The sequence below is a fragment of the Castanea sativa genome, chromosome 1 (genome assembly GCF_040712315.1).
Source record: "Castanea sativa cultivar Marrone di Chiusa Pesio chromosome 1, ASM4071231v1".
In the NCBI taxonomy this organism is placed as follows: domain Eukaryota; kingdom Viridiplantae; phylum Streptophyta; class Magnoliopsida; order Fagales; family Fagaceae; genus Castanea; species Castanea sativa.
In genome coordinates, this window is record NC_134013.1 from 57562581 (window position 1) to 57706759 (window position 144179).

Consider the following 144179-nt stretch of genomic DNA (forward strand, 5'->3'; position numbering starts at 1 on the left):
CCAACAACTAATTTTACCCCGCTTGTTCAACGTCCATATGCAGTTCATGGGTTATTCTTACAAGCTACATAGAGGTGGTGCATTTATATTCTTACATTGTATTTTAATTTGTAAAAGCAGAAAATGATAGAGCTTGCTAATGTTAATTCAATTTAAGTTGCTTGTATTTTTATCTATATAATCAAGAGGATATGTCCTAATTCTCGAAACCTGTCTCATGTTGAGGGCAGGGAACAAGAGCTATAAGCAAGCTTGTGCTACCTTTTGATTCCCCCACACTGCATTTAGCATGAGATAATCCTTTTGGAGGAAAATAAGATCCCTAGAAGTGAATTATAGCCAGAGCAAGTCCATGAAAGAAGCCCAATAGCAAAAAATCAAATTGATTTGAAAATGTGTAGATTGATTAAATTCTAAGCTTGAAATACCAACATTATTTGTTTCTTAATAGAAAAATAAAAAACTATTATGACAAAGGCAAATGATTAAAGCATAAAAATTTGGATAAAGACCATTCCTCTCAAAGAGGACAGGAAAAGGGGAGAAATTTCATCATGACATAGTCCTAAGGAAAACATCAATAAAAAAAACTCTAATATCCAGAAAATCAACTTCAGAATTTTCAAACAAATGAGATCAAGGCATTATCTTGACAAGATCAGGTGCCTCATTGTTAACCAAGGGCCTCATACCATCCCCTATTATCTTATTATACTGTTACAATCTCCTCCTACTAAATAAAAGAAATAAATGAACCTTTACTTCATAAGTTAACTCACCACTTTCATTTTTAATTTAGACCTAGAATATTAGGTATCAAGGCCACACTACAGCAATACAAAGTAGCTTCACAACCTATTCCATTCAATTAGGTTTTCCAATTAAATTCAAGCATTTAGTTGCATCGAATTTAATTATCCTTGGAAAAGATAATACTATTTGTTTTTTATTGGTAGGATGGGACAAGGCATGCAGGCTAATGGTGGTTTAGGGATAAGGAAGATTACCACCTTCAATAAAGCTCTCTTGGGAAAGAGGTTGTGGAGGTTTGGGATTGAGGATACTTGTGATAGCTTCAAAGTTTGGGGAGGAAAGGGTGGGTTGGACTTCAAATTTGGGTAGTGGTTCTCATGGTTGTGGTCTTTGGAGGAGCATTAAAATGGGTTGGGAGTTTGACAAATGGTTTCGGGTGCAATAAAATCATTGTTTCATAATAAGATGTACTAGAGGAAGGAAATGTCAACATAAGAAAATGACAGTATAACACATAGAATTAAGGGGGGGTGAGGAGGAGGAGCTAGTAGAACAGTAATGCCAAAGCCTTGAAAAACTCAAAATTCACAACAAAACTCCTTTCTTGGAAAAATTGACAATCCCTTGGAATAGATCGCCTATAACCATAATCAGTATAAGATCTACAAAACGGTATTCAATGAAGATATCATGCAAAAAAAGCTGTATATATAAAGTTTCAAACAACCTATATTAACAAAGCAGTGATCGCTACAAATGAAAGGCAAGACAAAAACATAAATATATATTTGAAGTTTAACTATGTATTTGCCCGTAAATAGTTGAATTTAATTAGTGACACTTCCATTTAAACCCAAATATAAAACGTTCCATAACCAAGTGCAGAACTGACAAACCAAAGAATTGCATGTGTTAGGAATTAGGAACTATACCCCCATATGGAAGGAATTTCACCCCATATACTCCACATCATCAACAACTCAACAATCTTTTCGTTTCCTCACAGTTGCCTTGGCCGATCTCGTCTTACTTGAAATTGTATACAACACATTACTTGAATGCACACATTTCCTAATTACGACAAAGTAGAGTTTAAAGAGAGGAATAGCCCATGTTTTGTACTGTGTCTGTGTATCAAGATTATTATTATTATTATTATTATTATTATTATAGCCAATTATTTTTTGGAATAAAAGTAGTTTTTATAGACTAAAATTTGTGAAAAAATAACCATATACACAACCGTTGTCATCCACAATTAATTCACAGTTATTGATAATATTATATGCATTTAGTCCATTGGCATATCTGAATGCACTATTAGCTTGACATTAATGCAACATTTGGTGGGATGGAAGTCTAAATGAATAGAATCTCAACAATTGCATTATATATACATGTACATTGGGTCGTTTTCCCTTTCACATAAATGCATGCATGCATGCTTGTCATCTTATTATTTAATTAAATAAATTTGGAAGAAGTTCGCAGGGAATGCATGGTATTTATCATCACTGGTCCTGCAACCAAGGGGATGTATGTCAATGTGGAGTGATCTTCGCAACCCATGTACCGGCTCAATATTTTCACTCCATATCTGCTCAGTCTATGTAGTCGATTCATCGGGGTTAGGAAGTGAAGGTTTCTGGGTGGGCTCAACCTGAACTATAGGTGGGGTTGGCTGGCCAAGTGTGGGTACAAATATACAGCCACCCTCATGGGCAGAGCCACTAAACAATGGGGGAGACAGCCGGGTGGGTAGTGGGGATCAAGGGTCGGCTTGAGCATGAGATGTGTGTTCTGCACTATTGTCATGGCCAACGGGGTGGGATGGCCCAACAACAGCGTCAGACATGCATCGCGATGACCCAACACCATCCACGTACACGTCCTAATCGCCCTTCAACGCCTCATCATCTGTACAAAAACAATTGTATTTATTAAGATGACAAAATACTTCACTACTATAATACATCCTCTAAATAAATTACAACTGAAAGTATTAGAATTGGAAGTCAGTAAAAATTGGAGGTATTAGAATTGGAAGTTACTCGACTCATCCTTATCCTCACAACCATGTACGGGCGCAGGCATATGCCCACGACCACCTCCACGACCTCCACCACGTCCACGCCCTCGAGACCCACCGCCTCGCCTGCCACGGCCTGTGGTCTGTGTGCTTGCCTCACTCACTGCACGCACGTTCTACATTGCCACTTAGCTTAACTCTCCGACAATATCCAGCAAACACTTTAGGTGGTTGTACATATCAGAATCCGGTTCGCATTGCAATAGTAATGTAACATTGTACTCAACCTATGAAATAAAGGAGTCACGTTATGATAATTGCAACATATAACAAATTAACAATACCACAACAAGACATAACAACAATGGGAATGAGTCAATCATTTTTACTGAAAATGAAAAATCAAAATTTTGATTTTTAATTACTCTACATGCCCAATGACTTTAGGTTGCAGCATCTTTGGAAGGAATATCTATCAGCCAAAGAAAAATTATTCCTATCTTAGTCTTTATACCTGCTACTTATATCTTGCTTCTAAGATAGGAAATGGTACCAAAGTGTCATCAATGGATGCACATTATAAATCTCATGTGCTTATGATCCATAATCACAGATTCAGTTCTATAATTGCAGAAGAAAAGAGACCCATACTTACAAAGTACAAATTAGAATAGAAGTAGAAAAATGCTATAAAATTTCAAATATAAAGCAAATTACTAATAGCCAATCACAATAAAACTTAAAACCAGATATTTTGAACACAATCTGTCAATGTAACTATGATTTTTATAGCTACTGCTAGCTTGTAGCAGAGAAGGTCCAACACTAGTGTCTCAAAGATATGTTCTGAGCAAAGCTGCACAGTTCAGATAACATTGCTAGAATGACCACATCATCATTGTCTCACAGTATTGAACATGAACTTTTGTAGCGCAAATACATAGAAAAAAAGAGCTTGATGAAATCATGCCTAACAGATCTTAGTAAATGTCAATTAACCTAAGACCATCTCCATAATGAAAGCATGAAAATTAGCTAGAAGCAATTGGTAAACAATTGTAAGCAATACATGGAATGTGTGTTATATCATCATTGAGATTAGTTGAAACCAATTTATCTTTTCATATAGCTCCCAAGCTCACAGAATCATAGGTCCTATTTGGAAACTTGGTGTTTTGTAAGCTCTTCCACCTCCTAATTTCTTAAGGTTCAATGCCTAGCTCAAAAAATTATATCCTCTCTTTATTTCTAAAGCTTTTGTAATATAGTTTAGGTGAAATTGAAATATTGTAGTTCTTAAGCTGTCTTCTTTTTAGATGCTATACCTTTTATGAATTTATGTTGGGTAATGAGATGGCATGAACTATAAACTTATTATAAACTTATTCATATATAGCTCTACTATTGAAATGGCACACCAGTACATATTGGTTGTGAAATATTCTATTCTAGTAGTAAGAAATGAAATGTTCTCTAGAATGAATGTCATAATATTGATTCAATGGCTCCATAAAACTTAATTTTTAGGTAAAAATATTCGTAGACAGATCCTTATATGTTACCATACCATATAGGGACTCAAATTTTTCTAAAATACTCATAAAATACTCAAAAGCAAGCAAATAAAACCATGCACTAGAAAATCCTGAAATTTACATACAAAAAGAAATTCCTCCAATAAAAGCGTGTGATTTCCTACCTTAGATTCTTCTACTTCGAAAAAACTTGTTATCCATTTAATATTAGGAATTTGGAATCTTCTATATCAAGAGAACAAATACTTCAAATACTTTATTTATCAAAAAAAATATTTCGATTACTTCGAAAAAACTTGTTATCCATTTAATATTAGGAGTTTGGAATCTTCTATATCAAGAGAACAAATACTTCAAATACTTTATTTATCAAAAAAAATATTTCGATTACTTCAATCCATAAATTGAATTAACAAACCAGCTTAAGAAATTTTTTTCTTCGCAATCAATGAATGAAATGATGGTAAGCTATCAATAAGTATATATATGAAATTAAGGAGTGGAACAGAATGCATGCAACAACACACATATATTGTTAATCCCTAAAAGAAGCATCGAATTGTTGTCTTACCAAGATTTCCCAATACACCGACTCTCGCGTAATGTACCGTTTGGTCATGCGACGATACCACTCCATGTAAGCAACAAGGTATGTCGTGTCCCTATCCAATGTCAGTGTGTCGGCAAGAAGTTCCCCTTTATTTGCTCATCGTTGAATATGGACAGCTTGTTCTAACTCCCAATTCCTCTATAGTTTACCTTGGAGGGATATTTTGTGGAGATTAGCCAACATATCCACAAGATCCCGTGGCACTTGCTTCGTCCCAAACTAACGAAAGACATGTTCAGGATGATGCTCTGCTACTATCCAAAAATATATTAACGGCACAACGGCCCTCCATGTATGTCAATGAACAGTGCAATATGGGGGCTGCGGGTCTAGGACATCCTTATACGTCTCCCAAACAACCTGAATAAATGGTCAACAAAAAAACAAATCAAATACGTACTTATTTGTGGGAATCCTCAATCTAAGCAAATATGTAGAAGACCATTGAAGAGCCACTTTACTAAATATCCTAAGCCATTCTTGACCTATTTCCCCCTCTTATTGGATTTGACATGGTAAGATGCATCCAAAATATTGTTGAACTAGCTAAAACCAAGGGAGCAATTTGAAGGGTTCATAGCTAAATATGTGTGGAATCAAAACCACAAATGACAAGATTATTATTACTAATCAAGGTACTTTATATTGACTGCCCACATTTGTGAACTGTTCATAACTAATTCCTTGTATATATATGGTCTAATCAACCAAAGTTACATTATTAACTATACACATGCAATAGTCGACAACCCTACCAAGTGAAAAATGAAACTAGGGAGAATAATATTCTCATGACATGAAGTAGTAGAATACCTGGTGTGCCCGTATCGTAGACAGTGACGCACGATACACAGCTAGCACATGTGTGGCATGCTCTGTTGTGCTCTTCGGCCCATCCATCTAGTAAACATACAGTTTCAAACAATGCTCATTAGTTATTTACACAAACCTATAGTAACTTTGATTATATAGATAGTAGTACAAGCAATAGGTGTGAGCATCATTCCTTCATGAGTGGCTAAACTTTACTCTTCTTATATTACATGATCTGAAAACTTTATGGAACCACATTGCACTGAGTAGACAACATTACTCTTAGTAATCCTTTCACCATATATACAAAAAGATCAAACAATTTTTTCTCTCTTTTTTTTTTTAAAAAAAAAGTTTTGCCTAAAGTTCAATCAGTTTTCAGTGGTCCATCCACAAAGGAGAAAACCAAAAAAAAAAAAAAAAAATCAAACTTAGTAGTTCCTATCATGGGTGTCAACTTCCAAATGAAAATGAATAGCTATGTGACTCTAGCTTCTTTTGAAGAATCTCTTTCTTAATAAGATACTAAACAAGAGAGGTTACATGTTGGTAGGATGGTGTTTTTTATGTCAATGTAACAGGAAGACAGTGGATCACTTATGCTTACATTTTTTTTGTTGCATGGGAGTTGTGGTGTCATTAGTTGTTAGCTCTTATAGGATTAACTAGGTACTACTAGAGAAGATCATTGATCTTTCATTTGGTTGGAGTAGTGGGGTTGGTAATCATTCTTCAAATAGTTGGAATCTTGTCTCCTTGTTTGATGTGGACTTTATGGAGAGGACGGAAGTGTTGTACATTTGAGGATATGGAAATTGCAATGCATCAGTTGTTTACATTGTTTAATAGATCCTTCTTTGATTGCTCCTGTGTGTGGGCTTTACTAGTTATAATTCCCTGGTTGGATTTATGAAGTTGCTAAGTTTTTGTACATAACTTTGATTGTTGTAATTTTTTTGGCTCCTTCGTGTGTGTTTATATGTGTTGAGGACAAATTTTTCACACCACATGGCTTCATTTTATTGGCAACCCGCACCACGTCAACACTATCATGGATTTTGGGAAAATCTCTTATAAAGCCCAAAAAGCCCATATTTACACAAAAGGGCGTCAAAGCCCATGGTTCAAGCTCATAGCACATCATCTCATTTTTGGCCCATGATCCAAGCTCATGAGTCTCATCGGGGAAATTTGGGGAGTCATGGTTTGGAGGGCCAAGAAGTATATTCAGTAAAGCTCCAATGGTTCAAAGTTGATAAAGGAAAGCATGTTGCTTGGCATGTCTTCCCCAATTCCCTAAACTCTGACGGGTCAGTGTGCAATAGGTAACAATTGGGTAAGCCTCTCATATCACATAACATTTAAAATGATGAAACTCCCCATACTCTTTACATAGAATTAATGTCCTTCATATAATACAAGTTTTAAAATATAATTATATCATTCCATTTTAATTACATTATTAATTTTTCATATAAATCAATTCCAAGCACATAGCCAAATATATATTAATATCTCATATCTAGCATTAAATGCTCTCTTTACTCTCCAAGATTTTGTTAAAATACAAAAAAACCATAATTATATCTCTAAAACTTCATCAAATATCAACAAACTAGTCTATTACTTACCAAAATTATATATGGACTAAACACATAATTTTTCAAATGAGGAAACTTAGCCAAAAATACCAACAGCAGCTCTAGCAGAAGCTGCTAACAGCTCTAGCGGAAGCTGTTTTGCAGAAACAGCTCCAGCGGAAGCTACAAAACAGCTCCAGCAGAAGCTTCTACAAAAGCTACAGCAGCCCCAGCACATTCTGCAGTAGCTCTAGCTGTAATACTTGAAATAGAAGAATCCCATAAAAGTTTAACTTATCATCTTTAGCTAAGCCATGAATTTAATGCTAAAGATGTCACTTATATGACATCATCCAGCTATGTCATCAACATTAAAGTCTTAAACTTTCTTCTTTGGGTTAAAAAACAAAAGACCACTTACTTTGTCAAAGATTTACCCCTATTTGCTAATTTTCCCTTCAACTAAGTTCTAATCTAGTTATATGCTTGGCTCTATATAAAGAGGACCAAACCACACACCATGACACTAATCCATCCCTCTCTCATCTTCAATATTCTGAAATTTCTTTCACTTTGCTGCCATATCTCAAAATATCTCCATGTCTTTCCTCATCTCTATTACAAAATCCCTCTTCTTAGATAACACCTATCACATACATTACTACCCATCTCTCCCACACTTTAATATTCTGAAACTTCATCATTTTTCTGCCCAAAAACACATCTCTATCTCATTCTTTATTTCCCATACAAAATCTCCATTCTTAGAAAGCAACATAACCCATAACACAAATAATCTCATGTATTTACCACATTTAACCCTCATATCATCTATCTCACACTTCCATATACTTTACAAACACATTCCTCACAAAATACCCACACATATCTCTCATATATTTTTTAAACTCCATGTCTCACAAAGCATACACATACAAGATCCATGTCCAACAAAGTGTTTACATATAATTCCTATACATATTACAAACACCATAACTCACAATATATATATATATATATATATATATATATATATATATATATATATATATATATTTCTTACCATCTCTACACATCTCAAAACATATCAAAATATTTTTCCAAGAACACATTACAAAAGCCCTTTCTCATGGAAGGCATATGAATATCAATACTAAGACCTTTCTCTTAAAAGACATAAAAACTTCATATTAATATCATTCTCATTGAAGACATAAATTTCTAATACTTGAAGCTATTCCTATGAGGGGCACGAATTCACTCATCTTTAATTAAAAAATAAAAGGAGTATTACATGGAGAAAGTCATTTAAATGTATGATGAAAAGGGATAAATTTAACCAACCTATGCACAAGGCTAGACATGCTCTCTCTCCCTCCGATCACACCCATTTTTCCCTTTCAAACATGAAGTCACCATGAAAGGATTCACTCTGCCATGCTGCTGAAATGTTAAGCCCACTGGTGTTGCACAGCTGGAGCTGCAAATTCTGAAGGTTGTTGAAATGACGAAGTCCATTGATGCTACGGCTGGAGCTGAAAAATATGAAGATAAGTCACTATATTTTATCTTCAAATTTATATTATTAAATGTATTCTATTCATTATCATTTTACTAATGGATGCAAGCTGTTTTAATATCATCTCACCATTTAATGAACATGGTTTCACTAATGCTTCATTAATAAACATACATATTAATAAATTGATCTACCACCGTTGGATGTATATTATTTGGACATATATTACTTAGACATAAACCATTGTTGGACATATATCACACAGATATGTACCATTGCTAGACATACCTTATTATGTTGAACATAAACCATGAACCATAACTAGACATGGACTATTGGACTCATTCCATTACCGGACATATGACACCTAATTAATTACTTTCTAATATTGGACGTCACTTAATAAACATAATAATGATGTTCAACTAATCATTCAATCAAAGCTATCATGCTAAGCATATCATTTATTTATTTCAACCATTATCATGATTCTAAGACTTTGGGCATCATCTATTTTGTAGGCTTAAAAATACATCGGAAGCCATTGGTCAATGCGGCCCAATGTCGAGTTCCAGGTTGAACTCCCTAAAACAAATTTGGGCTTAGCAAGGTCACACCTCCAACAAAAGATATGTGGCTATGTGCAAAAAACCACCCCGACAATATGTATATGAAATAGCCTTCATATCAATAAAATTATTATTACTTAATTAAAAACAAGATTGGGTTTCATATCACTTCAATTCTGGACTAGTTGCAAATAGATATTATTAAATACTTTGGTTAATGTTAAAACAACCAAGCATGATCTCAGCTAAGGGCCAATAAAAGTATTTTATATATACATAAGGCGATCGTAGAGTAAACTCAAGAGTTTGAAGGGCCAGTGTAAAATCAATAAAAAGCTTGTATGTTAACAAACTTTTGTGGGAATTATGTATGTATGAATTATGGGACATTAGCTTCTAGAACAGTGTAGATTACCCAGTGCCATAGACTAATTGCACAAGTACTAATCAAGACAACTACATTACAATGCAACAAATACTGAAACTAGCAAAGGACATGATTGTAAAGGACATGATTTCAAATAAAATACCTTCCTTTAAATTATTTATATATATATATAAGTTAATATTTTTTAGACATGTTCTCCTTATAATTTGTTTTTGTACATTGATAGGTCAAGAATGTACTGACCCCTTATGATGAATTAACCAATTAATTAGCCAAGTTGATTAATTAATCAAATTAACATACAATATGCGTGGCAGCACAAACAAATCACCAACTAAAATAAAATGCAATGGAAAATAAAGTTGACACGGTGATTTGTTTATGAATGGAGAAAACCTCTAAGGCAAAAACCCTACCGGGTGATTTTAAGGTCACCACTCCCGAGAATCCACTATTATCACAACAAGTGGATACAAGTAAAGAAATCCCAGTACCTTATACCAACCTATAGTTGAACCCTTACCCCAATACACAATTGGACTTGCTTTGTAGTGACAATCTCTTTTTTTAATGCACGACTCCCAGTACGTGACTAACCAATAGATGCACGGATCCTAGTATGTAACTTAATCACCAACTTGAGATAAATGTTGGCTACAAAGTTCATCAGTTCATCATGTGATGAAAATCACGAAGCTTCCTTGGTCACAAAACCATATAGTGTACAAACACAGAAGCTTCTTCAAGAAAAAAATGAACTAGGGCATATGTCTCTGGTTCGCAATATGCTTGTGAAAAACTTTTACATTGATGTGCATCAGATGTGACTGCCCTTAAAACAATTCTTATATATGTTTAGGGTTGTGAAAAAAGAAAGCTCAAACATCTATTCACGGATTGGATGAAAATCAAAACTGAAAATCTGACTTTCTTAAATCTTGATAAATATCCTATCTATCAAGCAGCTGTTGAGCATCGGGCTTAAACAGCTTATTAAACCTCAATAGATATTAGCTGTCGAGATTTAAAAACCAGCACTTCTTCACTTGTTTCGTAGACAGATTTGCATGGTTTTAACACTTGAACTTGAAGCCTTGTTCCTTGAAGTATTAGACACATCCTAGATCTACCCAATTATAAGTAAAGTGAATTTTGTCAAAGGATTAGCCAATTCTATATTGATATATGTTCCTAACATGAATCACATATGTCCTAACATACATGATCTATTATCATCCCCTAAAACACTTGTTTTCTCTCTCTTTTACTACTCTTATCATTGTCCCCTCCCCTTTTTCTTTCATCACTACCTTGTTAATGTCAAAACCAATTCATTAGGGATGGAAAATACCTCCAAATCGTCCCAAACCCCACCAGCCCCACTCTTGCCCTGAACGGGTTTTCCCTGCCCCAAAGAGGAAAACAATGCACACCTAATCCGAACACACCCTACCCTGTTGCCATTCTTAGTTAAACCTTTTGTTTGGATTACATATCTTACAAGGCTAGCACACCAAAGAAAAATCTCTCTTTATGACCTGTTTCTACATCATAATTTACAAGGAAAGCATGCCAAAAAAATTCTCTTGGCCAGCAAAAGAGTGAGGGAGTTTTCAGTTTATAATGGTACAGAACCAAGCATGGTAGATCCTATGTACAACATGGTTATACAAACTATTCACAGCTCACAGATTCCTTTCATGTGGTTCAAGCCAAGGAAATCTCAGGAAATCAAACACCTCTTTCTCCGTGTTAAATTTCAACCTTCAACTTGGTCTCTTGCCCCATTTACCACTTGAACTGTGAGTTGCTAGAAACAATCCTGTATCATCAAGCTAGGATCCTTCAAATTTTGCCAACAATGTCAACCTCCTATTTAACATATCATTCCTCGTCCAAGCTATTTAGACCTCGGTTGATAGAATTAATAAGTTTTTAACCCACGTTGTTAATTAGGTTTATTATGAATAAAACTTGTTAAAATAAACAAACATCAATATCATGTCAAAATCATATGCAGCGGAAAAGTAAATAAGACAAAATATGATGACCCAAGAAAACCAATGAAACAAACTAGTTTCATAGTAAAAAAACTTGGGAGAAACCTTCTGGAAAAGCAATCCACTATAATAAAGAGAAGTTTCAGATCTAGTACAAAATCTTTATCCCTAGACTTTACAATCCCCGTAGATGAACTTACAGCAGAAACCTTCTACTGCTTCAAAACCTCTGAACTCTTCAATATATGAACGCCACCCTTTGATGCACGAATCCCAATATTTGACTAATTCCTTTGCACGAATCCTAGTACGTGACTCACTCACCAACTTGATGAAGAAGAATGTTGGCTGTAAAGTTTTTTATTTTATCAACAATGAAGATTAAGAAGTACTTGGTTACAAAATCCTAAGACACAAAGACACAGTAGCTTCTTTCAGAGAGAATAAGACTTCAATCACCTTTTGCATGTGTTCTCAATGTATTTTCTTATGTGACGACCTTTAAAATAAGCCTTATATATGTCTAGGCTGTGAGAAAAAAAATCCTACACAAATACATAAGCATGATCCGAAAATCATATCTAAAAAATTGATTTTCATAATTCTCGATAGATACCTCGATAAATAGTATCTGTCAAGCCTCATTAAATCTCGATAGATAGCTATCTGTCGAGCAGCTGTCAAGTTTTAATAAATCAACACTTCTTCACTTGTTTCTTGGATAGATTTGCATGGCTTCAATACTATACTTGAACTCTTGTTATTTGAAGTATCAAACACATCCTAGATCTACTCAAATACAAAAAGAGTGCGTTTTGTCAAAGGATTAGCCAATTACATAAAATGTTGACATATGTTCCTAACATCAAATCGCATATGTCCTAACATGTACCTTGGGTATACCTTCAAATCTATGTGGTGCCACAGCTCATGTCCAGGATGTGTGCATAGACCCAATGCAACACCAGAATCAATGCCCTTTTTACTGTGAGTACTGAAAACCAAATCCTCTCTTAAGAACTTCATATCCTTTAAACACTTTACACATTATGATTTTAAAAGTAATAATACAAAACATCTATGACTTGTCCCATCAAGATGTGTAATTATAGAATCTAAATCCCCACATGAATCTTTTCAAAGTCTAAATGATCCTCTGCAGATGATGATCACTGTTGGCAAAATATCCTGCCCAACTATCTAAAGAAGCTCCATCTTTTGCACCTTATGACATAGAATCCTTTACTTGAGATCAGCTTCTAGAATTTATTTTGTGTATTTTGGCAGTGTCTAAATTCTATATATTTTTTAGTTTTGTTATAATAAGAGGGGAAGGAGGATTTAAGGTTAATATGTAACTAGTCGTGGATCCCGCGCATTGCGAGTGATAATATTTTTAGGGTGGTCTCACTAAATTTATTTTTGCAATTTGAACTAATTTAATAAATAGTAATGTATTTCATAATTATATTTTCATAAATGTAATATATATTTTTTGTTATACCAAAATTAAAAACAATACAATTTTTCTCAGGAATTCAAAAGGTTGAAAAAATATTAATTTTTTAATAAAGTTATTTACGAGATTTTGTGTATCATTAAAAGTAACTAAAATTTGGAAATTAATTTTTAGTTTAAGAAAAAATTCAAACCCAATCTTTTCTACTATACAATCAAAAACACCGAGAAACGTATAAAAAAATTTATAATATTCAACAAAACTACAATTCAAATAAAAAAGAAAAGGAAAAATAAAACTCACATCAAAGTCAAACTCATTCTCCCGAATATGTAAAACATTTCAAATGTAATGTGATCAAGTCAAATATTCAATGCATAATCAAATTCAAAAAATTTACCCTATTATACATAATGATTGTAATCAAGACAAATATTGTGTTAATGCTGTCATAATCTAATCTAACATTTAATCCAATATGTGAAAAATAAATAGATAAATAAATAATTTTAAACTCGAATTTGAATTTTTTTTCTTAACAATCTCAAAAAATACTCTAATGAGATAAAGAAAATGAGCAATACAAAATATTCGTAAATGCTTAAAAACAATTACTCATGCATCTAAAATATCATATAATAAAGATATAACAATTTGGTGCTAATTTGTTAAACAATATATTTACAAACTGTGAAAGGAAACTGCACAACGACCTTTTTTCTTCAATTGCACTAACTGTTCTTTATCATATTGTCCAAGCTGTCCTATTGTTTTCCAAATAAACTAAAACCTGACAATAACACAAAATATGGACATATTATAATATAATTTTTCCTCAAATCTGGTCAACAACATTAAAAGTATTTGGTGTTGTAAATAAAATGATAAAAAAAAAATACTTGCATCAAGAAACACATATGAGTTAGTCAATAATAAGACAATGAGTGTACAAATTAACTTCATAAAAAATCCAACAAAAAATGAGAGAGAGATTACATTTTTGTGTGGGAAAATAAAATATACATAAAATGGGAAAGAGTGACAAATTTATAGAAAGAGGATGAGAATAAGAAAAGACAAAATAAAGGAAGATAAATGGAAAATATTATATGTAAAGTTAAAACCATTTAAGAGGAATATGTACAGACAATACTTAATTGTAATATTAAAATTAAAGTAGATAAATATGTAAAGTTAAAACCGCCAAAAATAAATTTGTAAAGCCAATGTATTTATATATTTAACAATGTCAAAAATTTTTAAGTAAAAAATAAATATAAAAAATAAGGATGTGGCAATGACGTGAAAAATAAGGTGACTTAATAGGAGCGTAGCAACAAAAAATGTTACGCTTCAGCTTTTAGATATATATAGACTAACAAACCCTTTGTTTTTTAAAAGTAGCATGGTTTACACTAATCACACATGCAAATCAAAATTTTATGCAAGACTAAAGCAAGGTGATTTGTTATGCAATATTCATATGGAAAAAAGAAATTATCTACTTCACCCTGTTAACACAGAAAATAAACATTGTTAGATATATCATTGAATGGAAATTGAAAGGCTAAGATAGTGAGTTGTGACTTCCACTTGTGTTATATTTTACAAATGATCATTAAGTAGGTGTTTAATTTTCTCTTTAATTGTCCAAAAATAAATTTAATAAAAATGAGTAGTTTGAAAAGTTGCTCCATTTGTTTCTACAGGTGAAAAGAATTTCCTCAATGACTTATGATTTAAACTTGGACTTGAATGGATAGTCAAAAAAACAAAAGGTTTGTTAGTTACATATTAACCTTAAATTTTGCAGTTGTGTGTTTTCCATAATTGTTTATTTAATTCAACATTGACTAGAAATTAAAATTGTACATCTAACTGTTCTCTGAACTCTCTAATTTTTTTAATTTTTGTCAACACGAACTATTAGTCTTCACATTCAACATCTTTGATATATTAAAAACGAGATTGAATCTAAAACATATGTTGAAACTGAATTATGGGAAAAAAAATAACATACTGATTGGCGAGGGGACCTACCTCCACTAGCGGTTGTGGCGGCCCTGTAATAGGACATATCAGTGGGAACCTCGAATACGCCTATAGCTGCACCAACATTAGTGCTCCTCCAATCTGCATTGCCTTCGTCTCCAATGCCTTGCATAGGTGCCTATACAACCAGGCTAATGCTCGACTACCCCAATTGTACCTTTTCGCATCACTAATTGGGTTCAAGAACTGTAAAGGCATCATCGACACCCGGTTTACCAACTTGTCCATAAACAGAACGGACCCCAACCACACAAGTATGTGATAGCTGGCATGTTGCTGCACTACATCATCAGTAGCATCCACAACTAGGGGACCTTTAAACCATGCCTCAAGCCAGCTGACTCTTATCCTCGCCCCAGCAAGGATAGACTTGTTTTCATGGGGATGCGGTACTGGGTCTGGAGGTCAATGACCCTGTAAATCAAAACACAACCCAAACCAATCCATCCTCACACTCCTAGCCACGGGCAACCCATCAACAAGAACCCTTAGCATCACCACAATATCTTGTAAGGTGATACCCATCTCTCCATGTGGTAAGTGGAACGTATGCATCTTTGGACACGAACACTCAACTAGTGTTGTGATCAACGCGTGATCAACTTCCATGTCTGGAACCTTGAATAACCCTTCAAAACCTGCCTAGTTATGTAACGGACGATTCATGGGTCTAGACCACCCTGGGGTAACTTACAAGATCGTTGTCTACACTTTAGCACACCTAGCACTACCTACACACGAAAGAGCGTTGTGTTAGGATAGTGCACACAAAATAATAATATGCAAGAAATAGTAGGCTAACGGTTGCTAGAGATCAGTAAACATTACAAACATTTTGCAATATGTTAGTTACGATGTTAACTGGTTATTCACTCTAGCTTAATAGCAGATAAGATCAATTCAGGTTGATTTTATTCCTGCACTCTGATACAACCTGTATAAATAGGCATTTACCCTTCCATTGTGATCAATAAGTTTGAAGTTAACCAAATATGTAGCCTTCAATGCTAGTTGAGAGAACTAGGTATTTTTTTTATAGTGAACCTGCATCCTAATTAATCAACCAAATAATGAACTTGCATCATTCATTTACTAAAGCATGTTTGATAAACCATGAAAGAACCAAAGCATTTTGAATATTAAGAACAGTACTTTTACTAGCATCAAGCCTTGTATAAAGGTGCTCTATATATATATATTTTACCTAGTACAAAAAATCATTGTTTAAGTTTCAGAGGATTAAACTTAAAAAATGATTTTTGGGATCAATCAATCAATCCAAATTGGGATATTGTCCCATAAAATGTTTGTGGACACTTCATGCTTAATTAAATCTATGCAAAATTTTAATTTGGATTAAATAAAATTCTGCCTAAACCAAAAGATAAATGATACTATTTCCAACATCTATTTACAAATAATCAAAGAACCCTACAAAAGAAAAAGATATGATTTTGAAATGTCTGAAGTTCAGTACAACTATGTACCTGACCAGTGGCAGGGGTCCCCCACAGTGTCGTGGATCGATGAGCCAATTGCTGTATCAACTGTGTACAAACCGCGGGTCCAAGATCCCCATCTGACAGTTGTTGCATATTTGACACACGTGCAATCATGTTAATAAACCATTAAGCAAAAGTACAAAAATTTTAAAAAACAAAAAAAGATGGGAGAAAGACCACTATTTAGCATCATCCAATCATACAACCATAGGACTAGATGCAACATATCGAAATCCCTGTCCATCCAAATTATTCAACTAGCAAAAATCTTTTGGCGTCATACTAGAGACCAAAGATCAAATCCCTCCTACGGATGGAATGAAGGAACGGGAAGGGCCCATCTCCAACTACATAATGAGAGGAATGCAAAGAATGGATGAAAGAACCATTCTAAACATCCTTAAACTTATGCATAATCACTTATGCCACACACCTCATGCAAACATATAGAACACAATTGCTCCAACCTTAATCCATGACAATGATCTACTCTTTCTCAGAGAATTTTATCAAATAATATTCTCATGTAGTTTAATATAGTGAAAGCAAAAGAATTCTCATGAAAAGAAAGGGGGGGGGGGGGTACAAAAAGCCTAAAACTTGTTATACTAGAAAGATAACCTTCTATCCTATATATTTTACAATAATGTGAAGCTACTATCTCCCTCATTAGTAGATGTTAGATCCTTAATTCCTCAACATATAGCAGTGATAGCAAAAAACAGAAGGATTTAGATACGCAAAAAATAGGAATGAACTGCAAATATTTGGCATCCACATCCTTAATTCCTAAATGAATGCTCTTTTGTTTTGATTGAGCAAAGATGTAAGATACCTCCACTTGTTCTTACACTAGTTACAATTCTGTCATTACATATCCTTAATCACCACAATATCTATTACATGAACTCATTTCTTTAACAAAATAAAAATAAATTTACCCATGACAGGATGAGGATGATGATGAGGATGTTGTTCCAAAGCCAATAAAGAATTTACTTGGGAAAACATACATGTTCCAAGATGTTTTACATTTTTCCTTTTACTTTTACATTAAAACTCAGGCAAACACACACTGGGTTTCATTTTACCTTTTTCATTGGAAATTAGGAATTTCAAGCAAATCCAAATCAATGCAAATTAGGCAAAATCTAATAGAGAAAAATTAAGAACTCTTTAGCCTCAATAACCCAAACTCAAATCAGAGTACATGCACAACCCAAACTTAAAGGCACAATCCAAACTTAACTCGGATTAAATGCAAAGGCAAAACAAATTGAACTCATAATTTAGAAATTACCTTAACGCGTTTCTAATCCTTTAACTCTGAAGATGGATTAGGTTGAGCTTCGGCTATGGTAAGGGTTATGGTGAGAGTTACAGGTCACGGTTGGGTTAGGGTGTGGGTTTGGGTTGAGCTTCGGCCTACGGGGTAGAAAGAAGACAGCTTGAAGATGGATTGAACTTGGAAAGGGTGTACTAAACGGATGGGGGGAGACTGAACAGACTGAGGGAGACAATGGTGGCTACTGATCAGACTGAGGGGGACAAACTGTTTTGGAGATGTTACATTCAAAATTCCATTTTATTCTACATATAACTCGATTTCATTATTGTCGAGTTTTGAACAGTCCAGCTGGAATATTTTATTGCAAAAAAGCCATGGTGGTGATCCAACGTGGCAAAAACGTGATAGAAACTCGACTTTAGCATTATCGAGTTCTTTATATAACCCGATTATTGGATGATTAAGTATCAAAACAGGGACACACCCCTATACAGTTTGGAAACAAGGACATATAACTGTTTTTTTTTTTTTTTGGCTCAATAGGGGCAAAAGCCCATTTTCTCCCAAGTTTCTCATGTGACGAGTTGTGAGTAGAAGAATTATAAACACCACTTTTATTGCATCACTCACAACTCGCTATATGACCAAATTGTGGTCCTAGCATTTTTTATCGAGAAATTTGGTGTTAAATGTTCCTAGCATTTTATGTCAAGAAATTTGGTGTTAAATGTTGTAGAGTTTCTATAAGTTGATATGAGTCTCCTTCAAGTATACTGAACCTGAAAATCATTTGGTTTCAAATATACTTATAGCTATCTTGCTCCAACCTATTATATTACGGCAAAAGACATAATCAATATGTAGTTTTAGTTGCATGATGATTTTTTTTTATCAGTCATATAACTTGTTTAAATAATACATATAAATCTAAAAAAAAAAAAATACATATTAATAGTTTTATAAATTATGACATTCATGACCTTTGATATTGTGTTTTAAAACACTATTGCAGTTATAATAATAAGCTCTCTGAAAGAAAACATTATAATAATAGTGTATTATCCTTTAACACTCACAACTCACCACATTGACAAGTTGTAGCTCAAATTGTACCATTTTATATAGCACCAGCATTATCCTATCCAAAAAGCTAATTATTACTAACTTCATCACATGCACTATGCACTTGCGATGAGGCTTTTATTTATTTATTTTGAGTTTAGTGTAATTTTTCAATTTGAATTTATTTACTGTAAATAAGGTTACTCCGGAAGGTATTTCTAAGAAACTAAAATTTAGAATTTGAAATGGAGCAAACTGATAGATTTAGTGTAAGCTAGTTTTAGGAATAAAATATATTAAATGTGCGTAAGATATATTTAAATAGAGAGTGCATTAATTTTTTTTAAAAAAAATTTCTCTAGTAGCTTTTTTTAAAATTTTGTTGAATTACAATTTTAGCCATATATAATTTTTTAAGAATAAGGATTATTTAATTAAATTAAGGGTTTTTTTTTTAAATTTTGTTGAATTACAATTTTAACCATATTTTTTAGGTATTTTTTAAGAATAAGGATTATCTAATTAAATTAAGACCACCGCACACCTTTGGTGTGATGGTCACTCCACAAGTATAAGTGTTTGTAGAGTATGGGAGGTAAGGATAAGGTTTAAGTCTCTAAAAAAGAATTTCACATATATACACTTAGATTATGCTATAGTAGAATTTCTCTAATTAAATTAAGAGTATTTTTGACATTTTTAGAAGGTAGAATAAGTTTATAACTAACTTTCTCAATTTCCTTAATATAGATAGAGACAGAGAGATTATACACAAATCACAAATCACAGCCGCGCACATTACTCAATCCAAAAAAATGAAAATGGTAAATTGCAAATTATACCCTTGAAATTTGGGGTTGACTAAATTTTACACCCTAATATTTTAGAAATTTGATTTTACACGCTGAAGTCTGGTTTTGTTATTGTAGTAATTGTGTAGTGTTGGTTGAGACTAAGTCAAGGACTTAGGGCTATCACAAGTAAAAAATTGATCCAGTAACACCTAAGGGTAAATTGCTAATGAAACTAAATTTTAGAATGTAGAATTAAAATTTTAAAACGTTATAATGTAAAATTCAGTCAGCCCTCATTTTCAAGCTTGTAATCTGTAGTTTATCCAAAAGAAAAAGAAAAGTACGCCACGGTGTCACTTGCGTGAAGTCAAGTGGATCTCTCTTTTGGATTCAGAAACAAACAAATAAAACCTACCAGCTAAGCTGAACCCAAAAAAAAACAACAGCTACAAATATTCACAACCCAGACTCAGACAGTCAGACTCAGAATTTCTCGCCGTTTCACTCAAAAACACAAACAAAGGTTTCTCTGTTTTGTTCTTTCCATTCATATCTGTTGATTCCATTCCATGGCGGCTACTACGATCGCACACAACACTCACAACGCAAAGCTGGTCAGTCTAATTTTCCCTTTCTTCTCTAGGGTTCTAATTATTTCTTTCATTTTTATTAAAAAAAAAAAAATTGGTGGGTTTGTGATTTGATCTCATAATTCTCAGGTTTTGCTGGGTGACATGGGCGCTGGTAAATCTAGCCTCGTCCTGCGGTTCGTCAAGGGCCAATTCCTTGAATTTCAGGTTCTTTTTCTTTTTTTCTTTCTTTTAATTTAACTATTTGTTTTTTCTAATTCAGCAAATGGGTATGCTTGTGTTGATAGAAATCTTTTAGGAAGAAAGAAAAAGAAATCCTTAAATAGCCATCTACTTGCCCATGTAGGTGGAATTCTATCTAGCTCCCTAATTTTATATGTTAAAAGTATGCGTATAAATGATTAAATTTGCCATATTTCAATAGGTTAAGTTTTTGGGACAATCGGTAATTTGACATGGTATCAACTCAAGAGTAGGTCCTAAATTCTATCCTTGTCTCCCCCACTCTAACTCCTATTCAAAATCTCATGTGTTGGGCTAGTTGTAGTTGTAGGCCTGTAAAAACAGGTATAAAATCTTGTTTATGCTTGGTTGAGCTTGAGCCTAATTTTGGGGTTTCTTAAATGAGAGTGAATTTGGATGAGCTTATTTTGCTTTTTATAAAATAAACAGTATAAGGATGCAATTGTACCTGAAAAAATGTGAGGCTCAAAAAGGCTGTGCATAAACCCGAGGTTTTAGCTTTAGTGGTTCCTAAGGCCTCATAATATTCCTAAGGTCTTGGGTTCAAAACCTTTAGCTAGCATCTTGGGACCACTCCCAAGGGATTCATCCTTGTAATGGGATGGGGAGACTACACATACCTGAGGGAGTAGTCAAGTGCTTAAAGACGTAGGGATACCCTTGTTATCACAAAAAAAGAAGAAGAAGTTGTGCATAAGCTGATGGTGAAAATACGTTAGGATTTTTAACTAAAATCAAATAGACCATGAGCTAGGCTGAAGCTAATCTTCTTGTTAATGAACATGCTTTTGAGCATAAGGCCCGAGGATAAACAAGTCGGGCCTAGGCTGAACTTAAGAACCTTAATAAGCCTTGGTATGGCTTCAAGAAAACTTACAAAATATCTAGGCATGTGGCTTGGGTCGACTTCTTTACAATGCTATTTACGTGGAAATAATTACTTTTACATTTTATGCTCTTTAAATGCAATTTATTCTTCTTCTTTTTTTACCTGTACAAAGCTTGTTTGTGTTGTTGAGTGGACTAACATGGAATAAGTCAAGCCAAACTGCGTTCAAGCAACTTGAATTTTTAACAAGCTTGAGTTGAGTTTGAACACCCCGTTACTTTTGTCAAGCCATGTTTGAACATGCATTTCTTGATGGCTCAGTTATAGCCCTAGCCAGCTGTAGGGCTGTAATTGAGCTGAGCCATGCTGAGTTGAGTATTGAATGTTCAAGCTTGGCTTGAACTTGAAAAGGCATGGTAAACATGTTCAAACTTGGCTTGGCCACAATTCAACAATGCTTGAGATCAGTTTGTCAAGAGCCTGCTTGACATCCCTAACATTGCACTTGTCTTCTCAAAATTTTGAAGTTAGATACTTGGCAAGATCCATGAAGAGAAATTCTTATCTAAGCTAAAATTTAATTACAAGCCAAATATTACTGGGGGGGTATTATGTGCAAATTTCAGAAAATCTAAACAATATGGGCAAAAAAGTATTAAAAGAAACCTTAAAAATCCCAATCTCATATAAGTTGATAAAGCCCTTGAAAATTTTATCACTATCAATGAGAAAGGGTAACAAAGAGTAAGGACCACTTTTTTTTCCTAAAGGACCACATGCATTTGGTAAATAAATTAGGATCACTGTTCTTGGTAAGTTAGGACCAGACATTAAGATATTTTTGTGGGTCTTTAAACTATCAAACCCACGAGCCTCACAAATGAGCTTATATCAAGCCTAAGTTTTGATGTTTATCTTCAAGCCATATGTTCATGAAAAATAATAATAAAATTGTTTGAACTTGGCATGTTTACCAAACAAACTTCAGAAAAGGAATGAGCTTGGTTTGTTTCTAAATAAACTATCATAAACAAACTTTTTATGTGCTGGTTGGGTTGTTTTTGAGCAACTCAGTTGCACCCTAATATTACTGGATCGTTAATGAAATATGTAATTTCCTACAATTGTTGGACAGGCACTATGCCATTGACCTCTAAGATCAAATGGTACTTCCTTCTCCTATAAGATGAATGGAGGGTGAGATTGCGGGTTCAAAACCTTCAAGATGCTTGTGTAACTACCAGTAAAAAAATGTTGGACAATAATTTTTTATGCTGAACAATTGGGGATGGTGCTTTTGTATTTTTTGAATGTTTATTTTAACATTGGGGTTAATGATGTTGGTGATAGGAATCAACCATAGGAGCAGCGTTTTTCTCGCAAACGCTTGCGGTGAATGATGCAACGGTGAAGTTTGAGATATGGGACACAGCTGGACAAGAGAGATACCATAGCTTGGCTCCAATGTATTACAGAGGTGCTGCTGCTTCCATCATTGTCTACGATATCACCAATGCTGTATGATTTTTTCTCCATTCATGTACAAGCCTATTTATATAAGAAATATGCATGTAAAATTAATGCGTGCAGTTCTGATGAGTCTTGCTAATGATTTGGTTGCATATGATCAAAAGATCAAATATTTGTTCTTTGCAACTTTTTCTCAATAAGCAAATGAAAGTCTCAATGAAATAGAGCTAAATGATATGCTTTTTTTTCGTTTTAATTTTCAACAACTCACATGCAGCAAATGTGTTTTCACAAGTTCAAAAAAGAAAGATTTTGAAGATTGTATCTGGTTTTGTGGGGGTGGAGTGTGTGGTAATATGGTTGTGTTTAAATATTTTGCTCTCTTCTTACTCAGGGTTTTCATTAATATATATTTCTTTTGATTTGTAGGAGTCATATGCACGGGCGAAGAAGTGGGTACAAGAGCTTCAGAAGCAAGGTGCTTATTAGTTAAGGTTGAACTTGCTTATTTTGAGAAGAAATAATTTGTCAAAGTTGAAGAAAAGGCATAAGGGCATGTGTTCCTCTTGGCTATTTATTCCATTATTCTTGTTTTGTTATCTTTGGATTATATTTGAGTCTCTCTAATTTCAACAAAGATGGAAATTACCTGTTATGTAGTAGCCAAGTCTTATGTTCTTTTTACTAAAACCATTACTCAATCTACTCTTTATAAACAACAAGTTTCTTTTCTAAAACAAAAAGTCTCTTGACAAATAACATTCGTGGGTGCATACTTATAGGACTCTTGTTGAAGCCTAACTAATTCTAAAACCACTTATTTTAAAAAGGGGGAAGATAAAAGATGGAATGAGAACCTACTCTAACATTTTTAATAAATTAATATGAAATGGAAGGCGAAACAAACTTTTAAAGATAAAATAAAAAATTTACTGTACTTTTTGTTCTTGAGATGTTGTAGGTTTTCCGATTAGGTCCTTAGATTTTATGAAGTTCAAATATCATCCATTAAATTTTTAATTTTATGCTATGTAGTTATTCTACTCAAATTTGATGACGACGGCATACAAAAATTGATGTGGCTCATCTCAAAATTTGGCATGCCATCAATTTCTATTATGACTTTGTCATTTTTAAGGACGGAAAGACTCCATTGCTAACAATTAACAATTTTAGAGGCATAATTGGAACTTTAAAATCCAGGGACTAAATTAAACCAGATCCTATACTCAAGGACTAAAAGTATAGTTTAGCCTAAAAAAATAGGATTTCTATGAGTCAAATTAGGGTTACAGGAAACATTAGAAAAAATGGTAATATAGGGAAGTTTTTAAGAATATGAGGATTGATAAATTGAGTCCTATGATTCTTCGAGATTATCTAAAGTATTAATTTAAGGTATATTATTATTTTTATTATGGAAATTTTATCTGTTCATTTTTATTATCTAGAAAAGAACATTCATGTGTCTGAAGGGTCAATTTTTCTGAGTTAATGTAGCAATCATGCACTCATTTTGGAGTTGTTACAGGAAATCCTAACATGGTTATGGCCCTTGCTGGAAACAAAACTGATTTGGAAGATAAGAGGAGAGTTACAGCTGAAGTAAGTACTGTTTTTCTATTTTATTATTATTATTATTATTATTATGTAGTTTTTGTGGGGACTCTTTGATATGCATTGTCATTTGTTTGACTAAAGTACACTTTTAGCCCTTAAAGTTTGAGGTTGTTTTCATTTTGACCCTTTATGTTCCAGAATTCTCATTTTGGCTCTTCATGATTGATTTTGTTTTCTTATTGGTCTTGTCATTCATTTTTGTTAATAATTGGGTCCATTAAGTCTCAAATAAATGCCATCCACTAAGACATGTTGCCCATATAAGTCCAATTTTGTTACTCATAAAAAAAGGTCCAATTTTGTCAATAATATGATCATTAAGTGCCGTCCATCAAGACATCTCGCTCTTATTAGTCCATTTCTGTCAGTAATCTGACAGTTAAGTGCTAGATAAGTGCCTTTCATTAAGACATGTCACCCTTATAATGCCAAGGGTCACCAGAAGACTAATAGAAAGGGACGACATGGTCAATATGAAAATGGAATCAAACATAAAAGGGTCAAAATGAAAACAATCCCAATTTTTAAGGCCCGAAAGTGTACTATAATATTATTTTTGTAACTTTCTTCTTTCCTGGTACTCTTTGTTGCGTTCCATTGCTGACAAAGTTTGATTTTAGTTCTTTTTCTTAGTTTAAATACCTTTTGCTAACTTTAATCATTAGTTCTTATGAGTTTTACTTCTTTCAACCAATCTTATTGGTTTTTAGCTGCAGCTCTTATCGATCTGAATAATGGCACATGGTTGAGGTTTTTGATGCAGGATCTTATAGTTCATTATCTAATGACTAAGAATCTAAGGATTTTTGGGGCTAGTGTTGGGGAAACTAACAGATCTGATGCATATCTGTAATAAGATTAGTTCTATATGTGGTGTTTTGGGCTGGGATGTAGTGATTAAGGCTAGAATCATAGTTGTCAATATCGTACGAAACGTGATACATAAACATATGCTTAAAATGAGTCTTTTTTGTTAAAATTTGTACTTTTATTTGAATCTAACAAGTTGTTAGGCTTGTTTTTAACACAAAATTATTAGGTTACTTAAATTTTTTTTTGAGGAACTATTAGGTTACTTAATTTAGCCTAATAAAATAACATGTCCATAAGTTTTTTTTTTTTTTCTTTCTCCTACAAAATTTGGACTACACACTTATACTTCACTTTTATACTTTCAAATTTCTTTCTATACTATGAATAAGGTATTAACTAACAATATAATTATTTTTTATTTTTTTCATTATTGTTATAAGTCTAAAAAACTAAAATGCCAAGAAGAAATTTTTTTTTTTTTAAATTATTAAAATAATAGAACAAGAAGAGATAGCAAACGTTGATGATGAAGAAGAAAATTTCAATGAAGAAATAAGTTTGCAAATTGATGAACATGATGATAACATTGACTTAAATGAAGTTAATTAGGCAAGATGATGAATATGATGAAAATAAATTATTATATTGGGTCATTTGTAATGTATTGTCACTCTTTAAGTTTAATCAATTTGAATGTGTAAGTTATAAACAAATGTTAGTTTGATTTATTTAGTTAGTTTGTTAAATATTATGACGGAAAGTGATGAATATATTAGTTATTAGTTGAATATATTCAAAATTTATAATGAGTATACCCTTTATATACATATTACAATACGATACACGATATAGAAAAATCAAAAATCGATTCACAATACGATTCACTATTTGACAACTATGGCTGGAATAATGTGAGTCAAGGGGCATATCACAGCAAACAGCAAATAAAGAGAAAAGGAAACAGAGAGAAAGATGAGGAAAGATCAACCTAGCATTATACTAGGGTTCTTGCCAGCTTGGGGACCAAGTTTTTCTAAGTCGATTGAACATACAACTGAAGTAAATTCAAAATGACCTATATACTAACCAGAACTTAAGACCCTACCCATAATCAACCTTAACTAACGTCTTGTTGTGAATGGTACAAACCAGAACACCTGACTAAAACTATTAAAAATAGGCTAAAATGCACATTTGGTCCTTAAAAGTATTGGGTGGAGGTTGAGGTCATTGGTACATGATCCACTAGGTACGCGTGTAACTTACCAAGAAAATAAATTGATATGTTTTAGTTTTGTCCCTCTTATTTAAAACGTTTCAATTTCCATCCCTAAACAATTTCACTGGAAGCAATTTAGTTGTTTTATACATTTGATTGGGTGTTCCGTCCCTGGAATCAGCAAACGAAGAGGCCACAACAAATGCTATCACTTTTTTCTAATTTGTGTGGTATGAAAAAGGCTACCCCAGGGAACTTGTTTGATTAAATGTATGAGTTTTCTCTCCACCCCATTTCCCACCACACCAACCACAAACATGTCAAAGTTGTGGTCCTTGAAAATGAAGATGAGTATCATCATGGTTTGTCCTGGCTGGAGCAGGACCTCTCAACTGTCCTCCCCAATTTCTTCCTCTGCCCACTCTCCTACAATATAGGGCTCCACCCTCTCCTCCAAGAAAAGGCTCTGCCCTTCCCTCACCCTCTCCACCATCATTGTGGCCACGAATTCCTAACTTCCTATTCCCTTTTTACTGTCTAGTGTAAAAGAAAGCTCCATGTAATTCATCAATCGGTTATCTCAAACCGTCTCTGTACTTGGTCTATTTTGATATGTAAGGAGCATGTTAGAAGCTCCATTGGGTCACAAACTAAGCATAAACTCAAGAGATAGAGTTTTTTACCCTAAGTGCCAATCAACACTTAGGGTAGCCGCATGAATGTGACTGCTGATCAGCTGTAAGAATAGGCCAATTGACACTTCAGTTTGCACTTCAAGTGCTGATCCAACCATGAGCCTGCCCTTGCTTCCATCTTTCTTCAGCAGCTTCTTAATAGTTAGATGCGCGTCTTGGAAGCTTGTAACTTGAATGGGAAGTTCAGATTAGGGTTTATTCATGTAGCATGGTCGATAAGTCAAAGTTAGTTAGTTACTAGTGGAACATGCATGGATTAGTTAGATCAGTTTAGGAGCTCATTTAATTTAACACATGCTAAATATGAGAATAACCATATTTAACATCTGCTAAATGAACAACCCGCGAAAATGCATTTTTGGTCCCTACATTTTGGGCCAATTCTCATTTTGGTCCCAAAATTGATTTTGTTGCAAATTTCATCCCTAAAAAAAGAAATTATTTCTAAAATGGTTCCTGCTATCATGCCACTAACGGAAACCTCCTACGTGGCAGACGAAGTGCCCTACTTGCTGACGTGGCCATTAAAATATTATTAAAAATAATTATTTGGCATTTCCAAATACCACATCAGCATTTTAATTAATAAAAAATAAAAAGCCCAGAAAATAAAAAGCTAGGTTAGAAAATAAATAAAAAATTTAGAATAAACATTAATCTAATTTTTTTTCTTACTTTTCATTATTTTTTTCCCCGTAAGAACATACATCCTCCAGCCTAGAAAATTTCAAAACCATAAAAATTCACATCTGGGTGGACTTTGGAATCCTTTGGTCTTAATTATTTCTTAATCTAAATGAAGAACACACAAGTAAGAAGAGAAAACAAAATCAAAAGCACTAGTACTATTACATTCATAGGTTCAAACACACACACCGGTATTAAAATCTGAGCTTGAGATGATAGCAAAAACCCAGATTGAGCGAGAAAAAAAAAAAAAAAAAAATTTGACAACAAACATTGCAACCAAAATCACAATGTTATTAAACTCTCCATCTCTCTATTAACATAAACCCAAAAAGCGAACACAACCAACAACTGATTTGTGTTTCACAACACCCTCCAACAACCAATCGCAACCCACAAATCCAAACCAATCCACAACCACCACAGATCTGGGGCTTCACAACAACACACAATACCCACCACCAATCGATACACCCACGAATCCAACCGACCCACCATCCAAACTGATCCCGCTGCCTTCACTCATCCATAAAAGCTCCATGGTCGGGCTTGAGAACCCGATTTAGACCAATCCGATTCTAGAGCACTCAATCAGTTGGGAGAGAGAAAGATCAAAGAGAGGGAGAGTGAGAATCAGCAAATTCCTAGAGGGAGAGTGGATATGTGGGCAATGGTGTTTGGATTGTTTGGAGTTAGCTGGGTGATGCCGCAATCTGTAGTGGGGCTATTAGCATGTTGGCAAGGCTCTTTTCTTGATTTCTTAGACTCTTGTAATTTTTGTTCTTGATTGTTTAACCCTTGCACGCTCCCTGTGTACTAGGTTGTTTCCTTTTTTGATATCAATAGACATCTTACTTATCAAAAAAAAAAAAATTCCTAGTGCTTAAAGTGGTTGTTCATGGAGGGAAGAGAGAAAGTCTGTGTGAAGAGAGAGGAAGAAGAAGAACAGGTTTAAGGAAGAAAATATTCCGAAAATTCTCTCATGAAAAAAATGTTTTAAATAATTAATATATGAAAACTAATTTAATTAGAATGAAAAGTTAAAAAAAAATGAAAAGTAAAAAGAAAAATAATTCAATTAGATTAATGTTTATTTTACATTTTTTTTTTCTGACCTAGCTTTTTATTTTCTGGGCTTTTATTTTTTAATTTTTTATTAATTAAAATGCTGATGTGGTATTTGGAAATGCCAAATAATTATTTTTAATAGTATTTTAATGGCCACGTCAGCGCCACTTCAGCAAGTAGGGCACTCTGTCGACCACGTAGGAGGTTTTCATCAATGGCTTGATGGCAGGGACCATTTTAAAAACAATTTTCTTTTTTTAGGGATGAAATTTGCAACGAAATCAATTTTGGAACCAAAATGGAAATTGGCCTAAAATGTAGGGACTAAAAGTGCATTTTCGCCTTGTATATATACTCAACTTGTAACTCCTATCTTATTATTGAATGAAGTATAACCACGTTGTTGCCTTTTTGTAAGTTTCTTTGTCTTGTCTTTCTCTTGGAGATAGAGATTTCCTAGAAGCAATCTCATCTCTCTCGAAGAAGTCACAGCCTATTCAATCCATTCACCATTCCCATGCAAACCAAACCCTATTCGCATTCCCTTGAAACCTTAGCTATTTTCTCGTCAAGATCTCATGTCAAACCCTTAACCTGCCATCCTCCTAAGCCCTAGCTGAATTCCGAACGCCCTAAACACCAAAGTACAGCAACTAAGCCCTCAAGAACTGAATTCCCTCATCAAGGAACACAAACCCAAGTGTGTTCCTTACATGACAATTCAATATGATAATTTTTTTTGGTAAAAAGAAAAAGTTGTTTATAGTTAATTTCTTTTTTTTTTTATAGGTAATAAGACTTTTATTGAGAAAAAATTGAACATCATGTTCACAATGGTGAACACTTTGAACAAGAAAACAAATACTAAAAGATCAAGAGCTAAAAGAAATAGAAACTAAAAAATCAGATACAGCAGTACAGTTCGTACACCCCCAAACACGACCCCAAAGAAACAGAGTACGAAAAAGGAGACATTTTAGATGTTCTAATGTTCTCACCTTGTCTTCAAAAATGCAAGTATTACGTTCTTGCCAGACTAACCACATTAAACATTCCGGAACCATATTCCAAATGGTTGAAAGATGCTTTCCAAACCAATTTCTCCAAATAAAGAAAAAAGAGCCGATTGACCTTGGCATTACCCACTAGATCCCAAACGCTACAAAAGCTTCACACCTTAAGGCGTGAGAGATCTTACAATGAAGAAGAAGGTGGTCCACTGATTCCCCATTGCAGCAACATAAGCAACACCTATTAGCTAAAGATTGACCTCTCTTAACAAGATTATCAATGGTGATTCCATCATTAGTTTTTGTCCATAAGAAGAAAGACACTTGTTTAGGCACCTTAGTACACCAAATACACTCCCAAGGATAGACATCAGTGTTAGGACTAGATAATAACTTATAAAAAGAGCGCACATCAAAAACACCAAACATAGTCAATCTCCAGACCAGCTGATCACCCCCCACCCCTCAGCATAGAGGAATAAATAAACTCAAAAAAGGAATAGACAGTGGTTGCCTGCCAATCTTGAGGACCATGACAGAATAGTAAATTCCAGCTCCTACCTCCTTCTAAAGTAGATACGAACAAGACAAAGACCCATGCTTCTTTAGATAAAGAGCAAGCATACATAGTAGGAAAGAGTTCCTTTAGAGGAGTAGGCTCGCATCATGGGTCATGCCAAATATAACATGGCTACCCTCCCCTACAGTATACAGAATCTAGCTAAAGAACTTCTCTGTTCCTTCTTTAATACTCCTCTACATCCCACACCCGTGAGAACCTCTTACCCCTCTAGTGCACCAGCCTCCTCTTGCCTCCCCATATTTGGCTGCTATAACCTGACGCCATAATCTATTATTTTCTTTCCCAAAACGCCACAACCACTTCCCAAGCAAAGCCTTGTTAAACAACCCAGCCCTTCGGACCCCCAAACCACCACACTCAATTGGCAAGCATACCTCATCCCAAGCAACTAAAGGATACTTAAAAACATCCTCTGAGGCCCCCCAAAGGAAATTCCTCTAAATCCTTTCTAGCTGCCATAGCCTAAGGGATAGTAAACAATGACAAAAAAGTAGGTGGGAAGACTTAATAGAGTACTTTTTAACAAAGTAAGCCTGCCACCTTTCGACAAATAAAGTCGTTTCAATTCAAACAGCCATTTCTCCATCTTTTCTATAATAGGATTCCAAATTGACGAATCCTTATAATGTGCCCTGAGAGGCATGCCCAGATATCTCATAGGCAGAGTGCCCACCTTGCAGCAAAGGGTTTGAGCCAAACCATTCAAATTCCCAACATCGCCAACAGGAACAATCTCACTCTTGCCTACATTAACTTTCAGGCCCGTAATAGCTTCAAAGAAGATCAGCACCATCCGCACGTATAATAATTGTTCCCTAGAAGCATCATAAAACAAAATAGTATCATGAGCAAAAAGAAGGTGAGAGATATGGATACCACCATGTCTATGGGACCCCACTTGAAAGCCACAAAAAAAGCCACCATTTTCTGTCCTCTTCAATAGTCAACTCAACACTTCCATAACCAAAAGAAATAAAAGCGGAGACAAAGGAGAACTACCAAAAAAACCCACAGGAGATCCATTGACCAGAACTGAGAATTTAACTTTAGAGGTGCATGCCTTAATCCACCTACTCCACGTTGCCCGAAAGCCCATCCTTTCCATAAGGTAAAATAATGCATTCCAGTTCACATGATCATAAGCCTTCTCAATGTCCAGCTTAATTATAACACCAAGAGTACCACTCTTCAACTTGTTGTCTAAGCATTAATTGGCAATTAGAACCGAATCAAGAATTTGTCTCCCTCCCACAAAAGAATTTTGAGAGTCAGGTATCAATTTATCCAAAACCTAGCCTTTGAGCCAACGCCTTAGCCAAAAACTTATAAAGGTTGCCCACAAGACTAATAGGACGAAAGTCTTTAATATTTACTGCCTTAGTCTTCTTGGGTATCAAACAAAGAAAAGTGGCATTAAGAGATTTCTCAAAAACACGCTGTTTGTGAAAATCTTTGAAAAAAGCCATTACATCCCCTTCTAAAACACTCTAGTGTTTCTGATAGAAAGTCATAGTAAACTCATCTAGCCCAGGTGCCTTATCACCTTCTACCTCCTTGAGAGCCTCAGTAATCTCCTCCTCAAACTCTCTCTCCAAAATAGACCTCTTAGTTTCGTCTAGACAAGCAAACTCTAACCCATCAATAGTAGGCCTCCAAGCTTTCAGTTCCTAATATAAAATCTCTTATAAAAATCCACCACTTGATCCGTAACATCTTACTCATCCTCAAAGAGAACGCCATCCACCTCCACTCCCCTAATCTGGAATTGGAAATTCTATGAAAGAACCGTGTGTTGTTATCACCTTCTTTGATAAAAAGAGCCTTGGACTTCTGCCTCCAAGGAATCTCTTCCAAAGAATCCAGAAAATCTATATCAAATTTAACCACCAACCTTCTAGCCCTGTCCTCTTGAGTCAACACCTGCATCTCCTTTCATGTCAATGTCTAAAAGCTCAGTCAGTAGACTCTTTTCTAAAAGCTACATCACCAAAAACATGCTTGTTCTACAATTCAGAGATGCTCTTCTTATCCAGAGAGTGATGCGGATTCTCAATTTAATCTTGTTTTCTCTCTCATTATTAAATTAGTTTTCCTTTGAATATTTTGAAAAATATGGAAGTTGTGCCTAGGTCACGTATAGTTTGCTGAAATTTCCAATACTGATTTAATTATCTTTTTATTTCAAGTCTTTGAAATTCTAAACTGGTGTTTTTTGCCTTTGTGGCCTACTCGATTTTTGTCTGGCAATGAATGTATAAACATTTGCTTTTTGGCCACAAAGTGACAGCAATAAGAGCACCCATAATTAATTTTCTGGAAATTACAGTAGAGAAGGTTCAACCTAAATAAAAACCTGTTTTAATCCTAAAGGACTCACACCTAAACCTTTAAAACCACACAAATTTTATTTCAATTGAATTTCAAACGGGGGCCCATAATATAAAATCTTGAATGGACAAATTTATGAAGTTGTAACAAATTGATCTTCAAATGTGCTGCATCATCTTCTCTCTTATCTTGTAGTATTTTCTCTACCTCCATGACTTTATTTGCATGAATTTGGTTAGTTTAGTGTGAAGTTTTGGAATGGCTTGGATGGAAACATTCCCATGCTTTCTGTCAATTCTAGACGTGATCTTTGTGGATGGTGGAGGTGTTTAATTTGAAGTTGCAACTAACTGTTATTGAATCTTTGACATTTAGAACCACAGTTACAATTTAGCATTGACACATCATGATTGGAGTTTTATGTAGTGTATCTGATAAATTTGGAACATAATGTCTACCTTAAATGTGAGCATTTCCCAATTAATGATTGTAGAAAAATTGAATCCTTCTGGCTGATGTCTTGAGGCAAAAATCAAATATATTGACTAATTGTAGGCTTGCAGCTTGAGCAACCAGTTGCTGGCCATTTCTATGGAATTAATGATTGTGCTATCTTGAGCTTGTGAGCTAGGGTTAACTTATGGTTAGTTAATCTGAAAGTGATATTAATTCATACCTCCTTTTTCCTTTATAATTTTAGTTTATTTATCATTGGTTTCTTTTAAGTGACTGCCTACTAGGATTTTTTTTTTAAAAATTTATAAGTGACTGGGCTATTTCTTTTCATTCATGCTTAATTCTTTTATGCTTATTTTTATGGACAAAGTTTAGTTACAAAATTGATTGTAACTTTAGGCTACAACCTTATTCAATATCTTTTTATTGGAGGTGAATTTTAACAAATCCACTGTTGGATTACATCTTTTTATATATTTTATGCTTGCAAAATTTCTAGAAAATTAAAGATCAAATAGCTATGTCATCAATGAATTGTCTAAACTGCAAGTTTTTGTAATTTAAAATTATACATAAAATATAAGCTTATAGATCATATAGTAAATAATATCCGATTGATACAAAATTTGACATGTATATTAAGAGTACACCTAGTTTCGTGCTTGCCAAAAAATTAAAAGGCTCTGAAAGAGGACATTGTACAATAGAATCGCCAAGAGTTTGGTAATGTAGAGTGTCAAAAGAAACAATTACTGGAGGAGTTGAAAAAATTAGATGCGAAGGAAAGGGATTTAGGTCTCACTGATGGGGAGAAATGTCATAGGGTAGATTTGAGGTCCCAGGTGGAGCATCTTCTTTCCTTGGAAGAAATTTCATGGAAACAAAAATCTAGAATGTTATGTATCAAGGAAGGGGATAATAACACCAAGTTCTTCCACAAAATGGCTAACTCCTATAGAAGGTATAATCATCTCAGAACCTTGGAGGTGGATGGGGTGGTTTTTGAGGAGGATTCCGAAGTAACTAATTAGGTAGTCCAGTTTAATAAAAATTTGTACAAGGAGTCTGAGGGGTGGAGGCCTTTTGTGAAGGGTTTGGAGTTTGATCATATTGGGGATATGGAGAGGGTTTAGCTTGAATAGAAGTTTGAGAGAGAGGAGATACTTCAAGTCGTAAGTGACTTGGAGGGGGACAAAGCTCCAGGTCCGGATGGGTTTACTATGACGTTTTATCATCATTGTTGGAGAGTAGTGGAGAAAGACGTCTTAGTGGTCTTTGAAGAGTTTTTTCAACATTGCAAGTTTGAAAAATCCCTTAATGCTACCTTCATTGCTTTAATTCCTAAAAAGAATTGACGCCTCTAATATTAGAGATTTCCGACCTATTAGCTTGGTGGGGAGTGTGTATAAAATCTTGGCTAAGGTATTGGCAAATCGTTTGAGAGTGGTTTTGATCAGTGGACCTCTGAGACTCAGAATAGCTTTGTGGGTGGGAGACAAATCCTTGACTCGATTCTTATTGCGAATGAGTGTGTGGATAATCGAGGGAAGAGTAAGGTTCCTGGAGTCATTTGTAAACTTGATATTGAGAAGGCCTACGATCATGTGAATTGGGAGACTTTGCTAGATTTGTTGAATAGAATGGGTTTTGGAGTAAAGTGGTGTAAGTGGATCCGTACTTGTATATCCACAGTTCAGTTCTCTGTTTTGATTAGTGGGTCTTGAGCTGATTGTTTTGGTAGTTTTAGGGGTTCAAGACAGGGGGATCCGCTATCTCCTATGCTATTTTTGATTTTGATGGAGGTGTTAAGTAGGATGTTGAGAAGAGTAGAGGGAGCTAGCTTGATCCGTGGTTTTAAAGTTGAGGGTAGGAGGGGTGGTGGGGAAAGTGTTTCACATCTATTGTTTGCAGACGATACTATCTTATTTTGTGATGCAGATGTGGAGCAAGTTCTTTATATTCGGTTGTTGCTGCTCAGTTTTCAGGCGGTAACAGGTTTGAAAGTCAATGTGCACAAGAGTGAAATGGTTCCAATAGGGGAGGTTGATGATGTGTATGCCCTGGCTGATATTTTGGGTTGTAGAGTTGGAACTTTGCCTATGTCTTATCTTGGCATGCCTTTAGGGGCTTCACACAACTCCCTTCAATTTGGAATCCCATCTTGGAGAAAATTGAGTGGAAATTAGCCGGATGGAAGAAGTTATACTTGTCTAAAGGGGGTTGATTGATGTTACTCAAGAGTACGTTATTTAGTCTTCCTACCAATTTTCTATCTCTATTCACCATTCCTACTTATGTGGCTAATAAAATTGAGAAGTTGCAAAGGGATTTTCTATGGGGTGATAGCAAGACTCATCTGGTAGGATTAGATAAAGTTTGTGCGCCTACAGTTGACAGTGGCTTGGGGATAAGAAAGCTTACTACTTTCAATAAGGCTTTATTGGGGAAATGGTTGTGGCGGTTTGGGAAGGAAGATCGGTTATGGAGGAGGGTGGTAGTTTCAAAATATGGGGAAGAATGTGGGGGATGGACGTCTAAGCTAGGTAGGGGAGTTCGTGGGTGTGGTTTGTGGAGAGGTATTCGTATGAGATGGGAGGATTTTAGCAAAAATTGTCAATTTGTTGTTGGGTTGGGGAATAAAGTGAGATTTTGGCAGGATGGGTGGTATGGGGATCAACCTTTCCAATTGGTTTTCCCAAGACTGCATGGTATTGCCATTGATAAGGAGGCATCTATAGAAGCTTCTTTGTCAAGGCAAGGGGCGAAGGATAGAAGAATTTGGGATGTTCATTTTAGTCGAGAACTTAATGATTAGGAAATGGATGAAGGGCTGCATTTTCTTCGTATATTGGGAGCTAATACTCCTCCACTGGATGTTGGAGACCAGACGAGATGGAAGTTGAAACCTAATGGGGAGTTTGACATTCGGTCGTTTTATAACAAATTGCGAGATTCCCCCCTCAATTGTCTTTCCTTGGAAATGTATTTGGAGAGTAAATGCGCATAGACGGGTTTCTTTTTTTGTTTGGTGTGTAGATTGGAATAAGATCCTAACGGGTGATAACTTTAGATTGAGGAGATTGGATTTTGTAAACTGGTGCATTATGTGTCAACATTGTGGAGAGACGGTAGACCACTTACTTCATTATGAGATGGCTCATCGATTGTAGAGTTTTGCCTTAATAACTTTTGGTTTGTCTTGGGTTATTCCTAGATCGATCCCAAATTTGCTTTTTGGCTAGTGGAATTGGTTGGAGAAGCACTCGTCTCAGATTTGGAACTTAGTTCCGTTGTGCATCCTATGATGTATTTGGAAGGAACGGAATCGGCGGACTTTTGAGGATTTAGACAATTTTAGTGATTAGATGCTTCTTTTAGTGGGACTCTTTTTGATTGGTCTCAGGCTTGGGGACTCACGGTTAGTGATTCTCTCCCTTCTTTTCTTAGTTCTTTTTCTCTTTTATAATTAATATGTTGTCTGGTTTTCTTTTATGTTTTCCCTCTGTTTTTTCTTCTTGTATTTTCTGGGTCTGCTCTATGTTTTTCATGTATAGAGTAGCTGTTTGTATATTTAACATTCTTATTTATCAAAAAAAAAAAAACATGCAATTCAACAGTTAGATTTTCAAAATATATAATAGTTTTTATTTTATTGAGTAAAGTTGTAACCTTAGGTTATGCTTTTTATGTGAAGTTTTTTCTTAAAAAAAAAAAAAAAGACCTACATAGAGATTTTTTATTTTGCCCCCTTTTTTTTTCACTCTCTTTATCCTTATTCAACTCACGTTATTCAAAAATTTTCTAAATGATGTTATTTGTGAACTTACTGACATACATCTTGTTTTGTCTGTTCTTTATCTCCAATGATCTGCTCCAATTTTCTTTGGTGATTCTCTATGCATTTCAATATGTTACTTTATCTATTTGTTTTGTTGCACTCAGTTGTCTCTTCAAATTATGTGTTGTTTATTGTGCTTTGACCATACAGCAAAAAATTAGTGTGCTTTAATTGATTGATGTTGCAGGAGGCACGTGCATATGCTGGTGAAAATGGACTCTTTTTCATTGAGACCTCTGCCAAAACATCTGTCAATGTCAATGATATATTTTATGAAATAGGTGCGATTGTAATTTAATTATTTCCATATGGGCATTATATCTTAGCATGATTTTTATTCATTAAATTTTGTTCTCTTTATTTTATTTTATTATGATTTTTTAATCTAATGTCAATTTTCACACGATGAGAGTAGCCTTTGCTGCTACATAATGAATCTCTGATATCAGTAGAGTATTAGAAAAAGCAGAAAATGAATTGTGATATTATTGTTGTATTCTTTTTTGAAAATAAAATGACTATATACATGTGTGTGTGTGTGTGTGTGTTGCTTCTTTTGTTTTTGTTTTTTCTTTCTTCTTTTTATTTTGTATCCTTACACCGATGATTTATAGCTCAATTGCCAATGAGAGCTAGTTCAGCTGGCACCTCCTCCTCTTATAAGTTCTAGAGGGAGGGTGAGGTGATTTAAGACCCATTGGGTGTTTTTGTAACTTACAAATAAAAAATGAGCTATAGCTCAACTGATACTTCTTCCTCTTTTAATAACGGGATAAAGGGTGAGGTCACAGATTCAAGATCCACTAGTTGCATGTGCAATTTACCAATAACAAAAAAGTTACTGGTGCATGCATATGATTTGGTCTACTGTAGCCCTTCAGGAAAGTTCCCAACTACCTTGCTTACATCTTTGGCAAAGAATCTAGACGTAAATGAGAGCTGGTTGAGAGATTTCTATTCTTTTGCTGGCATCAAGTCATTCGTCTTAGTTTTTTTTAAGAGATTATGTGTTTCAGCTTGGTTAGTTCTGTACCTAGGTCTGTTGTGTAATGCTAAATGGTGACTTAGTTATGCAAGTTTTAAGCAACAGAAAGAAGAAACTTGAAGAAACGAACTGTATGGTCAACTTACTCCATGCCCAACACATTAATAAAAATAATAAGTCTTACGATTTTGTTGGTTTCAGACTAATCTTTAGTTGGAATATCACATTAGGCTTTGTATGAGCTTAATTTGATAGAGGATAGTGAGGGAAGGAAGGAGCCGTGTTGGTAAATTCTCAAGCTGCCAAGTGGAAGTGTGTGGGTTTGAGTCCTTTGAGCAGTCACTTTATTCAAAATTATAGGATTGCATTTAAACCACCCACCTAGGACCACAATCAGCTAGGATGGCACTAGGTAATGACTCTTTTATAGGTGAAAAGTGAATCATGTTGGGTGGATATATATCATTGGGGATTATATTGTGTTTTAAGAGTGATAAAATATGTTTTAGAGTGATGTGATGCATATCTTTTAGGACTGGTTTGGATTATGAATCAAAATCTTTGTAATTCCATTCGTTGAACATATGGAGTTCGTTATTAATAGCAGATGCAGCCATCACCAGCCATTGTACAATCTACCTTAAGAATAAACTTATCGTTGAACTGTATAATATTCTATCTACTTTTCTTCCTTTTTTTGTGTTCAATTTAGTCTTACAACTATATGGAATTGGGGCTTCAGCAATTGGCCTCATATGCCTTTTCAATTGTGTTAAATGATGGGTTTTTTTATTTGTCCTTTTAATTTTTCATTTTTGGTATATGTTTAGTTTTTTTTTATTAAATGCTTAGCATTTGTTTCTGCTTTTTTTTCTCCTCTTTCATCAAACACATAATTATATATCACAAGGATGAGAAAATATTTGGTATCAAATGATACCATGTTAGCCGTATGAAATTTAACTAAATGAGAGACTTGTCTACAAAAATAACTACCCCACTAACAAATGAACATCTGTTAGTGTGTAGTTATTTTTGTACGCATTGTCTCTCTTTTATTGGATTCTGATACGGATAACATGGTATCATTTGATCCAATATACTTTTTCCACGAGGAGAGCTTTATAACTTCAAATAACTAAAACTACTTATCACAACTTAAGCTTACACATACATTTACCTAAAAGAAATTCATATTGGCTCCCAGCGTCCATCAGTCTGTTGGTTCATTGAGTTAGAACCTTGCTGTTTGGTCTACACGTTTTGTGTTACCATTGTGAACAATCTTCAATTCTATATTACTAGTCTTTTAACCAGGTTAAAGGGAATTATTTTTCCTTTTCCATTTTTTCTATTTGCCTGTGGTTTCAAGAAATTTGATATTACCTATTATTGATGCTTCTCATAAAATTTTAAAAAAAATTCATTCTCATAACTTGTCTTTCACTTGAATTATTATGACTGTATACCGGGTCTCGATACTTGTGTTTTTTGCCTCTTTGATGGCCTCTTCGGTCATTAACATTTTATTTTATTTTTGGTTTTTCCTTCTGAAATTCTTCTGTTGCAGCTAAAAGGTTGCCTAGAGCTCAGCCTGCTCAGAACCCAGCAGGGATGGTCCTTGTGGATAGACCTGCAGAAGGATCCCAAGCTGCATCATGCTGTTCATAAAGCATTTCTTATAGGTCTGTCCTTTTCCTTTCTGTTCTTTAATTAAATATATACTTAAAATGGCACTATAGCTTTGAACCGAGCCAAAAGTGTGTGGAACTATATACTTAAAATGGCACTGTAGTTTTGAACCGAGCCAAAAGTGTGGAACTAATAATGCATTTGAAATAATACAATTGGAAGGATAGAATACTTAATTTAGAAACTGTACACTTTCATTCTTATGTACACTTTAGCTATATTAAACGTGTCGCTACTGTTTGTTGTCATCCCAATAGAAACTTTACCATTTTAATGCATGCTTTTGAATTCGGATTCCCATGTCTCTTGTAAATCTTTCTAAACTGCCTAGATGTGTGTGCCCATCAGTGGAAGTCACAGATGTCTAGGTGTCTAGGTGAATTCGCCTTTTATAAGATCATTGTTTGAATGGTCTTGTGTTTTAAGCTCTATTGAGATATATTTATTGTAGATTTCATTGATTGTCTCTCTTATGAATCCTAATTATTTAGGAGTATCTTATGTTTACATAATTTAGTTCCTCTTCTTTAATAGAATTTGTTACTTTTATAAAAAAAGTTCACATGATGGCGCAACCATGGTATGGTTAGGGAAGTAATATCCTTTTTGGAAGCTTAAGATTAAGGTAAAACCCAACAGTAAGTGTCCATGGTAGTTAGATAGGTTTTTATGTATTGTTTTATGTTTTATTATGATATTCTAGAGTCAAGGTTATCTCTGTTTGTATCAATGTAAAAACTTTTTTTTCAGGAAACATTTTCAGGTGTTTGCCTTGTGAAAAATCTTAAGTTTTCCTATATTTTTTATATGGATATGAACTAAACACTTTTGTTAAAAATATACGATTAAATGATTAAATTTACCATATTTTAATAGTTTAAACTTTTAAGACAATCAGTAATTTAACATTGTATCAGAATATGAGATCTTGAGTTCGATATTTGTCTCTTCCATTCTACCTCCCATTTAAATTCCCATGTGTTGGGCTTCATCTATTAAAAAAATGTAGTTTCGGCCTACACGTGAGAAGGAGTGCTAGAAGTATGTGGTTAATTGATTAAATTTACCATATTTTAATAACTTAAGCTTTTAGGACAATTGGTAATTTAACAAATTTTTTTCACCACTTTAAGATATTAATACAAAACAACTAAAATCAACTTCTTTTTTTTAAAAAAAAACACAATTAAATTTTTTTAAATATGGGTGCAATAGAAATAAAAATAAATAAAACAATTAACAAAAAATATCTTTTTTTGATAAGTAAGAATGTTTTATATACGAAATGCTACTCTGCATGAAAAGCATAGAGCAAACCCAGAAAATACAAGAAAAAGACTGAAAAAACAAAAAAGAAAACCAAACAACAGAATAATTACAAGAGAGAAAGAGAGCTAAGAAAAGAGGGGAGAGAATCACTAGTCGTGAGTCCCCAAGCCCGAGACTAATCAAAAAGACTCCCACTAAAAGAGGCAATCATTTGAACAACGGAACTATCAAAATCGTCAAAAGTCCTCCGATTTCATTCCTTCCAAATACACCATAGGATGCACAATGGAACTAAGTTCCAAATTTGAGACGAATGCTTCCCCAACCAATTCCACCAGCCAAAAAGCAAAACTGGGATCAATCTAGGCATAACCCAAGACAAACCAAAAGTTTTTAAGACAAAGCTCCACAACTAATAAGTCATCTCACAATGAAGAAGTAAGTGATCTACCGTCTCTCCACAATGCCGGCACATAATGCACCAGTCTACAAAATCCAATCCCCTTAATCTCCTCAAGTTATCACCTGTAAGAATCTTATTCCAAGCCACACACCAAACAAAAAAAGAGACTCGCCTAGGGGCCTTAACTTTCCATATTCCTTTTCAAGGAAAGACAATTGAGGAAGAATCCCGCAATTTGTTATAATACGACCGGATGTTAAACTCCCCATTAGGCTTTAACTTCCATCTCATCCGGTCTCTAACATCCATTGGAGGAGTATTAGCTCCCAAAATACGAAGAAAATGTAGCCCTTCATTCATCTCCCAATCATTAAATTTTCAAATAAAACGAACATCCCAAATTCTTCTATCATTTGTTCCCTGCCTTGACAAAGAAGCTTCTATAGATGCCTTCTTATCAATGTCAATACCATGCAACCTTGGGAAAACAACTTGAAGAGGATGATCCCCATACCACCCATCCTGCCAAAATCTCACTCTATTCCTCAACCCAACGACAAACTGACAATTCTTGCTAAAAATCTCCCATCCCATGCGAATACCTCACCACAAACCACACCCATAAACTCCCCTACCTAGCTTTGAGGTCCATCCCCCCCATTCTTCCCCATATTTTGACACTACCACCCTCCTCCATAACCGACCCTCTTCCTTCCCAAACCGCCACAGCCATTTCCCCAATAAGGCCTTATTGAAAGTAGTAATTTTCCTTATCCCCAAACCACCGTTAGCAATAGGCGCACAAACTTTATCCCATTCTACTAGATGAATCTTGCTATCACCCCATAGAAAGTCCCTTTGCAACTTTTCAATCTTATTAGCCACATAAGTAGGAATGGTGAAAAGAGATAGAAAATAGGTAGGAAGACTAGATAACGTAGTCTTGAGTAACACCAATCGACCCCCCTTAGACAAATACAACCTCTTCCACCCGGCTAATTTCCGCTCAATTTTTTCCAAAATAGGATTCCAAATTGAAGGGAGATTATACAAAGCCCTCAACGGCATGCCAAAATAAGACATAGGCAAAGTTCCAACTCTACAACCCAAAATTTCCGCCAAGGCATGCACATCATCAACCTCTCCTATAGGAACCATTTCACTCTTGTGCACATTGACCTTCAAACCTATTACTACCTGAAAACTAAGTAACAACAACCGAATATGAAGAATTTGCTCCACATCTGCATCACAAAAAAGGATAGTATCATCTGCAAACAATAGATGTGAAACACATTCCCCACCACCCCTCCTTCTACCCTTAACCTTAAAACCGCGAATCAAGCCAGCTCCCTCCACTCTTCTCAACATCCTACTAAACACCTCCATTAATATTAGAAATAGCATAGGAGAAAGCGGATCCCCTTGTCTTAAACCCCTAGAACTACCAAAAAAATCAGCTGGAGACCCGTTAATCAAAATAGAGAATTGAACTGTGGAAATACAAGTACGGATCCACTTACATCACTTCACACCAAAGCCCATTCTATTCAACAAATACAACAAAAAATATGGTTTCAACCTCGGATTAGTCACAAAATTTGAGGCCTGGCTACCTCGGATTAGTCACAAATTTGTGGTTTTTACTCTTTGATCTCTTTCAATACTGTTTGTTTTCTATATTATTGGAATCTCTTCTCCATTATGGGTGGTGTACGCAGTTTTTTTATTGAGTCCAAATTTTTTCAACTGGAGGTAGAGGAAGGGGGATGGTATTTTTCTTTTAAGGATTTTTGAGTGGAGAAGGTACTTCATGAAGTCGGTCTTCATGGGTAAGATTGTGGCACAATGGCTGATGAGGAGTATAGAACATATTGTTGTTGGGATCAGTCCGAAGTTTTTTTATACGTTCAAGGAAGGTGATTTAGCTTACACCCTCCAACGGAGTTCCAACTCTTTTGGCTTGTTCCTACTACTGACTGAGTTTAAAGTTGGCGGGTCTAGAAGGTCCATTATTATTCCAGAAGGCAGAGCAAAGAATGGATGGTCATTTACACCTCTAACATTCCACGAAATCATTTTATCTTCATTACCACAAAAAAAACCCCACCTACTGACACCAGCACAAAACCAAACCTCTCTCCTATCATAATTTACCGTAGAGATCAAGTTTTGCAGCTCTCTACATCCCTTGTGTTTGGACTTAGCCACTTTTTGGCTGCCTGTTACTTTCCGGTGTAACACATTGGCTGCCTCCATCTCAATTTGGAGCCTTTGTAAGAGAGCAATGTACAACTTCTCATGTCGGATCGTTGATAACCCAACCAATTTACTGAAACTAGGAATTCTTCGTTTCACCCACCCAGAGACATCAAATTGAGCCTCAATACTCAAAACCTGAGTGACCTCCTCCAACTCCACCAAAGTTGTCGACGCACTTGGAGCAATAATCTGTAAAGGTAAACAATCTGACAATTCTGCTTCATCAGAGCCCACAAAAAAATCAGCTGCATCCTCCACAAGCATGATACTAGAAGAGAAATTTGCCTTCTTACCCAAAACTCCCAAACCCATTGACCCAGCACGCAAAAACTCCAGAAAAAGATTGGGGAAAGAAGGTCCAACCAGTCACGGCACAAAATCAAGTCACCAACCTCAAATCTTCATAAATCAGCCCACCTGACAACCTATTTGAGCCCAAAATACTATTCCGGTCAGAGCTATACCAGAAAACTGTATGCTTTAATGCCCTGTCACCCTTTAAATCTGCCTTACCCATTGTGATCGGAAGCTCGTCGGTGCGAGTCCCCACAGAAAAAAGGCATTCCGCCTCTGCCGAGTTCTCCGCAAGACAACCCACCTTCTCCAGTAATTCCGGTGAGTCATCGGCGCAAAACCTAGCGGGAGGACACTGACTTGTCGGCAGCAGCTTCGCGGGGTGACACACCATCACAGTTTGACCAACTAAGCACATCGCCGCCGTCAAGACATGTTTTCGCACTATGCCAGCCTCCTCTAACGGCGCTGGTGACTCCTCGGCGAGAGCTCCACCAGCATCTGTGTGATCCGACGTTGTAGCCTTGGTATCCAGAGCTTCGTGAGGCTCGTTGGTCCTCTCTGAAGCTTGGGCATCGTGGTATAAAAGTCTCTGGTCACCCAAGGCTGGGCTCGCACCCACTACCATCCTAAATGGGCCAATGGGCTCTGGAAAGCCCAATTGAGAGTTAAACTCCTGGTCTGAGCCCAACACAGAACGACCTTGATTTTGAGCCCGTGAGAGCTCCCTCTGACTCCTAGGAACCCATTTGGAGCTCCTTAAACCCCCTTTAATCACCCCAGAATTTTGATAGGCTCGTGACCCACTAGAAAGACCCACCACGTGCTCCCTTTGATTCCTATTTACCCATATAGAATTCTTCAGACCTCCTTTATTAGATTTCCAAACAACATGCCTTATTCCTTCCCCATTCACCTCTACTATCAAGCCTCCTCCTATCCAGTCAGCTTTCATCGATTCACGCTCTTTTCCATAAGCACGTTTATTCCGATTTGAGTTGAAATTCAACAGAGATCTCTTATAATTTCATACCGTATTTGTCTCTCCAAATTCAAATTCCTCATTAATGCTCCGGGAACCCACATCGCCTCCTCCAAGGTTCGTCTGACCAGAGAAGGTCACTGGCATTTTGCACAACATCCTCCGCTCAATAACTAGGTTCTGCTTCTTCCCCTTGTTATTCTCTAAAAGCAAATTCCTTTTATCAAGGGTGCTAAGCAGGTTTGGCTGCTAATGCCCACGCACCGTATCAACAAAAGGTTTTGAAAGGTAGAACCCCTGAGTTAACCTTATGATGTTGAGCTACAAATTTCCCAGACCCACCATTCACATAGTTTTCAAGTTCCAAATCAGCTACAATTGGGAGGCTGGAGACCCATTCCAAATTAGCTACAAATCAGCTGGAGACCCGTTAACAAAAAATATCAACTAAACCTACACATACATTTGTAATTACAAACGCTTGAAACCTCTAAAATGGCATTTGAAAGTTTTTGTGCAATTTTTTTAAATGTTTGGAGTGGATTCTCAATGATACGAGGCTTAGCATGGTCATTTTGAAGGTTTTAGGAGCTATTTTCACACCATTTGGATGGTTTTGGGGTATTTGTCATTTAAGTGATTTTAGAGGCATTTTATTCGTATTAAAGAGTTTTGAAGATTTTTTTTGTTTAGAGGTTTCAAGGTAATTTTGTTAGTTTGAGGGTATTTCAGTTATTTTGGAGGTTTTGAAGGTATATTATAGATATTAGGGATGTTTCTATCATTTAGAGGTTTTTGGGGGTAATTTTGCCATTTAAAATTATTTAGGGGGTATTTTATATCATTTTAGTTATTTTAAGGGTAATTTCTAATGAGTTATAGCTCAATTGTTACTTCCTCCCATAATAATGGAATATAGGGTGAGGTCGTGGGTTCAAGACCCATTAAGTGTGTTTGTACTTAGCAATAAAAAAAAACAACAAATTATTCTACGAACCTTATTTGAGGTTCTAAGAATCAATACTCACCCCCAAAATTCAGTTGAAATGACACTTCCCATTGCGGTTTGTAATAATCATAATAAATAAGTTTTGTTACTAACTCTTAATGAAATATTTCTTCTTCTTTTTTTTTTTTTTTTTTTTGAGAACCTATTTTTAAAATTTTTTATATTTATTAACTGTGTTTAAATGTATTTCAACACACCTACTGTTAATTTTAGTATCTTCTTTCACCATTAACCAAAGAAGTAAATGTGAGGAGCTTTGGATCATCTAAGGTCACCCAAGCTTCTATACCATCACCCACTGAGTGTCTGCCAAAATTACTAGATTCATGAACTCGGAACCCCTTTAACCAAAGCTGTTGACTCATATAGGCTTTGCCCACCCAGATTCAGCTTCATAGAATCCCAAACTAGGACTGTCAAACCCAAAACACAATCTAGTCTAAAGCCTTGTAACTCAATGACATAGCATGTTCTTTATTACGAGAATCCCACGTCCCCATTATTGTAACTATTGAATTATCATCAAAATAAATAAATAAATCCAAAGCAATCTACATTTGTGGAGCCTACCCCTCCTATCACTATGAAAGACTCCCATCAAAGAGTCCCTTTCTTCTTTATTACGAGAATCCCACCTCCCCATTATTATTGTACCTATTGAATTATCATCAAAATAAATAAATAAATCCAAAGCAATCTCCATTTGTGGAGCCTACCCCTCCTATCACTATAGACTCCCATCAAAGAATCCCTCTCTTTACCTTGCAGTATTTTGTAAGATCATCATCACTTTTTGACATTGGATGCCTCAGCTCACCTACCAAGCCTTTCAATCCTACCTCATCGTTGGTTATGCACACTGAGGAGCTGCTATCCAAAGGAGATTAGTTTCCAATAGAATACTCCAACAAGGGTGGCGCTATGCTTCTGTGCAGATTCACTAAATGGGTCAATAGAGAAGGCTTTCGGGAACCATAGATTTTTAAGTTTTTCTCTAATCAATCACTTGTAAAGCCGTCATTCAAGCTAATAGGCTTGTAACTTAACTGATTGGTATCTCTTAGTATTTCCAACAAAAACATTTAGAATTCAAATTTTCTCTCCTCCAACTATTGTAAAGGACAAAAAAATTCAAAGCCTAAACCAATCAGTAATTGAACCATGGAGCAAGAAATTTGAAGCATTAAACAATGACAAGCTTCAAACAACCAAATTCTTAACTCTGAATTGAGGGTGTGCTCGCCAATTTGGATTTTTCGAAACCCAAAATGTTTAATCCACCGTATTGGCCAATAAGTAATGCATGCTCCATTTGTTTTGAAGTTAAATATTTTCAAATGTTTGTTATGACAAGAAAATTTTTTCAAGCAAACTGCTACAACCAGTGGCTCAGCCATTGAAGCCATTGGTGCCAAACGTTCGATGATTGGATCGCTAGAATTGGCAGTTGGAACTGTGGCTCTGGCAACTGGATTGCTAGTGACCTCTACTGGAGTGGTGTTTCCGACCACTGGATTGCCAGCCCCAATGGCTGAAACGATGTCTCCAATTATTGAACCTCTGACACCGATTAGCAGAATAGTGTCTTTGGTGACCAAACTGCCAGTACAGGTTGTTGGAATGCTGAATCTAGTTGCCGGGGGGAGGGATTTTAGCCACTGGATTACCAACATTGGCTGCCCAGCCCACCAAACTCCAGTTATTGGACCTAAGGTACTAGTTGCTAGAATGGTGTCTCCGATGATTAGACCGCCAACATCGGTTGTCAAAGCAGTGGCTCTGGCCACCACACTGCCAACACCGATAGCCGAAGTGGTGGCTCCGAGCATTGGCTGCCTAGCCCACCAGACCGATGACCTAGCCACTAGATGGGGTGAGGGGATATTTTACAATTTTGATCACATTTTACATGCAAACAAACACCTAAAAATGGGAAAACATTTTCTGAAACATATGAAATAAAATGGAGCGGTAGATACACACGGAATTTGAAAACACTTTTTACAAGAGTTGAGTTGGCAAGCTTGTACTAGTTCTCATCCTGGCTCACCAATAATATCAATTTTTTTTATTTATCATTAACAATTTGTCACATTTGACAATTTTTATTATTATTATAGACTTTCTCTTTGATAATATGGCAATCCCTGAAAAACCAATATCGGCTGATATGAGGATTTCACTGATAATGCAAGGACAATATGGGAATCTTGATGTCTTTTTAGGGGCAGAATTATAATTTCGTTGTAGGTGCAAAAAGAAGCTAGGGGTAAAGTGGACGACACATCAAAATGCTAAGAGTACAGTAAGAAGTAAGAACATTAATATAAGGTTAAAATATTATTTACAAGTTCTTTCTTCATTACTAAATTTTAGAAAGTATGTTTTTCGTTTCTAAATTTTGTAGAGGGCTTTTTTTAATAGTTTAGGGATGAGAAAAAGTTATTTTTTTAAGTTTGAGGACGTAGAGTTAAACATTTCAATTATTTAGAGATGAGAAATGATTTATTTTAAAGTTTAGAAATGAAAATAATGTTTTAGCGCTAATATTATTTATTTTCTTGAAAGAACAATTTTTTTTTTTTGAACTCCTTGTCGAAGGATCCAACTAAAGAGGAATCAGGAGCGTAAAGCTCTCCTAGTCAGAATACGCCATTATTGTATACTTGTTCATGTGTATAATACATTCCAAGAGTGGAAAGTGGCCTTAGTATATGGTCAGATGAATGAACCACATGGAAAAAATCATTTGACCAAGGACAGGTTAATTGGAAAAAAATTAACTTTGCTGTTAACAGTGTGAAGTTGAAGTTAGTGCTTGAGGTTAATTGTCATCTTGTCCCAAAACAAATTGTATAATTTACTTTAGAAAGTCCAGTTTTACCAGCAAAATTAATCTTTCTTTAAAGGTAATGACGTTGTCAAAAAAAAAATGTAGCAATCATTTAGTGAGGAAAAAAAAAACTAAGGTATCAAAGATAACTCTAACCTGTTAAAGCTGGTGGCATCAAGAAAGCTATAAAGATCACAGGACTGTTTTACCTAATTTTTCCTTTGTATATTTTACTTTGAGAAGCATCTTTTCTTTTCTTTTCTTTTCTTTTTTTATTTCCCTCGAAAGTCTCCAACTGGAAGCTAGTATTATTCATGTTGAGGTTGAAATGTTTAGATCTTGTACTAGATATATAGTTTTTACAACCACAAACTGTGATTCTTTTTATGAAAGTTTTCTTGAAAAGCTATCATTTTCAAACTGATTTTCTAAAATGAGATTCGCTGGCATTTACCTGTCGCTGCAGAGACAGTACGACTTAAAAGTAATAATAATAATAATACTATCACGATGGCAACAAAACACAAACTAGGACACATGTTTTTTTAATGTACCCCAAAAATCCCAAAGTACGTTTTATCGTTGCGAAAAATACGAGATAGATTTCGGATTGCTTTGTTTGATTGTGGCTTGTTATTGCACTTTCATGTGAACACCTGTGATTCGCGTTATCATGTTTCAGGTCAAGTACAACATTGCAGATGTGAACGAATTCTTATATCATATACGTTCTCTTCTTCAAGATATTAATAGTCTTGTAATGTTCCTTAGACCTCACAACTCTGCTCTTTTAACCCTAAGATACCGAAATTAAAGATTGTTCTTTTTAATCTTTAGAGATGGAAGTATATGGACACGATCTAACTTTGAAATGGATGTGGTGCACATAAAGCGATACTATTGTTTCTTTTCTAGGCTAACTTGTTGCAGTTTTTCCTTGTATCACCATTGTTCTTTTGATTAAAAATAATGGAACTCAGGGCCCATGAATGTGAAAAATGATGAAGAGTGCTACCTAACTTCTTTCTTTCTTCCTTTCTTTTTTCTTCCCTTAAGTAAGAAAGGTACTAATTTGTCTTTTTCTTCTTCTTTTTTTTTCAAGTATGATGTTCAATAAAAAAAATTAAAAAAAAAAAAAAACAGCTTACAAAAGACAGGATCGATCCCATCTTCATCTTAATATCCAAGACAAAAATCTGTAAGAAAGAGACAGAGATCGTACCCTTAAAATAATTCAAAAGAGTCCATTTTGCAATGTTAAGGTCTATGAACCACAAATTCATGAACCAACAGAGTTGTGCAAAGGGCTGTGGAGTCTCAGAAAGAGAGAAATGATGCCAACTGATTTATTAGGGAAACCTTGGTGTATCTCTGAAAGACCAAATTGTTTTGGGAGGAATTGATCTTGTAAGCATTCGGTTTTTACAAAATATTTCATTTTATCATCTTAAAAGCTACTTTATATATTATACTATATCATTTTACAATACACTTAACATTCCAACTTTTATTTTACCATACAACACATTAAAATAATATATCTATACAATAAAATAATATAACTCAATACTCAAATAAAACCCAAAACCCAAAAAAAATATAATTTTAAAATTATACCATCTTGCTACAGTAGTTCAATTGTAAATTTTTTTACAATTAGCATGCTGTATAATGCTTCCCTTTTGTGGTGTGATGCTAGAATATACTAGCATTTTAGGAGTTTTACATGTGTGGATACTGATGCTCTGAAGATCTTCCACATTTTCTAAATTACCTCAATCATATGTTCTTAAATTCCTTATTAGTTATTTGTAAATGAGTAGGTTAGATTTTGACGTCTTCAATTGCTTAGATATATATATATATAAAATGCTACTAAAATATTTCTTTAAAAACTTATTCACGTGGCAAAAAAAAAAATATTTATGTAATAATTAATTGTTAGGATTGAGTTAAATGACCTAATTATTGTCTTGAAAATGCCCCTTTTTTAAAGATAAACATTATAAATCTTGTTGCTAAAATCAAAATACAAGTAAAAGAAAATACAACAATGGTATATGTTGGGAAAGAACAAAAATCTCAAGGAAAATTTACAGGCACCAAAATATCAAAACCACATCAAACATAGGAGAAGCATCAATACAAATTGAGAAACAAAAAATCAAAGCTTTCCAATAATCAACCTCAAAGCTAGCTTTGCTTGGGAAAAACTAGACCCAGAAGAGAAAGCCCACCTCGTTATGAAACATCGATGTTCGATGGTCTTGAGGAGGAACCCATCCAGTACTAGAACTCCAACCTTGAGATCCAAACATTTTGGTGCTAAGAAGCTTAAGATTTGAACTAGTTTAAGGCTGGACCGAAGGATCATAGATATGGACTGCCAACAACAAAAGAGACACTGCAAGGTTGGTTCAAGTCCCTTGCAGGAAATGGCAAAAACCGACACAAAGGCTGGAGAAAATCACAAGTAGAGAAAGCTCTTTGACTGGGCAAAGAGATGTTCACTTTGGAGTAGAGCTCACAATGAAGCAAAGGAGAGATTCTTTCTCTCTCTCTCTCTCTCTCTCTCGAGAGAGAGAGAGAGAGAATGTTGCTAGTAAAACTAAAGAATTAAAGAAAAATCCATTAATAATTAAAGAATTTTGCATCTTAAACAAATGAAATTCCAATTTATATGTTGCTACATTTTCCAAATAATAGTGTCATTTCTGGCGGTGCTTTGGTGTTAATAAAACTAAACTATCTGTGCCCTCCATTCTTTATTGGGGATCTTCATGTGAGGTTCTAATATACGTTTTGTATTGTTTGTTTTTTTTCATAAATTCAATAATTACAATGGAAAATTTAAACATTGGATGTCTCAATCAAAATTATCTGGAGATAACAATTAAACTACAAGGATCTTGGCAAGATTCTAATATATGTATTAAGGCATACTTTAATTCATTTTGAAGGTTTGACTCTTTTTTTTCTAGAAACAATAAAAGGGTGCTTGCATGTGTAATCAGTGTAATCATCACCCCATGGTACATTACTTCTTGGACTTTTTGGTAAAGTCCATGAGTACCACCAGTACACAACATGGCATGTCACTTTTTGATCTCATTACCACAATTTCAGTATATTAGAAAATATGGTCAGTATTAGTACTAAAACCCACGACCTCTTAGCACTTGATTTGAAGTGATGGGTCTATTTGAGGGCTTCTTGCCGCTGCACCACACTTGCTGGTGGTTGAGGGCTTTTTGAGGGCTTCTCTACCTACCAATTATTTTTATCATTACTACCTAATATTTATCTCAACATATGACTACTTAGTAGATAGTAGTATGTGACTACGCAAGAGATACATGATGTGAAACAAAGATTAAATGGACATAAAATCTAAAGATGTGATATGTATGTAAAATGAGTTTAACATTAAGGTATTTGTCACTATTGTTTAATTGACAAAACATAATATTTAAATTCGTTTCATTGAGGTCATCTAAGTTTTTTATTTTTTTATTTTTTTATTTTTTAAAATAAAACTATACACATAGTTAGGTTTTGAACTCATAATCTCCCGCACTATCTTATTCCTAAGAGGAGAAAAGCAACATTTGAATTAGAGTTCATTGTTTCACTTAATTCACCCAAATTATCTATCACAAGTGAGTCGACATGAAATAATCTCTATAACGTGGCGCTTTATATTAATTTGGACTTTGTTATTTTATATGCGTTATTGAAAAATTTCAATATGTTTTGCAAAGAGAAGAAATATCATTCAATATTATAAAATTATTGGTACAATGCGAATATTGTTAATGGGAAGGTGGAAGCCAACGAGTGAAGATATTTTTTCTTTGGAATGTAGGACCCCAAAAAAATCTTTTTGCTTAATAAAATCATAAAAATTCAATTATATCATCATCACTATCATTCACTCAAATTAAAAGCCATGCTTTTTAGGCAGGTATTCCTTTCTTCTTTCTTCTCTTTTATTTTAAAGAAAAAAGGATCTTCTTCACAAGCATGTGTCGCATTCAAGTAATTGATCAAATCCCAGGCCCGCTCCATAATTATTCGGTAAAGAAAATAATAGACAAATTATGTCCGAAAGATGTTAGGACCCCAAAAACTTTCACATTTAGGTGCTAGGTTGATATCAGTATCATAATGTATCGATCACCATTGCTCAATCACGACACCATGTTAAATGCTCGATTGATATCAGTATTCTATAATGTATCAATCAACATAAATTATATAAAAAAAAATTTGAAAATTATTACGTTTCAAACTATTCTTGTGCCAAAGTCAGAATCATCTTACCCAACACAATTTGTATTTTTGAGACCTTTGGTCATCTACAATACGTATAAGTATTTGCCTTCTAAGTTCTAACATGATAACATGATTGACCCGAAAAGGACATGACATAACCCGTTCTTTTTGTGCGAGTTTTTGTAGTCCTTGCATTGCTCCGTTATGCCACCGTATTTACTATTTAGGTGCTTGGTTGATATCACTATTATAATGTATCAATCACCATAAATTATATATATAAAAAAATGTGTGAAAATTATTACGTATCAAACTTATTCTTGTACCGAAGTTAGAATCATCTTCATCCAACATAATTTGTCACGGTATGTATTTTTTGAGACCTTTGGTCATCTACAGTAACTAAACAGATATTTTCTATTTCCTGACAAGATAATGTGACTGGTCCAAAAAGGGACACAACATAACTTGTCCTCCACCCTCGCATAATTATTGAACTCTTGAATCTCTCTCTTGTCACCCAACGTGTATACGGGTGTGCACTAAAAAAACATAAAGCCAAAAAAAACGCATCATGCAACTTTTAGATTTGGAGAGTAAGCCATTATTAGAGAGAATACCAGCCATTCCCATTATATGATAAAAATGGATGGCCAACCCCAACTTCAATAAAAATAATGCTAGTAAATGGAGATCTTTATTAGTCGAAAGAGTGTCGTTATGGCATATCGCTTAGTCGAATAAGAGATTTATACCAATAATAATTATTATGAAGTAAACGTCATGTATCTTTCAAACCAAAAAATGTGCAGCACGCATGAGCTGAGTTCTTCTGAGTTTCATTTGTCAATGTTGGGTCCCTTATTGGTTGCGGAGGTTATCATTTATCAAACTCTGTTCAGAACTTAGAAGGGTGGTGTAGGCCATAGAGTGAATCTGATATCAAACTCGATCTATGGCCTTGGCAAGAATGGGCAGCTTCGCTTTTCAGCTTAAGGTGTCCCAGGGGGGCAAATAAAACAGCTCACTCTTTAGCTTAGCGATCCTTTTTGAACCATGTTTTTGGGTCTTTTGATATTGGTTTTGGCCCTCCATGTTTTGAGCATGTCATTAGGGATGAGGCTTTTGTTTCCTCTTTGTAATTCTGTCTTTGTTTTGTGAATAAAATATCTTGTTCATAAAAAAAAAGGTTTGGCTGTAGCCTGTAGTATTGTCCAGAACTTATGGCCTCTCATGTCAATTGTGATCTACTATTCTTGTTGACAACATTATTGCTTTGTTTTCCAACCAATAAAATTGCCGTTTTAACTTTAATATTTCAATATTTTTATTATAAATAGATTTTAATACTTATAATTTTTATGTTGTTAATTTTAATTTATTACTTTTAAGTTTTAAAATGTTCAATTAATTATTTGAAAATTTGAACTACTATGAGTAATTTTAGTCTTTCAAATTCCAAATTTATAGTTAGTATTTCTAAATGAGACATTTAAGTTCGAAATTAAAATCCTCCAACCCCCAACTATTGTTTTATAAAAATAAAAAATTTAAATCCAAATTGATAGTTAATCACTTGAACTTTAGAATTGTTATAATTTTGGACTCTCAAATTTCAAAATTTTATCTAATGCTATTAACTTTTGAATTAACATTAGACTAAAAAAACTTAAAATTTAAACATTTGGTTGATGATATAGCTTTGATATTTAATCTTCTAGAAATTTTGCAAGTATAAAGGATATGCAAAGAATATGTATTCAATGGTGGATTTTTCAAAATTTACATCTAATTAAAAAAAAAAACATTGAGTAGAGTTGTCATTAATTACAAACTAGTTTGTAATCAATAGCTACAAACTAGTTTACAATCAAACATTGTCCTTTGTAAAAACTTAAGTACTAACACTTATAGCTCTTTTCTAGGAAAGTTAAGGAAATTCAGTTGTGGGTGAGAAATTATAAGATCCTCATGGTGGACAATTGGCGTGGTCCAACATTCCACTAAAAGACTCCCACTTATTTAAAATTGCTAAGTCAAAATTTTTTAAAAATAGAAACTGATTATTGACTCAGCAATTTCAAACAAGTGGTAGACTTTTAGTGAAATGGTAGACAAGTAACGTAATCCACCATGAGAAATGTATAATTTCTCGTTGTGGGGCAATTTACTTAGGGGCATCATAATGGTTTGTGGTTATTACTGGCAGCTCAAGGCCTAGTCCTTGCCCTTTTTAAAAGTTTTACCCTATATAAAAGGACTTATCTTAGGTATGTTGCCTTCACTACACTAAACTTGTTGTGATGGTGACGTATGGTTAAAAGTGGGTATGTGTCATTATCTTAACATGTCCAATGTACTAGAACTGTAGAGCATTAGACACAATTTTTGCCCTTTGTAAAAAGTCTCCTCCTCTTATAAAAGAGAAGTATTATATCCACAACATTATCACAATATTTTTACAACAAATCATAGGTAGTTAGTTGTTATTGGTTTTAATTTAAACATCCATTATTTGATGGTTAAAATTCACTAATCACATTTATTTTCACATCATTTTATATACTTTATGTTGTAAAATTTATACCACCTTTAGCATTTTTAAAATTATTATTATTTTGCATATAAATTTGTTAAATTTTATTATTTTAGTAGTTAACGGAACTCGGAACTTGACAGAAGGTGAAATCGGCAACATTGAGAGTTTAGGAGTTAATTGCAAATTTGAAATTCAAATGACCAAAATGACATTAATTTTGAAGTTAGAGGGAATAAAATGTATTATATATATATACACACAAGATATATATATAAGAGGATTCTCCTCTTTCAACTGGATTTTTTTTTTTCTTTTGTGGTTTCAAAATACCTTTATTAATGTTTGGTAACTTCATTTAGAAATATGGCCATAAATGTCAAATAACAAATTTTATTTTGAATTAAAAAAGGAAACTCTAAAATTTAGGGTTTTTTTTCCCTTTACATTCAAAAAAGAAATTACAGTTACTACTTATCTCTAAAGTTTATCTTTTTTATTTGTTTGAAAAATAAATATATATATATTTCTAAATTATAATAGATGCAAATTGTTAACCTATTTTGTGAGCGTGTGCTTAGAGGCTAGTACTATCTATAAGAGCATTTTTTTTTTCTTTAGACAAGATTTTTATGTGATTCAGAAATATCTCTAAACCTTTCGTTTAGCAAGAAAATACTTGAGGACAACCCGGTAAAAATATATCTCCAACTCTACTTAAAATGCATACAAAATAGGATACTCTCCTACTAATCCATGTCTTCAAAACAAACTTATCAATTTTTTTTTTTTTTAAAAGGAAAAGTATGACACTAGGCAAAAAAAAAAAAAACCCTCATTGTACATGCAAAGCATGTGTGATGAGCCTAGTCTACGTGGAAAGTTTACATTTTATACTTAATAATATTCTTACAAGACTTTTTAAAGAGTTAACAAAATATAAGAATGACTATATTATATATATATATATATATATATTTATTGTGGGGTCATGGATTTTGGGATTTGGCCGAGAGCGTGTGGTTTTGGCCAAGAGCATGTGGTTTTGACCGAAAAGCATGTGGTTTTGGCCTAGAAGCATGGGTGGTCCGAGTCCGAGGAGTACTATCTCCTCGGATAAAGCCAAACGCAAATTTGGTATAGATCCTAATGATCAAGGATGACCTTCCAGGAAGTTCTAATGATAGCAACGAGCATCATGAACGTACAAGAGGGATAAAGACTCAAAAATATCTAAGGGAAAACTACTACCACCGCATTAATGAGGAAGTGACCTCTGAACGGTATTATGGTAGCCTTACAGCCACCCCAAAAGACTTTTAGAGGGGCTGATGGGACAACCATCAACTGTCCACATGTGGTCCACGTGTAGGGTAAGGATGAAGGGAGAGGTGTAATATAAATAAAGGTAGAAATTCCAGAGAAAGGGGGATGAAAAAAGGAGAAGAGAAAGCACTATAGCAATCTCAACAACTCCTGTAACCATTGTCATCCAATATATGCTAGAACAGAGCTCCTTGAACTGTGCCGAGAACCAACTTTCTCGCACAAACCGAGTTCAATTCTTGTTGGCTCATCATCTAAAACCATATTAACTGTTATCCAAGCACTAAAGCCTAGCTCTTTGACCCACTCTCTACAAATTTATTGTACTGGGTTCACTGGGCCAAGATCTCTTACATTTTTGGGCTTGGTCTGAAAATTGTGTCCCTACAATTGGCGCCGTCTGTGGGAAGAGCTTGTGTGATAGTGAGTGCAACGGTTAAAGATGATACAATTAGGCCCCCATCAGTAAGAGTCCCTGGGGAAAGCCATTATAGTGGCCAGTTTGCTATGTGAGCAAGTCACTACATGAGGCACACAGTTGTTGTCCTAACTTAGCTTCCGCTCAGGTCTATACTACAAAGTGCGGATTATACGGGGAGGATTGCTGAATGGGGCATAGTTCTGGGGGCTTTTGACATCAAGTACATGTCTTGTACCTCTGTCAGGGGCCAGGTCCTCGCGAATTTGGTGGCCGAGTTCGCTAAACCTCCATTAGAGGAAGTGGCAGCAACATATGAGCAATTTAAAGGGGCTTTGTGGCTGGGCTAGTTCTTGAAGGTATATATTGATATCTTCTAATCTTTTGAAGTGGTTAAACAGAACCTTAGCTATGCCGGGTCCTCGGACCTCCTGCTTTGGAGAAATTAACACACACTGGCATCTTTTGAAGTGGTTAAACAGAACCTTAGCTATGCCGAGTCCTCGGACATCTTGCTTTGAGGAAATTAACACACACTGAAATCTATTGAAGTGGTTAAACAGAACCTTAGCTATGCCGGGTCCTCGGACCTCCTGCTTTGGGGAAATTAACACACACTGGTATCTTTTGAAGTGGTTAAATAGAACCTTAGCTATGCCAGGTCCTCAGACCTCCTGCTTTGGGGAAATTAACACATAAGGGCATCTCTCTTCAAAGTGTTTAAATTATAACTCAGTCATACATCGGTCCTCGGACCAGATGATGTGAGAAAGTTAACACTTCATGCTATCTCTCTTCAAAGTGTTTAAACTATAACTCAGTCATGCCTCGGTCCTCGGACCAGATAATGTGAGAAAGTTAACACTTCATGCCATCTCTCTTCAAAGTGTTTAAACTATAACTCAGTCATGCCTCGGTCCTCGGACCAGATGATGTGAGAAAGCTGACACTTCATGCCATCTCTCTTCAAAGTGTTTAAACTATAACTCAGTCATGCCTCGGTCCTCGGATCAGATGATGTGAGAAAGTTAACACTTCATGACATCTCTCTTCAAAGTGTTTAAACTATAACTCAGTCATGCCTCGGTCCTTGGACCACATACTTTGGGGAATTATCATTCCACAACATCTATTTGTTTCTCACTAAGTGTCTAGACAGGCCCAAAATTATAACCAAATCCTCAGATTGGTAGCTCTGAAAGGAGTAATTCACAGTATAAATATGGGGCGCTTGAAACGACACTCCCACAAGTGTAAATCAAAAGATCAAAGCAGAATCAACTCTTAAGAATTCAAAACCCCACTTTTCCCCTCGGATGCGAGGAGAAAACCGAAGTTTTGAGGGGCTATTGTGGGGTCATGGATTTTGGGATTTGGCCGAGAGCGTGTGGTTTTGGCCAAGAGCATGTGGTTTTGGCCAAGAAGCATGAATGGTTCGAGTCCGAGGAGTACTATCTCCTCGGATAAAGCCAAACGCAAATCTGGTATAGATCCTAATGATTAAGGATGACCTTTCAGGAAGTTCTAATAATAGCAACGAGCATCATGAACGTACAAGAGGGATAAGGACTCAAAAATATCTAAGGGAAAACTGCTACCACCGCATTAATGAGGAAGTGACCTCTGAACAGTATTATGGCAGCCTTATAGCCACCCCAGAAGACTTTTAGAAGAAACTGATGGGACAACCATCAACTGTCCACATGTGGTCCACGTGTAGGGTAAGGATGAAAGGAGAGATGTAATATAAATAAGGGTAGAGATCCCAGAGAAATGGGGATGAAAAAAGGAGAAGAGAAAGCACTGTAACAATCTCAACAACTCCTGTAACCATTGTCATCCAATATATGCTAGAACAGAGCTCCTCGGACTGTGCCGAGAACCAACTTTCTCGCACAAACCGGATTCAAGCACTAAAACCTAGCTCTTTGACCCACTCTCTACAAATTTATTGTACTGGGTTCACTGGGCCAAGATCCCTTACATTTTTGGGCTTGGTCTGAAAATTGTGTCCCTACATATATATATATATATATATATATATATATATATATATATATATATATATATATATATATGAATTATACTTTAAATCTTTTTGTATATTTTTATATGTATCCATGTATATGCATGGGTTACAAGCTAATTTTGAAACTAGTAATACCTTTTTTATTAGCTTTCGTATAAATTTGTTCAAATTATTAAACCTTTTTGAGTCCAAAGACAAAGGTAAGACAATGACTTACATTTGTTCTTCTCTAGGAAAGCTAATAAAATTTGGTTGTGGGTCCAATTAGGTAGTGTAATGGTACGTCGTTACCGTTGCCGGTGGTGGTTGAACGCCTAGGTAACTTAAGCCTAGTGGTAGCTCCAGGAATATTTTTTAGGGTGGTTATTAAGAAATTTAAATTATACAAAATTTAATTAAAAGAGAACTTTATATATTGACCCAAAAAAAACACACACACTTGCACAAATGCATAAAATCTTACAATTTCCTTTTACAAAGCTTCTTATTTTGAAATTTTTGCATGATAGTCTCATTACCAATGTTGCAAGTTACATCTCTATCAAAATATTACTTAGATAAAAAATTTCTTGGGATTTTTCTTTTTCTTTGTAAGGAGCTAATATATTGTTAAGGGAACTAAAGTTTAAGAACAAAATTTGGCTACAAACTTAATCATACCCTAAGGCTACAACTCTCATTAAATGAATTAACATGGTCAATTTTGAAAATCTAATTTTTGAATTGCATGTTCTTTAATCTTTATGTTCTTAAAATGCATGTCAAATTTCATATTAATCGTATGTTATTTACTTTTTATCCATAAATTTATTTTTTATGTACAATTTTAGACTACAAAAACTCAAAATTTAAAGATTTGATTGATAACATAGCTATTAATCTTTCATCTTCTTGAAATTTTGTAAATATAGAGGATATAAGAAGAAAATGTATCTATTTGTGGATGTGTCAAAATTCACGTACAATAAAAAAAATAGTGAGTAAAGTTATAGCCATAGTTTACAACCAAGTTTGTTACCAAATTTTGTCCAAAATTTAACTATGTTGGGCCTAAAAAAATTTAAAGTAGTCACAAATTTTTAAGGATTAAAAAATCATAAATTTTAAAATTTACATATATAAAAAAAAAAATTCATGTCAAGGTGGTCCCATGACCACCCTGAACTAAACATAGAACCGCTAATGCTTAAGCCCATGCCTAATATCCATTTTTAAATGGTTTTATCCCTTTCATAAAAATACTTGATCGAGTGCATCAAGTGCATTGGATCTCTTGTGATGACAACAAATAGTCAAAGTGGACACATAATATTAACTCAATAGATTCAGTGCATTAGAGCATTTGACCAAACTAACATTGACAACTTTTTTCTAGGAGAGTGAGTTGGTTGTGGGGGTTGGCTTAGTTAGGCACCATAATGGGCTATGGTTACTAGTGGTGGCTCAAGACCTAGGCATGGGACTAGGGCTATAAATGAATCATGTAGATCTTGAAAAACTCGGGCTCGACTCGATTAAAAAACTATTTCATGTTTGTTTGTTTATAAATAAGTCAAGCTTGAGTCATAGTTTTAAGCCATTTAATAAACAAGCCAAGCCCAAGCAAAAAAGATTTGTTCACGAACAAGTTCGTGAGTTATAAGGCTTGATACAAAACAATGCAAGTATAGAATCATTTATAAGTTTATATATAGTAGCTAAATATACTCATTACATATATCTTAATAATGACATGACCAACATGGGACCACTACCCATTACTTTAATTTTTTCCTTCTCTCTAGACTCACCAAGAACCACTTTATACTTTACTTACATTTAAAAATAAATTAATTAATTAAGTGTTCCATATATGATCCTTCCACATCAATCATTTAATGTAAAGTCATAAAACATGTTATTATTTTCCCACTCATAATAGTTACAATCAAGTATTTTTCTAATTCTTCACTATCTAACGCGAATGTAAAAATTGTATTTTGAAAATTGTTGAAGAATGATGAATAAATGAATTTAATTATGTAAATTTTTAATTTGAATAATGGCTAATCGTAAGTAGGATTAGACGCATGATAAAATGATTATTCTATTTTCTTTTCTTTTTTTCTTAATTTTATATATTTAAGCATTTGATAATGTAATTTTCTTAGATTTTGAGCTTAAAAGCTTGACCTGAGCTCAAGTTTGAGCTTGATATTTAGCTTAAGCTTGGCTTAACTAATTAATCAAGCCAAGCCAAGCTCAAACTTTTTGGCTTTCCTACGAGCTCAAACTTAAACATTATTTTTAGGCTTGTCACGAGCTCAAGCTAAGCTTGAGCTTTTGATTTTTCCTGACAAGCCATGCTTGAACATGTATTACTCAAAAAAGTTTTGCTCGTTTACAGCCCTACATGGGCCCCCTTTTAAATAGTTCTACTTCTACCCCTTTATAAATGGACTTGTTGCGATGACGATACATGGTTAAAAAGTGGACACATGTCATCGACTCAACCGGCCTAGTATATTGGAGCATTGGACCCAATTTTTGCCCTTTATAAAAAGCCTATTCCTTTATAAAAAATGCCCAAAATTGTATAGCGATGCTATGATATATTACACATTTTACTACATAAAGTTTAAAAATTAATGTCACAAATAAATTAAATAAATAAAATTGAAAATTCATTTATTTGGTTGTTAAAGCCTACTGATCACATTCATTGTCACATCATTTCATTTGTTTTAAGTAATAAAATTTATACTACCTTTAGCATTTCCAAATTGTATTTTCTGTTAAAAAAATTGTATTATAATAAGTGGTTAAAAAAAAAAGAAAATTGGTAAATTATAAAGTTAGTCCCTATCCTTTGCACCATATCTCAATTTGGCTCATTACCTTTCAATTGTGTCAATTTGATTCTTAACCTTTCAGTGCAATGTCAATTTGGTCCCTGTTGTTAAGTGTTCGCTGGAAATTGCTAATGTATCTAACGGTAGGCGGACAACTGGAATCCCTAAATCTGCTCCTAAGATTTTGAGAGCAGCCAGCACTTGGTTGAGAAAGAAAGGGTGAGGCTATGAGGTTTCAGAGGCAAGGAGTAGTGGCAAGGTCCAGCGGCGAGGTCCAGCTCCTTTCCGATCAGTTTTCACTCTCTGTCTCACGATCTCTCTCTCTTGCTATCCCACTCTATGTCTCAACTGAACTGAAATGGGTCAGGGGCTTTAATTTCATGGGTTTTGCTTATTTTGGATGTTGGTATTTGTTCTGGGGAACATTTGTTCATGTGCTTGTTTTTAGTTTTGCTTTTTCAATAAATGGAACTGACAGAAAGAAAACAGAAAATGCATTTGCAGTGGAAAGTAACAAGGCTCTCAAAGATCCAGTTTTTTATTTTTATTTTTTGCTGAATCAGTCTTTTATATTTATTCTACTCCTACCAACTTTCTTCATCCTAGGACCTTGAATAAGCACCAAATCTCCCAAAACAACCTGTCAATACAAAATCAAACTTTAGTTTAATTTTGTTAAAATAGCAAAAATACATCATTAGAAAACCCACAAAAATAATTTTGTATAAATTAACACACCAAAATAAGCAAAACCCATGAAATTAAAACCATGATTTATTCGGAAATCTGGATTATGATCCCAAACAAAAAATCACGTGCAAGAACTGAATCAACCCCTCACATTTTAAAAAAAAAATGTAATAGTTTTTTCAGTCAAATCAAAATGATGTGGCATTCCAGGTGTCCGCATACATGGCATGAAAATAATAGTTTAACTAGTCTGTTGACACATCAGCAATTTCCATCCAGCACTTAATAGTATGAATCAAATTGACATTACACTAAAAGGTTAAGGATTAAATTAATACAATTGAAATATTATAGACCAAATTAAGATATGGTACAAAGGATAGAGACTAACTTTGTAATTTACCCCTAAAAAATTAAGCAGCATTCTTCTCACCTCCAAAAATGTCTCCATAATATTAGATCAATAGAAACTTAACCCATTATCAAATAAAAGAAACTTAACCTAATTGAAAACCATAAACTATTTATGGGAAAAATGTTTTGAGGTTTTAATTTTTTTAAACCAATATCTTACATGATAAATTGTCAACATTAGCCAGCTAATCTACCACATAGCTACACACCAAACAATATATGTTTCTTTTCTAATACCAAAATCAAAATTTATAACGATTCATTGCTTTATCCAAGATAAGGTAAACCTCATTTCTAAAAGAATAGCAAAATTTTCATTTCTTTTTTGTTATTTTTGTTTGAACCATCATATTTGATTATTTATATGAAATTAAATTGTGTTTGGTTAGTATTAATTTACCAAATTAGCCTTAGTTTCATTTATATTAAATAAATTTTTTTAATTGATATTTAAATATATAAAATATCCTACTTAAACTTATTGTCTTAGTCTCCCAAATATATTGAGCCGGCTATGGTGGTTACCTGGCTTTTGGAGATTTATTATGAGAAGAATAAGTGTTTTAACAAAACATTGAGCCGTTAGGGATGGTTTTTTACTTGTTAAAACACTCGAATTGATCACACCCGTAGAACTTGATGGATGACAAACTGGTTTTACATTTTCTAAACATACTATCACTGCAACCTTTTTCTGTTAGTATCATTAGATACTGCAGATCCCCTCTCCATGAGCTTAATTATGATTTAGAGTTCTTTTTTTCTTTTTCTTTTTTTGAATAAAAAAGAGGGTTTCTAGTGTGGATTCATCGACTCTACGCCACGTGGCGATAAGAGTAATATCACGCGTACCATTATGGTTTTAATGAGGCTATCATTGTAGGCACAACACACACGTTGAAGCCTTGCTGATCGAACCATGGGCGGCTCCACTTGGAGCCCAGGGGTTCAAATGAACCCCCTGAACTAGCCCCAAAAAAAAATATATATATATATATATATATAATAGTTTTTTTTTAATATTTTTTTTGTTTGTTTTGACTTTTGACCCCTAAAATAAAAATATGAACACTCTGATCCTAGATATTTTTTTAAGCTCGGCTTAAATAAGCTTGAATATGATCTTCTTAACAATATCTTGGCATTTTTAAGCATAAAACAAAGGCCCAATAACAAACCAATTTGATCTAAAATATGAAAGAAAAAAGTTAATAAGCCCAACAACAAAAATAGAAATTTATTAATCTTAAACCTTAGAAAAAACCCATTTAGATCTTAATAAATTTGAAATAAATAAATCAATTGGATATTAATGGATGAATGATTGTTTGGTTGTATACATTAAAATAGATCTAGCTCATAAGGTTGATAATGAGGAAATCATGTAGCAATTTCAAAAAATGAAAAATCATATAAAGCAATTGTAAAATTTTATATATTTTACTTCTTTTTTTTTTTTTATGATATCGATATGTTCAAGTTCTCTTTTGTTTTATATTTTCTATAGTTTATGTTTCTTATTAACCTCTCTAAAAAATAATCATGGAGCTACCACTAGATCGAACCACTCAATTTCTACCAAATATTATGTGAAGTGATACAAGAATTCTTACCAACCAGCCACACCTCGCATGGTGGTTCTCATTTAGAGTTCTCTCTTTCCTAACGTTGAGGAAATCAAACAGTTGAGTTCTTAACAAAGCTTGGATGCACGCGAAGCATGTCTTTTGTTGCACATAACACATCTTTGTTGCAGATTCGGGTTTGTCTTGAACATGTTGGAATGGGGGTGGGTGGGTGGGGGGTGGGGACACTTTGTTTCTATTAGTTCTTCAAAAAATCCTAACAAATTCCTTGTGTGCATGCACCTCCTAATACCTTGTATTTTATTTTTTATTTTGGATAAATTGTAAAGTATACCTCTAATATATGTCTTTGGTGCTGTAACTTGCAAGCAAATAAAACTACAATTAACCAAGTTAATTGTTTATGTTTGTTCTTCAAATCCCGACCAATTATGTGCACCACCTAGTACCTTTTGTATTAGTTTTTTTTTTTATTTTTTATTAAGTACACCTTTGCTAATTTATGCGTTTGGTATAGCAACTTGCAGGCAAAAACTGCAACTAAGTAAGTTGACAAAATGGCCAGTTAGGCAACCCAAAAAAAAAAAACATATTTATTACTTGTATTAGCTATTCGACAAACTCCACCTAATATAACTTAATAGATACTATATAATTAACTGATAACATATTTAAAAATATCAGATAACAAAACGCAGTACTGTACATATTTTATTCCGAGCTTAATAAAGCTTTCAGAGTCGGGACATGGCCATAATCTGCTCACCATTATTATATTGAGGTTGAGGAGCAAGTTGGGCTGTATTGACTTGGGTGGACTTGTGGTTTGAAAGATTCTCGGCGACAATCACAAAGTCATTTGCTTTAGCCCTCAGTTCATTCTTCAAAATCTTTCCTGTTGCATTCTTTGGTAGCTCCGGCAAGAATTCCACCTTCTTTGGAATCATGAAACGGGGAAGATTTTTCCTGCAATAGGATATGATCTCTGCCTCAGTCACATCCTGTGTTTTGCCACTGGAGTTCTTTCTGATTGAGATAAAAGCACAGGGACTCTCTCCCCAACGAGGGTGTGGCATTGCTACCACTGCTGCTTCAAGAACTCTTGGGTGTTTATACAGCACTGACTCCAATTCTACACTGCTGATATTTTCACCTCCAGAAATGATGACATCTTTAGACCTGTCCTTGATTTCTAAGTACCCGTCTGGATGTACAACACCAACATCACCTGTTAAGAACCAACCATCCTTGAAGGCTTTGGATGTAGCCTTTTGGTCCTTGAAATACCCCTTCATGATGCTACTCCCACGCAGGACTATCTCCCCCATGGTTTTTCCATCATATGGCACACTTGCCATCGTTTTCAAATCCTTCACATCAACATCTGCTAGAGTTAGTATGCTGATACCTTGACGTGCCTTAAGCTTTGCCTGTTTATCTTTTGGCAGTTGATTCCACTTGGTTTGCCATTCACACACCAGGGCAGGTCCTGTTGCCTCGGTGAGGCCATAAGCGTGTGTGACATGGAACCCAAGTGGTTCGATTTTTTCGAGCAGTGCAGCAGGTGGAGGTGCTCCACCGGTGAGTATTTGAACCGGAGTGGTGATATCTCTGCGCTCATTGGGTCCAGCTTGTAAAATGATGTTGAAAACGATGGGTGCACAACACATGTGTGTGACTTTGTGAATAGAAATGTTGCTGTAGATGTCATGTGCTGTGGGGTTGCGCAAACACACGTTGGTTCCTCCGCGTGCTGCTATGCCCCACGTGAAAGTCCACCCATTGCAATGGAACATAGGAAGTGTCCACAAATACACAGGCTCACTTCCCATCTCCCATCCAAGGACTAGGCTTAGAGTGCTAAGATAAGCACCCCTATGGCTGTACACAACACCTTTAGGCTCAGATGTTGTTCCTGATGTGTAATTCAAAGCAATTGGATCCCACTCATCTAGCTCCTGCTCACTAGGAAGATAATTGTTGCTAAGATTGTCCTTTTTGACAAGTTCCTCGTACTCCAATTCGCCTAGCCGAACACCCGTTGGTGTGTCAACATCATCGATGACAATCACCAAAGGGATATTGGACGACTCCGCCACGAGTAAGAGGAGAGCTTCTCTTGCTACCGACACAAATTGGCAATCCACAAAGAAGACCTTCGCTTCAGAGTGCCGGAGAATAGCAGCTATGTTTTTGGAATCGAGCCGGGTATTAATAGTGTTAAGCACAGCACCGGCCATAGGCACTGCAAAATGCATCTCATACAGGGCTGGAATGTTAGGAGCCAACACAGATACCTGTTGAAAGAAAATAGGCAGACAAGTTAAAAGTTAGTTTCTTTCATCATATATATAACATAACTTTTCTAGAATTTAAAATTTTAAAAAAATATATATATATTTGAATCATAAGTGGGAAAGAAATAGCATAACATACAACATCATTCTTGTCAATGTTAAGAGTAAGAAGAGAAGAAGCAAGAGCACAGCAACGTTGGTATGTCTCCCTCCATGTGAAGCGGGTACCCTCGTATATAACAGAGGTACGATTGGCATAAACCTTAGAGGCTCTATTTAAGAAAGTTACAGGGGAAAGAGGGGCATAGTTGGCACCGCATTTCTCTAACTTGTCCATTGAATTCTATTGAGAGACCCTTCAAGGAAACTCTAGGAAGAGATTTAGAGAGAGAGAGAGACTGAAGTAGGAGTGGAGGGTTGTTATGAGGGACGTAAATAACACAGAAAGGCCTCAAGTTATATAGTGTGAAGAGTAGTGTGTTAGGCCTAAGATAGTGCCAAATGGAGGATCAGTGGAAAGATACTTGGAGCTTGTATGGAAATTAATAAGGAAATTACCTTGTGAGTTATAAGGTGTAAGATTAGTTGAGTTTGAACATAAAAAAAGACTGTTGGACCCTTTCTTATAATGAAGATATTGTTGACCTTCTTTTGGGTCCCTTTAAAATTATTGCCCCGTTCACGTTTTGTTGGGTTACGATGCGAGACTTCTCCCACTTCAAATTACCATTACAATTTAATGGAAAAATGCTAGCGTCACAATAATTTATACAATTTTTGTCGCAACTTGTTTAAGAAAAATTGATGCATTCACAACTCTGGTATTTATAATTGGGTTGTGCTGACGGGCACCGTAAGGTGCCCTTTAATAACATATTTTGGGTAATTTTTTGTGTTACTTTTTTAACTTTTTGATAATTTTTCAGTTTTTGACAATTTATTTTTATCTCTTTTAGCAATTTTTTTGACAACTTTTTTTTCTCTTTTTAATTGAAATACAAAAAATGAAACTTTAACTAGCACCGTTTATTTTTATCTCTTTTAGTAATTTTTTTGACAACTTTTTTTTCTTTTTTTTAATTGAAATACAGAAAAGGAAAAGTTAACCAGCACCGTGCGGTGCTGGTTAACATTTCCCTTTATAATTTGTCATGTGAGTAAGTTGCAGCAATAGTTAGAGAGGGATAATCAATCAATGAAGGAACATGAAACCTTTCTGTTTTAATAGAGGCACAAGAAACGGTTGGGGGGTGAAGTGGTTGGATTTTGCGAGCTGTTTCACTTCCAACCACTGCCAGATTTGATTCCAAGAGCTGAACGAGAATGAATACCACACAAAAGAGTCAAGGCCAGCTCCCCTAATGGAATGTTTGGCTTAGCATTTTGTTCCATTTTACTGTTGCTCCCTTTTTTGTATTTGTGCTCGCTGCTCACATACTCTTGAAAATGGATACTTCATATTCGCTTTTATATTTGTGGTTGATATCAATTGAAAGACCCTGCACTGAGTCACACCTCGCAATATTTTTGCAACGACTAGTGACACCATAAATTTAACAATTTTTTTAATAAAAAGAAAAACAGTTAGGCAGAGTATGGTTGTTATATAATATGAGTGAAGCGATTGAATTTTATATAAGAATGATATTAGATTGATAATAATCTACCAATTCAACTCATTATTAGAAGAAGAAAATAAAATTGTAAAAAATGTTATGGACAGAGGATTGTTGTTTTCGCAAGCTAGTGAACAGTGATTCCTATTTAGAGCATAATAAATTAATAGTGGGATATATTTTCTTGCATAAGGTACAGCCCGGAAAGTGAGGCACAAACACATAACGTACAGTGTTTTTTGTTTTGTTTTTTTAATTATCATCATTATTATCCGATATGCTGTTCGACGTTTCTTTTTCAGTTGCACAAATCTTTATTGTTACTTGTCCAACATAAAAATATCAGTATACATCAACAAACCAAAGAAATTAAAACTGAAGGTTAAAATTTAAGGGAAGAAATTTTCCTCAACCGTTTAAATACAATAGTTAGTACACTATTACGATTGTTCCATGATAAAAACAGTATCAAATAGTTGACTTCATAAAAAGGTGATGTTACTTAAATTATAACTTGATAAGTTGTGAAAAAGTTTTGTTTCTAACATTAATGTAAAATTTAAACAGAGCCAAAAAGAAAGAAACTTGTGCATTTGATTTAGCTTTTTTGGGTATTAGTTCAACTTTTTAAAAGCTTACTATATTAGATACAATTGTATTTTAACCCACTTTTAGTAAATAAAAAAAAATTTTAAAATCTCATAGATACATATAGGATTCTGCGGAAAGCCGTATATAATGAAAACGCTAATCCAAACTATTCTTCCATTAGCTAAAGAAGGGGTCTGAGATTCAATTTAATTTTTTTAGATGAGCATGTTCTTTATTCATGTGAAGGAAATGTTTAAGTCATGTATGTGTTGTATATCTTTATGTAGGAGACTAAACAAAAAGAGCAGAACATACTCACAACCCAACATGTTATAATCTAAACAAATACCATAACACCATGAAAACCAAAATTTGTTGTATTGAATGGTTTGGCATTCCTACTCGGTATCTCGACGAAAAATCATGCTATCATCACCACATACACACACACACACACAAAAGAAGGAGAAATTCATTGCATTTCGAGAACCAAATTTGTGAGATTCTTAACCTATACTTAAATGTTTGCCATTCCTACTCTGTTTCTCGACGAAAAATCATCCCCCCCCCCCCCCCCCCACACACACACGAGGAAAATTTTAATGTATTTTGAACACTAAATTTGTGGGACTCTTAACCCATACTTAAAATATGTATAAACTACCCACTTGAAATTTTCCAAGATTATATAAATGTTCCATCCTATTTTCTACTTCATTCTTAAAATCTAACATAGGATTTGGTAGGAAATTTCCTGACCATTAATTTTGTTCTCTCCCTTCCTTTCTTCAAAAGGTTTTGAACCATGAATCAAGTCTTGGAACCAAATAAATGTTGCAGGAAGGGCAGGGTGGTTCCTGGAAAAAAAAAATATATATATATATATATATAATAATTTAAAATTTTATATTTATGTACTTTTTAAAAAAAAATTAAGACTACCTTGAATTTTTTTATGTCAATAAAATTAAATTTTGATCTATAATTTGAGCAATTTAACAATATATTGGGGTCTTTCAAGCAAAAATGAAAAACTAAAAAAAAATTGAACTAAAATCTATAAATATATATATATATATAATAAAACTACTGCACGCTGGACAATTGCTTGATTCCTTCGACTAAACACACTGCCCAATACAACACAATTTTCAACATTTTATTTTTTTTATTACAGTATTATTTTTTCTCACCAAACATATATTACTTACTTCTCATTTTTAATTATTCTTAACCACACACGTCTTCTGTCTCTTCGATTTTTACACTTCATACTTTTAAATTTGATCACATCTTCATCTACACTTTTACATCTACACTTTTACGTCTACGTTTTGCATTCCTCCTTGTTCGTAACTTCTATGTCTTCTACCAGTACCAGTGTGCCTCTTCTCAAGTTTTAAATCTCAAATTTCTCAATACGATTTTTCTTTTAGCTGTACAGGTACCTTTGTTCATTTCTTTTCTGTTCATTTTTTTTTTCCTTTTGAGATTTTTTGGTTTACAGAATGTAAATTTGTTTTGGTATTAAGAACAAAATTTTATTTTTTTTAAGCACAAACTTCATGCCAGCCTAATCTTGAATTTCAGCCGGTATTTACTGAAACACCCTGAAACACCTAAAATAGATCGAAATGACTCGAAATTTTTTCTAAAGTGAAATATGGTGGGTTACTGTTTCGGTTTGTTTACTGGCATGGTATTTTCCAGTCGGAACGAAATGAAATTAATAACATTGAATCAAACCTAATTACCTAAAGCTTAAAAAGAAATAAAATTGTGTATTTTATGATTCTTAAGGAACACCCTAAACAAAATTCGTGGAGCCGCCACTAGTAAGGATGAGACAAATTCCATCTGTTTTTGTTAAAAACTGATGTAAACCTTATGATGTTACTATTTCAAATTAATTGATGTTAATATATATATATATATATATGATTAATGAAAAATGAAAAAAAATAAAAAACAAATTTACATCTACTTTTAAATCTCTTCGATTTTTACACTTCATACTTTTAAATTTGATCACATCTTTATCTACAGTTTTACATCTACGTTTTGCCTTCCTCCTTGTTCGTAACTTCTATGTCTTCTACCAGTACTAGTGTGACTCTTCTTAAGTTTTAAATCTCAAATTTCTCAATACGATTTTTCTTTTAGCTGTATAGGTACCTTTGTTCATTTCTTTTCATTTCATTTTTTTTTCCTTTTGAGATTTTTTGGTTTACAGAATGTAAATTTGTTTTGGAATTAAGAACAAATTTTATTTTTTTTAAGCACAAACTTCATGCCAGCCGGATTTTGAATTTCAGCCAGTATTTACTGAAACACCTCGAAACACCTAAAATAGATCGGAATGATCCGAAATTTTTTCTACAGTGAAATATGGTGGGTTACTGTTTCGGTTTGTTTACCGGCACGGTATTTTCCAGTCGGAACGGAATGAAATTAATAACATTGAATCAAACCTAATTACCTAAAGGTTAAAAAGAAATAAAATTGTGTATTTTATGATTCTTAAGGAACACCTAAAACAAAATTCGTGGAGCCGCCACTAGTAAGGATGAGGCTAATTTCATCTGTTTTTGTTAAAAACTGATGTAAACCTTATGATGTTACTATTTCAAATTAATTGATGTTGATATATATATATATATATATATATATATATATATATATGTATATATATATATATATATGTATATGATTAATGAAAAATGAAAAAAAAAAACAAAACAAAACAAATTTACATCTATTTTTAAATCTCTTCGATTTTTACACACTATACTTTTAAATTTGATCACATCTTCATCTACACTTTTACATCTACGTTTTGCCTTCCTCCTTGTTCGTAACTTCTATGTCTTTTACCAGTATCAGTGTGCCTCTTCTCAAGTTTTAAATCTCAAATTTCTCAATACGATCTTTCTTTTAGCTGTACAGGTACCTTTGTTCATTTCTTTTCTTTTCTTTTCATTTTTTTTTTCCTTTTGAGGTTTTTTGGTTTACAGAATGTAAATTTGTTTTGGTATTAAGAACAAATTTTATTTTTTTTAAGCACAAACTTCATGCCAGCCGAATCTTGAATTTCAGTCGGTATTTACTGAAACACCCCGAAACACCTAAAATAGATCGGAATGACCCGAAATTTTTTCTAAAGTGAAATATGGTGGGTTATTGTTTCGGTTTGTTTACCGGCACGGTATTTTCTAGTCGGAACGGAATGAAATTAATAACATTGAATCAAACCTAATTACCTAAAGGTTAAAAAGAAATAAAATTGTGTATTTTATGATTCTTAAGGAACACCTTAAACAAAATTTCTGGAGCCGCCATTTGTAAGGATGAGGCAAATTCCATCTGTTTTTGTTAAAAACTGATGTAAACCTTATGATGTTACCATTTCAAATTAATTGATGTTAATATATATATATATATATATATATGATTAATGAAAAATGAAAAAAAATAAAAAATAAAACAAATTTACCAACTTTTTTGATAGTTTTTTCAATTACTCATAAAAAGTTTCTTAAAATAGATGATTAATGTGTGCTCTAAGAGCATATATTAACCGGACTTATATATATATATATATATATATATATATATATATATATATATATATATAAAATAAGACTTAGGTACAATACTTAGATGTTATTTCTTATGTTCTTATTTTAAGATTTATATATATATATATATATATATATATATATATATATATATACAAAGAATAAGACTTAAGTACAGTACTTAGGTGTTATTCCTTATGTTCTTATTTTAAGATTTTTTTTATGTGAATTTTTTCTCATGAGATGAAAGTACATTTTTTAATTTAAGTAGTCACATGACTGAATATTAAGAAGAGAATTTAAGGAATATCGCCTCAAGTATTATACTTCAATTTTGTCTATATATAAAAATAAAAAGAACCAGATAAAGTCGGCACGAGAGTGACTACATATTTAGTATCCTCTTTCTTGGTGTTAAAGTTAGTCAAGACGCCAAGACCAGGTGAAAAGTCAAGGGCAAAAAATTCTTTTCTTGTCGTCTGTTCCTACTAGAAGATTGAAATTAGGAATGTAAATGCACTTGGAAAACTTGAAAAGTATATGATCTGCAATTTCCAAGAACTTTGTTGGCAACAACTTTTGTCCCAAATGCTTTTCAAGCCTCGAGAAGGCTTGATTCTTATATAGTGAAATACGCTGTCGTCAATGGTACTTGCTACTTGTTAGTGAAAAATTCTTTGATATTTTGGTAGCATAGAAAAATAATGTTCTCTTCGCTCACACCTTAACGGTATAAAATAAAAATTAATAAATGTTCAATTATAAGCTTTTTTTTTTTTTTTTGAGATAATTATAATATGCTGCTAACTCTGCAGCTTGAATCTTTTCTCCCCTAGATCTCAAAGGTTTTGTGCATAGGAAGGTATCAATTCAGCTACAAGACTCTTATTAATGATTACGATATATATATAATGGGTTCAAATTATATCTAGTGCAACTCTAAAAAATTGCACATTTTTTAAATCATTGGATTTAAATAGATCTAACGGCAAAAAGAAAAAGAAAAAGAAAACCTTTATTAATGCTAATATTTTAATTGATCTCATTTATTATCCCTTATTTAATACATTCCATACTTATTTTTAAACCCAAAAAAATGTATAAGTCTGAGTCTTTCTCTCTCCACTGCACGTTTCTCTCTCTTTCTCTATGCACGTTTCTCTCTCTATCTCCTCCACGGCTCTTCCACCTCCACTCTCTCTTTCTTTTTGATCTCATTTATTATCTCTTATTTAATACATTTCATAATTATTTCTAGACCCAAAAAAATTTATACGTTTGACTCTCTCTCTCCCTCTCTCTCTCTCTCTCTCTCTCTCTCTCTCTCTCTCTCTGCACATTTCTCTCTCTATATCCTCCATGGCTCTTCCACCTCCACTCTCTCCTTCTCTTTGCACGTTTCTCTCTCTATCTCCTCGATGGCTCTTCCACCTCCACAGCTAGGTCACCAGAGCCAAAAAAAAAAAAAAACCACAACATGCCTAACTTTAATTAATAACAAAACTATTGCTATGCCGTTTTGCTATTATGGAAGAGAACCAATTACACACGAATACACATGGTTTTGCTATGCCGTTTTATTGCTTGGTCCATTGACATGTAGATGATAATTATAGTTGGAACCAATTATGCACAAATACCCCTAGGTTGATTTGTGGGAGTGGGTAAGAAAGTACCTTATTTATATACAATTGGAATTTCTACACAATTTTTTAATAAAAAGCTCATGAAAAAAAATTTTGGTATGATCTTGCAATTACTAAAGAATTAGAGTATAGGAGTTCTTAACTATTTATTTAGGAGTCTAATAGCAATTACTAGAGACATGTAGTGGAGAGAGAGAAAGAGTCAAACTTATAAATTTTTTTAGGTTTAGAAATAAGTATGGAACGTATTAAATAAGGGATAATAAATGAGATCAATTAGAATATTAGTATTAATGAGGGTTTCTTTTACCATTGGATCTATTTAAATCCAATGGTTTAAATCCATAAGGAAAATAAATGAAAGGAAATTGGTTTCCACTAAAGTAATTATTGTACTTCTCTAGCTCACTTATTAGTAAGTTAAGAAATTAAATTCATGGTATGACCCACCATCCAGGCGAGAGGTGAGAGCAATATTTTAGATTATTGAATAATTTTCCTTTTTCTTTGGTTTACATATCTGTACGGGCCTCACCCCCCGTCAAGCCCAATCGCCCTAAGGCCCATGAAGACTAACTCTTATAAGAACCCCGCGCTGATCACACATGGTAACGCACGTGCCATCCAAGAGGTTTGAGCTCGGAGAGCCCAAAGCAGTCTGTGACGTGCCCCTGCCGAGCACAGAACTTACATGCGGGGTTGGTCCCAACGCCACTATCATTTTCTCTTTCCCGCCACCAAACATCCACTTAGATGAAACGGTATTGGACATCCCTTCCATTGTCTAGGGAACGCGCCTGCCAAGCATGAAACCCAGCAGTGGAGCCAGTTCCAATGCCACTCTCATTTCCTCTCACTCCGAACTAAACCCCCACTTATGGCTAATAGTATTGGACCCCTCTTTCCACCCACCAGGGGAATAATCATGACCGTTCCACTAAGCTTGGCTATAAATAGGCTAAGAAGATTCAGTTAGGGGGGTTGGCAATTTCAGAGAGAAAAGACTAGAGAGAGTAATATCAATTCTCCCCAAGGAAGAAATGAGAGAGTTAGTGGGAAAAGAGGGGAGATTCAGTGAATGGGGCAGCCGAGCATAACACCGTCCATGGTAGGAAATCCAAAAGCCCACTATACAAATAGATTGTGAGCCCAAACTTCTTCGAGGTCCAGCAGCTTTACCTTGGGTCTTAAAAACAAATTCAAAATTCAAATCATGTCACTCCCAATTATCGGTATATTAAAAAAAAATACTTCAAAGATTTTTAAAGAAATCATAAATCAAATCAAACTCATTTAGACATAATTAACAAAAAAATTTCTATCCCACTTTGAATGTTTCACTTTATACTCTAATAATCACAATTCATATGTCACAAATTTAATTTTTCATATGTTATAAAATAACCAAAGTTTTAAATAAATAAAAGTGACATATTATTATAGGTGGAACATAAATGGGAACGCTCAGAGTGCGGACATGATTGCTATTCTAGGCATAACAATAGGGTTGATAGCAGTTTATTGTATTTGGCTAGGATTATATATCCTCCGTTCCATTTTGTTAGTTCTTCTTTTTCTCTTTTCATTCTCACATCTTAAGATATGACATCATACTCTCCCAATGTAAATGTAAGCTTGAATTTGTAGTTAATTCATGCATAGCATTTTGTTAGTTCTTCTTTTCTTTTTTCATGCTCACTTCTTAAGATACATACTCTCTCAATTTAAACTTAAATTAGTAGTTAACTCATGCAATGCATGAAACGGTAATTAGATATATAATTAATATTTAGAGAAAATTACACTTTTACCCTCTAAACTTGGTGTAGTTGCAAATTACAGTGTTCTCCATATATTTCAATTTCCAAACCCGAGTAATGTCCTCTTGATTTTATTGATAATAAGTACTTTATTCATATTTAGGATTTTGTAAAATTCAATGGAAAATTCAAATATGTTTTCCAACTTTTTTTTTCCAAATAAATTTGGTGAAAATCCAAATAATATGGTGAAAAGCAAGGTTGTTAAGATCAAAATCCCACACAAGATTGATGGAGAGGTCTACATATCAAATTATAGGATCAAATTGAGGATTGTAAAATTTTACTTTTTAATAAATAAATAAATAAATTAGTAATAATACTTTATGTTGAATAATTACAATTATCAAAGAAATCAAGTTTAAATTCTATACAGGCTTTTTATTTTTTTGGGGGTTGAAGTAAGCAAATTAATAAGCCCCCAAAAGAAAATAGAAATATATTAGTTTACTTAAATACAATTTGATGGCACTATGATTAATGGATGTATCCAAACCTTTATTCAAGTTTATATAAACTAGAATTTTCTGTTTATTTTTAAAAATCACAATAAAAGCTTGAAAAAAAAATGAATGGTTGCCATTCCACAATAAAACGTTTTGTACAATAACTAAGAATGCTTTTATATGCTAATATATGTTCAACATTGTAAGAGTATTTACATCAATTCATGCAAAAATTCATGTCTATTTTAACATAAAAACCTATTTTTTCTATTTTATATATTCACTTTTTAAAACACATTACATTTCATTAAAATATCAATTTTTCTTAATTTTGTTTAACTGTTTATTTTTCTTCACACACAATCACCACTATCGGTTCTTTTCGTTCATCTTTAGAATACATAAAGAATAAATAAAAAAATTTAATGAAAATGCTCTAACAATTCTTTTATTGTTTTCTTTTGTGTGGTAGGTACCATGCCACCTATCTATATACTATTTTGTAGCTAATAGTCAGTTCGTGAATCGAACATAAAATGGTAATCTTATAAAGAAAGATTAAATTGTCATTTAATCCATTAAATGATAAGAACATAATTCCAAACAATATCAAAGCTCTCACTATCAAAAGGATATCTTAGTGCAAAAATTGGTCTACTAGATTTAAAGATAAAAAAGCATCAAGTTTCAATGGACTATCAAATGCAAGAAAAAACATCAAGTTTCAATGGATCACTAAATGCATTCTTGGAATCTAAGGCTAAATGAATATGACTATATGTGATAATTATGATTGATTTTAAAAGAACTAATTGTAATTAATTACGTATCAAATCTCATTGGTTTAAATTCTCTAGTGTCCCCAATGAAGTTGCCAAAATAGAAAAAATGTACACATGCCTACATCCCAAGGTTAGAAAAATTCTTGACTAAAGAGGGTCACCTTTTCTCATGAACATCCAACATCCAAGGTGCACAATTTATCTCACACACACATACACACAAACTTAAAGACAAACTCTAACTAAATGGGCTGACCTAAATCGAGAGAGAAAAAAAAAAACCATTAGAATCTAATTTGTGTGTTGTGTCATTGCTTGCCTTTGGTAATCTCATTGGATACTTTACTTCATGCATACATGCAAAACATAGACAAGAAATATATAATTTACAATATTTTTAATTAACAAAAGCTCATTAAGAACTCAAATTGAAATATTTTTACATTGTAAATATTGATGCAATTAAAATTTTAGGATTTGATGTGTAACTAAAACTAAATTTTAAATATTTATTACGTACTTACCCTTATTTATTTAAAAGATAAAATAATGGAATAGGATGACATCTTTGCAACTATGGCTTTAACTATTCCTTAAATTTTTTGAAGTGTGCTTTTCTTCGAGGGAAGATATCTTTTGTGCCCACTCCATAGAGCATGTGGAGGAAATAATTCCCATTTCCCTAAATATATGCACGCACTAAGAGGGTGATAGAAAAAGAGAAATTAACAAAAAAAATGTACAACTTACAATTGGTTGGAACCAAAAAGAAAGGGCATGAAAAGAAGATTAAGCTACAAATTTTTCATTTTTTTGCTCTGAAATTATAGGACGAAGTTTAATTTGGTTTCTCAATTGTATTAGTTTCTAGAATTTTCAAAAGCAAATGAGTGTCATTTTACTATCTCATTTCCATTTAAAGCATATTTTTTTAAAAAAATAGTTGAAGTTTACTACTTGATTTCAAAACTTATACACTTCCTATAGTACCTTCTTTTTTCCAAAAAAAAAAAAATCGGTCCTTTTTGACATGTCAGTTAATATCCACTGAAATTTAAAGGAGTAAATATTCAAAGATAAAAATCGATTTGATTTTGAAAATAGAGAAATTAATTTTACACAATAATAATAACAATAATTAAGGAATGAAATTAAAACTAAATTAGTTGTTTAACAAAAAACATAGCATTGATCAGAAGGGAAGAAGACAAAAGAAGGAAAGCAAAAACAATGAAAAGAAACCACAACAAGAACAAAGAGAGGGGGAGTGCATGGTGGGTCCTTATTGTTACGTTGAATGCAAACCATGGAATAATGCATAAGCCCCAATGAGAGTACAGCAAAGACTCTTCAGTCAGTCAGCCTCATCAGAATAGTAATACTTTGTAACATTATTTTTTTTTTTTTTTTTTTAAATCTAATATAGCATAAAAAATCACAATTTTTTCTACAGTTGTCTATATCGCTAACTATAAGCAGTAAACAAAAAATTGTGTATTTATATTAAAGAAACATATTATTAATCACAATCTACTATATAAAATAGTTATAATAAAAGTGGTATCTTTTTAGTGGTATACAATTACTGTTTTTGGTCGTAGATTACTTTTTTTTTTTTAAGACACTACGACCACTTTTGGAAACAGTAGAAAACGACGGAGACGGAGATAGAAGAGAGAGCGCAGCCACTCCAGTCCAGTCAATTACGTGAATATCATTCCGTGGAATAAAAATAAAGTGTTAAATCCATTTTCTTGTTTCTTATTGACCCTAATTTCTATGAAATTTCCCAGGTTCTTTTCTTCTTTTACTTTTGGAAAGACTTGGAATTTTGTTTATTTCCAGTGAAGTCCCATTCATCCAAAAGTATATTGGCTAATCCATATCCAAAAAGACAAACTCCATCTACCCAAAACAAAAGAGACATGGGAATGGCACAAGCCAAAGCCTCCTATTTTACTAATCTAATTGTTCAATTATCATGCTTGACTAACCTGTCATGGAATATGCTTGAGCTATACACACAAACAACCCCATATTTAATAACTAAAATGGGACCAAGTAAAGCATGAGCAGTAATTATGTCGTTTAATGCTAATTCCAAGTCTCAACTACTTTTTTTCTTTTTCTTTTTTTGGACACTACTTAGATTCAAATTCGATACTTTCAGATCACGTGATTAATATACTAATGAAACCGGATAAATACCAAAATATGTGTTCAAAACTTGTCACGTGACCGCGTGGTGGAGTGCACACGAATACTTTACCTAATTCAAAACTTGTCATGTGACCACATGGTGTCAAGCTGAGTGCATATAAATATTTTACCTAAGTTTGATTCTTTTCTTTTTAATGAATATACAAAAAACATCTAAATCCTCCATCAACTTCCTCCCCACTCAACCAACTAGAGAGAGTGGAGATGGAGACCACTAGTTGGAATGTGAGTGAAAGTTTATTTACACTGTGCTCAAAACTTGTCATGTGACTGAGTAATGTCAAGTTGAGTACACATAAATATTTTACCTAAGTCAAATTCTTTTCTTTTTAATGACAATTTAATCTACTTCCTCCATATATATATAAAAAATATCAAAATCCTCCATCTACTTCCTCACCACTCAAACAACTCCAGAGAATGTAGATGGGGACCACTTGTTGGATCGTGAGTGGAAGTTTATTTATACTGTACCTTGCTAACAAGGTTAGAAACATGACAAATTTCACATGTTAATATAGCAAATTGTGACTAAAACAACATCAATTTATATGAGACCACATTTGATATAATTTTTATTACACATAAATCACAATTTATCACCTCGATAGTCGTAGAAAAACTTGTGAGAATTGTGAGGTATCTAGATCTATTGTATGGTTGTACTCAAGTTCTAGCTTTTGGTTTTCGACAGCAACCAGGGTCCCCAAAACAAAACAAAACAAAACAAGATTGACGTTTTTTACTTTAATTTATTTTATTTTATTTAAGGCAATTACGATTTGACTTTTAAAACTGAAAAAATAAAGGCTTTTATTTATTTTTATTTTTTTTACATGTAAAGTTTTTTCCACGAAACCTTAGCGGGAAGGATATACTCTTTTAGTAGCCATGAAGGGACGGTTTGCCAAATTTTTTATTTAAAAAAAAATTAAAAAATGTCAAAATAACATTTATTCTTGTTTTTCAAAAATCAATAAATCTATGAACAAATCATTATTTTGCAATCTTTTAAGTAACTGTTAAACTGACTTGTTATAATTTATACATAATCTCAATTGAAAGGAATATCATTCTAATTGCAATTAGTCATGTCCACGGTTTGTAATAAAAAAAAATTATTTATTAAAAAATTATTTTTCAATTTTTTAACTAACTGTTTAAATGACTTATTGTAATTTATGTATAATAAAAGTAATCTTAGTTATAAACTCAATCGGAAAGGATATTATTCCAGTTACAATAAGCAATGTCAATGGTTAACCATTGTAGTACTCTTGAAAATTTAAGGAATTTAATTTAATTCTTAAAGTTTAAATAATTACAATTAAGTTTTTTTTTTTTTTGAGGAAACAGTAATACATATTAGAACATATAAATACGAAAATAATATATAGAGTTTTTTAAACGGACTTATAATACATTATATAACCAAAGTATCACTACAAAAAGATATAACATTTGTAATAATAGCCTAAGGATACAATTATTTAAGTATTTAAATGATTAGTAAAGTCATGACTCTCGTGAATTGTGAAACTATAAAAACTAAAACAACTTTTACTAATATTATATATTCCACATGGATAATGCAATCCATGTTAATAATAACTAGTATGTAACTCATGTTACCGCACGGGAATGGATATAATTTAATAAAACAATGGAAATAAATATATTGCATTTTATTATTTAAGTGATACTATAGATTTTGTTTTTTTTTATTATTATTAATCATGAGTTTAGTCATGTTTAAAAGACTTAGTTTATTCATGTTTAATAAAACTTAGCATTATGTAATTTTTTACAAATATTTTTATCATAAAAAATTCTAATGAAAGAATGCTACATAGACATATATATTCAAGGTTGATTCATATACGGTACATATAGCTATTGTAAGTGCACAATTGCACCTGGACCCAAGAACAGTTATGGGCTCAGGCCCAATGAGCCTTAAACAATACGAATTTGTAGAGTGTGGGCTTGAAACCTAGGTTAGAAGTGTGTGGGAATTAAATGACAAACCAAAGATTGCCAGTACTTGGAAACAACAAGGAATATTGTAAATAGGCCTCCTCGGACGTAAGCCGAGAGCTGTTCTTATATTATATCTTTCTCTTTGTCTTTTTTCTTTTTTTAGGTTACAAAAAGTCCCCTCCCGTTTCTGTTCTAGGTCTCTCCTTAAATACTCCTCTTTTTAATACTTTATACACGTGTTGCCCCAACTCCTCCCTTAGCCTAGATATTTCTTTTCTTAGTGCCTTTGAACAGTAACTAGAAGTTTCCCTTCCACTGTTCAAGTGTCACTTCCCCATTAATGCGGCCAGGGTGGTAGGTGCAGGGTCTTTAATGTGGAGGTAGCAGCCTTTACCTTTGACATTTTTCCAACATCGGTGCTTCTAGGACATTCAAGGGTTCACCCCCTTTAACCATTGATCTTGACCGTGTCATTCCCTAACCTTTACCATGAAGTCTCGGGTTCTCTGGTGCCAATCCGAGGGGAAAAACATCCTCGGCTGGATCTTCGGATCCTCGGCTTATGGGCCGACCCGTAGTACTAACAGGCCCTAAACCCAAGAGCAGGTCGGCCTTCCTTAGCATGACCCATCGGCCCATACTCCCATCAAGGTATCTTTACTCCCCACAGCTATGATTAAGTTGCTTTATCACAAACCATTTTTAGCAAAATATTTTAATCAATTAAATGTGAATCTTACAACGTGCATCTCATAACAATAGAATAACATGAATCTCATAAAAAAAAAATTTAATTAATTAACAATCACTAAAGTTATGAGCATAAAACGTAAAGACAAACAAATAGGCTAAGTACTAATTCCTTAAAAGAAAACTTACAGTAAGTTGAGAAAATTACATAAATAATCTTTGATATTTGAAAAATAATGGGATTACAATTTCCTTCCGAAATTGGGTAGAGATTCGTGTTGATAACGTGTTATGAAAAAGAAAAGAAACATGTAACATCAATGATAGGGAAACAAAACAATTTTATAATTAAACAATAAAAATTATTGACAAAAAGGAAATAAAGTATAGGCAAATGAAAGAAAATAAACATGCAACATCAATCATAGGAAAACCACAAAATTATATAATTAAACAATAAAAAATTTACACAAAAATGAACTACAGTATAGGCAGATGAAAGAAAGCAGTAATCAAACCTTAGGAATGGTTGGAATTCGTTTTGCAGAGCATAAACTAAGACCATGAAAATTGTAAAGACTAGTACAGTCGGAATATCTAGAGAACCTTTTCTTATATAAGATACAAAATTACCCAAATACATGCATCATTGATACCAAAAGATTCTTTTGAAATTCCATAACATTCATTGAACAACAGGGGAGTTGTATATGAAGGTTATTATTGGAGAAGGGGAGATAAACCTTGAAATACGCAGGTGTGGAGAGATGAACCTTGAAATATGCAGGTGTGGGGGAAAAAAAAAAGCACACTAAAATTACAATTAATCCACTTAAATTTAGACAAATGAAACCACATGAATCTTGACACATGGCACAAAATTAGGATTCTAATTTAGAATTGCAATTGGAGTTTCTCTCTGCTTCACCTATTATATATATAATATATAGAGGGCGTTTGGATAGGAATTAATTCATGTTGCATTTTTGAAGCTGCGTTTTCCTTTTTTTTTTTTTTTTTTTTTTCTGGGCACGCGTTTCAGGATGCAGAGGCTACTGTTCATGCATTGTGCATGAACAGTAGCCGCAATAGTGGACCAATTCAACTGTGAACAGTGTACTGTATACTATTTATGGACCCACAAAATTCACTTTTCAGCAACTTTTTTATTAAAAATGGGTCCCACGGCACTATTCACATATTTAAAAATTATTTTGCTACAGTGTTTTTAGTTTTCAGTTTTCAGTTTCAGCAAAATAAGTTCTATCCAAACGGACCCATAGATTCTTGAATTTTAAAATGATTCAAACAACTCGAATTCATTTGGGACTTGGCCGGTGCTTCTTGGATTGACAACTCCGTGACAAAAACAATTATTGTGTGAAGTAAGCATGCAAATGTGCACAGACCATATACGGAGAGAAAAATATAAATATTTTTCTCAGGTGAAGTGTCCAAATTAGTTTCTAATTAAATCGATTGCTAAAGTTGTTTATTTTTTAATAAAAGTTTGAATTTGATTCCCTATAAGAAGTTCATTTTTTGTCCTTAACCTATTAAAAAGTTCATATTTCGTCCTTAAATTATTGAAAACGTTTTATTTATGTCCTAAAACTTTACTAAAAGTTTGTTTTTCGTCCCTAAATTTTAAAAAGTTCTTTTTTCATCTCTAAACTTTGTAAAGAGTTTTTTGAATAGTATAGAGACAAAAATAAGAATAAAAAAAGAACTATTTCAATAGTTTAATTAGGGATAAAAAACAAACTTTAGTAAAGTTTAACAATATAAATAAAACATTTCTATAGTTTAGGGATAAAGAGGGCATTTGGATTCCACTGAAACTGCGTTTTGCGTTTCAGCGTTTTCAGTTTTTTTTTTTTTTTTTCCAATGCCGCAGTTTTTGACCCAGTCTTCTGTGAACAGTGCATCTGTGCACTGTTCACGGATCCACAAATTTCACTTTTCAGCAACTTTTTCATTAAAAATGGGTCTCGCGGTACTATTCACACATTTTAAAATTATTTTGCTACAGTGTTTTCAGTTTTCAGTTTTTAATTTTCAGCAATAAGTTCTATCCAAACAGACCCAAAATATGAACTTTTCAATAAACCTCTTAAATTATTCAACCAATTATTTAAGTATTTAAATGATTAGTAAAGTCGTGACTCTCGTGAATCGTGAAACTATAAAAACTTAAATAACTTTTACTAATATTATATATTCCACATGGATAATGCAATCCATGTCAATAATAATTCTTGAATTTTAAAATGATTCAAACAACTCGAATTCATTTGGGACTTGGCCGGTGCTTCTTGGATTGACAATTCCGTGACAAAAACGATTATTGTGCGAAGTAAGTGTGCAATGCCATTAATGCTTAACAGCTATACCATCTATCTCTAACTAATCGAATCTAAGGGTAGAAATTATTCCATACTATAAAATATTGTATATATGTCCATCCTCATGCATTACGTGTAGAATTAGTGACTTTTAATATTAATACTTTAGTATTGCACGTAAATGCATACATCTTTCCTTGCAACCAGAAAGAACAAGAGGTTTTCCCTTTAACCAAGGAAATAAATAAAGAACAAGAGGTTGCGAAAAATGAAAATCGTTTCCCACGTTACCTACCTAGAACGAGTCACGGGGTTTGCAGGAAATTCAAATCCCAAATGAAATTATGAAACACATGTAACTTTTTTGTTTGCATCTGCAACAGTGGACAAGAAATTGGTTGTTGAAGGAAATGGTTTTCAAGTTTCAGACTTCTAATTGAGGTCTTAACTCATGACTCATGAGTTTGATTTGTAGGTTCTATCTACACTGAAAGTTCAACTATACGTTCAAACAGAGTACGTATGAAGACAATTAAGTTTGTTTACACCGTATCTTCTCAAAAAAAAAAAAAACAAAAATTTGATTTATATTTGCAAAATGGACAAGCTATTGGTTCACCTCCGCCAACTATTCGAGGTTAAATTCATTACTTGGCCAATTGGAACTGGACAAGCTAATTGGTGGTTGAAAATGGTTCTAAGGTCTTAGCTGATTGACTCTTTTTTTTTTTGACCCCTTCAATGTTTGACTTTCTTGATGACCGTAGTCCTTGAAAACTCAGTTCCAACAAGCATGGTTGTTGGAAAACAAGAATTGTTATTCTCTTCTGTTTCACACAAAATGAGATGTGGTGAAAAATTAAACTAAAATTATGCCCTCTCAATATATATAAAGTCTACCAACTCCATAAAAAAGAATCAGGAGAATTAAATGTACAAAGCAACAGCTATTTACATCAAAATGAATTGCATTATCTTGGGAAATGATTGTTCGTACTTCTTGTATATATAAAGAAGCACCTGTATGTATCAAAAGAACACACTGCAAAATAGAGAAAAACAAAGAAACATTTTTGAGGTTGAGCTTGGTGGGGTGGTCCTTTAATTTCTTGTTTTAGTACTAATAAAATCATAAATTATTTGAAAATATACTAACGGCACCTCCCAAAGATTTCGAGGAAAATAAAAAAATTACTTCAAATTAAGTTAAAGAAAAATAATATTTTTATGCAACCCACTACTTAATAGTTAAAAAAAATGCATTTATAGTCACATGACATTATGTAAGTTAAAGAAACATTATGTAAGTTACGTAAGACATAACTTACATAAGTAATACGTCAAACACATGCTGCTTTTTTTAATCCTCACGCAGTGGGTTGCATAAAAATTTTGATTGTGAGTTACTCTTAAAATAGTCCAACTAACATCAAGAAATATCAATCTATGAATAAGAGTCAAAAAATGCAGCATGCATCATGCATGTACATATATATTATACATGTAAGGACAACCAAGCCTATATAGATATGATCTCATCAAATAGGTGGCAACATGAAAAGAATCGCATTCACTCTCAATACATCGATGCATGTAATTACAGACTTATTCCAAATAGAAATCAACTAAACATACATGATAAGCAAGCTAACAACTAATCAAGCTAAGACCTTAGCAATATGTCACCAAGATTTGACATAAAATGAATTCCATACCAATCAAAGCTAGTTATACCATTGAACCCATCTCAGGGAATTCCAACCAACTCCAGCATTCTCATAGGAAAACAGAGTTTAAATTGGCCCAAACAATAGCAAACGACCTCGATTTCGACCAAACACCATCAGTTTCAACCAGTTCTCAAAATTTTAGTTGGTTCGTACTCATACAATTTAACACGGGCCGATTAATCTTAATTCTAATTAGTTTAACTTTGGTCAGTTCAATCCATTTCATTTTGATATGGACTCGGAAGTTTTATTATGTGTGGAAAATGTTTTAGAAACTCTACAACATCTATGCTAAGACAAAACCATGTTTCGATTTCATTCCTAATTTCTACTTTTTGTTTTTTGAAAATCTCATGAGTTTTTTTTCTTGGAATCATATTTTCAAAGGATTCAATTTCTTAGGAGTCTTTTAAGGTTTTTTTTTTTTGGTGAAAGAAAACGGGATTTTTTGGAAAATTCTTATGGAAGACATTTTTTTAAGGAAAAGGGAAATTGTGTTTTGAAAAGTTACTTTCAAAAGAAAAATTCCTTAATTTTTAGGAAAAAAAATTTCAAAGTCATAAGTTTTTTTTTTTTTTTGAAGAAAATTTTTTTTTCAAAGATGGAAAAATCTCATAAGTTTGGTAAAGGTTTGAAGGAAAATTTCATGGTTTTTTTTTGGGGGGGGGGGGGGGGGGGGAATAACCTTGGAAAGCACATGGGTTGGAAAAAAAATTTTGAAACCAAGTTGGAAAAACAAATTTGGAGACTTATTTGGAAAACCATTTTGGAAAGCGCCTTTTTTTTTTTGTGGAAAACAATTTGAAAAATGCTTTTGGAAAAAAAATTTCAAAAATGTTTTTGAGATAAAATTTTGATCAAGCCATTTGATGTTGGATAATGGAATTTGCAATACTAGTTAAAAAGCTAGCATGCAAACCCATTCACCAAAACGGAGAAAATTAATAGAGACAATACCAGCATCATAGAACATATCAATCTATTATATATATAAGAATCTAAGGAATAGAAGTATTACATTCACAACATTTTCACAATAAATTTTAAGGAGTAAGTTGTTATTAGTTCTAACATGAACCTACCACTTAAATTACTGTTTTGTCCACCAGTAATATGTCCCTTAGGATTTACTATGAAAATGTTGTGGTTATAGCTTAATCTAAGAAATAAGAATCGAAATAGCCAACCTTATAATTTCACATGGATGTAAATATACATACTCATATAAGGACACCTAAGCATGTATAGATATGATCTCATCAAATGCGTGGAAAAATGGCAAGAATCTCTGGAAAGAATCTCATTAACGCCTAATACATCCAAGAAAGTAATTAGATACGCCTAATACATCGAAGGATGTAATTAGATACTACTATAAATAGAACTCATCTAAACATACATGGTAAGCAACCTAGCAGCTAAACTAAATCATCCAAGACTTTTTATAAAATGAATTTCATGCCAAAAGAAGGCAAGAAAGATGCGGCATTCATTCTCTAAATTAATTTCCAATAAAGATCTCTTAGGCCTCAAAGACATATCTAGTTTCCATCCTAGTATCTTTTAATTGCATGTTCATCAATCAGCTCAATCAATCATACAATAAACTACTTCATCAATGGTATTCCTCTCTTTTTACAAGAGGGGTTAGGAAGCCGAACTACTCGCTATCAAATATTATTACCACTTTATATATTATTACCACTTCATAGCAGTTTAAGATATTCTTTAGGATTCTTCTATCATAGATTGTTGCATAGTAATATTGATGTGGGGTGACTACTATTTTCTACTCACGTCAAAGCTCTTTCCGCCGATTTTCATTTTAGGAGTCCAATACTTTCTATAGACTAAGAACTCACGCACAACTAACCCTACTATAAATTCCTAATCAACAATTTGGGACCCTAGATCTATCAATGAGTTGAAGAACGAAGATTGAGGTCAATTTAGACAAAGGAAGCCGCTTTTGGAACTTTTTCCTTTATGATCCATTTGGATTAAGGGGGAGAGAGAGTGAGTAGAGTAAATTTGGCCCAAAATTAGCCTATTTTTAGCCAACTCTACTCTACTCCCCAAACGGAACCTTAAATAGATATACTTTGACGAAATTAATACAGCAATTCACTTTCAAGTGGTCAATAGCACAAACCTACTTCATTACTAATCTATTAAGAAAGATGTACTACTGTTTTGTAAAAAGATATCTGGAGAACAGAATGGCTACAAGCGCAATCAAAATACAAAGCTTTATTAGAATTTTGCTATTGCTGAAAAGCTATATAGTTTTTATAAGACAATGAGTCATACAACACCTTAAACCAACACTGCCTTGCCACAACACTATCGCAATCTACATTTTTCAATGCCAATTAGAAAGCGCTGGCACTATCTTCCACCATAAGATTTTGTATCCGCTTCCTTCACTCCACAAGCAGCTTCAGTCACTCCATACCTATCTACGACATCTCCCGAAACCTGGCAAGCGCCTTCTTCTGAATAAGAGTTTTGTAACTATCCCCAGCTTGCACTTCAAGGCTAGGATCAACCTTTTTTTGCTGACTCCCAAGTCCTGCTCTACTTTCTGTGGACTGTGCCTGGACAGGCTCTATCATTCCACTTCCATCCTTCCCCAGTCCCTGTGCACCAGATCAAGACCAAAACAAAAACAAAACCCAAAAACACAATCCCCAGAGTGAAAATGTTAGAATCTCAGCGTAAGTGTCATAGAGATGCACCAGGTGGCCACAGGTATCATTCAGATTTTAAAGTGCCCAAAATATAAGCTAGTAAAAAGATACCATGTCCTATGTAGTGTCCATTAAGCAAAAAAAAAAAAGGATAGTAACTATTATATAAGATAAGATGCTTGTTAAACCAAAGATAATATTTGAAGGAGATACCATTTCCTATGTAGAGCCCAGTACCCAAATAAAAAAGGAGAAAAAATTATAGTAACTATGATAATAAGATGTAGATTAAACCAAAGAAAATATTTTAAGGGTATTGATGATGCTGGCATCATATGCTTTTTAGCATTTATAGAAACAAATAGAACACTCTAAGAACTAAATACTCCATATTTGACTGCTTGACAAGCTGAAGGACTTGAGGAACTGTTAGATGCATCTGAAAAAATATAGGAATGGGAATTTCAATTATATTCAACCACTACATCAACAGTCCACATTATTCTAAGTGCAAAGAAGGAAATAATACCAAGCCTTCATGCCAGCCCATGCTGCGGAGCATCCGGTTGCCCACATTGCTCTCATCAATTGCTTTGTCTGCAGTAATCACCTCATAACTATTGACATTAGCTTCTCCGAATACACGCCCTCCACCAACACCAGGTGGGAAAGGCATTGAATCCATAGAACCCTTCCTTAATCCAAAATCTCGATCTTGGAGGTTCACCAACAGTAAACAGACAGGAATTCTCAGAAGTTGATACAAAAATTGACAGGTAGAGAGCAATGGGCAATAAAATTGGATAACTAAATTCTAATAAAAAAAAACTGACATGTGGCAGGCATCCTAGGGCCAGGGCCAGTTACGAAGACAAATGTAAAAGGGAAGTTGATGTTTTCAATCTATTGGAGAATTTTTCTACATACTATATTATAATAAACATATATAATATAAGCATGTAAGACACAACCAAAGGCATGCCACTAAAAGACAAATTGCTGAGCAAGCTTACTTGAATCACCAAGCCCTAGGTCAGATAGATCGTCTCCAAGGGCAGATGAACCATACAAGTTCCTTCGCTCAGCAGCACGATCCCTATAGGTAGTTTGAGGTTGCTCCTTGTGAGCAGAAGCTGGATTTAATGGCATTTCAGAAAACCTCCTCTTGGCACTCCCAGCAGTCGTCGGTGGGGTATAGGAACCCAAGGCAGATGCATCCGTTTTAAATGGAGTTGCCACTGTAGGTATATCTGCATTTGTTGACATACCTGCAGCACTTGCTGCAACAGTTGAAGTGGAAACTCCACCAGAAGATCCTGAATACAAAGTATCTGATCTCACTGCAACTCTTCCAGAGCCCCTAATAACCCCCATCACAGTTCCACCTAAGCTGTTACTCACAGGCCTTGGCTTGACCAAAGACTCCAAACCAACAGTCTGGGCCACAGAAACAGTTGTGGTAGCCACCGAACTGGATGAAATATTATCTTTTGTTGCTGTTGCATCAGTCTTAAACTTGCTCTTTGCAGCTGGTGCAACAGAAAAAGGTCTATCATCAGCTGACCCAGATGGTTGATTGTCATCAAGAGCCACACGAGTTGTCTGTCCTTCATGACTCCTCTGCTTCCAAATTGACAATACATTATTCATCTTCTTCTTATTAGCCAAAATACTGCTCTTTGAAGCGAGCTTTATCTCTTTTGACTTCTCCTTCTCTCTCTTCTCAGCAGCTATTGCTGCTGTTGCTGCAGCCTGTACAGCATCTGGTAATGAGGCAGCCTTCTCAACTGATATTACAGTTGTAGCTGGTGCAGAAATGATTACTTTTCTATTACTGGAACCATCCAATGCCTTGGGGAGCCCAGATTGGTTACCAGATGTTTTGTTGTCATTCTGATCAGTGCAAGGGATGTACTGCTGAGTTTGGTTGTCATATGAATACCAGATTCCGCCGTTACCATCATAATAAAGACCTGCATATGGAAAGAACATACAAGAGAATCAACAACTATTTAATTCTAAATGCAACTTCAGAGAGAAGAAATTTCTAATAAAATTCAGAGAATTATCCTACACTGCAATATATATTCGCAAATCTACAAATAATAATAAAATCCTGTGCATCAACAAATTAAAAAGCACAGGTACCACACTTCACAAAGTTGGACAGTGGTATTTAGAGTTTTAGGGAATGATGTTCACAAGTAGCCTTAAAAAATCCATCAATAGTTTCATTCCTTTTTATGACACATGAAATAAACTGCCCAATAACCACTAGTTGGCTATCAGACACACTTAGTCCCAGAAGATCATTTGAGATGCATGTAGACATAACAAACAAGGTGCTGCTTGGATGTTCTGCAATAACTTCTCTATCAATTTCAACATACATATGCACTGCAAGCGGTAATATACCTTCTTTTTTTTTATATAGGTAATAAGAGTATTATAAACAAACTGGTAAACAGAAGAAAGCAAACACAAGGTGTTCATGATGGTGAACACAAGGAAATGCAACAAACAAACAAAAAGCAACAAACAATCAAACAGCAACAAACAACAAGAAAAACTTAAAGTGCAATACTAAGAGAAGAAATAAACTCCGAAATAGTGGAACAATCCAAGAAGCCCCAACACCTAGACCAATCAAATAAAGTCTTCTGGCATAGAGCTTGAAATTGAACCAACGAATTCTCGGTATCCTCAAAAAAGTGCCGATTTCTTTCCATCCAACCAATCCACATCAAACAGCCAGGAACCATAGTTCATATGTCTAAATTAAATTTTCCCAACCAAAAGCTCCAACAATACACCAAGCTTTCCACAGAGCCTGGCATGACCCATTGTGTCCCAAAGATCTGAAACATATAAACCCACAGAGAGTGAGCTACAAGACAATGTAGGAGAAGATGATCCATAGTTTCCTCATTCTGATGGCACATACAACACCAATTCACCAAAATGCGCCCCCTGAGCTTAAGATTATCCAATGTAAGGATCTGCCCATGAACCGTTGTCCCCACAAAAAATGCCACCCTCTTAGGGATCTTAGCTTTCCAAACACCCTTCCACGGAAAAATGGAGGCAGCTGCTCCCCTAATGATATTGTAATAGGACCAGGTATCAAACTTGTCATTCCCTTTGAGACACCAATGAGAAGTGTCACTCCCACCACCCCTAGGGATCCGAGATTGAATGAACTCAAGGAAAGAGAAGGCAGCCTCTAATTCCCTTTCATGAAAATCCCTACGAAATCTCAAATTTCAAATTCTATCATTACTACCCTCCTGGTAGCATAAAACATCAAAAATGCAAGCTTCCTTGTCATTAGAACACACATACAACTGAGGATAGAGCCTTTTAAGTGAGTTATCTTCAACCCACTTATCAAACCCACTTATCATGCCAAAAAAGAATACGAGTGCCATCACCCACCACTAAGGCCACATGGTTGGAGAAACTCTCCCGACCATCATGAATACCACGCCACGGACCACATCCACGCATATCATGGGATTAGGGGTGTCAATTCAGGTTAGCGTGTCGAGTTCATGTCGTGTAGAGGTCATGTTGTGTCATGTCGAGGTAGGGGTATTCGACTAAATGGTTCAACCCTAACCCGACCCATTTAATAATCGTGTCATAATCCTTCAACCCTAACCCGACCTGTTAATATGGCAGGTTGACATAACCCAACCCATTTGACACACTTAATAAACGAGTCGTGTTGAGTTGACACAAATGTAACACAAACCATTTCAACCTGCATAATATTTAATATAACATACATTGAGAAATAATTTTATTTTACATCCCAAAAGCAATGCATACACTTTAAGTCTTTAACCCACATTCAAAATAATATAGTTCAACAAAAATATAACATATATCTAGAAATAAGTTCTTTACACTCTAAAAGAAGTGCATACACTTCAACCCAAATTCAAAATAACACAGTTCAACAAAAATAACATAGTTCAACAAAAATAACATAGTTCAACAAAAATATAATATCCTTGGAACTCGCCAAATGCTAAGTATCAATATTGAAAGAATTGGAGCAAATAGTAGACTAATCCTGACTATGACTACGATTATCATCCATAGAGAGAGAGAGAGAGAGAGAGAGAGAGAGAGAGAGAGCAATAACCGATTTGAGACTTTGAGTTTGAGAATTGGGCATGAAACTATAAGATAGTAGAATGAGTAGTAAGACTGAAATTAAAAACTAAAATAAAATTAAATATTTATAAGAAGGTTTAGAGATTTAGGGTTTGTAGAGTTTAGTGATCTAGAGTTTGTAAAGTTTCAATTTCCAATTATATTCCTTATAAGTTTTTGTAATTACTCACTTTTCTTTTTAAATTTAAAATATACGTTGGATATAAAGGGTATTTGACAAATCTAAAATAAAATTAATATTATTTGTTATACGAGTTAAACAGATTCTGTTAAGTGGGTCACTTTGGGTTGACATAAATAAATTAGCGTGTCAAACGTGTCTATTGCGTGTTACGCGAGTTGACCCACTTATGACACGTTTCTTATCGTATTGCTTTCGGGTCAACCCGTTTATGACCCAAACCCATTAAGGCACAACCCTAACCCGCAAAAACCCGTGTCGTGTTCGCTAGTTGGGTCGAACAGCAACACCCCCACATGGGATCTTATAGGTTGATTTCTATCTGTCAAACCCCCAAGTCCAGCAAGATATTCCCTCATGTAAGAGTTGTTCCTAGACATGCTTAGCACTTCTAAGTGAATTCTTTTATGTTATTGAGGCATCTAGTTGTGCCTTTCACATCTCAACATGCCTAGATGGAGTTGATATAAATATTATGGATTTAGGCCTATTAGTTTGGTTGGGAGTGCTTATGAATTGTTGGTGAAGGTATTGGCAAATTAATTGAAGTTGGTGCTAGATAAACTAGTATCTAAGTCCTAGAATGCATTTGTCAGTGTGGGAAGGCATAAATTGGACTCAATACTTTTTTCAAATGAGTGCTTCAATAGCCAAAGTAAAAGTGGTGCTCCAGAAGTGATTTGCAAGCTAGATATCAAAAAGATGTATGCTCATGTCCATCATGACACCTTAGTTTTCTTGTTGGAAAGAGTGAGATTTGGTGATAAGGATGCTTCAATCAACCATTTTTAAGAGTCTCACAAAGAAGGGAAGACACGCTCATGGACTAATCGGTTGAGAACTGGATCCGATTGATTTGTAATTTCAATGATTGAGAATTGGATTCAATTTATTTGTTTCTTTCATATTTGTATTCCAACATCCCAAGTGGAATTAAGTCCTGACAAAATGAGACGAAGGTTGAACCTTAATTGGAAGTTTGATTTTTGTTCATATTATAAGGCATTGAGAGGCTCTAGTTAAAGTATCGCTGTATTAAGGCTCCAAAAAGGGATGCGTCCTTCATGTGGACAACTACTTGGGGGAGTACTCTAACGTGTGAGAATCTTATGAAGATAGGAATTACTCTAGTGGATTAGTGTTGCATTTGCAAACATAGTGGTGAACCATGGATAATTTAGGGGTTGTTTGGATTAGGTGGAAACTGAGTTATATAACTCAGTTTCCATCACTCATATTCCAAAAAACGTGGGTCCCACCAGAACTAAGTTGTTTGGATCAATTTTCATAATTCAATTTCCATCACTCAAACTCAAAAAACTGAGTTTGAGTGATGAAAATAGGAAACAACTTTTAGTTGTTTTCAGATTATGAGAATTGAGTTAGGGTGTTATTTTTGTAATTATCAACAATACATGGGACTCACCTCTTTGTGTTGTCCACATCATGTCAGATGCCATTACTCTCTCCAACGGATATTTTCTCCTCTCTCCTCTGTTACCGTGCTCTTCATTGTTCATTCTCATTCTCTCTTCTTCTTCTTTTTTTCTTCCTTTCAAACTCTCCATTCTCATTTCTTTCTTTTTTCTTCTCTTCAAATGCACACCACAGCTGCACACCGGCCCTCCAAAGCTGCTTACACCTTCTCATCATCGCCACCACTCACCAGCGGTGGGCCGAAAGAAAAGATCAAGATCTGGGCTTAATTTTGGTTTGTTTTTTGATTTGGGTTTGGTGATCGAAAAATAGAGTTTAATTTGGGTTTGGTATTTCTAAAGAAAAATTTTTTGTTTTGGGTTTTGGTGTTTGTTTCAAAATGGAATTTGATTTGGGTTTGGGGTTTCTAAAGAAAATATTTTTGTTTTGGGTTTTGGGGTTCATCCACAAATATACAGAAAGGGTTTGTGTGTGTGGAGCTTTTTTTTGGGTTTCTTTGTTTTATTTATTTATTTCAGACATTGTTGGTGGGTTTCTATGTTTTGATGGTGAGTTTGAGTTTTTCTGGAAAATCCGTATGAAACTGGAAAGAAAGAAAGTAAGAAATGAAAGAGGCATGAAATGAAGAAGTGAAAGTGAAGGGAGAAAGAGAAGAGACACACGGGTAGGCAACTACCATTCTGACCCAACACAGTAAATGGGTCCCACCATTTTGTGCAAAATTTTGAGTTATAGAGAGCAAGTTATGAAGCCAAACAAGTTTTAGTTTGAGTGAGGGCAAAAATAGAGTTAGAGAAATAAGTTATGAAAATTGAGTTTGACTGATGAGAAATGAGATATAAAAACTGAGTATTGAGTTAGGAGCAAACCAAACAGGCCCTTATTGTTGCCTTTGAGTTGTGGGCTTTTATCCTCTTAGTGTTGGGGTTCATTGGGTGTTGCCAAGGAGTGTCGGTAATCTATTACATGGATGAAGGAATTGGTTTCAGAAAACTTCATCCTTTCTTAGGAATCTAGCCCATTTATGCCTGCTGTGGATCTTGATATTTGATGAGCATGATAGGTTCGGGAAAAGCATACATTCATTTGGACCGCAACTCGGGGGAAGATTCTAACATGCAACTCTTGTGATGATAAGAATTACCCTAGTGGTAAATATGACAAAATATGCATAAAAACGTTATTTGACCAAAAGTCAGACCAAGCATAGTTGAACCTGTAGGTAGGTAGGTAGGAGCACATACAAACTACAAACATGAAGAGTCAATCAAATCTGATTCAAGAAATGAAAGATAATTCTACAAGTTTTCTAACATAAGCACCATAACATGAAGGTATGCATGGAAAAAGGAAACCAAATTACAAACTCTAAATTGAAGAAAGAACCATCATGAAAGAAGGAATATATCCTATACTATATACTAAAAGATATTTTTACTTATCAAAATATGTATATATATATATATAAACTTGAATCTTGGAATCCATGGTTATGCCAAGCGGCTATCTTTTCTTTGCGACAAGTGATTATAAAAATTAATTATTACAATAAATTACCAAATATTAAGCTCTATTGCCGAAGTGATTTATTAATTGTCAAGATTTTTTTAGTTGGTAAGTTATACATGCACCTAATGGGTCTTGAATTCCCCCACAACCTCACCTTCCACATAGAAATCATTAAGAAGAGGAGGTGCTTGTTGAGCTATAGCTCATTGCACCTCCTCCCCTTAATAAGTTTTAGGTAGAGAGTTAGTTTATGAGTTCAAGAAATTTAATATTCTACTTCCAACAAAAATTCCATTCCCAAAATATTCAAGTAATTTTTAAAATAATAATGATATTCATTCCATTTTTTTTTGTTTTTATATATGATAATTTTGTTTATTAACGTAGGAAAACTTACACACTCTATACAATGTTTGTGCCAAGTGACTCAATATATATTTACACATAAAATTAATGAGTGGCTCATTAGCTATGAAGATAATTTACTTTAGATGAAACTCTATTAAAAGTTTCTAGTGGCTCCCTAATTATTAAGAAATTTTCAAAGATCATTATTTTTTGAATAATAGATGGTTTCAAAGATATTACTAAGATGATATATTTTATTTCTGTTTTCTTTTATTAACATATAAATTTCTCCTTTGATGAGCAACTGACCACACCCACCAAAACCAGTTGGCAGTTGCCAGGTGATCCAAAGGCATTTACCCCTGAAGGGTTAATCATATATTTCTTTGAATCTATGGGAAGTTAGTTATGGGAGGTTCTACTTTTGTTTTCATTGAATCTAAAACCTTTGAGTTTGCTATTGAGGAAGGGGGTTCGTTTTTCTCTTTACGTATTTATGAAAGAGGTAGGAACACCTCTCGTTCTGTCTGTATGGGTAAGGAGAGTGCGAAGAGTATTTTGTTTCACGTTGAGGAGCTGTCATCTAAGCAAAAGCTGGGTCAGTTTGCGAGAACTGTTCGGGAGGGAGATAGAATCCTTATCCTTCAGTTGGGGTCCAATGCCCATGGCACCTTTTTGTTGTTCTCTGAATTAGACAAAGGCCGCCGGAGGGGATCCATTGACATACCAGAAGGGAACTTGGGCAGTGGATGGAGGGGGTTTGGAGTCCATTTGAGGAAGACAATCCTTCCGATTTATCAGAATTTTGGTGTTAAGCATAGGAGGGCCAACACGAAACCGGCGGGGGTGGGGGTGGCGGAGAAGTTCCAGCAGAACTATGAAGGTTTTGAAAACAGAGGGAAAGAGATGTTGTCAGGTTCCCAATTTTCGAAACCGTATTTTTCTTGGGGAGGTATTTCCGGGATTGAAAAAGATTGTGATGGAATGGTTGTCACGTCGGTCACAAATGGCGATGCGTGTAGCAGTGGTAATGTGTCGCTAACCTTGGAGATTTCCTTGCAAGTGGAACGTGGGAATGAAGGGAAGTGGCACGTGCTTTCTTCTATGATCAATGAGGTGGGCTCGGTTGCTGTGAAGCCCAGTGGTGACAATAAGCTACACAGCTTTGAAACTATGTCAACAAACAATTGTGGGCCAGGTTTTAAAAATGTGGTTGCCGTGAAGCCCAGTGGTGATGATAATTTACACAGTTTTAAAACTGTTTTAACAAACGGTAACGGGCCAAGTTTTAAAAAAGTGGTAACAAACGGTAGTGGGCCAAGGCCCCGCGCTTCTTGGCAGCCCAAAGCCCAAGCTGGGCATCTTAATGTTTTGCCTCACAAGCCTAAGCCTAAGCTACAACGTTCCAGAACTAAACCCACCCTCTTTATATCGGATGAAACTCAGCCAAGTGTGGTTCCGATTGAGAGCTCCTCTCTTGCTTGCAACTCCGATGTTCAGTCGAGTGAGTCTTCACCTCAGCCAAACGACTCGGGTTTTCGCAATCCGGGGATCGGGTCTTCACTTTCTGCTACTGTGATCCCTCCTTTTGCTGGCACTTCTCTCTCGGTGCCTCTGAATGTGTTTCCTGGGTCTGGGTCTTTGGCGCCTTCCACCTTCTCTGCATGTGACGCTGACTTTGGGCTTCCGCCGATGCTTTCAAGCATGCTGCCTGATCAGTCACCCCTCTACACACATACGGTGGGTATTAGTTCTCCGATGAGTGTAGCGGCTGGTATGGGATCGGAAGAGGTGATTTTCGAGGCTGATTCGGTCAAGTCTTCTCAGCAAGCAGTGGGATCAGAGAAGACAGAACAGTTTTCCACCGTAGCACCACTTGATTTTGGTCCTAGAATTAGTGATTATGTTGGAAATTTGAGTAGAACATGGGGTAATTCCAAAGATTGGATGCTTGAACTTCGGGATGGGAGGAAAATAGTTATTCCGCTCTCAGCTTATCGTTCTCCTATTTCCGTGTCTGATCAGCATGCTTCGGAGGGTGTAATTAATTCAGGTATGGCTTCTCTTGTTAACGAGGGACAAATTGTCAGTTGGGATTCGGAGTGTGATGGTGTTGTGGGCTATGTTGACTCTGAGGTTGGGTCAGAGGGCAAAGATTGAGACTCTGAGGAGGGTTTGTTGAATTGGGAATTTTTAGGTGAACCGCTAGAAGTGGCACCTCTGGCAATGGATAATCCAGGGGTTATGGAAATCCCTACAGTTGAGGCGGTTGAGGAGAGAGGGGCTACGATGGATGTAGATAATACCAAGTTGTCTCAATGGGTAACTAATAGAATTAAAGCTTTCCAAAGATCTGTTGGGACCTCGCTGGAGGGTTTTGAAGAACAAGTAACAGGTTTGCTCTTAGCTCTAGAAGCTCGAAGAAAAAAGAGGATGGTTGATGTAGTCTCACAGAGGAAGATGGTTAAGGCTGGGCATAAAGGACATCGTGAATTAAAGAATTTATTGTGTTCTTGGGGTGAGGAGAATGAGTCAGAAAGGAGCAGGAGTGCTACTAGGGAGCGGGCTGTGGTAGTGCATAAATGAATCTGAGAATTGTTTCATGGAATGTGAGAGGGTTGAATGAGCAGGATAAGCGGCTTTGGGTTAGAAATTTGATTTGTAAGTGGAAAGCAGATATTGTTTGTTTGCAAGAAACTAAGATGGAGCTGATTAATAGGGGCGTCATTTGTAGTTTGTGGGGAGCTCAACATGTGGATTGGCTCTACTTAGGCTCTGTGGGTGCTTCAGGTGGGGTGTTATTGATGTGGGACAACAAGGTTGTGGAGAAGTTGGAGGAAGCGGTGGGCCACTTCTTAGTCTCTTGTAAATTCAAAAATGTGGTGGATCATTTTGTTTGGGCTTTCTCTGGTGTTTATGGACCCAATTGTAATAGAGATAGATGTTTCTTATGGGAGGAGTTATCTGGCGTTTGTAGTTGGTGGGATGTGCCTTGGTGTGTGGGAGGTGATTTTAATGCGGTGCAGTTTCCTTCTGAACGTTCAGGGTCGGTAAATTTCACTACTGCTATGCATCGGTTTTCAGCCTTCATCTCAGAGCAAAGCCTTATTGATCTGCCGTTGGTTGGGGGGAATTTCACTTGGTCTAGTTCTAGAGAGGTTGCTTCAAGATCTAGATTGGACAGATTCCTTCTGTCAACAGACTAGGAGAAGAAATTTCCATCTGTTTGTCAACGTCATCTATCTAGGTTGCTCTCTGATCATTTTCCAATCCTACTGGAGGGAGGGAATTATCTTGGAGGCAAAAAACCCTTTAGGTTTGAGAACATGTGGTTAAAGGATGAGGGCTTTTTGGAAAGGGTGCGGTCTTGGTGGGAGTCCTATCATTTCCAAGGCTCTCCTAGCTATTCTTTGGCAAACAAACTAAAGATGTTGAAATTAGATTTGAAGAGATGGAATGTGGAGGAGCTCAGTAATATAGGCCTTAGGGCGCAGAATTTGTGGAAGGATCTCAAGGTGTTGGAAGTTATTGAGGAGGATCGTGTTCTTTCAGCAGAGGAAAATATGGAAAAGGATCGAATTCGTGTAGAGCTAGAAAAATCATCTTTGTTGGAAGAAATCTACTGGAGGCAAAAATCTAGGGGCTCTTTTTCTTAAGGAGGGTGACAGGAACACCAAATTTTTTCATCGTATTGCTAATTCTCATAGAAGACACAATACCATCGATAGGCTTATGGTGGATGGAGAGTTGTCCACAGATCAGGGGAGCATTGAGGGGAGCATTTCTCTTTTCTATAGGCAATTATACTCGGAGAATGAGGTCCTCAGACCTCTCTTGGATGAGGTTGTCTTTTCCAGCATTTCTGAGGAAGAGGCCAACTGGCTAGACAGACCCTTTATTGAGGATGAAGTTTTTAGAGTGGTCCAAGATTTCAAAGGTGATAAAGCGCCTGGTCCGGATGGTTTTACAATGGCATTTTTTCAGTCTTGTTGGGGTTTGATGGAAACAAATATTATGGATGTGTTTCATAAATTTCATGCCCATGCGGTGTTTGAAAAGAGTATCAATGCTACTTTCCTTGCTCTCATTCCCAAGAAATTTGATGTTGTGGATGTTAAAGACTTTAGGCCTATTAGTTTGGTGGGAGGGTTGTACAGGATCATTGCTAAGGTGTTAGCCAATCGTATGCGAAGGGTGGTTCACAGTATTATTTCAGAATCTCAGAACGCCTTCTTGAAAGGTCGTCAGATTTTGGATTCTGTCCTTATTGCTTCTGAGTGTTTAGACAGTAGATTGAAGGCAGGGGTTCCGGGGGTATTGTGCAAGCTGGATATTGAGAAAGCTTACGACCATGTGAATTGGGAGTTTCTCTTGTTTTTGTTGCAGCAGTGTGGTTTTTCTGACAAGTGGAGAAGGTGGATCAGGTGTTGTATATCAACTGTTAAATTCTCCATTTTGATCAATGGTAGCCCTTCTGACTTTTTTGGGAGTTCTAGAGGTCTGAGGCAAGGTAATCCGCTTTCCCCTTTTCTCTTTGATCTTGTCATGGAGGCGTTGGGCCGTATGTTGGGTGCTGCTATGGCGGCAGGACAGTTTTCGGGCTTCTCAGTGGGGAATGCAAATGGTTCCTTGATGACGGTGTCTCATTTGTTGTTTGCGGACGATACTCTTGTTTTACGTGATGCGTGCGCCGGTCATATAACAGCTTTGCGTGGGATTTTTTCTAGATTTGAGGAGGTGTCAAGGCTAAAAATTAATCTAGGTAAGTCTGAGTTGGTTCCAGTTGGAGATGTGCCTAATCTGCATGAGCTAGTGGAGATTTTGGGTTGTAGAGAGTCTGCTCTTCCGCTAAAATATTTAGGTCTTCTGTTGGGTGCTACCTTTAGAGATAAGACGGTTTGGAATCCTATTTTGGAGAAGATGGAGCGAAGGCTAGCTGGATGGAAGAGATTGTATTTATCTAAGGGGGGCAAGGTTACCCTTATTAAGAGTACTCTCTCTAGCTTGCCTACTTATTTTCTCTCTCCTTCATATCCCAGTTAAGGTGGCCAAGCAGATGGAGGAATTACAAAGAAATTTTCTTTGGAATGGTATTGGTGACGATCGTAAACTTCATTTAGTGAATTGGTCGAAGGTCTGTAGGCCAGTGAAGAATGGAGGGCTAGGCATTCGGTGCTTGAGAAGGTTTAATTCTGCCCTTCTAGCCAAATGGTTGTGGAGTTATGGTGAGGAGAATGATGCCCTTTGGAGAAGGGTCATTGGGGCGAAGTATGGGAATAACTGGGGTGGTTGGTGTACAAAATCTGTTGGGGCTTATGGTGTTTGTTTGTGGAAGTGCATTAGAAGTGGTTGGCTGAATTTTTCCAAGTTCCTTCGGTATGATGTGGGTGACGGTACTCGTGTGAAGTTTTAGGTTGATGTGTGGTGTGGGGATAGTCCTCTTAAGGAGGCGTTTCCAGATTTATACAATATTAGTAGGACAAGGGATGCTTCGGTCTCTGAGGTTATGTGCTATGCAAATGGGAGAATTTTTTGGAACCTACAATTTCGCCGTTTTGTGAATGATCAAGAGTCACACTCGTTGGATTCGTGTATGGCTTTAATCTATTCCACAAAGGTGCGGGGTGTAGGTTCTGACAAGCTTTGTTGGAAGCTAGCCAGCAGCTGTGGTTTCGTGGTGAGTGGGTATTATCACTCCCTTTCCCCCCCCCCCCCCCACTGCCACTCCCTTCCCTTGGAAAATGATATGGCAATCGAAGGTTCCCCCCGGGTTGCTTTTTTCTCTTGAACCGCTGCTCTAGGCAAGATTCTTACTATTGATAATCTTCGGAAAAGGGACTTTGTTGTCCTTGAGTGGTGTTTTATGTGTAAAAGGTGTGGGGAATCTGTTGATCATCTCCTCCTTCACTGTCCTATAGCTTTTGAGACGTGGAGTATGGTCTTTTGCTTGTTTGGTATTTGTTGGGTGATGCCGCAAAGGGTAGTGGATCTATTGGATTGTTGGGCTTGCAATTTCAGGCGTCATCACAATATAGTGATTTGGAGGATGGTGTCGCACTGTTTGATGTGGTGTATCTAGCGGGAACAGAATTCTAGAAGCTTTGAGGGTCGCGATCGGTCCATTCTTGAGATTAAGTCTTTTTTCTTTTTTACTCTTCTGGAATGGTGTTTAGTTTTACCATCTTTTTCTTGTCTTTCCCTTCCTATTTTGCTTGATCATTGTAATTTGGTTTCTTGATGTTTTTGCCTCTTTAGTACATTTCCTATGTACGGGACTGTGTTCTTCTCTAATATATTTTTTTCGTTACTTATTAAAAAAATATATATTTCTTTAATTAATTCTCATGGGCATACTACAAGCATGTATACAAGAATGCCAAGAGCCTTGTAGCTCAACCGACACTTGCTGGAGTTTCCAACAAAGACATCCAAGGTTCAAATCCACCCCCCCCCCCCCAAAAAAACTATGTAATAATAATAAAAAATATTTAGGCAAAAGGACATCACTCTTTTCAGTAGCTCCAATAATGTAGCTTTTGATGGAACTGAATGGCCTATTCACATGATCAAATTATCAACTATTCAATGTTTGGATGATTGTGTTCTTTATTAGAATTTATAGATAGCTTAAACTTGATATGTACAACTCAAGATGTATTTTTTATTTTTTAGTCATTGCGTGGAATATATTTTATTCATCTCTTGGCTATAGATGTGTGCATATGTCAGTATGTAAATGAATAAAAATGCGTTCGTGCTTGTTCAGGGAGAGAGAAAGAGAGAGAATCGCTAGACTATAACAGTGGCAGGACAGTGGACATTATGCCATGACTTGAAAAATGCATTTCCCCACGTGCAGCCAAGTAGATCAATATTAAGCTGTTCAGAATGAATGACACCCAAAAACAAGAAAAGACAAATTACATTTAAACATATTCGGTTTTCACCCCATTTCGTTCACAATGTATGCAGGATACTTAAGATTCAGATGGCTTCAACATAAATCAGTCAGAAAATATATAAACCTGTATTTCCATCATAGTAGAACCCAGAAGCAGCATCGTAGTAATAACCAGATGCCTCATCCCAGACAAATCCGGATTGTGGAGCTGAACCATCATGTTGAACTGCAATCTCCCCACCAATTTGCTCCTGCCCACTGGTTGATTGCTTATCATCTGGGTTGTATTCTTTTGGTGTCCATCCAACCGCATCATACTGAAAGGCAAAAAAGATAGGAGCATGGAATGCCATCACATTATAGTCAAGCCAAAATACAGGAAAACAATGATATTCATTCTGCCAAAAAAAGCTAGATGGGATATTCATGTCTATATGTTGCAACATATCTAACATTATTGTTTTAAATAGATTCTGCTAGTTTGATGAGGGCAGGTAGATAACTCTCTGGTGTACAACTGAAGCAAGAAACTCGTGCTTTCTTATCTGTATCAATTGATAATCCCTCTTTTGATATCAATGAGTGGTTATAAAAGACAAAAACTTATCAATCTTCTAAAATACACACTGAATCACTTTTCTTTCCATAATGTTTTAATGCCAAGTATTCAAAACAGGTAAAACCAAGTATCAACATTATGTGATAATAAACAAATAAATTATATGTATATATATACAGTACACACAAACACACATAAGCACCTGTTGAGCAAATGTCGCTGCCTCAATTGCAGCGGCAGCAAGGCTGCTTGACTGGGAAGGTCCTGATGTCCCTGATCCTGGACCAAGTATGCTTTTTGCATATGCCACCCTCAAGATCTGCCCATTCTTCTCAAGAGTTGTTCCATTTGTTACTTCAAGAGCTTTGGTAGCATCCTCCACCTACAAAAAACAGATATGGTTCTAGCTCAAATCAAAACTTTTTGGCAACCACCCACACCCTAACATGCATGTGTATTATAGAATCTTAGAAAAAATTTCTTCATTTGGGGAGAAAAGAGGGTGAGGGGAGGACAAGTAATAACAATTTCCACAGCCTTGTAGGACATGGAGAGCCCAGTCTTTTTAAAGTGTACCTAGGAACTAGATGAAAGCTATCCATGACTCTATAAAAACAAAGATAATCTCCACAAGCCTAAGCATTGATATTGTGTTACTTATATTTATTGAAAGTTATTACCAAATAAGCTCAGATAAAAGAAAACTCTCTTGGTATGAACAAAATATAGTTTGCTCAACACTAGACTAAAGCACATGCACTGCGTGTTCACAAGCAGTACTCATGTTGACGTGGTTACACCTTACACACACACAAAAAGGCATATTCAGCATTAAAATTAACAAAAAGGAGAAAATAAGTAATTGCTGATCAATTTCGAACCACTCATTTCACTTGATGAAATTAAGCAGTGTTTCCACAATTCAAATAATGTGCAAGGTTCCATTTTTTCCTTACAACCTAATACATGGAGAATCCTGCGGTTACATTAAAGTCCATCTTACATTATGTTCAAACCAGGTAGAAGGCTGCAGGAGTTTTATACATTTAATGTGTGTTAGCCAACCCTCCATAACATGCTTGGGAGAATTTAAAGTTAAAACCAAGCTAGGAACATGAATAAAGGACAAGGATAAAATTTTTCAATCGGGTTCAATCACCGACAACAAATGTACGTACCGAATGAAAATGTACAAATGCAAACCCCCTTGAGACGTGAGTAAATTTGTCTCTGACAAGACGAAGATCCTGCAATTTAAGATCAATAAAACTTCTACGCAAGTGCTAAAGGGGAAGAAGGATGCAGCCTTCTCATTTATAAAATATAAAAGGGTATATAAGCTTTTAATTATTTACTTATCATTTTTGTACCTTGATTGGAGCGTGTTTGGAAAATTCATACCGAAGCATTTCCTCATCAGCATTTTCATCCAATCCACGAACAACCAAAACATGAGTAGGCCCTGAATACATATCAATTACATCAACTTATATTGCAGTGCGTAATAAAAAAGAAAACATGCATGCTCAAAGCAGTAACAAAAACCAACCTGCCTCCAATCCTTTCTTCCCTAAAGGTGCTGAATTTGATAAAGCAATATCTGCTGGGAGAGCATCATCAGTACGTGGCTCATTACACTGCATGGAATTGAAGACTATGAAACAACCAATATGATATTAAAATAGAATTCAAACATAAAGACTAAGTATCAGCCCTGTCCAGCAGAACTTAATAACACTGACTAGGTCCAACGAAGCACCATGTAGAAATGAAACAGCGACATGATAAAGCTGAAAAACGGTCCTTAACATGCAGTGTTGGTAAAAGCACACTTAAGCACAAAATGAAAAAGAAGCACATCAAATTCAGGAAGCACATTCAAAGAAGCGCACTTTATGCACACTATTTTGCAATGTTCAAAAAGTGATTTTTGCGCTTTTTTATATTTTTCAAAAAAATATATATAAATAAATAAATAAATAAAAACTGAACTGTAGCTAAAGGATCTTAACATTATTGATTTTGGCATATTTTTAGGGTAACTTATCTTGAAACCCACAGCCCCCTAGTCCTTCTCTATTTTTATTTTTATTTTTATTTTTTAGATTTTTCTTGGCTTTTTCTCCCCAAAAAATTAACTCACCCCCATCTTCTTCTTCTTCTTCTTATTTTATTATTTTACCCTTGAATATCTGCTTGGTACCAATTACCAAAGCAATGTCCTGATATTCTTAGTTCATTCATGAAAAAAAAATGTATGATATAATTTGTGTTAATCGTTTAGTTATAGTTGATGTTGAACATAGGACTTAGACTTAAATTGAAAAATTCTAATATTATAGTCATTAACATTAAGTGATATGATAACTGATAGTAGTAATTAGTAATAGGGCATCATAGCTACTGGAGATTCAAGAAGGGATACTGCATTGCAATACTCATATCTAGCTTACCTAAAAAATAATAATGACTTGACTTGCAATTTTTATGGTAAATTTGCAAAAGGACAATTTATATAAATGTTATATGAAGTATGTAAAATGTTTTATTTCAATTTATATAATTATTTGATCACTTGATTGTTGTATTGCTCATTAATAATTAATTTCAATTTTTTTTTTTTAAAGGTGCACTTCACTTCAATTAGGCACACGCTTGCGCTTTGCGCTTAAGTGTCCCCTGCTCTTGTACCAACAATGTTAATATGTACCCTCATCCGAAAAATAAATGAAATCAGAAAAGAGCATCAGGCTCCAAACAATTAATCAGAGAATAATAGATAGATGATTCTCTTGAAAAGCAGTTCACAAATAAATGCAAGTATGCTCAGTAACTTAATATAGATAGTTTTGGATTCCCATATTACAGCCAACAAGCTCTAGCTCAAATGGCACCTCCTCTAGTACAAGCAAGGTGGAAGAGGTAGTGAGCAGGATGGGCTTGTGTACAATCACCAACCAAAAAACAAATTGAACTGCATTCGAAATATTCTCTCTAATCACAACAGCCCAAGTAAAGAAACAGGGTGATGAAAAATCAAGGGTAACAAAACAAAAGTTCAAACCTGGAAGCAAGATGTCCGACGTGCAAAATTGACACAGCCACAAGAGTTGCACATCCAATCAGATGGTATTGTAATGTTTTTATGATTAAAGTGGCCTGATTTCAAAGCATTCTCTTGACCAAATGATCCCCCTGACCCACCAGTTGGCTTACTACTGCAACACAACAAAGTTCAGCAAGAATACTTGCACCAAGAGATTGGCATGTATTTGAGACATATTCACTAGTGCTTTCACTTCAAAAAAAATGATACTGATAAAAATAAATAAAAAATAAAAAAAATTCACATGCAACTGAAATGCCATGGTAAAACTCATCCAGATTTCACCCAGTCTGAGGGTTAGACTAATTCTTCAATACATGATTATGACATTTAGCCCTTTTTTGTCATCAGTGTTACATGATTATGACATTCACATGCAGTTAAGTGTGAAATATTTTCTTTTTATTAATAACAAGCATAGAATAATGTAGAACAGCATCTTATCAGATAGAATAAAAGGAACTAAATCTAAAATATGGTAGAACAAAAACTACCTATACTCAAAAAAAATCTTCCTTCCATCCACAACAAGACCATCATCTCCAATCTTGTCCATCATTGCACGCGCTGCACCCTATTCCAAAACAATAATCTCTCATTTATACAATTAATTATATATAAAAAAATCAAAAATTAACAAGTTAATTATAATAGGTACCACAGAAGGAAAATCAATAAAAGCAAATCCACGAGAAATTCCTGAGTTTCGCTCTTTGATCACACGGACATGACGAAGGGGTCCCCATTCAGCCTGATAGTCATACAAAAATGAGTTTTTAGCAAGGAAATATTAAGTAGATATGAAACAACAGCATTTGCAGAAAAACCATCAAAACATTACAAGGATCTGGTATAAATCTTCCTCAGTTGTCTTCTGTGAGAGGCCCTTCACAACAATAGTCGCAGATGGGGCCTATAAGAAAACAGGATTATTATTAAAGCCCCCTACCGCATAACAAATCATAGAGACAACACAGAGAGTGCAAGATACATGTTAATCAGCTGAAGCATACCACAGAATATTGCTCCCGATGACGCTTGTCTTCCCGCTCCCTTCGCTTATCAATCCTTTCATGTCGATCATCATCATAGCTGTCTTCTCGATGACTTCGACCATGGCTTCTTCCCCGAGGTGACCTTGACCGAGGCCGATCATCACGCCCCCGAGACCAAGAGCGCTCATGTCTTCTATATGGACTCTGATCTCTTTCTCGACTTGCACATCTCTTATCACGGGAGTCACGCCGCCTCCAACTACCATCTCTCCTATTGCCTCTGTCATAATCAGAATCATAACTATGCCGACCATAGTCGTAATCCCTGTCACGACTATCCTCCCTGTTTTGATGGGAAATGTGGGACCTATAGTCATAATCATCATAAGTATAATCATCATGGTCACGCTCCCCAAACCTACCAGGCCTGTCAAATCCATGATCACGATAGTTATCCACACTGCGATAGTCATCCCGAAGCTTATCAAATTCCTGAATTTCATCATTCTCCTGGAATGAATCAATGTGTGGTTTCTCATGTCGCCTAGATTCCCTCTCAAGTGGATATTCCTCTTCATAACTTCTCCTCCTTGACTGTGGCCAAAGACCTATAGTAGGAGGTGGTGGTGGTGGTGGTGGATAGTTCTCCCTATCCAATACATCACAATGGAAGGCATTCCTCGAGTAAATGTTATCCCTTGAATATCTTTCATCTAAGAACCTCCTCTCATCATAGGGAGCACCAACCCTGCCAAGAGATTGTAAAATGGGATGGAAGAGAAAAGATAAAATGTGATATCATGCACTCCAAATAAAAGACCATAAAAACATAGACTTATCAACAACAACAAAAATAAGAACCAGGAAAACATATGATAAATATCAATATCAATTAGCAAGTGTTGTTGCACAATCATGCATGCAATACATACCAAAAAAAGTAGGCACTAAACCTCTCATTCAAATATTTTTAAGTGACTGCATTATACCCGCGTATACTAAATTACCCTTGTGACGATGATAAGCAACGGTCGACACTCACCGGAAGTTTGGCTCGTGTACTGCACCATAACCCTCCAGAGCCTGTGAATTCAAGAGAATAAGCTATGTCAGCCACAAATAATCAATCATGATACGAGCTTAGGCAAATCCAGTCCAAATCCTCACTGCCCCACGGCTTTCTCTCATTTTTCTTTAAGGATGAGATGCCGGAAAAAAAACGACAATCACATGTGCCCTAATAGTTTCTTGTTTTATCATCCCATATAGGTGATTATTAAGGAGGAAACCACAATTACGCTGTTATTATCCCATCCTTGCTGAAGACCATAGCGAACAGGATCCATTTCTTGCAAGCAATACCCGTCAGCGTTAGCCCCTGCAAGGCAGGCCCTTGATGATTGTTCAGAAGATTGAGGAGCAGAATGTATGAAAACCTCTCCTGTAATATATGCACAAACAGAAACAGTTATGCCATGATGAACCAAGAAGCAATAACTCCCATGACTTCATCTTGGCCTCCCTGGAATCCTCAAAATCAAACCCTTTCGACAAATTCAGTAAGACCCATCTTCCAATTCTCTTTAACACACAAAACAGAGGGGTCTTGATTGTAGAAACCCATCAGGGCATCAGCTAATAGATCATGAATATTACCAAATCTTGAAAGAAAGAAAAAAAATTCAAATCCTAAACCAAATGTTAGAGAACCAGTACAAACAGGCATGACATTTTTCCGTAAAACAACTTCATAGCACATAGTAGGGTGGGACAAGGCAGGCCGGCTGGCAGAGAGACCATAAAAATAAAAATAAAAACTCATATATTTCAAATTTTTGCCATCAATATCATCAGTAGCTAAAAACAAAAAATTTCTTTCAAATTTCTTCTTCTTTTTTCTGCTTATTATATTTCATGACAAAACATAAAACACTTTCAACACAAGACAAGATGGGTCATACTGCACCTGTTTGCATGGTACAGCTTATTTTTCAGCTTTTTAAAAAATGGGGTTTTTAAATAAAACTGCACATTGAAAAAGAAATGAACTGTACTTTGGAAAAAAAAAATGTGGTTTCGAAACTGCTTTAGCAAATCCTCCAAGAAGGAGAAGCCATTCATTTCAAAATGCATATCTATCAGCAATTCCAATATGAATTTTCCACAACACCCATACTAAAGCCATAATTTAAAACTAGTGTAGCTATAAAAACTGTATCTTTGAACGAAATTATCAACGATCAATATATATGCCTACGTATATGAGGAATCAAATTACGATTGTGAAACAGATAGATAGATAGATAAATATATGGGAAGGATAATTCAAGCTCTATTTTTCTCTTACAGAATAAAAATCGATGAAATTAGTAGAGAACGAAAACCCTAATTGGCGAAGAAGAAGACAGACCGAGTACATACCAAGAGTATACGAGTCGAGTCGGATCCGATCCGATCCGATCTGGGTCCACCGCGACTTGGGTTCTCGTTCTGGTCTGGTCTGGTCTATCTCCTTCTTTAATTTTTGCTGTTTCTTTTTGTGTTTAGGGTTTTATAATTCCTCAGCCACTGCTGGTGGTGGTGACTGGCTGCCCTCAAGACTTTTGTTTGACCGAACACCTTCGGCTTTTTCTTTTTCTTTTTCTTTTTTGTCTTTTACATCAAGTTTGGATGATATTCATACTATGCATATAGTTATCCCTTTTTTGCTTTCTCCGTTTGGTTTTGGACTGCTGAGAGCTCATAGTTATCCCTATATCTTTATCTTTATCATTATCATGAATAGAATATTCTATATATATATATATATATAATTTTTAAAAAATAGTAAGTTATATCTACAGGTTTTAGCCTAATATTTTTTTGTTTTTTGGCCAGTTTTCTTTCTTTTTCTTTTTAATTAGACTTTTAAACATCCATTTTATATTTGATGATGTTGAAAATAAGTGGTTAAAAGGTTTTGCACGAGTTTTAGAAGGCGGAGGGAATGGAATGGAAATGGATGAAAAGAATAATTTTAGAATATTCTTACCTTCTCTTCCCTTGTTTGGGAGTTTTAATGGAAGGAATGGAAAGTTTGTTCCCTTACGCTCTGTTTGTTTCAGCAATGATATTTTCTAGAAAAAAACATTTTCTATAAAACTATCTCATTTTCTAATGTTTGGTAGCAACTTTAAATGAGTTAAAAAACAACCTCATAACTTCTTTTATTTAGCTTGTTGTGAGATAGAGTTGTTTTCCAAAAAAATTTAATGGAAAACAATCTCCAAAAATAAGCCATACTTTTTATGTTGACCAAAGATAGTTTTCCTTTGACTTTTCTTTTTTTTATGCTACCAAACACTGGAAAATAAGGAAAACTATCTTTACACAAGGTTTTCCATTGAAACAAACGGAGCGTTATTTTGGAGTTTAAGTGGGAGGGAATGGAATGGCTAGGAGGGAACACTCATTCCTCTCTATTCCTTAAAACCTCAAATTTTCATTCCCCTCGAAATTGGGAGGAATGGGAGATGATGAAATTAGATTTAATAAATTTTTTACTAAAACTCCCAAAATACCCCTATATATTCAACTCTTTATTTTAAAATAGGGGTCTAATAGTAATATTATCATAAAATTATTTTATTCCATTCTCTCCATGTTACTCCCAAACAAGATTACTTACACTCCATTTATTTTCATTCATTTCCATTTCTTTATTTTAAAACATCCAATCAAGATTACTTAATTTCATTCCATTCCATTCTTTTCCATTTATTTCATTCTATTCCATTCAATTCCCTTATGATCATTCCATTTCATTCCATTCCATTCTCTTCCCTTATGAACTCCCAAACGGAGCCTTAGAAGGTGGGCAAAACAAATATCTCCCAAATTTTGGAGTTGGTATTAGTGTAGTCTCAATCAAAACTTCCTTTTTTTTCTTTTTTCTTTTTTGGAAAGTAATCAAAACTTCCTTGATGCTTAAGTCAACACTTACAATGATGATGTATTCGAATATGCATAGTATTTTGGGATTTAACTCATACTTTGGTGTGTGCAAGGATGAACTTTTATATAGGGCTCTTGCTGCTTCTCCCATTATAGATGTCATTTCACATGATTAGGGTTGTGAAATGCATTTGGGTGGATTTTGGAAGAATGTGCACCCATATTTGTATGTGGCATATTCCTAGTGCATTATCATTGCTCGCACACTAGTGTTACATGTTTTGTTTTTGTTTTTTTATATGAAAGTGTTACGCGTTAATGACTCCATATATATGCAAAACTATAATTTGTGAAGAAGGCCATAACAATTAAAATATATATATATATATATATATATATATATATATATATATATATTATTAAAAATAGTATACATGTAGGAATGGCAATGGTGAGTATGGGGTAGGTATCTATTCTCCCCCCCCCCCCTCTCATTTTGGGACATTTTTTTTTCTCCCACCCCCCATCCTAGAAAGCTGTTTTATAATTTATTCAAATACCTCATACATTAAATAAAAATCATTCTATCTTGGCAGTAAAAATAAAAAATAAAATAAAACATAAAGAAATCAAGATATGATATTACAAAACTTTCTAAAAGTATAACAATACAATAATTCAAGTATTGGAACATATAAAAACAATTCAAACACAATTATACAACAATTTTATACAAAAAATAGAAATCTTAAATATAAAATATAAAATATAAATTAAATAATAAAACAACACAAGATTCATTAATTGTAATTTTGAAAGTTAAAGAATGCACGTGTGTGTATGCCATTTAAAAGATATATTAAAATATTATATTTTGTTTTAAAAAATTATAAATATAAAGGGAGGGGTACTTATGGGGAAGGAGTTAGAGCATTTACATTGAAAATGGCATATGCCATATGTTGGTAGTATTTAGCATCTAAGCCCTAAAACCCTCAACAGTTGGTCTTGCAAAAACTGACTATTGCAAAAGAAAATTGCAATTGTGCTACAGTGCAATTCTAAATGTAAAATCACACTGTAGCTCAATTACAAAACAAAAAAAACATTATTTTATGCTTTTGCACATGTGATTCACTTTTTGCTTTCTCTCCCACTTCTCTCTCTCTCAGATTTCTTCCTCTCCCTTTGCTCTCCCTTTGGCCATTGTTGGCCACCATGGCCCAACAACACCAAGCCCAGGCCACGTCTCATTGTCTCACCTAGCGTGGATTGTGCGATCTCTTCGGCGTGGGTTTGCAATGGGTTTGCTGTAATACCCCACATACTTTTATTTGAGATTATTATTAAGTTTTCTTTTAAATATAATTGTTGGGCCATAGATATTATTTTTATTAATAATTGTAGCCCGCTACCACACTAAGCCCACATCTCTAATACAAACTACAGGGTAAAAGAAGAAATAATCAGAGTTTTCATAGGAAGGGTTTTATCAAAGAGGCTAAGAGGTGTTTTTCCTTGGAGTTTAGCACAAATACAATTGAAGAGGCAATCAATTATTCCAGGTATGAGTTTGTTAAAATTTGATGATGGAAAACTTTAGTGATGTGGAGATTGTTGAAATGTTAATTTCTTAGATTACAATTTACACTGTTTCAATAATTGTGGAATCTTAAGTTGTCACTGTTTAGACCCTAGAACAAAAGCCGAAACTATTAAATCTGTGAATAAGGCTTGCATCTTTTTTGTATGGCCACAAGAACCTTTGGGCTGTTGATCTATGCTATAAGGTTAATCATGATTGGCTGGAGAAATTGCATCCGACCCCACACATATTTCACTAGCTAGCTCACATTTTGTCAAAGTCCAATCTCTCTGATTGATGGATTAATGGCCTTGGTAGTTTTGTCTATACTTTGACTATTCCCTAACACAATGAACCATTAGAAATCAACACGTCTACAATTCTTTCAGAGGATAATGACAGACTTGTTTCTTCTATCCAAATTCTAATTGCTTCTCAAAATGCTTAGATATGAAATATATTAGGGTAAATGATATTAAGTCCATGAACAAGTCATATTAGGTTTGGCCCATGATTTTCATTGGGATATATATTAAATCCTAGGTTTACCCATAGGGTGAATTTTAGAACAAAGTTATAGAGCCTAATTCATTTTGAAGGTTTTACTTTTGTTTAGGACATATATTAAATCCTAAAGTATTGGCTGCTGGCTTTGAGTTTTGATAAATTTAAAGAAACATATTATTGGGTAGAGATACTTTGCATTAGTGTTATCCTTTAGTTCAGCAAAGTATAATTTTAGTGAGTCAATTTGTATAATTCAATAAGATTTATATGTTGTGGAGGATATTAAGTAATTTTCATCATTGATTATAGGTCCGATTTAAGAGTATGTTGAGACTATTTGGAGGGTGTTTCAGCTAGACTTTCAGATTGATTTAAGTGCTGTAAGTAATTATGCATAATATGCATAAGTTTTGTCATTTAGGTTCTTAGATGTCAAAGGTTTTCAAAAGTTATGTTTTTAAGCTTACATTTTCTAAAGTTTGTCGAAAGCATTTTTACATCATTGAAAGATAAACTTCGACTTTTAAATAATGTTTGTAAGTGCACACTTGCACTTGGACCCAAATATTATTATGGGCTCAGACCCAATGAGCCTTAAACAATGAAATTTGTAGAGTGTGGGTTTGAAATCTAGATTAGAAGTACTGAGAACTTGATAACAGGCTATGGGGTGCAAACACTTGTAAATAATGAATAATAATTGCAGGTGGACCTCCTCGAACGTGAGCCAAGGACTACTTCTATATTATTTCTCTTTCTTTCTTAAAGATTACAAATCTTCCTCCCTTTTTTTGGTTCTTCTCCCCTCCTTAAATACTTCATTTCCTGATGCTTTATCCACGTGTTGCTCAAACCCCCCTCCCCCTAGATATTTCTTCTCTCAGTGCCTTTGAATAGTGACCAGAAGTTTCAGTTCTACTGTTCAGGGGTCACTTCCCCATTAATGCGGCCAGGGAGGTAGGTGCTGAGTCTTTAATGTGGAGGTGGCAGCCTTTGCTCTTGATATTTTTCTAACACCGGTGTATCTAGAAGGTTTAGGGTTCCCCCTTGTAACCAACAGTCTTTCCAGAATTCTGCCTTGACCTTCGTAGTGAATCTCCGAGTTCTCTTGTGTCTGTCCGAGGAGAAACTCACCCTCGGATGTATCCTCGGACCCTCGGCGTATGGGCCGATTCGCAGTGCTAACAAATTCTTAGCTTAAGGACAGATCGGCCCTCCTTGCTAGAGCCCAAATGCCCGCTTGGGTCATTTTACTCCCCACAATGTTTTAAAGATAAATTTTGAATTTTAAATAACGTTTTGAAGGTCTGAATCTCATTTAAAAGATGATTTCTAAACTAAACTCTATTCATAAAATAATTGAGTTTCAAAGTAAGTTTTATAAAAAGGTCCTTGTTTTTTAAATTTGTTAAAACCAAGTAATTTCAACGTCATATTTATATTCTCCAAATGGTATTTAAAACATTTATTTTAGCAAATTGACTTTTCATATTTACTCAAGAATTGTAATATATTTATATAAACTCCTTAGTTTCTTATTCATTCCCTAAGAGAGTCAAACATCCTTTGATTCGATTTCAATTCAATATTGTGATATTTGTTAACATTAAGAAAATTATTATATTTTGTATATATTTTGTTTTGTGATATGTGACTCAAAATAAGTGTTTTTAGAATTGGTCAGATATATGTGTAAATCCGCTCACAGGATTGTATGTGAGAATATGTGTTGATCTCTTACCAGCAGGGGTTAGATGTTGGTATCCGCTCACATAATTGTATGTAAAAACATGTGATATGTATATGTAACACTGTGCTCGGATCAATTATATGTATGTGTTCTCTAATGATTTTAAGATGTGATTATATATATATATATATATATATATATATATATTAAGTGATTTGTTATGTGTTTTGGAATAATTATTTTTGATTTCATTGAATGAGTTTGTGAAGAAAAAAAAATCAAAATATTTGTGCCCTGCTTGACTCAATTCCGTTGTGTATTATGTATAATTGCTTACTGGATGTGTAGTTCGCCCCATCAATTACTATTTTCATATTAAAGTATAGTTGAGAATATAGAACCTTTGGATCACTTTGTAAGGTGCAAGGTAGAGCGTGGAAGTTGTAGGCGACTTCAGTATTTCTTGAAAACTTACAGAACTTTAGTTACCTTTATTTTGTAATTCATATTTTCTATAGTGGAGATTATTTTCAATTTGTGAAGTTTAGATTTTTTGTAAGAGGTCTTTAAGAGTACTTGTTTCTTTGGAGTTTTAATTTATTTTGGATCAATTATGTTTACTAAGTTATATAAGTTCAGCAAGTTAGTAATGCATCTAAATTCATGTTCCATGGATTTGGGTCGTGACATTTGCCGTGGGTGAGTTGCGTGGGGTTGCGTGGGTCTGCCGTGAGATCTCTCCAGCGTGGGTTGCGTGGGTTTGTTGTGAGTCGTGAGTCGAATCTGGTGGGTTAGGCGATAGGACCTTGGGTGTTGGTTATTGAATCGTGGGTTTGGAGTTCTGAGTTCTTCTAGGTTCTATGTTTTTTTTTTTTCCTGTTGTGACCAATGTCGGAGTTTTGGGTTCTTCTATGTTTTCTTTGGCGTGTATTGGTGGGTGATTGTTTTGGGTTTAAGTTGGTGGTGGGTGGATGAGAAAGAGGACAAAACAGAGAGGTGGAGAATAGAGATGAAGATAGAAGAGAGAGAGATTTTTTTATATTATTTTATTGTGTAATTTATATTATTTTAATGTGTTGTATTAGAATATAAAAGTTGAAATGTTAGGAGTATTGTAAAATGATATGGTATAATTGATAAAGTAGCTTTTTGAGATGATAAAATAGGATAGGATAGGATTTTTGGATGGGGATGCTCTTAGCCCCTCTTAACTCCTTGTCTCCACCTTATTTGTTAGTGGGGTGGGCAAAACCCGCTTCATTAGGGGCAAAAGATGGGGCAACTACATGTAAGGTGAGTTTAAATTACCCTGCATATGCAATAATTAAGGAGAGTATATTTAGTTGGGGCAATCATAACTTTAAAGACCAATTTTTTATATAGTATATAAAGTATGTTATATGAGGAACTAGCTTGAGTCTAGTGCTTCTGTGCATTGGACCTGTTGTAATTCAAACGTTTGCCACACATCCACGTTGGTGTAGTGCACAAGAGCACTGAACCCAATCCTTGTCCATCATATTTTGGGGTGATTTTGGCATAATAAATGTATGAATTAAAATAGTTCCAATAGACTCCACAAACCATTCACTTGACTACGTGTCCCTCTTGATACACTATTAAACCCATTTCATACGTGTCCTTTTTGGCATTGTTGATTTTTTAACATGGATTGAAGAGAATTTTTGCTTTATCGAGCAAGCTGTAATCCAAGATAGGGGTGTGCATGGGTCGGGTTGGGTCGGGTTAAGGAATTTTTTGACCCAACCCACCATGGAGGGTAAAAAAAAATTCAACCCAACCCAACCCATCATATAAGTCCAACCTAACCCATATGGGCCAGGTTGAACCCATGAGTTGGACAAACTTTTATTATTATTATTAAATTGAATAGAAAAAAATATAAATATAAATATATTTAAAAAAATCCAAAGATTAGTATTAATGTAACTTCCTAAAGGCAAACAACACTAAACACTAAACACTAAACAACAATAGTAATTTACTAGGTTTGTGTGAACTAATTGGCTTTTATATACGATAAGAAGACCTAGTTATTTTAAAAAATTTATTAATTATATAATATATTTTAAATATAAATATATTAAATATATAAGTGGGTCGGGTCGAGTTTGGCGGGTTTGAAATTTTATGACCCAAACTCAACCTGACTCGCTATCAAAATTTTTTTGTAACCCAACCCAACCTACTAAGCCCTAAAAACCGACCAAACTCTGCGGGTTAGGTAGAGTCATGTCGGTTTTGGCGGGTTGGCTGCACACCCTTAATCCAAGATGTAATATTTGCTTTCTAGTTTATAAAGTTGTTTTTGTATCTTTTTCGATTTAAAAAAAAAAAAAAAACCTCATTTCTTACGAGAAAATATATGGATACAACTTTTTTGTAACAAATTTTACGAAAACTATAATTTGATCAAACATGAGTGGTGAAAAACAAATAAGTTTTTCTTTTTGTTGGTTCTTAAAAAAAAATTTTTTTTCCTTTTTGTCAAAAATAAATGGTAAAGAAGAAATAGTGGATCGTTATTAAAATGATTGGCTGCCCAAAATGGTAATAAAAGTTGTGGTCCTGGACACTCTCCACGAGGGCCTAAGCTCCCTTAAAATATGTACGTCTTTTCTTTACAGCACATGTACAGCCGGTCGATCTCTGCATTGTTTCTCCAAAAATAAAAAAAAGTCAATCTCTGCATAATTGATATCTCACATCTCATTCTCTGGGGCACTCCACGCAAATAAGAACATATTCAGGAACTCGTTCGAAATTTACTCAAATAGCAAACCAAACACACCTGAAAGAATTCTGAATCCTCGCTCTCTCTCTCTCTCGCGCTAGCCATGAGTCTCTTTGGCCTGGGCAGGTAAATAAATTAAAAAAAAAAATGCACTTCTCTTTTTATTGGGTTACTTTATGTGAAGAAGATTTAGATCAGATTAGTGATTTTAGACAGTGACTTCGAACGGTTATATATTTAACTTTTTAATTTTTTGGCATAATTGCAAATGGGTTCAAAAAGCTATGATCAAGGTTGTGAATATGGTTTTTTTTTTTTTAATAATTATTACAAAAATACGAACACACAATAGAAGCTTCATAGTTGCCCATTTGAATGATTTTTAGACATTTTTTCTATTAGTTAAATTACATTTCTTGCATTGATTTCATACATAGTTACTTGAATTGATTGGGTAAAGTGATTTATGGTCGAATAAGAGATCTGGGTTTGATACCCGCTTACACCAAAAACAAATTGATGTCTTGGTATAATGACAAAGGGCAATCGTCAGGAAGTTGAAACTATTTCTCAAAACAAAAAAAACTTGAATTGAATGGGTCCAAAATCCAAATCGAGGTTCAATTTTAGCATTCTATAGTTGTTTTTGCGTTATAAAATTCTAACTAGTTGAGAATGTAGCATGATTACATGCATATGAGATAAAGAAGTTATGTGAATAGATGTGGGAAGTTATTTAGTTATAAGAGAGTGGGGAAATAGTGAAATAAGGAAAGAGAAACTATAAAGGAGAAAGTGGTGGGGAATATGGGTTAGAATTTGCGTGATGGTAGTTTATTTTAAATGGTGTTCTTGAAATTTTCTTTTGACTATTTTAGTCTTAGTTGTAGATATTTGATCTTCTATTAAACATGTAATTTTATCTAAAGGTTATTTTGGGTATTCAAAAGATGACGCTAAAGCGGAAAATGCCCGTTCTAATTGTATACAAGGTGCCGTGAGTGCATTGTGCTGTTGGATTTCATATGAAGTGAACGTTGAAGTTTTAGAATGAATGAAGTGTTGCATATTCGGTCTTCTTGAAAACTTCCTGTTCATTCCTTTTTCATTATAAGAACTAAGCAATAGTTCTGTCAACATTTTGTGTATGAACTATGATGGAGAAACCTTTATTAGAAAGGAATAGATATGATGGTTTCACTCTAAAATAGAAGAAAGGGAAAGTTTTTGCAGCATCTCTTGTTTTCTTCACAATGACCCAAAGTTTCAAATTCTGAAAAAGGAAACCGCTGATTATGGTGATAGTATTCACTTTATGGATTCAAATTCTGAACAAGTTTTTGTAGTATCTTCTAATTGGTTGATATGCTTATTCAAAAATTAATTAACTTGTTCACATATATGGATTCAGATGCATTTGCCTGTTTATGATGATATCTTGGTTCTGCTGGTAGACATCTGCTGTCTGCATCTTAAAATTGACTGACTGTTCACAATGTCTGTGGTGTACATTTTTTAAGTGGTGTATTTTTACTAGATAATGTTGGTTATTTATATGCTATAGGGGTGTTTTCAATTAGACATAATAAATGATAGTTTGACTTGGTGAACTAAATGTGTGGTCTCATTCTTTTATATCCTAATTACTTCTTTCAGAATGTAATTTTCTTCTACAAATACATTCTTGTTTAGAAGAAAAAGAAATAATATATGCTATAGGTGCCTTTCCACCAGATATAAATAAATGACAGCTCAATTGGTGAGCTAGTTACCTAGCATAATTGAATTATATGCTATTGCTTTTTTTCAGAATGTAACTTCCTGAAAGATATGGCACCATGAAGGACAGGGCTTGCTTTGAGAAAGAAGCCCTCTCGTCTGTTCTTTCTATTATAGGAACGATTCTCCATGATATATTTAAGAGCCTTATATCAGTATTGTAGGATGTGTTTTTTTAAACAATGGAAAAGGGATGCCATTTAAATTGAAGAGGAGCGACTTTATTACGAAACACTTCATCTGCCTTTGCAAAGCTTTAGTGATTACTTCTTACAAAGTCCATAAATGCAACGCACCTAGGGACAGAATGTGTTTTGCAGTTAGGTTTAAATGTAAATCCCATAAAAAAAAAAGATTGGCCAATGAGCTCTAGCTCAAATCCCACCTCTTCCCCCACATAAGGAAGGGTGGAGGGTAAGGTTGTGGGTTCAAAACCCACCGAGGGTTTGTAAAAAAAAAAAAAAAATCAATGATTGGGTATGAATGTAAAGGGAGAAGGACATCACTACTACTTAAGAAGTGATAAAGAGATCCTTGAAGAGATTTTGATTATGTAGAGACGGCAGTGTTATATGGATGACTTTATGTATTGCAAGATTATAAGGGAGATATACATGCTCAATGATTGGTTCTAAACTAAAAGGAAGAAGGCTTTTGCTTTATAAAAAAAATTAGATGGTAAACTTTAAACTCGTAGTGGATCCCTGAATAATCTAGATCAGGGGCCTCTCATTATGAGAAACATGGTGTTGAAGTTCAAAGAATATAAATTTATTGTACCAACGCTAGTTAATTTAGGGTAAAATGAGTCAAGAGTGCACTGGGAAGATTTTTTCCAGGCTATATGTACATTTTTATGTATGTATTTATTTTAATTTGAAATTATTATTGTTGCTGGGAATGACTATTTATACAAGTTTCTACCTGACTTGATGCCAAAGTTTCAGTATGTAGTTCTATTGCTCCTAGGGTGTGTGTGTGTCCTTGTAGGTGTTAAGATCAAGGTTTTGTGCTGTTCATAAATATTCCTTATTACATTAGATTTTATTTGATTATTGATGCCATTTAAAACCATATGATGCACCTTTTTTGTTGATATATATTCGCCTTTAAATTCTTCTGCAAACAGAAACCAAAGGACATTCCGCCCAAAAAAGAGTGCACCCTCAGGGAGTAAGGTTAAGTCCCTTTTCTATCTAGTCATATCTCCTTCTTGTGCTTTGAGTTTTACAAGATTTTAAAAATGTTTTTATTTATTTATCTGTATTACATGGGTGCTCATTTGTTTTTTGTACCATCAGAAAATCTTGTATTGCTTACTCTTGTATGGGAAAGAACTTGCTTCAATGATAATTATCTCTTCAGTAGTCTTCACCATCTTTATCGTCTTCGTCATGATCACAACCACCACCATCATCAACCCTCGCTCTCTCTCTCTAATGTAGGATCTTTAGGAATTCGGTACTAAATTAGATCAGTAGAACTGATGTCCTTTATCCAGATTTTGACCTTTTGATTTAAGGTTCAAAATATGTAAGACCAAATTCACTTTTGGAAATAGGTTTTAATTGTTGATGGCAAAAGTGTTAATTGGTTACAACTAATAAGGAGTAAATCTCCAATTCTTAAGAAGAAACAGCTACACAGACAGTGATGATAAAGCATGAAAGTAACACCTGTTATTTCATAAATGAAAATTATGCATAATACTTATGTCATATAGTTGCCAGTCTGTGGATCACTTGCTGTTACACTTTTCATTTGCCTATAGGACGTGGTTCTTTGTATTTTCTGTAATAGGAATTGATTGGGTGATGCTAGAGAATATGATAGATGACTATGCTTGTTGGAGAGGGCTATGCGGTTGACATACTAACAGTCTTATTTGGAATGCTAATCCTCAGTGTGTTATGTGTACAATTTGGAGAGAGAGGAACACTTGAATGTTTAAAGGGGTAGAGAGATCTATTGTTGAGATGAAATCTATATTTTTACATTCTTTGTTTGAGTGTTGTATTATAATTGGTGGGATGTCTTCTAATTCTTTAGTAGATCTTAGATTGTAGTTCTTTTGGAAACAATTATAGAGTTCATTTATTAGAATTCATTATTACTTATAAAAAAACTATCCCCAACAAATCAAATATGCCTTATATCCCTTAGTTTGATCCCTAGGGAATGTATATCTACATATAGAGAGCATATTTTTCTTTTTGATAGTCTGAAAAATCATTCTTGGTGAAGGTGAACAAGTTTATGCATATGCATCTGCATCATATCGCTTCTATCAGCAGTCAATTTATCCAATTAAAACAAGATTTTAAGACCTAAACCTTTAGCAAAGAGTCCTCTCTGCTGTAAAATCAATTTCCAGGGTTGTGGGAGCAGGGCCCAATTTCAATGCTGGAAACATCCCAGGAATTGGCTGAAATCAGGTCCTTTTGTTGTGTGAATGTCAACCACTTGGTGCCCACAGCTTGGGATGTTATGGGGCTGTTCCAGCTTTTTCTTTAAAGGACTATCCTGCTGCCTACAAAGCCCCTTTAGTCCATGTCATTTCACTGGGGCCTTATTTGGATCCAGTGGCTGAAATATGACTTGCCAATAGTTTATTTTGGGGATAAAATGTGCTAAGAAACAATTGAGTGGAAAAAATGGAGAGAGAAACAAAGGTTGAGTCAATGCAATGGTACTTTTTTAAATGCATATTTAATGAATTGAATAACTATGTAGAAAATGTATTTGATATTCTTTTTGATATGATGATCAAGTTGCCGTTTCCAGAGCTTCTGGTCCAGTTCTTTAGATCTGCCTTATTGTGGTTAATTGTAATACATTACCTCCTTATTAATGATTCTCTGACTGTCATTTTGTTGGTGTAACTGAAAGCTCCAATACTTATACCGTTCTATTGCAGGGGGCACAACTTAGAAAGCACATTGATGCCACCCTAGGTAGTGGAAACCTAAGGGAGGCTGTAAAACTTCCTACTGGGGAGGACTTGAATGAGTGGCTTGCTGTCAACAGTAACTCTCTTTCTCTCTCTCTCTCTCTTGCATGCATGTGTGCACTTACAATTTCAGAATATGTAGCCTGTTAATGTATGTGAGTTTTTCCCTTCATTTTAAGCCTATCAATCTGCTAGGTTTAGTACGTTCATGTGCTATTCAGCTGTATTATCTAATTTGTGTAATGTCCTTTATTTAGGTGATGCTTAAATGTAAAATACGTTTTTTCCAATTAATTTTTGATTTACTGCAGCTCTTGCATGGGATTCAAATCTGAAGTGTTTTTTTTTTTCCCAGCTGTGGATTTCTTCAACCAAGTAAATTTGCTCTATGGAACCCTCACAGAATTCTGTACTAATGAGAATTGTCCAACAATGACAGCAGGCCCCAAGTATGGAATAATATTGAAACCTGTATTTTTTTTTTCACCTTCTTTTATGACATTTAGTTTATAGAAATTCAATAGTGTTACTTTCCACTGATTTTTTCAGCATTCCTCCAATTAGGTAGTAATTGGGATATTTCCATTGGTGGGTTCTTTCCCATCTACAGTAACATATAAAGTGAGAAGTTGGTCTCTTCCTCACCTAATTAAATTGTTTGTATAAAATTTTTAAAAATCCAACTAAATTAATAGCTTTTGTTCTACCCATATTACTTACATGGGATTGAATATGTAAATGAAGTCCTTTTAACCTCACTTTGCCTCACTTGTCTTGCACAAGGTTCCATTTTGTGTGGCAAGGTTACTTGTTACTCCCAGGTAACTACCACATAACGGATTTTCTTGTCTAAACAAGCATTGTGTCTACATGACCTTTACTACTTTAAAACTTGAAAGAAGTTGTTTCTTTTTGGCAGTTTTTGCTATAATTAATCAGCATATGGATTATTTTTCTGATTATTTTGGGGAAGACATGGTTCTAAATGTGATATCTAGATGCATTTTGTATATATTTTTGGGTTAATTGCACCTCCCACCCCCACCTCCTTCAACTATGGTGCGTTGAAGTGTCCCCCTTAAACTTCAAATCGTTGTTGTTGTATGTGCTGCTGTAATGTCCCCCTTTGGCGAATCGTTGTTGTATGTGCTGTTGTAATGCGGAATCTGTGGATCACTTGTTACTTCTTTGTCCAATAGCTCACTCTTTGTGGGTGTATATGCTTCGGCTATTTGGGATCGATTGGGTCATGCCAGGTTCAGTGGCGAACTTATTATTTTGTTGGTATGATTGGCTTGGGAAGCATAGTTCTAATATTTGGAATTTGGTTCCAGGCTATTTATTATGGACCATTTGGACCGAACGGAATTAGTGGTCTTTTGAGGATGAGGGAAAAACTGTGGTCCAATTATTAGAGCTTTGCCAACGGACTCTCTTTGATTGGTCTCGTTGTTGGGGTTTCTCGGATTGTTCTACCCTTATGGATTTTCTTTCATCTATTAGAATAGATTAGAGGCTGCTTCTATCTTTCTGTTTCTCTTTTTCCTTCGTTCACTACCGTGAACTCCTTGTATTTTTCTTGCTTTTCTTTTATTAATAATATTCTCTTCTTACTTATCAAAAAACAAAAAGAGTAATGCCCCTCTCCCCAAACAAGAAAAAATATCATAGACTACAACTCCCTTGCCATGACACAGTGTAGAAATAGGTGATACACTCCCTCAGTTTTACACATGAAGTACCACTCCAAAATAATTACACCCCGCTTCCGTAAGTTATCATTGCTTAGTTTTGTAGTTTAGGGGGACATTTCAACTGCACCATAGTTAAGAGGGAAAGTGCAATTTGCCATATATTTATTTACCAGAATATTTAACATTGAAGCCTTTTTTTTACATATATTTTATGCCTATAGATTTACAAACTAATCTCTATTTTTAGTACCTGCCTCCTAGAATGACATAAACTGATTAAATGGTGATATAAAATGAAATGCCTATATAAATCCCTTGAAATAATTATTGTTAAAATTAATTATATTTAAACACCCCCCCCCCCCCTTCAACAAAAAAAAGAGGAAAAAAGAATAAAGAAGTGTCAAAACTTTAGATAGATACACTTATTAAAAAAAAAACTCTAGATAGATGTATGGATAATTGTAAGTATAGATTTACAGTTTCTGATATGCATATAAATTTTACAGATACGAGTATCGGTGGGCAGATGGTGAAAAAATCAAGAAACCTATTGAGGTTTCTGCTCCAAAATATGTTGAACTTTTAATGGACTGGATTGAAGGCCAGCTTGATAATGAATCCCTTTTTCCTCAAAAGCTTGGTAATATCCATTGTCATATTTTTACATTATCTCAATTATATCTCTACACTTTCTATATTTATTTGTTCTAGTTAAAATTTCATAGGGTCACCCTTTCCTCCCAACTTCAAAGATGTTGTAAAGACAATATTCAAAAGATTGTTCCGTGTATATGCCCACATCTACCACTCTCACTTTCAGAAAATTGTAAGCCTCAAGGAGGAGGCCCATCTAAATACATGCTTCAAGCATTTTATACTATTTACTTGTGTAAGTCTTCTATATTACAATGACTAATTTATTTTTCTTTATTCTTTTGTTTGAGTTCTTCGTTCCATGGTGGTTTCATAAACAGAACTAGTATCTATTGACCATCAACATGATCTTGAAATAAATACCATAATTTATTCTCTATATATTATTTGCACTCAGTCTGCATAATATTAAAGAAGTGAAACTTGATAAGAAAGGAAAATAAGTAACCATAAGACTCTACTACTACTCTAGCAAATCTTGATGCATGATCTTTTGATGATCCAAAAGCTTGCCTTTTTTTTCTTCCCTTAATCATGCTTTTGAAAGACGATATCTCTAAATAACACCAGAATCTTATATATATATGTGTGTGTGTGCGCGCGCGCGCACGATAAAACCATGCTAAATTCTAAAGATTCTATTGCATTGTTCAAGCATGTGATTTAATATACTATATGATGCTTGCGGATCACTAGCCAATGTGTTTGTCATAGCATGTGAGGTCGTCAGTTCATGACCCACTTGGTGTGTAACTTGAGGTTGTAGGTTCATGGCCCACTTGGTGTTTAACTTACCAAAAAACAAAAAGGGAATAAAATATGTGTATTTCAAGTCATGCATAAAATTTTACATTTCTTAATCCTGAGCTTTGTGACTTCAATTTTTTGCAAAATTCTTTAATCTTTTGTAACAACTCAATCGTATAAGATGGGTTTGGTTTTAAAAATCACTTTTTTCATTTCTTTATGCTTGTTTTGGATCTTTGGAGTTGGCAAGAGTTCCTACTGCAAATATTACTATGTTTTGAGATAACATCTGGTAATTCTGAGCCTAGGCGATGCTGTGCTACCATCATAAGACTAAATTTGTTACAGTGGGATGTAAATAATATTAAAGAAGCCAACAATTTGTTACATTATCATTGATTGATGCAACTTCCTATTTAGTAATGGTCTGCACAAGCGTTCAGAAAGATCAAAATCAAAGCTGACATTGGGGAACATCCCATTGTAACAAATCAAAGCTAGCATTAGTTTGTAGAATGTTGACATTAATCTCAAAATGAGATCTCATCCATTTTTGTGTATGTTCATTTTACACTAGGATATGCAATTGGGAACGTAACTTTTTATTTTTATTTTAAAGATAAAGAACTTGAAGCATTTCGTAGTATGAAAGCTTTGTTTCCTTGATAATTTGAGACGTAGGGAGATTTTGTTGATTGGTGTATTATATGTCGATGTTGTGGGGAGATTGTGGATCACTTATTGCTTCATTGTGAGAAGGTTCATCAGTTGTGGAGTTTTGTTCTTAAATCTTTTGGGATTTCGTGGGTCTTACCAAGAAGTGTTCTAGAGTGCTTATTGTGATGTCTTTGGAAGGAGTGCAATTGGCAAACTTTTGAGGACTATTGGATAGCTCTTGAGATCAATTGCTTGCTTGCTTCTTTTAGTGGATCTCTATTCATCTCTATTTCGTTGGTCTCGGGCTTGGGGACTCACATCTAGTGATTCTCTCACTTCGTTCCTTTGTTCTCTCCTCTTTTCTACTTAGTTTTCTTTTTTGTTTATTCTCTTCTTTATTTATTTTTCTTCTTTGTAAATGCCGGTCAGCTTTGTGCTTTTCATGCGTAAAGTAGCTTTTTTAATATACATCTTTCTTACTTATCAAAAAAAAAAAAAAAAAGCTTTGTTTCCTTGGATCATGGCTCTGCAGAATAATTTGTTTAGAACCTTAGGTCATGGAAAACCTTAACATACTTACTCGATTAATCTTGGAGAGGTATCTCATTGCTTTCTCCATTAAGTGTTCCAATGTGTTTTGACACGTATTTAACATTCTTTAACATACAATGAGCTAATTAGAGTGTGTCTGATATAAAATGCACCTTGATTGTGAAGTTTTTAGCTAAACTTGTCACTGTGGTTTTGTGCAGGAATTTGTGCTAATTGACAGAAAGGAGCTGGCTCCACTTCAAGAGCTTATAGAATCCATTGTTGTTTTCTGAAGGGATCTGCGTATCCTGTGAAAGACTATATATAAGGGAAAGATAATTAAATAAAGTAAAACAAACACTGGTTGTGAGTATGACTTTAGAGTTTATCCTAAATTGCTTTATATTACAAATTCCTGTGAATGAGTGCTATACGTATGCCTTTGATTTTTTGAAGTGTTTCTATGCCAGCATTTCTCTCAATTATTACTTTTTATTTTTTTCTCCTTGTGGACCAAGAAAATGCTAAAAGCACATGAGCAGTCATAACATTGGTGTCAAGAGTGCGGTTGTGAAAATGGCTGTAGGCTATCAAGCATCAGCTGATATGTAGGTGGCTTAAGAACATTTAAGTTGCAATGCTGTGCATTTGCTACATCCATTGATTTCTCAAATTGTCTCTGCCAACTTTTTACCTCGTCATTGTGCACCAAGAAAGTGAATCAACCTGTTGAGTGTGGTGGCGTGTTTCATCCAATGAATGCACACCCACCAGCACCAAGGAGGGACCAACACCGCAAGAGTCAAGACATAAGTCTGTTCCGTTGTCATCGCCCAGCAAGCACAACTAAATTAGTTCTCTTTCTCTCCCTCCGAAAGTGTTACAGCCTGCCAGGTTTTCCATGTGAGTGTGTGTTAGTTAGTTAAATAAACTTAAATTAAATCACCATCATGTCCCTCTTCTTCTAGGTTTTGCTATTCAACCAATATTTCAATTCCTTTTCCATTTTTGGACAGTGTATGATTATCTCCCTCTGCACCTGCTGTTTCCGCTTTGGATGTCCCAAACTGACCATTTCCCACTGGTTTTAGTTTTATTCACCCTAAATGGCTATCACAAGGGCTAAAATTATCTATGGGCTCTGCCACCCTCTCTATGTTAAAACCCTTTTCTTCTTCTTCAGCAACAGTTCCTAAGGATGATGATACTTTGACAATGGTTGAATCAGAATGTGATTTTGATGCAGATGATAGGAAAACTGTTGAATTGCCGCAAAGTGTATTGTAGTGTTGGTGGTACAACCATGGTTGAGTAGGAAAAACATGTGAATGAGGAGGGTATTGTTCACCATTCCATGGTTGCTATTGAGGGTGGTCATTTGCCCGTTTTGTCACGGGATCCTGTTGATGTGTATTGCAACTTAAGAGCGGAGAAGGGAGCGCGGTGTGATTGGAAGATTAGATGATGCAACAAGTATTCCGTTATTCTGTTACTTTGGGACGGAGTCACAACAGCCTTGCATTTAGAAGAATAATTTAGACTATATTGAGTGTTTGAAGCAACCTTCTGAAGGAGTAAGGAAAGTGTCTCTTCCTTCCTTCGAACAGGTTGAACCATATGTTGTGCTATTCAACTCCCTAATGTAGTATTCTTCTATCTACTTGAAAAATTTGATGAAAATTGCGGTCTAGATGGATCATAGTTTCTGTGGCGACATGATCATATAAAGAAGGTCGCAAATATATTAAAGAAGGTACACAGATTATTTCTTGAAGATCGTTTTAACTTTTGCTTTGCCCCAGTTAATATAAGAGACCCAGAAGCAATGTACCATATCCTGAGGCTTGCTTCAACCCGCACTCAGAATGTTCTTGTCAAAAATGCAACGGGCATGCTAAAGGTTTCTGCTCAAAATGATGTAAAATAGCTCTTGGATCTCGAGAGACTATGCAGTGGTGGTTATCACACCATTTCAAGGAGGACACTTCTCCATATGTGAAGAAGGCTGAGGCAATGACAAATGGACGTTGTTGAGTTGTTAAGGCCCATTGGAAACCAAAGTCAAGGCAGGTTGGGAAACCAAAGCCTCAATATAAGGAATATGGTTATGAAAGGCCAAGATCACATCAACAAGGGTTTTTTTTTAATAAATAGATTTCATCATTATCTAGTGTCCTAGTTTGCTCTTCAGTGTGCCTTAAAACCACTTAATCCATGCATTAAAAAAGCTACTTATTTGGATTAGATTTCTAAGCCATTGTTATTTGCATGAACAGGAGGCACACTGACACATAACACAAGGTGAAAGCTGTTAATTAAATAGAAAATGATGTAAACATCAACTGAAATCTCGAGTCCTCTTAATTTAAGGTGCTTTTTGGCGAATAAAATCCCCAAATGCATCCAAAGCAGCCTCGGAAGTAGCAGGAAACCCATTCTCAAACTTAGCACGAAGCCTAGCAGCCCTTCCATGCATCTCTTGATCCCCCATTAGCCTCTCGATTCCTCTCACAATGTCCTCCTCTTTAACCATTTCTGAAAGATCATGAGCCACTTTATACCCAACTTTGAGATGGCTCACCACCAACTTGGCATTGTAGTGCTGATCACCCCTAATGGGCCATGCCAAAAATGGGACCCCACGCCCTATAGCCTCAGCAGTCGAGTTCCAACCACAGTGTGACAAAAATCCACCGGTCGATGGGTGACTCAGTATCAACAGTTGTGGTGCCCATCCCCTTATTATCAAACCCCTCTCCCCCACTTTGCTATCCAACCCATGTGGATAGTACCCTTCTTGCTTTTCACCATCACCACCACCGCCGCCGCCAAAGGGTTTGGTTACACCCGACCCGGGTTGTATGACCCAGATAAAAGGCTGGTTTGTTGTGTGCTCTAACGCGGCTGCTATTTGTGGGTACTCTTCCATGCTGGGACCCACTTCACTGCCGAATGCCACGTATAGTACCGAGCCACGTGGCTTCGAGTCTAACCATTGGATCACCTCCTCCTCAGTGTAATTCGATTGGCGTTGCTGCTGTCTGATCTGACGGTCGCGGATGATCGAATTGGACGATGATGATTTCCAGTACTGTTCGGGCAGGAGTGGGCCCACGGCCCACGCTGGCATCTCCATCTGAGCTGTCATGTAGTCGATGAACGGACGCTCCAGATCGTCACACGTGTTGAACATCAACGCGATCGCGCCTTCAACTTCTGGAACCCACGGTGGCCGATCACCCGGTTTAGGCGGACCACCTCCTCCACCTCTACCGCCTCCGCCTCCAGGTGGGCCGCCACGTGGAGCTGGACCTACAGGTTTTCGTTTAAGATCGGAGGGCGTAATGGCCATTTCTTCGGGTAACCCGGGAATGAATCGGGCCTCCTCGCCCGGGTTGAACTGACCGGCCTGGGCTTTCCACGCGCCCAACTCCATGGCGGCGGCGCACGCGCCGAAGGTGAAGAAGCTGACGACGGGGATGTTGAATTTTTGGAAGACCTCTTTTGTCCACCCGATCTGGAAGTCGACGATGGCGCAGAGGATGGGAGGTTGGGAGTGAGAGCGGTTGGTGGAGACGTGGGCTTGGAGTTCGAGGGCGGATTGCTGGCGGGTCGGATCGGATCCGGGGCGCATGGGAGGACCGGAGGTGATGTAGACGAAGGAAGTGAGTGGGTTTTGAGAGAAGGAAGAGGGAATCTGAGTGGTGGTGGTGCCGGAGATGGAAGGAATGACGAGGGTAGTGTGGAAATTACGGGAGGAAAGGTGGGTGCAAAGCTCCATGCAAGGGTGAAGGTGACCTTGCCCAGCACCTGTAACAACAAATATCTCACCACCGACACCTCCCATCCTGTTCCTGTACTGTATTTTAGAAGAAAGAAGATGATGATGATGATGATGATGATCAAGAAGGAAGGATTAGCGAGAGTAGGGGAGAGGATTGTGCGTAGCGATTGCGGTGGAAAGCAAGTAAAAAGATGTTTTGGTTTTGGAGTTTGGACCGGCAGGTAGAGACGATAAAGGAAGGGTTCATCTGGTGCCACACACGTGTACACAGGACAAGTTATGAGCGGTGGAGCGGTGACTATGAATGGCCTTTTACTAACCATAACTTCCCACATGAGCAAATTATATACAAATTTGTGACACCAGAATTTTTCATAAAGGAGGGAGGAAAAGTGGTTATGAATTGAATCCTGTGACATGATTTGATATCTGACTTTAGTTTTCCACTGTCTTGCTCAAGACGTCCAGTTATCCACTTAATTTTGTCTCTTGAGTGAGACAGACTAGCAATTTTTATTTTTTGGGCCAAGAGAAATGGGTAAGAGGCAATATGATCTGGGTTGGTGTTTTTTTACTTAAGTGGGAGTGACTATAGTGGTAGTGTGCCTGTTGAGACTGAACTTACGGGAGTAGAGAGAGCCATAATTGTGAAAGAGCATGAGATAGAGGCTAAATTTTTTTCCCAAGCACTATCCTTTGGACAGTTTTTCAGTTTTTGACAATTTTTTTAATTTTTTTTGAAAATTTTTTTAACAACTTTTTTCCTATTTTTAAGTGAAACACAAAAAAGAAAATCTTAACAAGCACTGTCTAATGCTTGTTAACATATCCCATTAATTATATATAATAATGTAATTGACTTTGAAATTGATTTTTCTTTTACTTATGTTTTGTTTTGTTTTATTTTGGTTTTTAATTTCCAATCAAGACCAGGGTAATTGATGGAAACTGTAAAGTGGAGAGTAATTCCATTTCAAGAACAATTTCACAACAAACAAAGAGCAAAGATGATATGAGGCATAGAGAAAACTGAAATACATATCCTGTAGTTGATTTCCTTTTGTTGAGATTACTGGCATAATATGCTTTTTAAAAAAACAGGCATAAGTTTCGAACTTAGTCAATGCACTAGTGTCAGAAATAAGAGATTTTTGAGTTGAAATTTTTTTGAACTCCTAATTTCTAAAGACATTAAAAATAAAATTCAGCCATGGCAACATCTTTAGGGGACAAGTTGTTATTGGTGTATAAAGAAATGATGTCAATTGTAGGTTTAGATTATAACCAATAACAACTTACCATCTAAGATTTGTGGTGAAAATATTGTGGACATAGCATTACTCATACAGTAGAGAATCAAGGCTCGAAAACTCACAATGGATAGTTTCACTCTCTTTGAGAGCATTCGCATCTCATTATTCTATCATATTCTATTTTATCATTTTAAAAAACTACTTTATTAATTATACCATACCATTTTACAATACTCCCAGCATCTCAACTTTTATTTTACAATACAACACATTAAACTAATATAAATTATACAATAAAATATATTTCATTCTCTCTCTAATTCCTGTCTCCCTTCCTCTCTCTCAACCAGTGGTTAAGTACCACAGAGAAAACCCAATACACCCATCTACATAGCAACCACCCTCTCAACCACACCACCTCCACACAGCAACCTAGTCACCACCACATAGCAACCACCATGAAACCAAACCCACCATATACCTAGCAAATGTCCAGCCAAAAACCAACCAAAAACCAACCAAAAACCAACCACAAACCCATTAAAAAATAACCAAATAAACCCGGAACCACCAAGCCACCACCATGCCCACTGCCCTCTGCCCACTACCGCCACTACCACCACCACGAACCCACATTAGCAAACCACTGCCACGGCAACCCCTAACTCCACCATCATTAATCACCCACTACCCACCCCTTCACCACCCATGGCAACCCCCACCTCCACCATCATCAATCACCCACTACCCACCCCACCACCACCACCACCACAACCGCCCACCACTACCACCACATCTGTCACAAACCCAACCCATACACACACCCACACTCATCAAACCCACCGCCGCCGTAGCCATCCACTACCGAAACACAGCATATCGGTGGAAATCGGACTAAGCACACCCATGCCGGACCAAGCACACCCACGCTAGACCAAGCAAACACACTCATCAAACCACACCCATGCCGATTGGTGGAGATCGGACTAAGCACACCCACGCCAATCTCAACCTACCACACCGTGAGAGAGAGAAAAGAAACACAAACACAAAAACTCGAATACATTGATCAAAACCCACCTAGTATATTGCTTTGATTTGATTTTGATTTGGCACAAAACCCCCAACACTGATGGTGAATCGATAGAGACATTCAAAGAGAAAGATAGAGGCTTCAGCGATGGCGAGAGAGAGAGAGAGAGATGAGACCATGTGAATGAGAGAAAAGAGAGAGGCTTGGTGAAGCTTCAACGATGGAGGGAGAGAGAGAGATGAGAAACGTGTGAATGAGAGAGAAAACTTGATATTTAGAATAAAATATTAATATTTTCTTTTACAATTGAGTGACAGTGTGATTCTACATTTCGAATCACATTATAGCACAATTGCAAATTTTTTTGCAATAGTTGGCTTTTACAAGTCCGGATGTGTGGGGAGTTTTGGGCTTTTATGCTAAAATTTCCCTACATATGGCATATGCCATTCTCAACGTGAATGCTCTGAATGACTATGAGTTGTGTAAATCTATTGGGCTTCCCTTCCTTGTAGAGATTTGATTTTTATAATTGTGACTTGTGACTTGTGAGCCCGTGACATTCAAATTCTTATTCTCAATAGTATGCCTGTGCTATAATCTTTACTTCTTATGACAGAGTATCAAACTCTTTTTTTTTTTTTTTTGAGAAGATGATAGATTATCAAACTGAACTCTGTATATATTTATTTACGTTTTGTGTGTGTTTACAACAAGAAAGAGAAGTATATGGAATGCTGATCTATACTGTTTTCTTATAATAATACTAGAATTATAAATATTTTTACAATTTTTTTTACAAATTACTGATGTGGTAAGTGATTATTGGTAAATAAAAAAAAAATACTATTAATGATGGACCTAGATAAAAGCAAATAATAAGTTGACAACATTAATATTTTATAAAAATATTGTAAAATAGTTTGTGATTGTATCATTACTCGTTTTCTTAATACCAACTTAAAGATATCATTGTTTGATTACTTTTTACCATTCATGTTTACTTTTGATGAACATTACTATGCATGTTTACTTACTTTACTCTAATGACTTCTCTTTTGGGAGTGAATACGTAATCCATTAAAGAAAAGCACCAAAGTGAACATAGCAGTACAGCACGAGTATAAGGTTCAATTTAAAAAAAGAATAAGACATCCCTTTAGGCATTTTTAGTATTTCCCCTATAAAAAAAAAACTTTACAGTTTGGTCATGGGCAACTTTTTTAAGTAGCTTTACTTTTTGCTAGCTTTGTGTACTTGGTCATTGTGCGATGTTATCTATATTAGTCTTGTGTGGGTGAGATTGCATGCCCATCTTAGGTATCCAACTATCCATTGGACTGTGTTCTTGTTCTAGATGGCGGCATTCAACATACAGGGGGCATTACTCTGGAAGGAAAAGATTAAGCTTGTCATTGATCATGTTGATTGTCTTCATATTGCGTAGTTTTGATTTTCCAACTTCCTTGCTTTAACTCCCACTTTCCTTTTCAATTTAATTTGTTGATATATCATATATGAGTTATGGTGGGAAGCTAACCTGGGTTGTTGATCTGCTCTTTGATATTGTGGCTCCTATTACATCTTTAGGGTGAAAATAAAATGTCTCGGGTAAATTGTTTTCAAATTTTTTATATATTTATGTACAGGGCATATGGTTTCTCTTCCTTATCTATCTATATAATATCTAAAAGTTGAAAGATAACATATTCCTATCGAACGACATCAGCATAGCATTTTAGTCAATTTCAGTCCATTCGTTTAAATTAAGTCCACTTCAATCTATTGGGGCACTGCCATATATTTCAATGGAAAAATCTATTTGTAAATAACTAAATGAGTTAATGTAATTATTAGAGAAATTACATTTTACCACTTTAAAACTATACTACCCTATATTATACTTTCACCCAAAACTTTTTGAATTCACGTTTTGCACCCCAAATTATGACTATTGTTATACTTTGCACCCTAACGTTAAGTTTGCTGTTAACTTGGATGAAAATTCAAAGTTTAGGGTACAAAATTTAATCAAAAATATAGTTTAAGGTAATAAATAATATAAACTTGTATGTAGATGTCATACGGATCAACTTGTGCCTCAATTTTTTATGTATTATTGAACCTTGACATTTAAGACTATTGGAAGTTACGAATGTAGATTAGGAAACAGTTTGGTTAGTACTTAGTAGCCCTCCTATCCAGGCTAAGTAAGGATCAAATATACAGAGGAGTTGATATTCATTCAATTCCTATTCCTAATCTAACTAATTATTTGTCGATGACAAATATTGTCGAAGTGGATGCATTTGCCATTAATACTATGCTCAAGAAGTAGAGACAACCAATAGTTTTTAATTATTTCTTTCAACCTATCTTCTCATTGATTAATCCACAGAAGGAAGTGCTGAGTATTGCAGCAATGATTGCCAATCCTAAAATCAATTTCGAGCTAACCAATTTGAAATTAACCACCACATATGATAACACAACAAATATTATACCTAAGCTTAAGAGGAGGAGATGTCATTAAACTCAATCTCTCAACTTAGGAGTAAAATTTTTCACTTACCGTGTACTAAACATATTAAAAAACATATTAATAACAATATTTTTTTAAGGTAAACACTATTTCCATACCAAATTTAATTCTTAAACTACCTCCCTTCTCATATGATGGATAAAAAATAAGGAGTAGAGTTGAGAAAAATTAATTAGGAGTCACACATATGGTTACAAATAAAAATAAATGTGGAATACATAAAGTTGAACATAGTAAAATAAGAAATTGAAAGAATTCGTTGAAACTGTTGAAGAAAATCCATCAAATGAACAGTCCAAAGCACCTAGTAAGGAAGAGTGCACCTTATCCAATTACTTTCTCTCGAAATCAATTAAAAAACACCCACATAGTCTACAATGTTTTCTATTGTACTGTTTATATCATTCAGGTACTCAAGAAGAACAGTCCTAGTTTTAGGAACGAATTTGCACTCCATCTCATCACAGCACCTACTATTCTACCCAAACCTCTAAATTTAAGATTATAAATCTGCACATTTTTTAATTTATTTGATCTTACTATGATGTTCTATAATATAGGCTTGCAGTTTTTTTGAAGTTTTAAATTAATTCTCATGCAGCTTCCTGGTATGTAGTGTTGATGTTTGGGTTTGGCAAAATCTCATATGTAGCTCAATTAATTTTAATAAAACAGTTCAAATAATCATCTTTCTAGAAATACATAAATGTGAGGAGCAATATTCTATCATTCTTTTCATTTGAAACTCTACCCTCATGCATCAAATTAATCCCAGTAGCACATAATGCAAAGGAAGAGACGTGATTAAATTCAATCTCTCAACCTCGGAGTAAAGTTTTACACTTACTATATACTAAACATATTAATAAACATATAAATATTGATCATCTTAGAGATGGGGGTTCTCAGCTTTATTTCGCAGCCAAACCTTATGCCCCTAAAAAATTTTGGCCTCCTTCTGTCACGCCTCTCTTTCTCTCAAATTTTCTTTGGTGTCCACATTTACTAAGAAGCCCACTTAGTTTAAAATTTAAGTAGTCTTCCAAGACTTTAATTTCCAATTAGCCTCAAATTAAAGTTTATCTGTTTAGATAGACTGGAACTCCAAAGGATCTCAATAACTTTTAAACTTCTAATCCAAATAGATTTTAATCTCTTATAATTTTTCCTAACTGATAAGAAGACAAAGTTTTATATAAATAACCCACAAAGTAACTCTCCACATTACATTTTTTTTTTAAAAAAATTTAATTGCCGCACAAAGTTGTATGTACTAAAACTTTAATTTTCTTACCTATTTTGTAGCACTACAAAATTGTCTACTCCCATTTTACTGTGCATGTCACGTCCCATCCCAAACCCGATACCCGAATTTATGACCATGACCGACATGCTAATATCAAGCTTAAACCTGATATTAACAACAACCAACTAAACTTTTTACAAAAGCTTTCCTCTTCATTCTTGATATAACTTTCCACTTGATATTCAAAGCATCTACGTTGTACTCCAAGGGATAACACAATCCACTAGTTACTCAAATTCTAAATTTCACATAATACATCTCTTAATACTTTAAAGCACACAACTTCCATTAGATCCTAAAATACATAATACTGCAAAGCTAAACATCAAACTGTTAGTTTGGGATCTATAATTTTAAAACTAAAACCAACTCCTTCCAAAACTTGACTAAGACTCCCTTTACTCTAAAATAAAACCTATTGACTGAAAGAGTGGATGGGGTGAGCTACACAGCTTAATAAGAGTAAGATAAACAAGAATTTAATAAGAATGCATGTAAATCAAATCAAATCATTTCATTTTATATATATTTAGATAAGAGAACATCTTTTCATGCATAAAATTTTATACTATTCATACTAATTAATTGTACGCTTCTCATAGGAAAATAATTTTTCTCATTTTTCTTATTAGAATAATATTACCAAAACTTTTCAGATTGAATTTCTTTCATTTCTTACAAAGTCACCAAATATAATATTAATTGTTTAAAATCATATACATACATACATACATACATACATATATATATATATATATATATATATACATTCTCATTACAAAATAATCATTTTAACTTAAATCAGATAATTGGTAACTTTGTCTTAAACTAAAAACATCTTGATAAATAAGAAGACTTTTCTTTATAAACTTCTTCTCATAAAATATTATAACTTTCATAGTCATAAAACTTAACATTTCATAAAGAACAGATATCTGATAACTTTTAAACATAAACTTATACTTTCATCAGAAGCTTTATCTTTATAGAACACTAAAACTTTTTCATTAGATTCTTTATCTTCAAAGCACAACAGAACTTCACAAACTTTTATCTTTAAAGAACAACTTTTATTTTCATGAGAGCTTTTAACTTTTCATAATGCATTCCAACAAAGATCATTCTCTCATGATCATTGTTAAGGACATATTTTATGTAATTGACTAATCCTTTGACAAAACGCACTTTACTTGTATTTGGGTAGATTTAGGATGTGTTTAATACTTCAAAGAACATGTTGTTCAAGTCTAGTATTAAAGCCATGAAGATTGGATTAAGAAACAAGTGAAGAAAATGTGTTTACTAAAGCTGGACAAATAGCTGGACACCTGTGGACACTTACGGATAGATAGCTGGACACTTGCGGACACTTGCGGACAGCTGCTCGACAGCTTCTCGACAGATAACTATCTATCGAGATTTAATGAGGCTCGACACCTACTATCTGTCAAGGTATCTATTGAGGTTACGAAAATCAGAATTTTCAGATCTGATTTTTGGGCTAAGCCTTTGTCTTTGTGTACGGTTTCTTTTCTCACAACCCTAAACTTATATAAGACTTATTTTAGAGGCCGTCACATAAGAGAATACAAGGAGAACATATGCAAAAGGTGACCAAAGCCTAATTCTCTCTGAAAGAAGCTATTGCGTCTTTTGCGCCTTAGGGTTTTGTAACCAAATGCTTCTTGATCTTCATTGTTGATGAAGTGAAGAACTTTGCAGCCAACATTCTTCTTTCTCAAGTTGGTGAGTAAGTCACGTACTGGGATTTGTACAAAGGAGTGAGTCACGTACTGGGATCCCTGCATCAAAGGGTGGCGTTCATATATTGAAGAGTTCAAAATTCCAGCGGCAGAAGATTTTTGCTGTGAGTTCATCTACAGGGATTGTAGAGTCTAGGGACAAAGGTTTTGTATTAGGTCTGAAACTTCTCTTTATTATAGTGAATTGCTTTTCGGGAAGGTTTCCCCCCTGGTTTTTTACTGTAAAACTGGTTGGTTCTATTAGTTTTCCTGGGTCATCATATCTTGTCTTATTTATTTTTCTGCTGCATATGATTTTGACATGATATTGATGTTTGTTTGTTTTAACAAGTTTATGCATAATAAATCTAATTAACAATTTGGATTTAAAACTTGTTAATTCTATCAACCGAGGTCTAAATTTCCCAACAATCATGATATAATATAGCTGTTCATAAACAATATATTGGTTAGTTCGTATTTGATAAGTCTTTACATAATTGGGAGGCTTCCAGCACCACTATGCTAGATATCCAGCATTCCCCACAATACCAGGGAGTCTTGAGATCATATCATAATACATATCTTCAACCATAGGGGTCGGTTGACATCCTCCACAAGTTAGTCATTCCCAACAAGGGTAGGTACAATAGAGCCTCACCACTTTTAATGGCCAATCAGATAACATTTTCCATGAAAAATCAATAATTTAACCCCTACTGGCTGAGTTCAGAATACTAGAGGACATAACCCGAAAATATTTCATACTAATACATCATACTGAAATTCATAGTTTGCATAACATTTCATAATAATAGCATTTCCATTCTTTTCTTTAAACACCATGTTCATGGAATTAGTAATAGAATCAATATGCTTAAATCATGTACATAAGGTTTCAAAAGTTCACAAACATGGCTTTGTTTGAAACATGATTATATACCATATCTCTAATAAAAAAAACCTTTTAATACATAATACATTTTAAAATAACCTCATGACTTACCAAATGCCCATATAACTTATCCCTTACCTAAAAGCAAATAAATCAAAAGCCTAAAGTCGAAGGAGCTCAAACATGGGGGCTAGTAACACCTAAACCAAATATCAAAACTTATTATTATCAATTTTACCTTAGAATAAACTTACACATTCATCTCAAAACCCATATCTTAAAATCAAGGAAATCCTAATCCCACCTCAACGAGGTTCCCATAAACATATTATGCACATATCAACAAATGATGTACGCCATCATTCTCATATTTATATCATATCTCCAGAGGAGCCAACTTCATTTCAAAATATGTTTGAGGTTAGGGCAATAATGCGTGCATAAACATAAAATCCTTTAAGCATGGTCATATAACCATATACATTCATATGGCAACATACATCACGTTGAACAAGACAACAACATGAAAAAGCAGTACGATGGTTTAGAACCCCTCCTTTGAGTACTAAACCTTGAACCAAGTTATACAAAGTCTATCTATGATCCAGACATATCAAACAATGAGCATATTAATTTATAGCTCAAATTGTTCAACCTAACTTTAGAATTAAATCCTCAAAGTTAGGTATGTCGCTTACTGTTCACTGTTTATTTCAGCAGCATATACGTCACTTATAAAATATAAATGGGCTATCAATTCACATCCAATTTTCATGCCAATTTATAGAGCCACTCCTATGGATGTCTAGTAGATTCCATATAATTTTTAGAGTCAAATCATGAAACCATGATTTATTAAAAAATCATACAAGACAACATACTCAAATTTGTCCTAACAGAATTTCAATTAACTTTCAAATTGCACTACTATTTTTTTATTGATCCAATTGCTGTGAGACCAATTTAATAACAACCACAAGTGTTTTATATTTCATACAAAATATTCCTAGTATCCAAATTCATTGTATACAATTTACTACATAATTTACCATGTGTATACACAGAATTTGTCATAGTGACAGCTTTGCAACATTTTCTTGTAAATTCACAAATAATTATCAAACGATGGTATTTTTATATGAAATTTGATACACACATACTAGACATATTATATAATAATCTCCAACAACCTTTTGCCCATAGCTATCCTAGAAAACTATAGGATTTATAATGACCAAATAGGTTAACCAATGAGTGCAACTCTTAACAAGTTCATGAACTAACTCTCAACAAACTTCAATTACTGCATCAACTACACATTCAGCACCTCAAATAGCAATTCCATAAAGTTTATCTACCTATTTTACTCATTTTAACACTTATCCATAACAACAGATTTTATCTTTGTCTATCATCTAGGAGCAAATGCAAGCACAAAGAAGGACTCAAATCAGATTTAGGCAATCAACAGTATCTAGAATCCAATAAACCCATATACAATTTCACATAACCATCACTTAAGTTTAAGATGGACAATAGATTAAAAGAATCAGATTTTCCCCTTACCCTAGACACGGGTTCTTGGGGGGAAATGGAAATAGAATCACTCTTGCATGAAAGGATTTCCCTTTCCTAAATGCTGGAGCCAAAAGTATGAGAGGTAGAGAGCTTGAGAGAGTTTTTGAGTCTTCTAGTTTCTTTGAGAGAGTATGAAGAAAAAATAAAATGAAGCTTTATTTTTTTCTTTTGATATGTGGAGTCTGTGGACCCGTGGGTTTGAGAAAAGGGACTCAAGAGATCTTCTAGCTCTTTCCTTAAGACAAATGAGAGCAAAGTAAGGTGAGAGTTCAGATTTGTTTGGACCCATGGGAATAGAGAGGGAGAGAGATTCTTAGTTATTCTAGTTGTTTTGAGAAAGTAGAAAGAAGAATGTGGTGATTTTGCATGGTCGGCTAGAGGGTTAGTGGGGTGGGGTTATGTGGAGGTTAGTGGCCTTGCCACTTGTCTCACATGCATGGCAAGTTGGGCAAATGTCCACACCTGGTTGGCCCAAGTATCTTGATTCTATTAGTCATGTGTGTAGGAAATTACTAAAATGCCCTTACCTTAAACACTTAATTAAACACCAACAACTATATATCTAATAACTTAATCCGCTTAATATAGTTTTGTACTACTTAGTATACAATCATAAATTCATAATACAATTAGTCATTCAATTATATATAATCTTTACAATTCTTATTCAATGGCATTATAAAATAATATATTTATTAAATACTATTCTATTAATTATAGAAAGGAAGTGGCTTAAAATAATAATTAACCACTCAAACACATAGTTTAACTCTAAAGTTGGGTAGGGATGTTATAGTGCATACATATAGTACCTCAACTTTATGATAATAATGACGGTGATTGTGATGATCATAAAATAAAATCGAGGTATTACAAGATGCATTTGACGTTAGTACCGTGCTCAAGAAGTAGAGACAATAATTTTAATTATTTATTTTAACCTATCTTCTTATCGATCAATCCACAAAAGGAGGTGCCAAGTATTGCAGCAATGATTGCCACACCTAAAATCAGTTTCAAGCTAACTAATTTGAAAATATCCACCACATATGACAACACAACAAATATTATACCTAAACTTAAAATAAACTAATAAATAAATAAATATGTGCATTGCTCAATCTAAAGAGCATAATGAATAATGGAAAATTTGTTTTTATCTTGGGTTTTGACTTCGAAGAAGAGAGGTAAAGTTAGTCTTACCTATAAACATAATCATAAACATAAACATATATTAACTTGTAAACTGTTTTGTGGATTATGAATTCCAAGTGTTAAGAACCAGAAAAACTTATGAAAATGATAAGGAAATTTGGGAGAAATCTCTGTTATTTTTATTGAAGAGCAAACTTGGCTATATTATAGCCTTACAAAAAAAAACTTGTAAACAAGAAAAATAACAACCCACGTTTAACAAATCCTAATAACGTGGTAAGACTAATTCAACCAAACAACTAACCCTTAACAATAGAGATTTATTGATAGAGTGGTAACAAACCACTAACGCAACCTAACGTCTAGAATAACAAAACTTAACAATTCCTCCCTGAAACTGAATGCTACAAGCACTCAGTTTATATCCATCTCAGAACAAACTCCCAATAGCCCTTGTAGGTTCAAGAAAACATCTAGCTTGAGTGGTTTAGTCATCACATTAGCCAACTATTTTTGTGTCC

At 34.8% G+C, this 144179-nt stretch overlaps 5 protein-coding genes and 1 long non-coding RNA gene across 14 annotated transcripts; 3 read left to right on the forward strand and 3 right to left on the reverse strand.

Moving 5' to 3' along the window:
- Positions 1-20350: 20350 nt before the first annotated feature.
- Positions 20351-62749, forward strand: LOC142610699 (ras-related protein Rab5). 7 transcript variants are annotated; one of them, XM_075782614.1, is made up of 8 exons: positions 20353-20567; positions 20673-20750; positions 22966-23133; positions 23515-23563; positions 24617-24690; positions 37590-37683; positions 39958-40106; positions 40159-40377. In XM_075782614.1, exons 1-7 carry the CDS (start codon positions 20523-20525, stop codon positions 40056-40058), a joined length of 609 nt encoding a protein of 202 aa, XP_075638729.1. In that variant the 5' UTR covers positions 20353-20522; the 3' UTR covers positions 40059-40106; positions 40159-40377. The 7 variants fall into 7 exon arrangements, with proteins under 7 accessions (XP_075638720.1, XP_075638729.1, XP_075638759.1 ...); XM_075782621.1 differs by lacking the exon at positions 40159-40377 and adding an exon at positions 49814-50130 and having other exon boundaries at positions 20370-20567; positions 39958-40072; XM_075782629.1 differs by lacking the exon at positions 40159-40377 and adding an exon at positions 48900-49657 and having other exon boundaries at positions 20370-20567; positions 39958-40072.
- LOC142610736 (uncharacterized) lies at positions 24717-33382 on the forward strand. Its single transcript, XR_012839866.1, has 2 exons — positions 24717-28774; positions 29000-33382. It is a non-coding gene; the product is annotated as an uncharacterized LOC142610736 (long non-coding RNA).
- Positions 62750-65813: 3064 nt separating the features above from the next.
- On the reverse strand, positions 65814-67969 carry LOC142608917 (trans-cinnamate:CoA ligase, peroxisomal-like). The gene is made up of 2 exons (XM_075780574.1): positions 67673-67969; positions 65814-67533 (listed from the first exon to the last, which is right to left on the reverse strand). The coding sequence occupies exons 1-2, from the start codon at positions 67868-67870 to the stop codon at positions 65971-65973; spliced, it is 1761 nt and encodes a 586-aa protein (XP_075636689.1). The 5' UTR covers positions 67871-67969; the 3' UTR covers positions 65814-65970.
- A 21232-nt stretch (positions 67970-89201) lies between these two features.
- Positions 89202-111476, reverse strand: LOC142622014 (SUPPRESSOR OF ABI3-5). 3 transcript variants are annotated; one of them, XM_075795420.1, is made up of 16 exons: positions 111307-111476; positions 110184-110326; positions 109928-109968; positions 108904-109633; positions 108732-108803; positions 108549-108641; positions 108385-108464; positions 107849-108002; positions 106334-106421; positions 106155-106246; positions 105963-106031; positions 104987-105166; positions 104350-104542; positions 90681-91640; positions 90197-90381; positions 89202-89616 (listed from the first exon to the last, which is right to left on the reverse strand). In XM_075795420.1, the coding sequence occupies exons 2-16, from the start codon at positions 110229-110231 to the stop codon at positions 89437-89439; spliced, it is 3165 nt and encodes a 1054-aa protein (XP_075651535.1). In that variant the 5' UTR covers positions 110232-110326; positions 111307-111476; the 3' UTR covers positions 89202-89436. The 3 variants fall into 3 exon arrangements, with proteins under 3 accessions (XP_075651535.1, XP_075651536.1, XP_075651537.1); XM_075795421.1 differs by having other exon boundaries at positions 107849-107999; positions 111307-111473; XM_075795422.1 differs by lacking the exon at positions 89202-89616 and adding an exon at positions 89871-90106.
- Positions 111477-119202: 7726 nt separating this feature from the next.
- Positions 119203-128792, forward strand: LOC142630525 (MOB kinase activator-like 1A). The gene is made up of 7 exons (XM_075804518.1): positions 119203-119481; positions 122264-122312; positions 124052-124160; positions 124440-124533; positions 126288-126421; positions 126507-126670; positions 128592-128792. Exons 1-7 carry the CDS (start codon positions 119459-119461, stop codon positions 128661-128663), a joined length of 645 nt encoding a protein of 214 aa, XP_075660633.1. The 5' UTR covers positions 119203-119458; the 3' UTR covers positions 128664-128792.
- Positions 128793-130563: 1771 nt separating this feature from the next.
- Positions 130564-132569, reverse strand: LOC142630513 (scopoletin glucosyltransferase-like). Its single transcript, XM_075804508.1, has one exon. It carries the CDS (start codon positions 132215-132217, stop codon positions 130736-130738), a length of 1482 nt encoding a protein of 493 aa, XP_075660623.1. The 5' UTR covers positions 132218-132569; the 3' UTR covers positions 130564-130735.
- Between the last annotated feature and the right edge of the window lie 11610 nt (positions 132570-144179).

What these genes read in the sequence shown, in the direction of transcription:
- LOC142622014 (XM_075795420.1), bottom strand. Translation starts at nt 110,231, where the DNA reads ATGGATCCTGTTCGCTATGGTCTTCAGCAAGGATGGGATAATAACAGC. An exon ending in CAGCGACATTTGCTCAACAG is followed by an intron (nt 104,543 to 104,986) that starts GTGCTTATGTGT and finishes TTTGCCTTTCAG; the next exon opens with TATGATGCGGTTGGATGGAC. An exon ending in CCTAGGGCTTGGTGATTCAA is followed by an intron (nt 90,382 to 90,680) that starts GTAAGCTTGCTC and finishes TGAACCTCCAAG; the next exon opens with ATCGAGATTTTGGATTAAGG.
- LOC142630525 (XM_075804518.1), top strand. Translation starts at nt 119,459, where the DNA reads ATGAGTCTCTTTGGCCTGGGCAG. An exon ending in CCTTTTTCCTCAAAAGCTTG is followed by an intron (nt 126,422 to 126,506) that starts GTAATATCCATT and finishes AAAATTTCATAG; the next exon opens with GGTCACCCTTTCCTCCCAAC. An exon ending in ATTTTATACTATTTACTTGT is followed by an intron (nt 126,671 to 128,591) that starts GTAAGTCTTCTA and finishes GGTTTTGTGCAG; the next exon opens with GAATTTGTGCTAATTGACAG.
- LOC142630513 (XM_075804508.1), bottom strand. Translation starts at nt 132,217, where the DNA reads ATGGGAGGTGTCGGTGGTGAGATATTTGTTGTTACAGGTGCTGGGCAA.
- LOC142610699 (XM_075782605.1), top strand. Translation starts at nt 20,523, where the DNA reads ATGGCGGCTACTACGATCGCACACAACACTCACAACGCAAAGCTG. An exon ending in GCCAATTCCTTGAATTTCAG is followed by an intron (nt 20,751 to 22,965) that starts GTTCTTTTTCTT and finishes TGTTGGTGATAG; the next exon opens with GAATCAACCATAGGAGCAGC. An exon ending in ACAAGAGCTTCAGAAGCAAG is followed by an intron (nt 23,564 to 24,616) that starts GTGCTTATTAGT and finishes GAGTTGTTACAG; the next exon opens with GAAATCCTAACATGGTTATG.
- LOC142608917 (XM_075780574.1), bottom strand. Translation starts at nt 67,870, where the DNA reads ATGGACAAGTTAGAGAAATGCGGTGCCAACTATGCCCCTCTTTCCCCT. An exon ending in ACATTGACAAGAATGATGTT is followed by an intron (nt 67,534 to 67,672) that starts GTATGTTATGCT and finishes TTCTTTCAACAG; the next exon opens with GTATCTGTGTTGGCTCCTAA.